Raw genomic sequence first — 123577 nt, 5'->3', positions numbered from 1 at the left:
GCATTGTGTTGCTCTTGGAAAATCCTCAGTTAATCACATTCCTCAATTGCCAGTAATTCTTCCTCCACAAACATGGGTCACAACTCTCAGCCAACAAGTAGCCCCATTTGTCATCTTTTACAGACAGCAAGGGGATGTTATGGACCTATTCTACCCCAGGTCCCCATGGGCACTGCTCCCGTGGACATTAATGTAACAAGCCCAACTCACATTGTCGCAGAGCAAAGCATGCAATTAATTTATTGCAGTGCTATTACCATTATTCTTTTATTTTTGGCTCGGTTTTATCAAGGGGTTTCTAGACTTAATACATAGCCTTGCTTCCAAAAGCAATTCTGCTTACTGCAGGCTTTACACTCATTTCTCCCTTAACTCTCTCCCTCTCTTTATCCTCCTCAGTTTGCCAGTGCCACCACCATTATCACTAGCATCAGCCACAGCAGCTGATGAAGGTCCTAAAACGGAAGAAAATGTATGTCTGAAGGGCCTAGTTCTGTTTTTTGCACAATTTCTGTGCGCCGCCCTTGTGTTTTCCTTTCCATTCCTGTCTGACAATTTTGACAGATACACAATGACACTCACAGAGCTCAAATGGGGAGTTGTTTAAAGATTTGATTTGATTTGCAAATTAAGAAAAGAACCAATGGGCTGCTGATAAAATGTCTCATGGGCTGACCTGTCTGAGGGAAAAAAAAACCCTACATCAATATTTTTGACAAACACATTACACCGCCGCAAAGACCCCAGCGCTATCAAGTAATTAAGCAGAAAAAAAAGAATAGGCTGATAAGAGTTTCATGAGCTGATCAGACAAATACAATATGAGATGTATTAGCCCAGAAAGTACATCAGCACAGCTGGAAAATGCCCTGTCTGCCAGATGCCCTGTCTATCCCTGCCTGAAGGCAAGTTCTCAATACAGGCAGAGTAGGGTACAGTCCAGGGGAATACATTACTTAAAGTCTATTGAAAAGATGCAACAAAGAAATACTTTCAAACACAAAAGCAAACAGCATAGAAAATAGCAGGAAATAAATAACAGCTGTTACAGTGTTACTGACAAAGTCACAGTGTGAAAACTGGAGAAACTAAAGGAACAGGACAGGAGACTCGAAAGAAAAAAAACTAGAATGACAAAACATGACAAAACAGTGCACGACAAAACAGCAAGTCCAATCTGAGATATTTTAACACAGATATTTGATTTTTTTATACACAATGAATGTTCAGGGTTTTACCCATTATTATAAAAAACATCCTATGCACTGCAGATGTATGAGAATTGTCAGGATTCAATATTCAAACCATTAAACAAACAGCAATATTTAAACAGGTAAATAGAGATAAAGCCTCAACAGGTTGCCTAACATCGTGAGGGGGGTTTTGGGGCAGAAATGATCAGAAACTTTAGTTATGGTTAAGTTAAGTTACGATCCATGTTTGACTGACTTTACAATGGAGTATACATCAAGCCTTTGTGGAGTCAATACAGTGAGATGTATATGGTGGATTTAAATAGTATGCCATGCCACAGATTTTCAATTTGAATTAAGTATGTTTTTTTTAACTCTAAAACACATACCTAATTTTTTCCAAATCCCTTGTAGTTTTTGCTCACAGCTTTGGTTCATCTGTTGTAAAAAAAAAAAAATAATAATTTTATCCACGAGAAATGCAGATGTCTGGCTGACTGAAATAGTTTCTCCTTAACAATTTGCTTATATTTAGCTCTATTCAGGCTGTCTGTAATGGCAACAAGCTTTCCAGATCCTCCTGGAAAAAATCAACCCTAGAGCATGATGCTGCCACCAATGTGCTTGATCATAGGATTTTATGTCATCAGTGTTTTAATTATGGTGTTAAATGGGTGTTATGGCACATTTGCTTTGCACTAAACATGCTTTGGATATGGCTCAATGGCTCAAATTTTGTTTCATAAGGTTGCAAATGTTTTTAACAAAACCGTTTATCATTAAAAAAAGAAATGGCTTTTCTCAGAAGTTCCTTCTGTCCTCTTTCCCATAGGCCATATCTTTGGCCTTGTCAAGTGCTGATGATATTGTTCAGGTCTGTACAGGTTCTCCTATTTCAGGCAATGAGTTATGAAACATTTCTCTGCCCTTTTAATCCTAGTATTTAGTCTTGGTGTCTGGGTTCCAGCAATATATTTTTTGTTAAAATGGATTTCAAAGTGCATCTAAGAAGGCACCATAAAACCCACAAGATCAACAGTTTAAAATAGGCAACCCACCCTATCTGTTGCCAACATCTGTTGCCAACATTTAAAATGAAATAATTATGTTTGATGTGAGCAATATCTGAAGCTCTTGACCTTTTGTCCCACTCCTCCACACAGATCTTCTCTAGATCAGTCAGGTTTCTGGCCTGTCGCTGAGAAACATGGAGTTTGAGCTCCCTTCAAAGATTCTCTATTAGGTTTAGGTCTGGAGACTGGCTAGACCATGCTAGAACCTTGATATGCTTCTTATAGAGCCACTCCTTGGTTATCCTGGCTGTGTGCTTCGGGTCATTGTCATGTTGGAAGACCCAGCCTCGACCCATCTTCAATGCTCTGACTGAGGGTTGCCCAAAATCTTGCAATACATGACCCCGGTCATCCTCTCCTTAATACAGTGCAGTCGCCCTGTCCCATGTGCAGACAAACACCCCCAAAGCATGATGCTACCACCCCCATGCTTCACAGTAGGGATGGTGTTCTTGGGATGGTACTCATCATTCTTCTTCCTCCAAACACGTTTAGTGGAATTATGACCCAAAAGTTCTATTTTGGTCTCATCTGACCAGATGACTTTCTCCCATGGCTCCTCTGGATCATCCAAATGATCATTGGCAAACTTAAGACGTGCCTGGACATGTGTTGGTTTAAGCAGGGGAACCTTCTGTGCCATGCATGATTTCAAACCATGATGTCTTAGTGTATTACCAACAGTAACCTTGGAAATGGTGGTCCCAGCTCTTTTCAGGTCATTGACCAGCTCCTCCAATGTAGTTCTGGGCTGATTTCTCACCTTCCTTAGGATCATTGAGAACCCACGAGGTGAGATCTTGCATGGAGCCCCAGTCCGAGGAAGATTGACAGTCATGTTTAGCTTCTTCCATTTTCTAATGATTGCTCCAACAGTGGACCTTTTTTCACCAAGCTGCTTGGCAATTTCCCCGTAGCCCTTTCCAGCCTTGTGGAGGTGTACAATTTTGTCTCTAGTGTCTTTGGACAGCTCTTTGGTCTTGGCCATGTTAGTAGTTGGATTCTTACTGATTGTATGGGGTGGACAGGTGTCTTTATGCAGCTAACGACCTCAAACAGGTGCATCTAATTTAGGATAATAAATGTAGTGGAGGTGGACATTTTAAAGGCAGACTAATAGGTCTTTGAGGGTCAGAATTCTAGCTGATAGACAGGTGTTCAAATACTTATTTGCAGCTGTATCATACAAATAAATAGTTTAAAAATAATATATTGTGATTTCTGTTTTTTTTTTTTTAGATTATGTCTCTCACAGTGGACATACACCTACGATGACAATTTCAGACACCTCCATGATTTCTAATTGGGAGAACTTGCAAAATAGCAGTGTGTTTAAATACTTATTTTTCTCACTGTGTGTGTGTGTATATATATATATATATATATATATATATATATATATATATATATATATATATATATATATATATTAATAAGTAGGTGTACAGGTGTGCCTTATAAAGCGTTATCTTACTTTCCTAATAAAGTATATATGCATTTTATTTGTGTATTGACACAGACAATTTTTATAAGGTGATCATATTGAGAATTCCACAACACTAAATTTAAATAGTGTGCATAAAAATATTAGTATTCAGCAAAAGGTGTGTGCTTTAATGCTATGTAGGCAAGGCTTAAAACACACGTTTTACAGCACTGCTAGCAATATATGCTACAATGGTTTAAAGCACAGCAATGGCTCATCCAAATACCTAAAAAAAACACATAATATTATATGGCTGAAATAGACCAAAGCCAGCAGTTTAAACACAGCATAGCATCTACAATGAAAATGATTACAGTAATTAAATGGTCACACTTGAACTGTACACTAGGAGGCACTGTGGCACACTGTTGCAACGTGATTACCTAACATAAGAGGTGACATGTTTACTTGCACTGTATTCTAAAGCGGTTAAAACATGTTGCATAAACAGAGTGGGTGTGGGGGACCTAACTTATCAATAGAGAGATTAAAATATATTTGATGTTTACTGAATTAAATTGGTATTCATTAAGTTTTATATATTATCTACATGGCTAAGAACTATGTTACTGTATGTTTGACCACTGGAAGGAGATTTTCAAATCAGAGCAATCTAAACACACAAGCTATCCTGCCATATTGCCTGTGACCAAGAAGCAGAATTTATAATCGGCTGATGACATCTGAATGGCTAAAACAGTGGGGGCTTTGTTGAAGTCCTGTCCCCCTCATTAAAACTTAATCATACCAATTAACAAACAGCTGGTCTCTGTCTCCAGCTGGTCTCAAACAGCAGCTAACTGAAGCAGTAGGCTGTACCCAGGCATTTATGCCAGAATGTTAATTTTTTTTCCCCAGCAGTTTTTTCTTAGCTACTATAAAAAATATCGACAGAGAATAAAATGACAATTTTACCTGACATCTTGAAGAAAACCTTGAGTATATTCTGTAGGCAATCACTGTCAACTAAACAAAATTACATGCTTTTTACATATGTTATTATTTCTCCTTTTGACTATTTTTTGCATCCTTTTTAATGGAAAGAGAGGCATGTTTGACCTTCCCTGCCAAGTGTGACTTGAAATGCTAAAGGCACTGAGGCTTAGATTTTATATGTATTAAAATTATTTTTTTTAAATCATTTTTTCCCTACATATACATAAGAAATACTGACTATTCACCCTATGCTTGGAATTCATCAAGAAATTTATTAAATGAAATAAATTTCTTGATGAAGAAAACCTTGAGTATATTCTGTAGGCAATCACTGTCAACTAAACAAAATTACATGCTTTTTACATATGTTATTATTTCTCCTTTTGACTATTTTTTGCATCCTTTTTAATGGAAAGAGAGGCATGTTTGACCTTCCCTGCCAAGTGTGATTTGAAATGCTAAAGGCACTTAAGCTTAGATTTTATATGTATTAAAATAATTTTTTAAAAATCATTTTTTTCCCTACATATACATAAGAAATACTGACTATTCACCCTATGCTTGGAATTCCTGTTGGTGTAAGTGGATAGTATTGGTTAGCATTTGTTTTTGTGTGTGTGTGAAACTCTACATTCTCAATAGCAGAAAATAGCATTTTCTTTACAAGTTTCTCTACAGACCAACTATGTTAGATATATACTAACACATAAGATAAAATATAAAAGAATATTAAACACATTCTCAGTTGGCTGTCTGCCTTTTTTCCCAGAAATGCTGCTCCTTTTATATATGAGCAAAGACTCTTAAAATTGTCTTTACACTTTAACCTAGTTTATTATTATTTTTATCACAAATACTCAGCTAATATGGATATCAAACAATTGCAAACACAACACAGTTGCTACAGTTAATTGCATTATTTTAGTCAAAACTGTGTGCTCTCTTTCATTGAAAATGTAACAGCTTTGAATTGTCTCCTAAAATGTCTGATGATGTTTGAGAATATATGACAAGAAATCTGAGACCATTCTCCCATGTGGAATCAATCCATGTTTTCAGTGGAGTTTAAGTAAGGCGACTGGGAAGGCAATGGCAAGACCTTGATTTTGTGGTCAAGAAAACATTTCTGTGATGGCTGTAATGTATGTTTTTGATAATAGTCCTACTGAAGAATCCAACCATTTTAAGTTTATTTGGACAGAGGCAGTCATGGTTTCCAATTCAATTCAATTTATTTTTATTTATATAGCGCTTTTAACAATAAACATTGTCTCAAAGCAGCTTTACACAGGAAATGTGGTGATAAAAATTATAATTATAAATTATAAAAATCCTTTATAAGTGTAAGTTTGTCCCTGATGAGCAAGCTGGTGGTGACTGTGGCAAGGAAAAACTCCCCGAGATGGCATAAGAAAGAAACCATGAGAGGAACCAGACTCAAGAGGGAACCCATCCTCATCTAGGTTGCACTAAATGTCCATTTATTACAGAAAATGATGTTGAGAAGTACAAACTGTAGTCCTGAATCAGTGTAGAAAACTGTTGACATTAACTACAAATCAAATCAAGCATCCACTGTCTAATGTCCTTAACACATTCCTCAACATTTTTAAGTTGATCTCTCAACTTAAAAAGCGAATTGTCAGGAATCCGCCTGCCACGCCTCCTTCAGAGGCTGCCTTTGCAAATCGCACACAGCTGAAGCACGTTATCCTCTCATTTCCTGCCACCATATAAACCACTCACTCACCCACATTCCGGGTCCGTTATTGTACGTTCATGCGTGGTCGTGCAGGTTCAGGCTGTGTATTCGCTTATGTGCTTCTCCCGCTGCGTGCCTTCTTCGCCCGGACTCCTCGCTCACTCCACGGCTGCGTTTGGCTTCCCCAGCGCACCCCGGACTACCGACGCTTCCCCGTCGCTTCCCTCCGTGCCGCGCCTCCTCCATAACGCACCGTGGGTAATACAAGTGAACTGCCGTTGCCGGATTATCCCGAACTGCACGGGTGTTTTGTGTTGGCTCTGCCTTTGTTCTAATAAAGTTTCTGTTTGCCGTTACTCCGGCTTCCGCCTCCGTGCCACGCCTAACACGAATACCGTGTTTATGTATAATTTCCCCCAGAGGCAGCATATATAAAGAGAAAAGCAGTGGGCCTAATACAGATCCTTGTGGAACACCACACTTTACCTCAGATAGTGTGGAGAACTCACCATTTACATCAACAAACTGATAGCAAACAGTCAAATAAGACCTAAGCTAGTAGATAGCTGTTCCCTTTATTCCAACAACATTCTGTAGTCTAGAAAGGAGGATAGTATGATCAATGGTGTCAAAAGCTGCATTAAGGTCGAGCAAAACGAGTAAAGAGACAAAACCCTGATCAGAGGCCAATAACAGGTAATTTACCACCTTAACGAGTACTGCCTCTGTGCTATGATGAGGCGTAAATCCGTAAAACCTTTTCTAAAATCTTGGAGATAAAGGGGAGGTTTAAAATTTGCCTAGTTGGACAGCTAACATGGGTCAAGGTCAGGTTTCTTAATTATGGGGTTGATAACTGTCAGTTTGAAGGATTTAGGTACATAACCAGTGCTAATGGAAGAGTTTGTATAATTACATCTTGATCGTTACATCTTGATTGGACTATTGTAATACCTTACTGTCTGGATGTTCTAGTAAGTGCATTAGCAAGCTTTAGTAGTCCAGAATGCAGCAGCAAGAGTCCTTACCAGAACCAGAAAATGTGATCACATCACCCTTGTTGTTATATATTTTACTTATATTGTGATGAATACACATTAAGGTGAGAGTGAACTTACAAACAGCATTCCTCTTTATTTCTCAAGCATTAAAAACTACTATACAACTGTGCTTCCGTGCTGGATCACGTGACATAGGAGAATGCATAGAAACACAAGGGGACAATTTGCATTTCTTAAATACATGACATATTTCCTCCCTTTTCAATTTGAAGCATTAAAGAAAAGCATTTATAAACAACATACAGTATAACAACTTTCTAGCTAGGGAAAAAGGGTAGACTACATCTATTCCATGACAAAACCCTGGTGATTATTCTAGAAACAATGCTGTAGGTTTGTCACTAACTAAGGTGTCAGTCTATTAGGAGGTTGATCTCTCTCTCATATCCCTGAGGATATGGTTGATTTGTCAGTACACTCATGGTCACAGTGTTTTTTGAAGGAGAATGTATTGACAAGAGCACTGACTGACGTATACTTGGAAAAGTCTCTTTCACCTGAAAATTCTCAGTCAGTGTATTTTGCAGAGATGATACAGAAGAATGCACACACAGTTTGTGGTAATCTGGAGCAATTTCCAGTTAAGGATCTGCCGTTACCTGTTCTTCTGCATTGTCACAAGAATTTGTAGAATTCGTAGATCTGAAACAACAATGTTTTGCTTTTTGAAGTTGTTCATTCTGAATGTTTTGTTGAGCTTGAACACTCTGTTTTGTTTTCTGGGGTTTTAACACACCCAGACAAGTACAAAGTCATCTTTTGAACATTGCAGGAGACACCTTGGTAGTGGCATGGGGAGTGTTACTATAAGTGAGTAGAAAAAGTTTGAGGCACTGATTAATTGAACCTTTACCCTGTGTCGACTTAAGAGTTAAGACTTCATTGTCTGAACCACTCAGCCAAACCATTTGTTGACAGGTGATAAGATGCTGATTGAATGTGTTGAATCCCGTTGATCTTCATGAAAACCTCAAACTCTTCTGTAACTAGCTGAGGCCTGTTGTCACTGACAAGTTGCTGTGGGAGGCCAAAGCAACCAAAAATTTTATGAATGGCTTCCACAGTTTTCATTAATGTGCTTTTTATTAGCTCAACCTTTGGCTATTTACATCAAGAAGAACTAAAAACATATGATCTTCCAATGACCCAGCAATGTCAATGCCAGAATGTGGGCCAGAGATGGAGGTAAGAGGTCTGTGATCTGTGGGAGCCTTCCAAACAAGAATTGATTAAACATCTTCACTCCAGACACAATAGCAAGTGACTCACATTCAATTCGGGCATAGTTGCATTCTGCCTTGATGCAAAAGCGATGGGTTTTTTACTCACCGGGCGATCATAGGGCGACGTGTCACATGCCAGTTGCATTGTTTAGCCAGCCCATTCCCACTTTTTGGTTTTATTCAGTAGTTTCAGCGGTTTTAGCTTGTTAGCTGGGCTTGGCACAAATTTTAAATAATAAGTCAACAGCCCCAAAAAAGACCGAAGCTGACTTACATTTTGTGGAGCTAGCGCTTCCACTATTGCCTTTACTTTCAAAGGTGCCTTAAGAAGCAGGACCGGAAAAGAGATCCACAATAAGTGGCAGGGGATACTGTTCTGGAACAGGATTTACGGTCACCTTAAAATGTCTGGAAAATCTCTGCATAAACGAAGGGACCCATCCTTCTTTATAATGGGCACTATTGGTGTAGCCCATTTACTTGTGGGTACAGGTCATAAAATTCCAGCCTTTACCAATCCCTTCAGTTCAGCTTCAACCTTGGGTTTAAGTGCGTATGCTACCAAGTCAAGTCAAGTCAAGTCAAGTTAAGAGGCTTTTATTGTCATTTCTACTATACACAGTACATGGTTTTGAACCATCTAGAGATGTACCAGTGCCGGTTGGATCCCACTGCATGTGTGGAGTTTGACATTGGACCTCCTGAAGTGTTTAAAGGCTCTGGCATGGAGAAGCTGATGCTGGATCTGTGATGATCACAAATGTTGAGCTCAGTAGCTCCTACTTTTATACCAAAGACTGTTGAAAGAACATTTACTTATAATCGTATACTCCAGTGCTCATGTTAGTTCTCACTCTCCAGTGTTCTGTATTGTTGAAAGATTTATGATCAAACTCTTGATGTCACCCAAATGAGGATGGGTTCCCCTTTTGAGTCTGGTTCCTCTCAAGGTTTCTTCCTCATTACATCTAAGGGAGTTTTTCCTTGCCACAGTCGCCATGGCTTGCTCATCAGGGATAAATGCACACCATTCACCTTGACTGTTGATTTCTGTAAAGCTGCTTTGAGACAATGTCTGTTGTGAAAAGCGCTATACAAATAAACTTGACTGGACTTGACAGTAAAAAAGAGACAACGTTCATCCGGAACCCTGGTGCTACACTAGACAACATAAAGCTACAACACAACACAAGCTACATAAAGTGCATCGAGTGCAACTTAGTGCAAACAGTGCAGACAAAAAACAGTACAGACAGAAAACACAAGACAACAAAAGACAAAAAAACAATATAGCGCCGACTAGTATAATATATAATATATAATATAATATAATACAGTACTGTGCGAGGTGAAATGTAAAATGTAAAAACTATAACTGGGAGTAAATATAAACAGAACAAACAGAACAATGTAGTGCAAAAGAACAGCAGCAGTCAAGAGGTGAAAAGACAGCATGTAAACATTATACTATAATACAGTCAAAGGTGCAAAAAACGGCATGTAAACAGTATAATAGTGATACATGTGCAAAAAAACAGCAGTTAAGAAGTGTAGTACAGTCGAGTATAATAAATAATAAATAAATGAATGGTTGTGGAATGGATTGAGATGAGTGTGTGTTAAGTGTTTAGTCCAGGTTGTACAGTTCGGTACACACATTGAGTGAGTGTGTGTGTGTTCCGTTTCATTTCTGTGTATTCAGAAGCCTGATGGCTTGGGGAAAGAAACTGTTGCACAGTCTTGTTGTGGCGGCCCGAATGCTTCGGAACCATTTTCCTGATGGCAGGAGTGTAAAGAGTGTGTGTGGTCGTCTACAATGCTGTGTGCTTTGCGGATGCAGCGTGTAGTGTAAATGTCCATGATAGAGGGGAGAGAGACTCTGATGATCTTCTCAGCTGTCCTCACTATCCTCTGTAGGGTCTTGCGATCCGAGACGGTGCAATTCCCAAACCAGGCAGTGATGCAGCTGCTCAGGATGCCCTTAATGGTCCCTCTGTAGAACATGGACAGGATGGGGGGAGAGAGATGAGCTTTCCTCAGCCTTCTCAGAAAGTAAAGACGCTGCAAACTTGACGATGTGGTTGAAGCTGTGCATTGCTACACAGTCGTGAGTCAGCAGAGTGAACAGCAGTGGGCTGAGCACACAGTCCTGGGGGGCCCCAGTGCTCAGTGTGGTGGTGCTGGAGATGCTGTTCCCGATCCGGACTGACTGGGGTCTCCCAGTCAGGAAGTCCAGGATCCAGTTGCAGAGAGAGGTGTTCAGGCCCAGTAGGCTCAGCTTCTCAATCAGGTGCTGAGGAATGATTGTGCTGAATGCTGAGCTGAAGTCAATAAACAGCATTCGAACATATGAGTCCTTGTTATCCAGGTGGGTGAGAGCCAGATGGAGGGTTGTGGAGATGGCATCGTCCGTGGAACGGTATGGACGATATGCAAACTGCATGGGGTCCAGGGAGGGTGGAAGCTGTGTCTTAATGTGCCTCATGATGAGCCTCTAGAAGCACTTCATCACAATGGGTGTGAGCGCGATGGGACGATAGTCATTGAAGCAGGAGACAGTCGATTTCTTTGGCACAGGAACAATGGTCGTTGTCTCGAGGCACGTGGGAACAACATTACTGCTCAGGGAGATGTTGAAGATGTCAGTGAAGACATCTGCTAGATGTTCTGCACATTCCCTGAGCACTCTGCCAGAAATGTTGTCAGGTCCAGCAGACTTCCGTGGGTTAACTCTGGATAGAGTTTTCCTCACTTCAGCTGTGGTAAGACAGAGCACCTGGTCAGTGGGAGGAGGGATGGTCTTCCTTGCCTCACGTTGTTCTGTACCTCAAACCGGGCGTAGAAGTCGTTCAGCACATCTGGGAGGGAGGCGTCATGGTCACAAGCAGGTGATGTTGTCTTGTAATTCGTGATCGCCTGGATGCCCTGCCACATGCGCCGGAAGTGGTCGTGGATTTTCTTCGCGTGTGCGCACTTTGCCTCTCTGATGGCATGAGACAGTTTGGCCCTTGCTGTTTTTAAGGCCGCCTTGTCCCCTGATCTTAAGGCAGAGTCTCTTTGTTTTAACAGCACACGCACATTTGCAGTCATCCACGGCTTCTGGTTGGAGCGTGTACTGATGGTCTTGGAGATGGTCACATCATCAACGCACTTGCTGATGTAGCTGGTCACTGTTGATGTGTACTCCTTCAAGTTGATGGAATCGCCGTTGGTTGCAGCCTCTCTAAACATGTCCCAGTCAGTGCACTCAAAACAGTCCTGAAGAGCAGAAGTAGCTTCTTCTGGCCAGGTTTTCACCTGTTTCAGAACCTGTTTACGAGTCTGGCTTTTAAACATTTTAACTGACTGCCTGGTTTCATTGTTAATTTTACTACAATGTCCTTCAAATCTTGTGTAATTACAAAATACTACTACTACTACTACTACTACTACTACTACTACATAGAGTATAAAGCACTGAAAGGTCTTCAGTATCTGAGAGAACTTTTGTTACATTGTGATCCACCACACCTACTTAGACCAAAAGGTGCAAGCTATTTGTTGGTACCTTTAAAAGACTACAGCAGGGGGAAGAGCTTTTTCTTACAAAAACCCCACAATTATGGAACAACCCTTTGAGTTAGTGTTTGAAACTCAGACACTGAGTGGTCAAGTCTAGCCTGAAAACATTTATTTAGTCAAACCTTTTGCCAGTAGGTTTTTCTTAGGTAAAGAAGCAGATCTCAATGCTAAAACTATAAATAATGTATATTCAGTGCCACCCAGATAAGGATGGTTTTTTTTCCTTAAACCATCTCAGGTGTTTTTTTCTTACCACTGTTACCACTAGCTTACTCATTAGGGATAAACTCATAGACATCAAACGTATATATTTAAACATTGTAACCCTTATATCTCAGTAAAGCTGCTTTATGATAAATAAATCAAAAGTGCTATACAAATAAAGCTTAATTAAATTGGGTTTTTAACTGATTTAATATCTGTTGATATGTATCCTAAAAAATATCCAGGTCCTCTGGCAAAAACTCCACCATGGGAACGTTGGAGGGCTTGTCTGTCTAGGGAAACAAAGGTGGCTGGAAGCCCAGCACGCACTGGAACAGGATCAGGCCAGCGGCGTCCTGGCGCAGGGAGGTCTGCACGTACTCGGCCCAGGGGAGAAAATGGTTCCAGCTTGTTTGGTCCTGGTTGCAGTACGACCAGAGTTAGCGTCCAAGCTCCTGTATATTGCATTCTATCTGTCCGTTGGTCTGACGGTAATATCCCGAGGGCAGATTGACTGTGACTCCCAGGAGCTGGAAGAACACCTTCCACACATGTGATGTGAACTGTGGTTTCCAGTCGGACACGATTTTCGCAGGGAGGCCGAAGTTCCGAAAGATGTGAAGGAACACCGCCTCGGCAGTCTCTAGAGCTGTGGGCATGCCACGAAGGGGGACCAGCTTGCAGGCTTTAGAGAAGTGGTCCACGGCCACGAGGACACAGATGTTACCGTCTGAACGGGGCAGATCGGTAATGAAGTTAATCCCCAGGTGTGACCACGGTCGTTGCATGATAGGCAGGAGAGTTTGTCTTCTCCCTGGGTGGCCGGAACCTGGGGCTTCATGAATCGACTTCAGCAGGGACTAACAGCATGGCCCGGGGACAAATGTCCTTCCTTCCAGGCACCCCGCAGGGGTGGGTTTTACTTGCGCCGTTGCACAAATCTCCTCGTCTAACTCACAGACGATGGGGCAGAGGATCAGCTTGGGAGGGATGATGGGTTCGAGATCTGTTGGTTCATCGGGGCCATAAATCCAGGACAGGGCATCCGCCTTGCCTTTCTGGGAGACTGGACGGTGAAGAACAGCGCCCATCTGGCTTGCTGGGGGGGTTAAAGAACTCCCACTCACAGAGGTGATGGTCCCTTAGTCCCTCCAGGACTTGGGTGACATGGCCGCAGTGTTTTTGATCGGGTCTCGGGAGAAGATGAGGATGTTATCTATGTAGAGGATGGAGCGATAAAGCCCTGCCGGAGGGCCTGCTGAACGTAATCCTCCATAGCTGTGCACTCCAGAACCGACAGCGGGTACACCCGTCCTTTAGGTAGTTTAGTACCAGGTCTATGGCGCCGTCCCAAGGGTGGTGGGGGGGCAGGCGGGTTGCTCCCGGCTCACTGAATACGTCTGCAAATGATCGGTACTCAGGGAGAGTTCGTAGGGCTCTCCACGAGTGTGGCCACTAGGGGAATTGGGTTAGGGCCACAATACAGGCATGCCCTGGCCGCGAGTCGATACGCTCTCTGTCTTACTTCGACAGCCGATCTGACCTGGTTTAACCCTTGGCGGTATGCCCCGAGAAAAGCGGGTTTTGTCCCAAGCACTGGTGGCTGCTAGGGTGCGGAAGCGGAGGCTGTAATCCGTCAGATGAGAAGACCCTTGGCTCAGATTGAACAGCTGATCTGCCGTGGTGAGGACCCCAGTGGCGGTGCAGGAAACCTCTGTGAAATGGTTAGCGAAATTGCGCGTAAGACGTGGTTATGGTGCTAATGGCGCTCCATATCGCCCTCGCCCAGGCCAGCGCCTTCCCGGTGAGTAAGGAGAAAAAAAACCCCACCTTGGATCGATGGGAGGAAACTTGTGCGGCTGCATTTCAATGTAGAGATAGAAGGAAGTCCATTGCACTCGGCTGCGTCTCCGGAATATAAAGCCGGTAGGGAAAAGGCACGAAAGCCTCCCAGAGACCGGCGGTGAGTTCCTTGATGGGATCCGAAACGGAACCTGGTTGCGGATCCATCGAGGTGAGTGTTCGGTATTGGTCCGATCTTTTGTCACGCTTTAATCAAGAGTTGAAAACTAGAATACGAATAGGACGTTTATTAGCCTTGGGAAACAAACAGAAGCTAGGAAGCAGCAAGTAACGGAAAACTGGTATATTCCAAAACACAAGTAGTCCAGGGATAATCGCCAGAATGAACCGTAGATCAGACGGTGAGTGAGTGCGAACAGGGGCCTTATAAATGGAGGGTGTAGATTGGAGACAGGTGGACGGTGATTAGTATGAAGGCAAGGCGCTGCGAGTGTGCTGAGTGTCGAGGGGGGCGTGGCCGGTGGTTTCCTTACACACTGACTGGACAGTGTCATCTGGTTCTGCATTTTAATGAACATCTATTATTTTGAAGTCTTAAATAGAAAAGCTGGAATGCTTTTGACTCTTGCAACAGCTATATGATGGAATCAGATATAGAGTCGAATCACAGCTGGCAAAAGGGCATCTTACAGTTTCATTATTTTTTTTATCTAACTTAATATGGTCAAAATAAATAGATGTTTTACAAATTAACCCAAACCACTCATTAAGTGAATGCCATGGGGTAATGCATATTTGGTGATACCTCATCTGGTAATGTAAGATTTTAATGCACCAATGGTTTTTAATGTGCAAATGCAATCTGTGTTAGAGGCAGGGTAATTGGCTGCTCCTCCCTTGGTAGTGTCACAATCTAAAGGACCTCTTCTGTATCTGCTTCAAAATGATTTACTGAGTAGGTAAGCTAGGAATTAACAAATTAGTTAAGCATATACTCAACTTTATAAGTGTGTGATTTTATTATTTACTATACTATAAATTTGCAGCACCAAAAGGCATTGATGTTTTTTAAACTCAAAGAAAAATCCACAATTGATGAATACCAGATTTTTAAGAGTATGTACTAACACTTTCGGCTGTAGTACTCCATAGTACTATTGATTTTAGTTACACAGTTATGCCAGTGTGTTTAGATAAACAGTTACACATTCTGTAATTCCATGACACTGTTGCTGTCAGGGAGAACATATTTTATTGCAAACATTCCAAAGATATGTTTCTACTCAAGTCAAAAATTTGATAACTTATAACTTGCTATTCCAACAGATTTGCATGTTTGGTCTTTTAATCGGTTAGTTTAACTGTATCTGACTGTCCTTCAAGCAGGGTTTGCAAATACAAAATGTTTAAAATGGTCAACTATTTTTTTGTTGGACTGCCACAGCATCAGCAAAGTTTTTTTGGAATAAAAGACCCTCTATCACAAGCAGCTGGTGGATGTGAGCAATACAAAATGGATTGGCAGTTATCACCATTCCACTTTATCATATTTTTGGCATTATCAATAGATTATCAATTGATAATGCTTGAAAAAAATGATACACATGCTCAGCATACTGTGAGCTCAACCTCAAAGCCACACAAAGCTCTCTACTTTTGAGTTCAAGCTGATCACACTATATTGTCTAAATATCATTTTTTTTAAATGAGCAAGAGTTTTTACATTAGAAAGTTCGGTCACCCTAAAAAGAATTTTCAAAAAAGTGTGTTTAGAGTTTATAAGTGCGTAGGCTGAAAAGAGCTAAATAGTGGTTGGTAAAAATCTCAGGGATCAGTACATTACTGAAAAAGCAAAACAACTGAAAAATCCATGTCATGCTTATTTTTAAATTTCATAGTTGAATGGCCTGCCCTGATAATGTATAGATTAAAAATTATACATAATAAATATTTTTTCTTCTTGTTAATTTTTTTTATATGTTTAATAGACTCAACTCTTGGTTGGGCAATATTTACATTTTACATTATTATTATTTTTTTACGTTTTACATCCAAGTTAGTTTAGTTTATTATACTAAGAATGTAAGATTAAAAACTGTAATGAATGCATGCTATTGTGTCATTATATACATGTTATTTCATCATAATACATAATTACATTAATGCTAAGACAAACCATTCGCGAGCGAGTATCGGGTTTCGACCCGCACAACTCCAACCAATAAAACGAGTCTATCTTTGTCATGTGACCCCTCCCCCGCGATGTGATTGTCAGTGGAATAAAGAGAAATTCAACCGGGCGCGGGCAAGAGAGAGAGAGAGAGAGAGAGAGAGAGAGATCTGTAAGGATTTGGGTGTAGGCGGTCAGGTGCTGTGAATGTTGCTGGGAGTAGAATGGTGATCTGCGTTTAAAAAACCCTTCTGTAAGAATGGACTGCATTCCTATCAGTAGTCACAAACTTGAAGAGAAGCGGGACGGTAAGTACATTAGTTTTTTGTATTTGCTGCTTGTTTTCTCCTTTGTAAGAACAAAATTTGCAACTTTGCAGTTTTGCAAAGTCTTATTTTTTTTATCGTTACCAGTGTTTTCCCCCCAATGTGACAATTATTACAGGCAGGTTCGGGAGGGAAGTTTATCTTGTAACGCTTCTAAACTTTAAAAAGCGCAGTGTGCACAGGAACCAGAGCCAGAAGTCGCCCGTGTGAGAGGAAGTGAATGTGGCTTTCACATGGTTATTGTCCAGATTAGAAAACGACTAGAGAATAGAGAGATACTGTCCGATCATATATATACAAATATATAAAACCCTACAGGTTACATTTCACTGTACCGTATTCATTTTCTGCTTCTTGTTGTTGTTCTTATTATTACTGTACTATTGTTACTGTACTGTGTAGGTTTATTGTATTGTGCACACAACAAGCAATTTCCAGCAGACACTGTACGAATACTTATATGCACGTATCTATTAATGAATAAATTAAAATGCAGAAATAAAAAAACTTGAATAAAGTTAACTGTTAACTTTCCCTGAATAAAGATCACTACAGTAACATGTTTGTAAAATCCTGTGTGTAAATACTATGACAATGGCAGTCCATGCCGCTGAAAAGTACTTGATCATGTAGTCTATATTATACGCGGAAATGCTCAGGGGATGTGCTTATGTTTTTCATTTATGTCCTGTCTGGTGTTGACACGCTCCAGATGTGTGTGACTTTTTTTTCCACAACTTGTTTGTTGTGGTGCCTCTAATGCAGCTGATTCTGGAGATTCCAGTGGCCTGTCCTGGTACAGCCTATTATTTCCACACCCAAAAGTCCTGTGTCTCGGATTTTTCTTTGGTGTATGTGATTTCCAAAGGCTAGACATGATGATAAATAGATAAAAAATTATGTCTAATAAATCATATTTTTTGGTTTATTTTTTGCTATTTATAATAGAGTGAACACCAGGTTGGCTACAATTCATGTCTTTTTTCACACATTTATGACAACTTGTATGAAGTTTTAGCCATACATAGATGACCCCATCTTTGATTTGTTCATTACGAACACATTTTGAAATAAATGAAATTTCATCTATAACTTGTTCTTAAATCTTATCTATTGTGTCTAATCTGTTTTACCAAAACTCTATAGAAAGTCTGAGTAAATAACCAGGCTATTTACCACAATTATATTGGTGCTGTAAAGGTTTGCTATTTGCTATATTATTTCAGTCATCTATAATATATCTGCATGAGGTCCTTTGTGAGCTTGTATTTATAAATGACCATTTATAAACCACACATGTCAAATATAGGGTCTATAGATTACATGTAGAACTTTAATATGCCATTAATAGTTATAGTGCACAATCACAAACTTCATGAATTTTCACAAATCAAAATTTTTTAAATGACCATATTTTTTTAGCTGGGTTTTGGTCTATGGGTGTGTAATGTGTTTCTTAGAAATCCTATTTTTTTTGCACTAGCTAAAGTGTGTAAGCATTCCCACCAGGGTTTCTCCCAAATCACCTGTATAATCATCTTCTTTTGTGTCTTCCCGGCTTTGAGTTAAAATGACTTCCATTGCCACGTATTGCCCCACTGCCTGAGATTACAATGAGATGTAAGAGATAATTGCATGTTATTTTTACTAGAGCCTGCATTTAGCTGTACTGTTTCTTTCCTCACTAAACAGACTTGACCAGGTGGAGTCTGTGGTCTTTTTTTTACCATTGCAGCCATAACAAACATTAGCATGTTAAGAGAAAAGAAATGACAAGACAAATGAATCTGTGGTGTGGATAGAGATTTCACTTTTTTGTGAAATTAAATAGTTGATGCAATGCCTCATGTGCCATGCTGAGTGCATCATTACAGTGGAGAGAGCAGCATGCCAGAGTTAATGAACCCATCTGCATAAACTCTTTAACTCCATCTGGAGCCTGTGGCAGCATGTGGTTAAGCTGTATTGCCTCTGCCTGCCCTTAACTTCATGGCTAAACCACTTATGCAAATAATACTGTTCCTTTCTCTGCCACATTCTGCAAACCCTGTAATATACATTTATGAGTTTGATATTTCCCGCTTGAAATTTATCATTTAAAAAAATCACTGGAAATTATTTAGTCTTTAAAATTGATATAGTAAAAAACAGACCGCAATAAAGTCGATACTGAAGAAGTCAGAAGGGTGTGATATAGTGCCAGCTTTACAGTCAGCAACTATCATGATAACTCAGCTAGATGGATAATTTGTAGAATGTAATTTTGCAGTAAATAGAAGAAAACAACTATACAAATGTAATTTTTACCAATCTAGTTTAATTTTCCAATTTTTTTCTGTTACTCTGCAGCGGCTCTAGGCATTACAAATTTGTCTGAGCACTGATTTTGTGCAGTAGAACATAAAACCCCAGTATATGTAATAATCATGAAAAACCTTTAAATCATTATTTTAAGGGTTAGGTTTGACACAATGTAAACTATTTTTGTTTGTAGTCTTTGTTTTTTGTTCTTTTATTGACCATTATCTCCTTAATTTCTTTAGTGGATCTTGGTGGCTGTATAGTTAAGATGTTAACTACATACATATTTGTGTAATGTTCACTTAATGGTAAAAACATGCTTAATTGCAGTTGAGAGGATGTGAGTTAAGGGGAATGCTGGGGCATCCAGGCACAGTCACTTAATATCAAAGAGTTTAAAACATCTGCCCAAATTATTCCAGACTCATATGAATTAGCTCATCCTCATTTTATAAGCGGAAAATGACTGTTGTTGTACTTTTAAGAATACTCCAATATTAGATAGTGATAATATTATAAAAAGTTTTGTGCAAAATAGACTAGAAATATAGGGAGCAGGTTGAGAAGAGCCTGGAGAGGTGGAGGTATGCGCTGGAGAGAAGAGGAATGAAAGTCAGTAGGAGTAAGACAGAGTACATGTGTGTGAATGAGAAGAAGGGCAGTTAAGTGGTGCAGTTGCAGGCAGAAGAGGTGGAGAACTGTTGATCCCAGGTACCTGAATGGAGAGTGTGTTAAAGAAGTGAAGAAAAGAGTGCAGGCAGGGTGGAGTGGGTGGAAAAGAGTGGCAGAAGTGATTTGTGATAGAAGAGTATCTGCGAGAATAAAAGGGAGAGTTTATAGGACTGTGGTGAGACCTGTGATATATGGTTTAGAGACAGTGGCATAGAATAAAAGACAGGAGGTGGAGCTGGAGGTAGCAGAGCTGAAGATGTTGAGGTTTGCGTTGGGAGTGACGACGATGGACAGGATTAGAAATAAGTTTATTAGAGGAACAGCGTGGGATGTTTTGGAGACAAGGTGAGGGAAGGGAGATTGAGATGGTTTGGACATGTGTAGAGGGGGGACATAGGGAATATCGGTAGAAGAATGCTGAGGATGGAGCCACCAGGAAGGAGGAAAAGAGGAAGGCCAAGGAGGCGGTTTATGGATGTGGTGAGGGAAGACATGCAGGTAGTTGGGTTGAAAGAGGCAGATGTAGAAGACAGTGGGTTAAGGAGACGGATGATCCGCTGTGTCGACACCTAATGGGAGAAGCTGAAATAAGAAGGACTAGAAATATATAGAGTAAAACACTGTTGTACGAGCAACTAATAGTACGAGCAAACGGAGATACGAGCGACCTTGCTTGAAAAACTTTACCCTATTTCACAAGCAAATTTTGAAGGCACGAGCAAACCCACGCTGCCGGTTCCCCTTTTTTGGCGGAGGGTAGCATCAGTCGCTTAGTTGATGACGTATCGCTCGGTCGATCTCGTTGTTCAGTGCAGCAAAAACTTACAAATACTTTTTAAGTGCAGAAATAAGCGATCGAATGAGGTCTCGGAACGGATTAAATCGCTTTTACATTCATTCTTATGGGGAAAATTTGTTCAAACGTATGAGCAAATGGACCTACGAGCAATTTTCAAGAATGAATTATGCTCCTCCAACGGGGTTTTACTGTATAATTGATTTAAACCTTACTGATTATAATGGCAGTGTTGTGCCTCATAGAGGGGATTAAAATGTTATAAAGCACAAACCTAGTTGTTTAAATAAATAAAGGAAAGGTGTAGATCAGTGGTTACGATGTTGGACATTAGCTCAGAAGGTCGTGAGTTTAAATCCCACCACCACTAAACTGCCACTGCTGGGCCGTTGAGCAACTGCTTAGTTGTATGAATGAGATAATTGTAAGTCGCTCTGAATAGGGGGCATCTGCCAAATGTTGCAAATGTAAATAAATAAGCCCCCGTTTATCAGCGAGATTATTAAAAAATTAATTGGTTTTACAATTTCTTAAAGAATCATAGATCATTAATCAACAAACAAACTAAAAATTCTATTCTGGCTATGAAATGATTATTTCATTTATTAACTGTGTGCATTTGTCTCGGTTTCCTACAGTTATTTGCTCACTGAAAATACTCTTTAGCTTCATCAACATCAGGCTTGTATACAGTTGTATTAAACCACATATTCCACCAACCTTATAATTCATCAATTTTATCTTTGAAAGATATTTGTAAATACCATGTCTGGTCAAAAAATGAAAATTTATTGCACTATAGTTCGTACTGTTAAAACCGTCTTAATTTTCAGCAGCCTCAAGCAGAAACACACATAATTGGGCTTCACTCTAATAGGGCTCTAACGTTTTTTCAAGGAACTCTAGTAATTCGATTACAAAAATTCATAAAGGCAAATTATTTAGTTCAGTCCATTTAACTACACAAGGAGCACAGAGTTTCCCGTGGACCATTATTATTGACGCACCACCCGCTAAACTCTGGAGTGCTCTGAACAGGAAACACAGAAGACGCTGCAGAATGAAAAAATGGAGGAATGGGGAGAAAACAGTGAGGGGCGAGGAGAAGATTCATATGGATGCCCATTTAATTCTGCCACATTAAATAAAAAGTTTGTTTAGTTCCAAGTTTTGTATTTCTTACAATTACGACTTTATTTCTCGCAATTACAAGTTTTTTTTAGCCAATCGGGCAGCGTCACCCGATCTGTAGTGCCAGAAAGCTTTACACATTGAAAATTAAATCAATAGAATCGCATCAGAATCAGAATCAGAAATAGCTTTATTACCAAGTATGTTAACACACACAAGAAATTTGTATTGAATTGTAAACCAGACAGTTAAATAATGCATATTTATACAGAGTAAAAATGTTGTTAAATAAATGTACAGATGTTATTTACAAGAGTTCAGTTTACAAATGGACCCTTTGGGTTCTATGTACAAATGTGACAGTTATGATGGACAGTGTGGATTTATGAATATTTAAATTGTTCATGCTGATTATAGCCTGCGGGAGATTTTTTTTTTGTGCCTGGCTGTTCTGGTGGACGGAGCTCTGTATTTAGGCACACTTTGTTTTTTTGTGTTGCTGAAACAGGCTTCCATAGGATTCAGGCCAAAGAAAGAGACAGAAAGTTTCCAGAGTTTGGGATCATTTCAAACTAAAACATAAAGAAAACACAGTGCATTTCAGTGCATTTAGAGAATGTTTAAATGAAATGAGATGAATATACGGATGAACTAAGGTGTGTCAAATGCATATGACTTAAATATAGGACTAATGGACTAAAGGTCTCTTAATCTGATTTTTGAGTTGCACGCGAAGCAGTGTTTGTTTTCTGTCCTTATTTCAGTAAGTTCTTTGCCTTTGACTCATTTTCCATTTTGTAGTGATTGCAACTTGTATGTTTAGAGAAACCTTCGTGGAGCAGTCATGTATAATCACTGTGTTTTTCAGATGCATAGACTGTAGAGGATAGCCAAATTCCAGGAAAAGCCAAAAGTTTTTTTTTTTTTTTTTATGAAAACTTTTTAGTGGGAGTCTACCCTGTGTCATCAGGCATAATAATCATACACGTAAATAGGAGATGTGCGTGCATGTGGAAGGCAAAATTTCAGTCCACCTGAACATTTTCCAGTTCCACAAACAGATTTACACTATACAGCTGCAGATTTGTAAATCAATGAAGTGGAAGCAAGAAAAGAAACATTCTGCTGCTACTGTCTCTGATGTAAGTGCTGAAAAACAATATTGAAGAAAGGAGTTTATTACAACAGGACTAAAGACGCGACACCTGTGGCACATGAGGAGGTCAACACAATGATTCACATCACAGATAAAAAATGACACTACAGTATAAAAGTTTTATTTTCATTATCCACAAAAAACTCCCAGCAGTTGCAGTGTTGGAACCTGCTGGTGAAGGATGTGAAGTCAATGAGCCATTACTTTCTTTCTCTCTTCTATTTTTTTGTCCCTTACCCCTCCCTGTGAGAGTAATGGATCTGCAATGTTAGTAAATTTAGGCTATTTTAAGACCAAAAGAAAGAAAAGAAAAACTGATATTTTCTTTTGGTCATTAAGTCTGATGTAAGCATGTGTGCTAAAACATTACTACTTGTCATTAGGCCAGGATTGTAAAAAATCAGTTTTCTTGGTTGTTTTTAGATTCTTGTTTGATTCATTGTTTCTAATAAGTATACAGTATGACTGACCAGTAAAGAGTCTTGATAAATCAGAATCAGAATACGGTACTTTATTGTTCGCACAGGGAAATTGTTAGTTTGCAGTTGCTCACAGTGCAATTAAAATAAAAAAACAAAAAAACAAAAAGTAAAACACATGGCAGAAAAATCAGACTACAATGAAACATTAGACAAGTTATTGAACATGTAACAATTATTGCACTGATATAATTGCACATAAACTGCGCAAGATTTGTGTGACATAAAAAAATCTATAACTATATTATATCTATATTGTCCATATATATATATATATATATATATATATATATATATATATATATATATATATATCCTCTGTGGTGGAGGTATATATACATATATAATGAAAATGTGACTCACTATAATGCAGAATCAAAGCAAATTAAATTGATCAATGCATAGAAAAAACTGCAACTTAAAGAAGTGTAGGAAATGGTACAGGCTTTTTAAAATTAAATTATTGGAGAATACAGTTAAAATGCTTATGTTTTTATTCTTTCTGCGGCCTGGCAACAACTGATAAATGGACTGGTATCAGGCTTGGCCTGGTGGTCGAGGACCCCTGCTTTTAGTAATTAAACATTAATAAGAATGTAGCGAATGTAAGGATGTAGCGAATAACTTTTAGTTATAGAGATCAAACTTTTTCCAGGATTTACACTGCTCAGAAAAAAAAAATCTTTCTTTCATTATCCTGCTATTATTCTAATTCAAAAGACATTCAAAACTTTGTGTTTGATTATGTATTCAAGCACACTCAAGGAGTAGGCATGGCAACAATCCCCAACATTTACAAAACATTAACTTGACAGATATAAGCTAATGTTTACTAAGCTGCTTGCATTCTAGACATTGCACAATCACGGTGCAATGTGCTTACACATGCGTGTTTAGCTCCATAGAGGTATTATTGCACCTTGTGGTAAGAAATGTCAAGTGTTGTTAGAGGCCCATATGGCAGAAATCTTGCTGTGCCATGCTCCTGGGAGGATCTGAGGACAGAACAGTTAATGACATGGTTACCAGTCTTGCTGTTTTATGCTCCATTGGGCAGGTTTAAAAATATTATATAGCCACCTTTTAGTCTTTTTGTATTGATTAGAGTTGAACAAAAGTATGTTTTTAAAGCTGAGATTTCATTAGCCAGCTTAATGTGAGTAACATTTATGAGAAGAGTTCCAACAGATTCTGTAAAAATATAAACTTAAAGGACATATAAATTAAATAGTACATAAATGTTATTTTATTTATTAATTTGTGTCTTTTTGAATTTATATTATCAGTCTGTTTTCTATTTTATGTGTTTTGATCAAACCCCTGTGCAGTGTTGGGCAATAACGTGTTACTTATAACGCGTTACTGTAACGCAGTTAATTTTGACAGTAACTAATACTGTAACGCATTACTTTTTAAATAAAGTAAATCCGTTACCGTATGGTGCGTTGTCCGTTACTTTTTTAAATGAATTAATTTTGGCTGAAGTGTAGACTACAGTCTAACCTGTTTACAGCAGCAACGCATTGTAGGATTGGTTGATGAGAACCACTGTAAACACGAAAAAGACGCACTGTGGGCGTGTTTTCGTTTATTCAGGTCTGTGCAGCAGTAATGGTGAGTCGAGGCGAGAGCAAGACGAGTTTCTCAAAGTGGAAATATGCTCATTATTTCACTTTAGTTGAGCATGAAGACAAAAACATTTTAGTCAAATGTAAGCTTTGTTTTTCTGGTTCGAAGGTCGTATCTACTGCGATAAACAGCAACTCCAGAAACTCCACACCTCGATGAAGCTAGAAGCTAACCCGGTGTTATGTTGTACATTGTTGATAGTTTTCATACTTAAGCTGTGACAGGTACATTTTAAAGAGCTCAACACAACAGCTTTTATGATGCAGAAGCCACTTTAGTTTTTGATTGTGAATATATTATTCAGCTTGTTTTGGTATTTATTTCAGAAATCCTTGTGATATATTCAGTTTGTGCTGGTCTGACTTAAATAAAATAGTGTTTAAAAATTACTTTGTGTTTAAGTCAGTTTTGTGTTTGTAGACCATAACGCATAAAAGGGCATTAATGGGAACATTAAAGAACGTTATTTAAAAAAGTAACTAAAAAGTTACTTTTAATAGTAACGCATTACTTTTTGGTGGAAGTAATCAACAAAGTAACTGAGTTACTTTTTGAATGAAGTAACTAGTAACTGTAACTAGTTACTATTTTTTTGTAACTAGCACAACACTGCCCCTGTGCATGTGTGTTCATCTGCTGTCAACACAAATGCACATGGAATTTTTTTTTTGTTATTTTCTGAAAAGTGAACAACATTGGGACAGGTGGCCCACATGGCATAATTTATCAAATGTACTTGAGAACATTCTTTTTAGTGCTCATAATCAGATGATTGCAAGGACTCCGTGGTACACATGTTGTGTAAACAAATGATATCAGCTAAAGCACTTTAACTGCAAGGCTACATTAACAATTTGTTATTAAACTGTTTTCCCTTTCATCTTAAACTGCTAGTTTAGGAAACCCCTAAGACCTCCCAGCAAATAGTCTCTGTCCACTGCTGCACTGCTGAATAATGACAACCATTAAAAATCCTCTTTATACTTATAAAGACACTTCTTCTGATTTTTCTTCTTCTTCATTTGGCTGCTCCCTTTAGGGGCCACCACAGCGGATTCCCCGTCTCTATACCACCCTGTCCTCTACATCTGCCACTTTCAAACCATCTACCTGCATGTCTTCCCTCAACACATCCATAAACATTTTACTTGGCCTTCTTCTTTTTCTCCTTACTGGTGGCTCCATCCTCAACATTCTCCTACCGATGTACCCCATGTCCCTCCTCTGCACATGTCCAAACTATCTAAATCGGGCCTCTCTCACTTTGTCTTAGAAATGCCCTACATGCTCTGTCCCTCTAATAAACTAATTTCTAATCCTGTCCATCCTCGTTACTCCCAACAAAAATCTCAACATCTTCAGCTCTGCTACCTTCAGCTCCGCCTCCTGTCTTTTAGTCTTTCCCACTGTCTCTAAACCACAAAATAGCAGGTCCACCACATAGCAGGTTTCACCACAGTCCTATAAACATTCCCTTTCACTCTTGCATATACCCTTCTATTACAAATCACTCCTGCCACTCCACCCTGCCAGCACTCTTTTCTTCACTTCTCTAACACACTCTCCATTACTTTGCACTGTTGACCCCAAACTCATCCACCTTCACCACCTCTCCTCGCTGCAACCACACCACTCCACTGCCCTCCCTCTCATTTACACCCATGTACTCTGACTTACTCTTACTGACTTTCATTCCCCCTCTCTCCAGCACATACTTCCACCTCTCCAGGCTCTTCTCAAACTGCTCCCACCACAAATCACAATATAATTTGCAAACATCATAGTCCATGGAGACTCCTGTCTGACCTCATCTGTCAACCAGTTCATCACCACTGCAAACAGGAAAGGGCTCAGAGCCGATCCATGATGCAGCCCAACCTCTACCTTGAACCAGTCTGTTGTTCCTACTGCACACTTTCCTGCTTTCACACTATCCTCATACATGTCCTACATACAATAAAGACACACAAACAATTAAAATGCTGACAGCAGCCATGCTAATCTCTACATTTTATTTTAAGCTATATTTTCTAGACTTTTCTTTGCAAAGTAATATTTAGTTGCATATTTAAATACCTTTCAACCTAGTTAAAACAAAAAAGTTTTTTATCTTCATTTGAAAAGTTAATATCATTAACAGGATTATAGTGCAGTTTTTGACTAGGAATTGGAAGATAATGTCGAGACTAGTGAACATCTCCATTTGGTTCCAAGAAATATAATAACTCATACAACATCATGCAATCAATCTAAATAGTGGGTTTCTAGTGGGCAGGCCAGCAAAGCCAGCAGAGCCTTCCCTGCTCGCCTAAAGTCTATCAAAATCACAGAATTTTTTTATTTTTATTTTTACATTTTAATATATTTTTGTCTATGAATATGTATTAAATTATTCTCAGTGGTCTATTCTCTTTATTTCATAGTGTTACTCTTGGGTGTGCTGCTGTGTGTCTGTTTTGATTTGGAGTTTCTCTCCAATCAGTTTTCAGCCCTGACATCACGTGCTGCTGGCAGGCCTTCGGAAATCAGCGCTGTGGGTGGCCGGTAGGGTAAAATACATGAGAATGAAGCTGTTGCGTTAAACAATCAGATTTCAACTATGGCACTGACATAGACTGATATGAACATGTATATAGTCACATTTAACCAAAAGAAAAATGTTGTGACCAGTTTTTACATAGTGTATTTATTACCAGCTGTTTATTATTTTTGTTTATCTATTTAGAAAATCTTGTATAATACAAGTTGTATAACAGAACTGCTCTCTACTCTATTTACCCCTCATTGCAGATCTTTTTAGAAGTGGGACAGATATCAGATTTTAGGAAAAGCCCCAAGAAAATGTGGTTGAGCATTTAGCCTTGCAGTTTGTTGGGGGAAATCTGTGCATGATCATTGGAACTTTCCAAAGTTCATATGGAGCGCCACACAGGAAATATCACACATTCTTTCTGTGTAATTCAAAAATAAACTCTGGTTCTTCCTGCGGGAGCATGGCCCTACAAGAGAGATGGTGAGGGGAGGTGTGAGAACTGAGGGGGATTAATTCCTGGGGTTTTCAGTTCTTGCATCATGCGGTGTGTTGTTTTTTTTTTTTTTATTATTTTTTTTTTTTTCTTCTCTCTCTCTCTTTTGTTCAGAGTATTATAGATCCACATACACCCCTGCAGACAAACACTTCCTGCCAGTGGGCTTTATGATTGGATGGGGTTAAGTAAGGTCATATCTCATATGTACTTTGAGTACAAAAGTGCTGCCCTGTGTCGATTTTCTGGGTTCCTCTATTGTTGTTCAAAGAACAACAAAAATAACTCAAAGAGCAGTGAATTAGAATAATTTCCCATATTGCTGGTTATTGGATGGCCGTAAGAGAAGTTAATAATTGTACCAAGCTTTAGTCTTGTTAATAAACCACTGGAAAGGCTGTGAAAATTCTTTTGTTTGGCAGATGGGAACCACATAGCATTTGTGAAGTGCTTCTGCTGTTCGTTGGCTAAGTTGGGGTCAAGTTAGCAGCTCACATCTGCAGACATTTTTGCCCTCAAAAATGTCACTGTTTGTGTTATGAATGTACATTAGATGTGTACTGCACTTTGCTCACTGTTTTCATTAATTGTTTAAACAAGTAATATACACTAACTTGTAGTTTTCGCATTCACAGGTTCTACAGTTTTCAGCATCTTGAGAAATTTTAGAGCTGGGGGCAAATTGGAAGTCGCTTAGGATCTCCATATGGTCAGAAAAATACTAATAACTTGTCTTAAGCATGCTGGTTTGTTCCTTCTGTGCTTCAGTTCATGTGAGTTCTGTATTTTTAGTTCATTGGAGGAGAGGATGATGAGAAGGAAAATCTGTTGCCACTGTATGTAGGGAAATTGTCATTGCTCACTTGCTCTCTATCTGTGGTTAGAAGCCAACATCTTTTTTTCTGCTTCCATGCAAAGAGATTCTGCTGGCTTGAGTGGGCTTGTCAAAGAAACACAAAGGAGATTATAAATGGTAAAGCATTTAGTGTTATGCATAATTCTTCTAATTAATTGATTGCTGCTTTATTTGTGTGATTGGGTGCTTCATGAAGTGTTTTGACAGCATCCTTATTTGGTGTGTTCTTGGCTTATGATAGTGGCTTTTATGTGACAGTTTTTAGGTTTTTCATGTGCTTTGGTCTCTTTATGTGCTTTTAAACTTTTTACGTTTAATTTTTAGGATGAAGCTGCTTTCTGTAATATGTATATGTGTGTGCAAATGTGTGGGGGGCTCGGAGCAGGGCACCCAGTGTTTGCAGAGATATAGTGTGATGAGCAGGACATGAGGTGGGGGCGGATTATACATGCGCACCGTAAGGATGGACCCATGGAAAAGTGCGACATGTATACACACACACACACACACACACACACACACTATCGCAGTACGCCTGTTGTCATGGAAAACCTGCACCCCACCCTCTGTGTTTCAAATTTAATGCTGGGTTTGAGAAGGTTTTTTTTGTGTTCGTGTGCATGTGCATGAGAGAGAGAGAGAGAGAGAGAGAGAGAGAGAGAGCAGTAATACAGTTAGTCAGATGAGTTTATTTGTAAAATATATTATTTGGCTTTTGTAGTGCTTTCTATCCCAGAAATGGTTCAAATAAAAGTCTTTTAAATATTAAGTCAGTCTTTAAAAATTAAGAAATATTATACATTTAGTGATATCGCCTAACATTTAAAATAATGGTATTTAAAAAAAAAAGACTAATGTTATGCATTATCAATTACATATTTGAAGTACAATTTCATTTATTTTGACTTTTTTAAAAGTAACTTAACAAAACACGCCACCAAGAAAAACCTTTAAAAGAGCAAATTTTCAGGTTTTGGGGCTTCAAAATCGTTTCGAAATTTCTCTTTGTTAATTATTAAAATATTCAATACCTGTTTCAGCTGCATCAAGAATGTATATTTTTATCTACTGTATTACAGTGATTTATGTTTATCTTGGAGAACATTGCGACAACTACAGAAATTGCAGGATATTTTGCAATGCGCGCAACAAGAAAGAACTCAACAGAGATTATATACAGTTGTAAAGAATAAGGTAAGTATACATCACTGTAAAAAAAATTTTTATATTACTTTTTTTGAGGTCCCTTTGTAATTTGTAATTTGTTTAAAAAATAAATGAAAGGTCAAATTCTTACAGTTGCTTTCACAGATGGAAGTATATATTTTTACACTGAAGTGCTTCTATTTACATAAGTTAACTATGTTTCCCACCCAAGGTCAATTTTGCTTATTTTCTCAGACTCACAGACATGGATGACTGTGGCATCTTTGGGATACAAACTCACAATGAGAGAAGTATATTATTATTATTATTATTATTATTATTATTATTATTATTATTATCAGACAGATATCATGGTAATGGTGTTTGTCCTCTTCCTCTCCTTGTTCTCTCTGGCTGGTTTTGTGGAACATTCAACGCTGTCGGTGAGTTTGATGTAAATGTAATAAAAAACCATTGACCGTTGATTGTGCCATGCAGCCTGCCCAAACATCCCCAGATCACAGCCAGCCATGTGAGATAATTCACCCTTCATTCTCTCCTTATGCTTCAAGGTTTACAATCAACATTCATTGCTGTCGGTGGATTTTAGTTTGTGAAAGTCACTGAACAATGAGTGTAACTGTGCCTGAATTTCCTGCCTCAGCATGGGATAAAGAGACACACTACGCATTTGCCCTCTGGGCCCTGCTTCCCCATAGCCCTCCCATTTTTATTGATGTAAAGCTTGTAAGGCTTGCATTTTTCTTCTCTCTGTTTTTTGCTTTTCCTCACAGATCTCAAGTTTTTAAAGAAGACACAAATAGAAGCAACTGTGCTGCCTGCCTGGGATTAATTGGAGGTTGTGTGTGCAGACACGTTTGTGTCTAGCAGATGGAAGGAAGCGGAAGATGAATGTGTAATCATGATCTTCTCATTTAGCTGTTTTGTTTCTTAAATTATATGCTGCACTCGCTGCAGGCCGGAATAGGCTTAAATACTGCTTTTTGGCTGTGTGTGGGGGGATGGGATCTGGATGAATGGCTTGCCAGTTCATGAATGTCTCTTCTTGCATGTTCCTCACAGCACAAATCCTGGCCCTTACATCAGTTTTTATGAACTATCTGGACACTAATAGAACATCTTCCTCTCGTCCTTTTAAACATAGAATCGCATTGGAGTAAGGCAATTCTGCAGCTCATTTAACAAAAAAATAATAAAAATCAATTTACTGTAAAACATAGAGATACTGGCTTCTTTTCTCTCTGATATACAGTAAGTGAAATACATCTGATTGACACACTTTGGGCAAAGCCGGACAGTATGTGTGAATAACTGTGAATGTGATTGATTCTGTAATGTTTGTATCTATGTAATTATTTATAAGAACATTTTGTACTACCTTGAACAACTTCAGTCTTTAGTTACTCATCTAAGTTTTGCTGTACACTTTGTCTTCATGTCTACCTATTAAGTTGAATTGTCTGTCCTTTTCAGGCCACAAGGGGGCCCTCTGCATCAACCAAAAGGATATCATTTAGAAATTTACAAAAAAAGAGAACAGTATGAAAATATGGATTGATACCTTTTTAAGAATAATCTTAATAAAGACAAATAAATCTGGCATTCTTGAATCAACTGACCTTTGTCCATTTTCATATTTTCTGGGGTATAATTAGTTTTTTTTTTGCAGGCTTTTTTGTCTAATATCACAAGAAACGTGTTTTTTTGCTTAGACAGGTCATGTATAATAAATAATACCTAGCAGTTAAAGCAACTATCTCTTTATAGAAAGATTCCTACAGTAAGATTAAAGAGCTCAACTTTAGTATTACAGTATATGGAACATTAATTGTTTGAGGTGGTCAAAGTTTCAGTCACATCACTGAAGGTTTTGGTCACTATTATCAGCATTATGTCTAAAATTACTAATAAGTAAAATGTTTCTTTGCAGATACTGTAAATATGTACAAAAAGGGTCTCATTTCTGAGATTATATCATGGAAAACCTATTAATTCTGTTCCAGTCTAAAGAGTCTTTATTACTCCATATTTTAATTTTTTGGTTCATTAATTAATATTTTACTCATTTCTAATTAGTTGTGAAGAGGTGTAGTCATGCCTTAAAAACTCTTGTTAGAATCATATCATATTTAGAAGCATTTGTCAGTGTTTCTGAATTATGCACAAGGCCGAATGTGTGTTCATTCATGTGCAGTGAGCACACAATCTCATAATTAAATGTCTCCGCTCTCATAGTTATCAGTTTCCGGGCGTGAATTTGTGACTGAAGTATTATAGAGGGTATCATCATTTCAGTCGGTTCATTCATCTTTTTCTTTGTAGAAAAAACGCACCTCACAAACAGTGAATGCTTAGATTGGCATAGAATTTTTCAAATCGTTGCATGATACACTTTTCAGACGGTCTATACAACAAAATGTGATTAATGATTAAAGTTTTTTGGATTCACTGATAATTATTTTAACCTACATAAAACTGTTTATTCCTATAGTGATGTGTAGTGTAGTTATGCCAGGGTATTCATAGCTGCTATTTTTGTTTATTGTAGCAAAGTCTCATATTTAATCAGTCCATCAACTTAAAACATTATGTTGTATAATATTCTAACTGAATAATGTGTTCAGTGGTCAGCTGTACACCTGCTACTTAATGCAGATATTAGTCAATCAGGCACCATTAGCATAATGAATCTATAATCAGGTAGATAGAGAGCTTTAGTCAGTAGCTTTAGTTAAGATCAAACATCACAATGAAAAAAATGTAATCTCACTGACTTTGATTGTGGTGTGAGTGTTGAAACCAGATGGACTGGTATGAGTATTATTTTAGAATCTGCTGATCTGGGAAATTGCAGAACAGTACCTAGACATGAGAGGGAGCACTGCTATACACGCTTTGTATACTGTCATTGCTGTTTGTGTTTTAACCTTATATTAGAGACTTATTTTATTGAGACTGTGTTAATAAACCAATCTGTTTAATTCAAATAATTATTTGTTAACTCTAGAGACTGAAGTGTGGAAATGTAAAATGTTGCTGTCAAAGTCACTGTAATCACACTTTAAATTACCTGAATCTCTGAAACAGCATTATAGTCAACACAGTCTCAGGGCATTTGGATGTCACAAAATTGTATCTATTGGTTCTTATTCAACAATACAGCACCTGTGGTACCAAGTGGAAGAAAGGAAAATGTGTCGGAGGCACCAAAAATACTTCAGATTGAAGTCAGTGGTCAGTGACATGAAAAAAGAGGGAAATTCATGTACATAAATCAGTACATTCAATTTCGTGACTATCACAAAATGCCAGTCTGCAGCTTAGAACAAAGCCAAGAATTCACAAAAGAAATGCTATTCTCAGGATTACAAAAGCTTAATAAGTACAAAATAAACTTTGTGTACATCGCTGTGACTGTCATACATTTACCTGCACACCTTTGACACTCGCTAGTGTTAGGTCAATGAGGTAGCTAAATACAGTGCAGAGTACGAAACACTCCTGTTTCATCACTTAATTTCCTAAACAGCAGGTCTTGTGGGGTGTTCCTGTAGTTAGTACGTACCAAAAATGGTCCAAGGAAGAATGGCCAGTAAACCAATGCTCCCCGATGTGCCTGAGGAAGGAGGGCTATCTCCTCTGTTCTGATCCCCAGATACCATGCTAAACCATGTTAACTGCTGAAAGCACCTAAAGGGTTATATGATGATTAGAACTCTGACTATGCAATGGAAGAAGGAGGCCTGGTCTGAAGAATCACATTTTTCAAGTGATACATTCAGATCGCTTATCTGGGGAGAAAATGGCAGTATGGGAAAAAAGACAAGTAATTAGAGGCAGTGTGATTCCCTGTGCTGTGCCCTGTGGAATGTTCTACTGGGAAACAGTGAGTTCTGGCATTCATATGTGTTAGATTTTTATCATGCCCAAACAAAAATTAATTATTGGAGTGGTTTTTTTTACGCGTTTTCCGATGCCCATGGTGCCTGTTCTGATCAGGGAAGAATCACACAGCACACAGAATGGCAATACTGTTCTTCTTCAGTTTAATGCAGATAACAGACAAGTATATAGACACACTGGAAAAAACCTGACCTAAAACTGTTCCTGATTGGGTAAGAAGACATAGAAACCAGAGATGTGTGAGCCCAGACAAAAGACATTCCGTGTACTTTACATACTCACATCGTAAAGATCCTATAGACACTAAACAGATAACATAGAAATGTGTTTAGAGAACAGTATGAGGCTCATCTTAACTCTAACAATGGCCACTTTAAATCATTTATGATTAAGCACCTCACACCATAACATAGGATGTTCTTCATGGGAACAGGATCGGTGATATAAACTGCAAATAAAAAGATAAAGACAAAACAAAAAACAACAAATTTCCTTTCATTTCATTTCTAAATCCATATAATCCTTCATTATTACCACTCCAATCGAAAACTTTATGGCCTGTCTTACCATCATCATCAAACATGGCAACATACAAAGTAAAATTCTATTAATTCAACATACAATATAACAATCAATCCTAAAACAAAGTAGAGTTAAACACTCGTAAATAAATTCTTAATCTTCTAAAAAAAATTTGCTCAGCAGTTATTTCACGTACTCCAAGACGTCAAAAGGCGTTTCTGAGATGTTTCTCAGTGTTTGTTCAATATGTCCGTAAGCATCATTATAAGGTATACATAACAGTTTCCCTTCTTTGAATAATGTGTTTAATTTTGGAAAATTTGGAGTGTAATTACAACTATGCACGTATAGTTATAGAATTTAGACCTAGAGGTATCAGGGTAAGCTAAACAAAACAGTCAAGTGGATCTTCACACCAGAGGTGGCCCCCTTTCTCTATAAAGAAAGGATCTTTCCATGGACTTAAAACTAATTCAGCCCTGAATACTCACTTAGTAGGCTTCTTAGGCCAACAGACCATTTAATGCACAGATTATTCTACTTTGATCCTGCTTGAGTGAATCCACTGTTGCTGATAATCAGTCAGATCTCCTGTTCTGGTTACAGCTAGAACAGTCACTGGACCCAGATACTTCAGCTCACAGACCTTGGTAGGCTTCAGGCTTTGTATCAGGACCTGCTGTTTACGCATAAAAGGGTGTGTTGGCTTATCTGTGGGCAGAGGAAGAGTTAGTGAGACTTCAGGACTAATAAAATTCAATTTTCAACCAGGGCAGAAATATAGTCGTCCACCATCACTTCCTGGTTACCTAAGGAAGAAACGCCAGTGGGGTCGGGAAAGGCTTGAACATTAAACTTTCAAAAGATTAGTTTTTGTTGAAGATAGGGTCATTCTCATATCTGTGAGTACAGCCGGGAGAACAACAGTCCAATTTCAACCTGTGTCAATGCAGGTAACACGTTCCTTAATGGTTCTGTTTGTTCTCTCTACCACTCCAGCTGATTGTGGGTGATAGTGAACAAACAGTTGCTAAGCTTTTAGCCAATAGTTGTGTTACTTTAGAAAAAAAAGGTGTTTGCCGTTGTCACTTTCAATCACACTAGGAATACCAAACATAGAGATGATCTCTTTCGTTAATATTTTTGACAACTGTTTTAGCATTCACTGTCACACATGCAAATGCTTCTGGCCACTTACTGAATCTGTCAACTATAACCAACAGGTATCTCAAATTTCCTACAGGTGACATATGTGTGAAAGGTGTTGGAAAGGGGCTCATTAAAAGTAAGCGCAGTATGTTGTATAGGTCGATGTATGTTAGTTTTGGCACAAGTCAAACATGACTCCAACACTAGCTTGGTTGTTTTAGCTGCATCAGCAATACAGTATAATGAGTTTATAGCCTGTATGACTTTACCTATGCTAATATGTGACAGCCCATGGTAATGCTTCACCAACACTAATAAAGCTAATTTAGACAGAGCGATTTTTCCATCTACATCTCTAATGATACCAGCAGAATCTGATTTACATTGTTTAGAAGCCAATACTTTATGTCCTCCTCAGTAGGCTGACTCTGAAGTATTTTAGGTCAATATCTGGTATATTGGAGATATGTGTCATCATCTAAATCTCAGGGTTTGTATGTATTGTGTCCGAATCTACTGGTTGTGTTGCTGCTTCCCTATTTATTTTATACGCTAACGTGTTTCCCTGAATTTCCTCAGAATCACTTGCGAAATGTCTTTTAACCTTAACTATGGCCACTTTGACAAGGAGTTGAACAGCATTAAAACGTCGCCTATGAGAATTAAAATGTGCTATGGGCTTTCCATTAGCTGTTTTAAAATGTCTTTGTTCCCATGTTTTGGCAAAATCGTGCACAACACCGTAAGCATACTTAGAATCAGTGTATATAGTCACTACTTTACCTTCAGACAACTGACATGCTCTTGTGCAGCTTGTGCAGATGTGTATTATAATGATTTAGCTTCAACTATTTCATCAGGTAATCTTACAACCGCATATCCACATAAATACACAACAGAAGGTTTTGAACACGAACCCATCTACATATAGGCAATCCCCCTCTTCCAGGGCCGTATCTAAAAGATCGGTCCTACAAGAGGTCTCCTGTTCAATGTGTTTCATGTGCGTTGTCAAAACCATCTAAATCAATGAAGTCTAGCAGATCTACAGCTGAATGCGGCTGAGAAGTTGGCTTAACGGTTAATTTTTTTGTCTTCAAGAGTGTGGTTTCATAACCAGATCTATGTTGTGTTGTCATATGTTGTGTGTTGAGGTTGTGTAAAATAGCTGTTACCTGATGTGAGGTGTACAGTATCAAAGGATGTGACAGCACCGTTTTCTCAGCATCCCGGACCATAATTTGGAAGAATAAAAGCTGGAGCAGACTGTATAGCCTTCTTGAGGGCAGTAAAACTGTCAATCATTTAATGAGTCCACAGAATGAGATGTGATGGAGGAGCTTTGTTGTCAGTAGCACTACGCAAAACGTTATCATGCCGTGCGCAGTCAGGGATCTATGTTAGGCAGTAGTTCATCAGTTTCAAGAAGCTCTGCATCTGTTTCACAGTCTGAAGTCTTGAAAACCTAGCCACAAGCTGTACTTGGCCCTATGATATCTTGCATTGGCTTTCTGAGATCACATGGCCCAGATATGAGACCTTTCGCTTCACCAACTGTAGTTTCTAGTGTGAAGCTTTAAATCCAGCCTGAGCCAGGACATTGCAGACAACCACTGACGCTTTGAGGCAGTCCTGCTCCGTCAGTCCTGTAACAAGAATGTCATCTGTGTATTGAAGGATGCAGGTTGTTTCAGCCAGGTGGATATTGGCCAAAGTTCTGTGCACTACAGTGGAGAATACAGCTGACGAGTCAACAAAGCCCTGAGGAAGACGGGTCCAGGTGAATTAACGTAGCCTATAGGTGAATGCGAAAAAGCGCCTGCAACTCAGAGGCAAAAGGGACACTGAAAAAGGCATAACAACAATCAAACACAGTAAGAAATCTGTGAGTTGCTGGTATTGAGTTAACAATGGTAACTACATTGGCCACCAAAGGAGCTAATGGAATAACTATTTTATTAATCTCTCGTAAATCTTGTGTTAACTTCCAGAATTTTTTTACTTGCCTTCAAGAGTGGATTAATTATAAGGTTATAAGGTGAATGTGTCTTGATCAAAACACCTATAAATGAGAATGAGAAATGAGATAAATGAGAAAATAAATTGTCAATAACTGGAGCAATGCCAACATTCTTCTCTTTTGACAATGGATATTGTTTAACAAAAAACGGATAGTGTGTTTTCATGAGTGCATAATATGGTTTTACCTGGATTAAACCTGCCTCGTCTTTGTGAGAGGTTAACTTCACCTAAATTTGGCTCATCAGGCAAGACTTCTGTACTATCATGGAAGAAATATTCTGTATGTGGCTGTGACTCAGTTGAGTGCATGAGGACAGAAGGAAAAGACAGTGAAACATTGGTTTAAAAAAAATAGAATCTCCATTCCCATTTTATGCATCATATCTCTATCTAAAATGTTCAAAGGCAAGTTTGGAATTATTGTAAAGCTATGACAAAAATGTGTACCAGTCGATGTCACAACAGGCAAAGGGTGAGTTACAGGACCTGAAATTGGAACTCTATCTATTCCTACTATATGAACTTCCCCTTTTTCCTAGGACCGCCTCTTTGAGTTTTGTGCTGAGGCTGGAATGCACCACATCCTGTTGCAGTGAAGAGCATAACGGGTTAACCATACTTGGAACAGAGTAGAAACCTAAATAGTCTAGTAGCATCTAAATCTCTAGGAAAAATGTGACACAATTTCACTCCATCATGACAAATGATCTAAAGAAAAATTAGTCCAATAACCAGCACTATTCCTATACATCCAATCTTTGGGATTTTCTTCCGGCAATAAGCGAGAGATATCATTACCCATCTTCTTTAAACAGAACAAAGAACAAACACAAAACTTAACACTCAGACAATACAGCTGCGCTGGGCACCAGGGGGATCGTAGTCTTCAAACAGGTGATTCATCTCCAGGTCAAGATCTCCAAATAACACTTCATGACTCTCTGCTCTCCCCTTCAGCCACTGCTCGTAACCTTGGGGTAACTATGGACAATGAACTGTCTTTTTTCCCACATGTCGCTAATGTTGCTCGTTCTTGTCGATTTCTTCTCTATAACATCCGAAGGATTCGACCATTTCTGTCCATACAGGCTGCCCAGATGCTTGTTCAGTCTCTTGTCATTTCAAGACTTGACTACTGCAACTCTCTGCTGGCCGGTCTTCCCCTGAACGCTATTCGTCCACTGCAAATGATCCAAAACGCAGCTGCACGACTTGTGTTCAATCTGCCCAAATTCTCCCACACCACCCCACTGCTGCGCTCCCTTCACTGGCTTCCAGTAGCTGCACGTATCAGATTCAAAACACTGATGCTTGCCTAAAAGGCCAAAAATGGACCAGCACCATCTTACCTCAGTGATCTCATCACATCTCACACTGCACCACGCTGTCTGAGATCCTCCATCACCGCTCGACTGGTACCACCTTCTCTCAGAATGAGAGGTAAGTACACTTCAAGGCTCTTCTCTGTTCTAGCACCGAGGTGGTGGAATGAACTTCCCCTAGATGTCCATACAGCAGAGTCCCTGATTATCTTCAAGCGACGACTGAAGACCTACCTCTTCCTGAAATACCTAAATTAGCACTTTCCAAGTTTATAGAATTCGAGTTATATTTATATTAAGTTTGTAATCTTGCATACCAGTGTAGATTTATTCATTACTAGAGATTTAAAGCACTTTTGTACGTCGCTCTGGATAAGGGCGTCTGCTAAATGCCGCAAATGTAAATGAAATGTAAATGTAAACAAAAAAAGTAATCCTGTCTCTAAAATTGGATCACAAATATTGTAAGTTAGGAGAAAATAATAGACTATAGAGCCAAAACAAAATTGTAGTCTTTCCAATATTTCCCTTTTTTTTTAAATTAATGAGTTAATTAATTAATTAATCTATTTTTTTGGTCATATAAAAATGATTCTGGATTAAAAAACGCCTTCTAATCTTGCATCTTGACATTAATTGAACAATTAATGCATAACCAAGACACAAATACACATGCAGTCGCTTTTGGTTGGCAAATGGGACAATCCCCACAAGCAAGGAAGTATCCTAAAACTTACCTTGATGCGTGATTTCCCTTCAGATATTGCTGAAAAGTATCTCGCTTCTGACACCAAAAGGTTTTATCATGCCTTAATTCTTGGAGAGGTTTTCCATGCAATCTACGATGCCCATGGTGCCTTTTCTGATCAGGAAAGAATCACACAGCAAACAGAATAGCGCAAATGTTCTTTTTCAGTTTATTGCAGATAACAGGCAAGTATATATACACACTGGAAAAACCTGACCTGAAACTGTTCCTGATTGCGTAAGAGACATAGAAACCAGAGATGTGTGAGCCTAGACAAAGACATTCCGTGTACATTACATACTCACATCATAGAGATCCTAAAGACACTGAACAGATAATATAGCAATGTGTTTAGAGAAGCAGTGTGAGGCCAATCTTAACTCTAACAACATGGTTGCAGACTAACTACGGCACTTCATAACAATGGTATTTTCTGCTTGCAGTGGCTACTTTCAGCAGCTTAATGCACTCTGCCAGACTGCAAAATTTGCCCAGAAATGGCTTGAGAAACATGAAATAGTTTATTGTGTTGACTTGGCTTAATAATTTCCCAGATCACAATCTGATTAAGCATCTGTGAGACATGCTGTACAAAACATCTGATTCATAGAATCCCCACTACACATTTACATACTTTAAAGGATCTGCTGTTAACGGTGTGGAGCCAGACACCACAACACACCTTCAGAGGTCTTGTATAGCCCATGTGCCATGCTGTGTGGTGGCACAAGAGGAACCTACAATTTATTAGCCATTAACTTACTGTTGTAAATACTCTCTTGTAATGACTAACGTCCACAATGCAGCCTGAGTTTAAAATGTAAAAAATGCAGAGAAAAATACAAACCCAATTAAAAAAAAAATTGGGACACTGAACAAATTGTGAATAAAAACAGAATGCAATAATGTGAAAGTTTCCATTTTTAATATTTTATTCAGAATACAACATAGATCGCATATCAAATGTTTAAACTGAGAAAATGTATAATTTCAAGGGGAAAAATAAGTTGATTTTAAATTTCATGGCATCAACACATCTCAAAAAAGTTGGTTTAAGGCCATGTTTACCACTGTGTGGCATCCCCTCTTCTTTTAATAACAGTCTGCAAGCATCTGGGGATTGAGGAGACAAGTTGCTCAAGTTTAGGAATAGGAATGTTGTCTCATTTCAGTACCCGGATCCTTCTTCTACGCAGCCATGATGTTGTAATTGATGCAGTATTTGGTCTGGCATTCCCTGAAAGTGACGACATCTGGATGGGGGCGTATGTTGTTCTAGAACTTGGATATACCTTTCAGCATTGATGTTGCCTTTCCAGATGTGTAAACTGCCCATGCCACACGCACTCATGCAACCCTATACCATCAGAGATGCAGGCTTCTGAACTAAGTGCTGATAACAACTTGGGTTGTCTTTGTCCTCTTTAGTCCGGATGACATGGCGTCCCAGTTTTTCAAAAAGAACTTTAAATTTTGATTCGTTTGACCACAGAACAGTTTGCCACAGTCCATTTTAAATGAGCCTTGGCCCAGAGAAAATGCCTGCACTTCTGGATCATGTTTAGATATGGCTTCTTTTTTGACCTATAAAGTTTTAGCCGGCAACGGCGAATGGTACGGTGGATTGTGTTCACCGACAATGTTTTCTGGAAGTATTTCTGATCCCATGTTGTGATTTCCATTACAGTAGCATTCCTGTATGTGATGCAGTGCCGTCTAAGGGCCTGAAGATCACGCGCATCCAGTATGGTTTTCCGGCCTTGACCCTTACGCACAGAGATTGTTCCAGATTCTCTGAACCTTTGGATTATATTATACACTGTAGATGATGATAACCTTAAACTCTTTGCAATTTTTCTCTGGGAAACTCCTTTCTGATATTGCTCCAATATTTTTCGCTGCATCATTGGGGGAATTGGTGATCCTCTGCCCATCTTGACTTCTGAGAGACACTGCCACACTGAGAGGCTCTTTTTATACCCAATCATTTTGCCAATTGAGCTAATATGTTGCAAATTGGTCCTCCAGCTGTTCCTTATATGTATATTTAACTTTTCTGGCCTCTTATTGCTACTTGTTCCAACTTTTTTGGAATGTGTAGCTCTCATGAAATAAAAAATTAGCCAATATTTGGCATGACATTTCAAAATGTCTCACTTTCAACATTTAATTTGTTATCTATATTCAATTGTGAATTAAATATAAGTTTATGAGATTTGTAAATTATTGTATTCCTTTTTTGTTCACAATTTGTACAGTGTCCCAATTTTTTGGAATCGGGTTTGTAAATGCCTAGGCTGTTCTGCAAGAATTAAGGATTAAAAGTCCTGAATCTCTTTTACTCTTATAGAAAAATATTGGGCCCCTTCACTTTTTTACTTCTGCTTATTTTTTTTTGTCTCTCACACTTTCCTTCTCCACTGATCAGATAAATAATCTAATTTCATCACTTTCATTTATGGCTGGTCTACTTTCCTGTCTGACTCTTGAGTGTATTGTATCCTCTATTTTTTTGCTATGGTTCAGACAAGCTGATTACAGACAAGGCAGGTTGTGTATTTGTGTGTTTGGACGAAAGTGCAAGCTGCTATCAGATTAATGGCTTATCTTTTGCTGTACTCATTAAACAGGTTTGTAGGTTCTTAGCATTCCAACCCTTTCTCTGGTGTAACTATGGGCAGATTTTCTTGCTGTACAAGGAAATTCTCATAAATTAAACATTTGTTTATCAGCATGTGGATCACAGGAAATACACCTGCTTTGTAAGTTGTAAATTATGTAATATATTTTTTTAGTTGAGAAGCATGTTTATACAACACAGATTAATATATAGATGCATTTGTTTTTACCTCACTATGTATATACATTATTGTGGTCTATAAACAATAAAAACATTTTTAGTGATGTGTTGAAATATGTGCTAAGTCGGGGAAAGGTCAGTCAAATCAACTTTGATGGTGCATCCACAACAATATCCATAATTGTGATGTGTAGGTGCATATGAATGTAATTTACGAGTTTATTTTGTTTTTAACAATGGGACAATCGCATTTTGACACAAATAGCACATCCTCATTGACTAAGCTTTTAGAAGACATACATAAATTTACAAGACAGAACATTTTACAAAAAAAATACTTTTATTTAATGTATTGAATAATACATACACATAATACTTATGCATAATGCATAAATCATAACAGCTTCTTCATTAAGAATTATATAGGAATCAATAAAAATCCCTCTCAATATATTATATCATACATCTATAGATAGATAGACATTCTTAATATAATATTAGCTTCTCTTTTTTCAATGCTCTTTTTCTTGCTTCTTCAAAGACTGCACTCTTGTCCTGAAAAAAAAAGTACTTTTTTTTTAAACTATTTTTGTACAGAAATGTAAAACTATTACTTTTATTCTAATAAATCTTTGTAAGACTGTACATTGTACACATTTGCTTATACTTACATTAGTTTCTGGATGCTGTTTTTTACCCAGGACTGATATGGATTAACACACACTTTTCTACCTCCATAGGTGTGGAAACTAAAAGATTTTAAAGTATTTATTTGTTGATGTGCAGGTCAGAAGAAGAAAGAAAGTGAAAACATGTGTATGTATACAGTATTCGAAACTCACATGATTGCATTGATGTTGCAGTTTGTGTGGATGGTTTGGATTGTATAACCCCGGATTAATGAAATAGGCAGCTGTCCTTTGGAATATCGTCTGCAGCATGCTTTATAATAATAATAATAATAATAATAATAATAATAATAATAAAAATCAAGTCTATGATATAGATGGATTTTCAAACAAAACATTTCAAGCGCCATCCTCAGTACTTTTAAGGCATTCTTTCAAGTAACAACATAAAGAAACAAAAGCTATGACATGTCATGAGCAGTTTACAAGTGCAGAGTTTTGTCTTTAGTTGCATAGTGAAAATGAAGGAACAGAAAGAGAAAATCTTACCCCAAGCAACAGTGTCTTGACAGAACAGACTGACTGTCAGAAGTAGCAGAAATGTAACAGCTGCACCATTAATCTGGGCCATTGCTTCTGACTTAATCTCTGTGCGGTATGTGTGCAAGATTAGCAAACACCAGACTTTATACCTCCCATGATGGAAAAACCTCACCGAACAAGACCTGTGGGTTTTCCATTTCCACACATGATGTCAAAATTGTTTTTCTTTTGCCTTTTGCAATGAGGAAGAGGTTTGCAGTAAAAGGAATTTGGGAAATTACCAAGGTCATGTCTGGAATTTATTGTTGCGTGCACCACAATAATGAAATAATATTTAGATATTTGCTGCAAAAGTGATTTAACAGCAGTTGATGATTACTTTTAATTATTTAATCACTAGTTATCTACATGTACATGCCCTTGTACTGAGGTAAAAAGAGAACCGTGTCATTATTTTAAAAAATGGGAAGTTTAACTTTACATAACAGTTAACCTCAAGCTGAAACTCTATATATGTAATGATGGCCCTTTTAAATTCAAATCTCAATTATGATGATTTTCTTTTTTCTATTCTAAGCATACATTTTTTTATGTACTGTCTGTTGACTAAGGATAAATCATGAAAAAATGTCACACATACTAATTCAAATCTTTTTATGATTTTATGCTGTTACCAATAACTCTAAGGTACTATGCACAACAAAGAATTTCCCTTTTAGAGAATGTTCCAAATCGAACCTCATTTTAAACATAAAGAACTATTTTCAAAAGTTTTCCCAGAACTATACATAAGTGCAACATGAGCAGATAAACAAACAAACAAAAAAATACATGAATTATGGATTTTGAATTGACAAAAAAGTTTTTATTATTGTCACACTATATTAAGTACAAGTGACAAAAAACGCTGATATTCCATTTAGTGGATATTTTAATGAGATTGATGTGTAGCTACAGATTACAGTGTAGCCATAAGTAATTTATTTTAAAATAATTTTAGACAGTATTGAATTCAACATAATCATGATCACAATTTTTACTAAATGGGAAGGATTTGCATGATAACTGCTCTGGCACTTTTTTGTGGGCTACCAAACAAACTCGGTTTGCTTATTTTGTAGGTCATGAGAGACATTATGCAACCATAGCCTTTAAAATCAAAAGGGTACATTTGAAATGCTCCCAATTAAGTAGGTCATGGCAGAGACTGACGTCTTTAAAACGTTGCCCTTAATACACGATAGCTTACCCTTTAAACCTACTGCATTACCCATGACAATAATGTATAAAAACTATAAATTTGACAACATATTCATTTAGAACAGCACACCAAACAAATTATATATCAAGCAAACAAAAAATAGAATGAAACACCCCAGCAACAAAAAAATCAATACTAAATAGATTTTTCCTTGTTGCTGGGGTGTTTCATTGTGTTTCGTTCATTTTTTATACTCTATCTAAAAATTATATAGTGTATTTTACAATAATCTTTTGTACATAATTGTACATTATGAATGTCAAACACTAATGTTAAGGACCACAGACCACAATGTCAGGGAAAAGAGCAGCTTAGTACTCTTATTTCCATGGGGTGCACACATGAGTCAAACAATAGTGGACTGTAAAAAAGAAACCTGATCAAAACCTCTTCCCCACTCAATCTTAAATGAGACTCAGTGTGTGTGCACTGGCAGGCTTCTTTACTTGTACAGGTGTACTGTAAATCACACACACACACGCACGCATGCACCCACGCACGCACACAGACAGACAGACAGACAGACAGACAGACAGACAGACAGACAGACAGACAGACAGACATGGACAATTATTAACATGCACATTCTTGCATAATCAATGCTTGAAGTTTGTCAGAACTTCTGGGTTTTTGTTTGTCATCCAACCTTTTTGGGATTGACCACAAGTTCTCAATGGGATTCATTTTTGGGGAGTTTCCAGGCCATGGACCCAAAAGTTTTTTCCCCGAGCCACATAGTTATCACTGCTCTATCATGCTGAAATAGGCATAAGGTAGCGCTCACATTTTCTTCTTTTTTCTAAAAGAAGCTTTTTTTCTAGATGCCCCAAACAATTGAAAAGGGGGTTCAGCAAAGAAAATGACTTTAGCCCTGTCCTCAGCAGTACTTTTTTGCAAAATATCAGTCTGTCCCTGATGTTTTCCTAGAGAGATGTTGCTTCTTTCCTGCCTTTCTTGACACAATTTTTTGTTGAGTTTACAGTACAGTACATGTACAATTTTCCTTGAAAAAGGAACCATCAAAAGGAGAGAATCAAAACCCCATGATACATTTACATTTACATTTACATTTGCGGCATTTAGCAGACGCCCTTATCCAGAGCAACGTACAAAAGTGCTTTGAGTCTCTAGTAATGAATAAATCTATACTGGTACGCAAAATTACAAACTTAATATGAATATAACTCTTGAATTCTACAAACTTGGAAAGTGTTAATTTAAGTGTTTTAGGAAGAGGTAGGTGTTCAGTTGTTGCTTGAAGATAGTCAGGGACTCCGCTGTACGGACATCTAGGGGAAGTTCATTTCACCACCTTGGTGCCAGAACAGAGAAGCGCCTTGTTGTGTACTTACCTCTCATTTTGAGAGAAGGAGGTACCAGTCGAGCAGTGCTGGAGGATATCAGACAGCGTGGTGCAGTGCGAGATGTGATGAGGTCACTGAGGTAAGATGGCGCTGGTCCATTTTTGGCCTTGTAGGCAAGCATCAGTGTTTTGAATCTGATACATGCAGCTACTGGAAGCTTTGTATATAGTTCTTCCTGACTCATGTATATCTTAACTGCAAAATAAAGCATGATTGAGATACTTCCGCTTCTGCGTCGTCAGCCTGACAGAAGAACCGACCATAACCGAAAACAAAACCGAAACGGAAGGAATCGCTCTGCAGCGAATAGTCAGCAGCTCGATTCCACTTCGTTTTCTTCCCGGAATCTCCATGCCGCTCCTCACGGTTTAGGCTCTCCAAAGTCAGATCATGTAAGCGTGGCTACGCCATGCCCCTCGGTGAGCACGAGGGGATACCCGGCGCGTTTCTCCGGCGAGAGTGCTGAGTTGGGAGGAGTTGGGAGGATTTTCTCTCTACTACGTAGAGGTAAATTTTTCCTGATTTCCCTCGGAACAAGCCAAGATCGCTTTCTGCATTTCCCTCCTGGCTGGTGATGCTCTCTTGAGAGCCAGCGCACTGTGGAGCACCAATGGAAATGATCTTGGCTCGTACACCGGCTTCATCAGGCTTCTCCTGGGGATGTTTGGACATGGCGGACCTCTGCTATAACTCCCTCGAGTATGAGAGCGCTCCGTTCCTGATTTCTTCAGTGCATGCGTCTCCATCCCAGAGCGTCCACGAGCGCGCGGCTCCGTTCCAAGGTTCTTCAGAGCGCGCGGCTCCGTTCCAAGATTCTTCAGAGCGTGCAGCTCCGTTCCAAGGTCCGTCAGAGCGCGCTGCTCCGTTCCAAGGCGCGTCAGAACGCACGGCTCCGTTCCTGAGTTTTGACAAGTGCGGCTTCATCCCAGGGATTTGACGAGCGTGCGGCAGAGTTCCCACGAGCGCACGACTCCGTGCCAGAGTTCCCATGAGCGTGCGGCTCAGTTACAGTGCTCCTCTCAGCTCCAGAGTGTCTCCGAGAGCTCCTCTCAGCTCCAGAGTGTCTCCAAGAGCTCCTTTCTGATCCAGGACCTCCAGGAGAGCTCCGTTCCGCTCCAGGACCTCGGAGAGCTCGGCTCCGCACCAGGACCTCCAGGAGCTCCTCTCTGTCCCAGAGCGTCTCCGTGAGCTCCTCTCTGTCCCAGAGCATCCCCGTGAGCTCCTCTCCGCTCCAGAGAGTCCCTGTGAGCTCCTCTCCGCTCCAGAGCTCCCCCGAGAGCACCGTTCCGCTCCAGAGCTCCCCAGAGCACTCCGCTCAGACCCAAGGCTGCGAAAGGGATGTCGTACCACCTCCTGGCCGCGAAAGGGACGTCGTACCGCCGCCTGGCCGCGAAGGGGACATCGTACTGCCGCCCCCGGGCTCCTCTGAAAGCAACGGCTCACCTCACGGTCTCCCCGAAAGCGACGGCTCGCCTCACGGTCTCCCCGAAGGCGACGTCTCGCCTCCAAGTTCCCCGCAGGGCGACATCTCGTCTCCAGGCCTTTCCGACGGCGAAGACGTGGACCGTTGCTCGTCCTCTGGTCTCCACCGGGGACATCACACGGCCTCAGGATTTCGCCATGGGCGTCTCTCAGTCTCCTATCTCTGCTGAGGACATCGTTCGGCATCTGATCTCCTGCCAGTGACATCCCCTAACCTCCTGTCTTCGTCATTGACGCCCTCCAGTTCCGGTTCCCTGCCGTGGGCGTTGCTCGGCCTCTGAACTCCACTGTGGACGATGCTCCGCCTCTGATCTTTGCCAGGGACTTTGCTCAGCCTCCGGTCTTCTCTATGGGTGTCGCTCCTTTCCGGACCTCTACAGGGGACGCCGCTTCACCTTGGTCTCCTATTGGTTTTCCCTTTCCCTTTCAATTTGTTTATATGCCACAAACTAAAAGGCAAAAACAAACAAGGATTAGACATGAAATTCAGGAGTCAGAACGGGCGCTTTGAGGATGGATTTGGACTGTAGTTAATGTCAACAGACTGCGACATTCTGTGTACAGGACTTCTTTTCGATTCTGATCACCATCACTGTACCCCGCAACATCATATAAACTCTCTTTCAGCTTCTCCCGTTAGGGGTCGCCACAGCGGATCATCTGCATGTTTGATTTGGCACGTTTTTACGCTGGATGCCCTTCCCCCATTTATCCGGGCTTGGGACCGGCACTAAGGCTTGTGCAACCCTAATGGCTGGGGTTGGTTCCCTGACTGGGGATCGAACCCGGGCCGCAGTGGTGTATGCGCCGCATCATAACCAATAGACCACCAGGGAACCATGTACCCCGCAACATCGTATATCTGCTATAAATGGACATTCGGTGCAACCCAGATGAGGATGGATTCCCTCTTGAGTCTGGTTTCTCTCAAGGTTTCTTCCTTATGCCATCTCGGGGAGTTTTTCCTTGCCACAGTCGCCACCGGCTTGCTCATCAGGGACAAACTTACTTATAAAGAACATATTCACTTTTAATCACCACATTATCTGTGTAAAGCTGCTTTGAGACAATGTTCATTGTTAAAAACGCTATACAAATAAAAATGAATTTAATTTATTTAAATGAATGACAGGAAGAAAGTCAGACATCCATCCTCACACCCAAAGTTAAACATGGAGGTGAAAGCTTAATGATTTGGGGTTGTTTTGGAGCAGAGAACATTGGAGACTTATTCTGGTTAAAAGGAATACTGAACCAACATGAAAGGAATACTGAAACAACAAAGTTCAACACAATAGAATAGTGTCTATCCTGCAGTTAATTGGAACCAACTTCACCATACAACTAGACAAGGACCTGAAGCATAAGTCCAAGCTCTGTAAAGTTTTTTAGTGAGCAAACAGTCAGCTGACGCAGATACTATTAAACTGCTATGGGATTGAGTGGATCGCATGGTCCAAATAATTTCTGCTGTATTTTTAGCTATTTTTTATATTTCAGTATTTTCAGCTATTTTACGTTGACACAGTTGTGGTTGTTAATGTAGCTTCCTATGCAGTAAAAAAATTCCCCACATTCTTCTGCTAACATTACCCCTGATTTTCTGCAGGTAAATGTTTATAAAAGCAGCTTTTCCAAATGTCATATATAAGGCCAAGTGTCACTGTGATCAAGAGCAGTAAGTGCTATAATATCATTCCATTGGTGTAGACCTCATTAAGTAACGCATTGCATGCCACAATGAGCAATTCTCTGTCTTACTCATGGTTTGGTGCTCTTGTGTCTGTCTGTGGGGAAGACCATTAAGTGGGACATAACTTCAGTTTGGGGACTTTCAGTACACCCACTGCTGTACCCAACTATATACAGTATGTCACTGTAGGTTTCAGTAAATATATGTGTATCTCACTGTGGTACATAATTGACAAAACTGTAATATTAGGCTCAACTAGCTGCACTATATTGGCTCTTTGTTTTTTGAATATTCCCTGATACAGTACATAAATAAATTTGATGTACAGAAGCTCTTAGGCTTTTCTTTATATCTCAGATTTTTTAATTGTCTGACGTTGGATTAGTTTGCTGGGTACTCCTGGAAACATCTGTAAATTTAGTCATATTCAGTTAACGATAATTTTCCTCATTTGAAATGTTGATAAACATTTATTGAACACACTAAAACAATGTTTTGAACATAAATATGAATAAAAACAGACAGGAATACTGGAAACCAGTAGAGTTGCAGTAGTCCAGTCTCGAAATGACAAGAGACTGAACAAGCACTTGGGCAGCCTGTGTGGTTAAAAATGGTCTAGTCCTTTAGATGTTGTAGAGAAAACATCAACAAGAACGAGCCACATTAGCAAAATGTAAGGAGAAGGACAATTGATTGTATATAGTTACCCCAAGGTTGCAAGCAGTGGCTAAAAGGAAGAGCAGAGAGTTATGAAGAGTTATTCAGAGATCTTGACATGGAGATGAATCCCCTGGGATGACCAGAAGTTCTGTTTTGCTGGGGTTGAGTTTTAGTTGATGAGCACTCATCCATGAAGATATGTCCACCAAGCATGCCGAGATCCGAGCGGAAGCTGTGGTATCTGAGGGAAGAAAAAAAAAGTTGAGTTGAGTGTCATCAGCATAGCAGTGGTAAGAAAACCCATGTGAGGATATTACTTCACCAATAGAGTGGGTATAGAGGGAGAAAGGGAGGGGACAAGTACTGAGCCTTGTGGGACACCAGTGGAGAGACTGCGTGGGGCAGATGTGGACCCCCTTCATGTTACCTGGTATGAGCGACCTTCCAGGTAGGAAGCAAATCATTCCCATGCTGCTTCATGGATACTGAGGCTCCTGAGGGTAGACAATAGAGTCTTGTGGTTCTGTGTCGAATGCTGCTGAAAGGTCAAGGAGGAGTAATTGTTGATGGGTTGTTGATTTATTCCAAAAATAATGCAGCCCATGGGCATGATGCAAAATAGACCACGACTTAATATTTTACTCAAATCAGAAATATAATCAGAACCAGGTGTGGCCAAGCGTATCTGTCAATTGATTAAAATATAAAATCACAATTAATAAATTTTTATCTGTTCTAAATGTATCTAGAATATATACTTTTCAAGTTTTTAATACTCTAATCAACATGGTCATGGAAAAATATGGATGCTTTATGCAAATGTATTTTTATTATTAGTGAAACCATACACAAAAATAGAGCATGAAGACAAAATATTCTTGAAAATGTTTTATGTAATTTTAAGTAATTATGGTGTTTTAAATTACATAAATCAACAGGACACCAAACAGAACTTTTGCTATGTTTCCACTCGGACAGGTTTTAATTGCCGGATGTCTGCATCATGCGGATTTTGGTACTTCATTTGAGACTTGACACATAAATAAAACAAATGTTTAGTAATTAAAAAATATAAAATTTTGGTGGCATTTATTAGAAACATAAAGGATGTTGTGAATAAATGTGTGTTGCATTAAAGGTTTTAATTTTGCCTCTTTTATATATTTTTTATTAATTAAATTTTTCTAAAAATGTTCAAAGAGAAATGCGTGGTACATTAATCGGACATTATTAAAATTAGCGTTGTTAAAATGACGGCTGTTAATACGTTACTATGTTATTTAAACATTCATTTTAACATTCCTAATAAATATACAAATTTAAGGTTTGAAGGAAATGAAATGTGTTAGAGCAGTTACTCGGCGCAGTGATATGAAACTGTAAAGCGGTCCTGCCTGGAACTAATTTAACTATATATTTGATGAAAAATATTTGCACGCCGTAGGAAGTGTGTCAGCCAATCAGAATCTAGTATAAACAGTCGTGGTATGCCTCTGGGATTCCCAGCCAGTTCTGTTTGATGTAATGCAATTTTCACTCTATAGAGGGCACAAAATAGCATTTTGACGTCAAAACGGTTGCCAGTATTGTACAATTCAAAAACTTCAGTGTACAGACTTACTGTTGAGAAAAGTCAGGCTATTTAGACAGTTGATGATTGTATTTATCAGTGATGGACGAAGTATACAAACCATTTACTTGAGTTAAAGCAGATATACATTAGATAAAATATTACTTCAGTAAACGTAAAAGTGCTCCGTTTAAAAATGTCCGTGCGTAAAAGTACATAAGTGTTTGCCTTCAAAGTATCCAAAGAACTATGATTTATTATGGCTTTAAAGATCTATTATCATTTCTGTCACAAAACCTCTTGCTTAATCAACTCAGTTTATGTGTAAGGAAGAGAAATGTTACTCTTAGCACACCAATCTATTTATAGACTTTTTTGTTAATAAACCATTAATAAATATCAATGAGTCAAACACTGATTGATATTAATTAAAATATTTATGACCCCAAAACCTGTTTTTTATCTACTAAAAAGATATATTCCAGAGTTTCTTTAATCATTTATTCCTCTCAAATGTTCTGCTTACTGTTGAATTGACGCTGAACTGTATATTAGGTCCAAGTTCAAAACATAGCACGCTTGGTGGTTTGCTGTGCGCTTGACAAGTTAATTTTTTTATCCAATCATAAATAAAAAGGAATTACTTATTTCGCTAAATGTAGTTGAGTAAAAAGTAAGAAATCTAGTCTAGAAAGACTTTGAAATCTAGTAAAGTTAAAGTAAAAGTCTCCCCAAATGGAAATACTTTAGTAAAATGCAAATACACACCATGGACACTGTGGATTTGGCAAGTGGTAAAAGCTGATTTGATCTCATTCATACAACATGAACATGAGCTTTTCTCCACAACTGTCACCTCTAAACCCCTATAATGTAGTGTTAAAAGACTAACCTAACCTTCACTTCTCCAGAGAAGATCTTCTTCTTCTTTCGGTTTATCCCATTAGGGGTCGCCACAGTGGGTCATCCATCTCCATACCATCCTGTCCTCTAAATGTCCTCTTTCAACCCAACTACCTGCATGTCTTCCCTCACCACATCCATGAACCTCCTCCTTGGTCTTCCTCTTTTCCTCCTTCCTGGTGGCTCCATCCTCAGCATTCTCCTACTGATATACCCAATGTCCCTCCTCTGCACATGTCCAAACCATCTCAATCTCACCTCCCTCACCTTGTCTACAAAACGTCCTACATGCACTGTCACTCTAATAAACTAATTTCTAATCCTGTTCAGCCTCGTTACTTCCAACGAAAACCTCAACATCTTCATCTCTGCTACCTCCAGCTCCACCTCTTGTCTTTTACTTAATGCCACTGTCTCCAAACCATACAACATCACAGGTCTCACCACAGTCCTATAAACTTTCCCTTTCACTCTTGCAAATACTCTTCTATCACAAATCACTCCTGTCACTCTTCTCCACCCACTCCACCCTGCCTGCACTCTTTTCTTTATTTCTCTAACACACATTACTTTGCACTGTTGACCCCAGGTACCTGAACTCCTCCACCTTCTCCACCTCTTCTCCCTGCAACTGCACCACTCCACTGCCCTCCCTCTCATTCACACACATGTACTCTGTCTTACTCCTACTGACTTTCATTCCCCTTCTCTCCAGCACGTACCTCCACCTCTCCAGGCTCTTTTCAACCTGCTCACTACTCTCACCACAAATTACAATATCATCCGCAAACATTATAGTCCACAGGGACTCCTGTCTGACCTCGTCTGTCAACCTTCACCTTGAACCTCCAACCTCCACCAGTCTGTCGTTTCTACTGCACATTTTTCAGCTGTCACACTGTCCTCATACATGTCTTGCACCACCCTCACATACTTCTCTGACACATCTGACTTCCTCATACAAAACCACAACTCCTCTCTTAAATTTCTCTTTCGTGATCCGCATATTTGATTTGGCACATGTTTTTACGCTGGATGCCCTTCTCCAGAGAAGATACACTGTACATAATTATTATTATTATTTTGATTCTTACTTATGTGTTGTTGTTTTTCTTTGTTGCATTTGCGTTGCAGCTTGTCTGAGAGTCAAATCAAATTTTATTGTACCCAAGTACTTTGACTATGAAGATACATGAACATACCTGGCAACCCCGGTCGAGTTGCTGTATGAATGGCAGAGAGCTGCACCGTATCGTCTTTCCGGAAGTGTGCATCTTGCTTTAGACTGGTATTTCTGCATTTCTCGATTTATTGTCATTATTAACATCAGTATAAATTACAGGGTCAGACTTTAGCACGTACCAGACACTTATCTCTGTCTTATTGCACTGCTGCAATGCAGAAAGCGTCAGTATTTGAAATAAAGGTAGAAAATTAGCTGTCTAGCTAGCTTCACCCAATTCTATATCCAAACACTGCCGTGTTCTTGATATTTGCGGATTTTACTTTAGTTTATTAGTCCATATACTATACACAATGACACCAAGGTTTCAGTCGCGCATCACTTTCTGCACTTCTGTAGTAAATAGTTTTAATTTAAGGGGTATTCTTTTTAAATCATTTTAAACATAAATGATAAATCGGGTTATATGTCCATTTTAGTATTCTGTTACCATAAAACATAGTCAGTATTACTGAGAAGCTAGATTAAAAAAATAAATTCATGTGTACTGGAAATAATTATGAAATGGACATCACATGCTTTGTTCATCCGTGACTGGCAGATTTGGTTACCATGGAGATGACCACTGAGAAGGATGGGCTCTTTGAGGATCCAAACTTCACAGCTGATGACTCCGCCCTCTTTTCGGACTACACCACGCCTCTTTCCAGGCTTACAGGAAAAGTTACCTGGCTCCGACCTGAGGTAATCATATAGACGCATGGCAGCTGGTACCAGTGCAAGGTGTCCTAAATCACAGTGTACTCGTTATTACTTATAAAAGGAAATTTGTGTTATGGACATTCTGTACCTATCAGTGATGGGCCATGTATTTTACACCTATGCCTTCAGTGGGGTCCTACATGAATCAATACACCTCTTAATAGTTTATCATTATGATGCCACGTCCATAGAAATGATCAATGTTTTACAGAAATGCAGTATAACAGACCGCTGCAACAAGACAGGTATCTCATGCATTGAGAATGAATGCCATTACTATGAACACAATTTAAAAAGACTCTTTTCACTGAAGCCAAAGCTGGGCCACCTACATTACATCATCTGTAGCAGAAACATCAATATTACACTAACAAAATGACCCTGGGCTTTTCGTCGATTTTTATTTTATTTTTTCATGCATTACAGATTTCCTGGGGATTTGAAATCAAGGAAAATTGTGTGTTTTTTGTGTAAATTCTACAGGAAAGAAAATGCAAAAGTGTAAATGGTTCATGAACATTTTAACATCTGTTTTAGCTTATATTTTTCCAATGATGTTTAGTACTTTTTTAAGTATATCTGTGACCAAATACATTTTCTCCTCTCTGTCAGCCACTGTGGAATAAAAAACAACAACTATTATATAGAGTTCAGTCTAACAGAGAAGGCATTGCTGTCTCTGATGTCCCATCACTGCTATATTCTTATTTAAAATAAATAAATTGGAGATCTATTATTGAGAGACAGATAGAGACCAGGATGAGGAAAGGAGCTTTAATTATATTGGTGATGGTCAAATTTAATCACTCCCGGACTGCCTAATGTAAAAATGAATGTTCCTGAAAATGTTTTGCATTACATTTGATATGCTCCATTTTGCTCTTGAAAAAGTGACACTTCTGACAGTCCCTCAACAATTTTACACAATGCCAAACTTCCCATTTAATTTAAAAACTAATTAATACAAATCAAAATATTTACTGCTGGAGAAAGAGTGTATGAAATGGCTTTCAGCCAGAGAGCATATTCACGGCAGCATCTTTTTTCCTGTCAAGCATAAATTCCTGTTTAAGTGAAAGTTATCTGATTAATCTGATCAATATTTGTTCACTGAAGCTGCTTAGATTGATATACATTATTGCGATCAACTCTGCCAGACCAGATTAGTCTTTCTTATTAGCCTTAATTTCATGGACTCTAGCCAAAATCCAATTTATAGTGCAGTCGTATCATGATTCCATTCAATAATCCAAAGAGTGCATTTACAAATGTAGGCTTTAGTTATGGACAGTTGAGTTTTGAGTCTGGGGGCCAGGCTGAAAGGATAAAATGCAAATTTATAATGCTTTATATAATGCTGTCAGTTTACCGTCCAGTGGTGGCAAATCATAGTAAGAGAAGAAAATATAAAGTGCAATTCCTGCCATAACTAACTCAATCAATCAGATAGTGACACCCACATGGCCTACATTGCATAAAAAATATAGCATATTTGAGTTTATCTGTTATTGATTATATATACAGTGAGAAAAATAAGTATTTGAACACCCTGCTATTTTGCAAGTTCTCCCAATTAGAAATCATGAAGGGGTCTGAAATTGTCATCGTAGGTGCATGTCCACTGTAAGAGACATAATCAAAAAAAAAAAAAATCCAGAAATCACAATGTATGATTTTTTAACAATTTATTTGTATGATACAGCTGCAAATAAGTATTTGAACACCTGAGAAAGTCAATGTTAATATTTGGTACAGTAGCATTTGTTTGCAATTACAGAGGTCAAACGTTTCCTGTAGTTTTTCACCAGGTTTGCACACACTGCAGGAGGGATTTTGGCCCACTCCTCCACACAGATCTTCTCTAGATCAGTCAGGTTTCTGGCCTGTCGCTGAGAAACACGGAGTTTGAGCTCCCTCCAAAGATTCTCTATTGGGTTTAGGTCTTGAGACTGGCTAGGCCACACCAGAACCTTGATATGCTTCTTACAGAGCCACTCCTTGGTTATCCTGGCTGTGTGCTTCGGGTCATTGTCATGTTGGAAGACCCAACCTCGGCCTATCTTCAATGCTCTAACTGAGGGAAGGAGGTTGTTCCCCAAAATCTCGCAATACATGGCCCCGGTCATCCTCTCCTTAATACAGTGCAGTCGCCCTGTCCCATGTGCAGAAAAACACCCCCAAAGCATGATGCTACCACCCCCATGCTTCACAGTAGGCATGGTGTTCTTGGGATGGTACTCAACATTCTTCTTCCTCCAAACACGTTTAGTGAAATTATGACCCTCTTCTTCTTCTTCTTTCGGCTGCTCCCATTAGGGGTCGCCACAGCGGATCATCCGTCTCCATACCACCCTGTCCTCTACATCTGCCTCTTTTACACCAACTACCTGCATGTCTTCCCTCACCACATCCGTGAACCTCCTCCTTGGCCTTCCTCTTTTCCTCCTACCTGGTGGCTCCATCCTTAGCATTCTCCTACCAATATAATTCATGTCCCTCCTCTGCACATGTCCAAACCATCTCAATCTCGCCTCCCTCACCTTGTCACCAAAACATCCTACATGCGCTGTCCCTCTAATAAACTAATTTCTTATCTTATCCATCCTTGTTACTCCCAACAAAATCCTCAACATCTTCAGCTCTGCTACCTCCAGCTCCACCTCCTGTCTTTTACTCAATGCCACTGTCTCTAATCCATACAACATCGCAGGTCTCACCACAGTCCTATAAACTTTCCCTTTCATTCTTGCAGATACCCTACTATCACAAATCACTCCTGTCACTCTTCTCCACCCACTCCACCCTGCCTGCACTCTTTTCTTCACTTCTCTAACACACTCTCCATTACTTTGCACTGTTGACCCTAGGTACCTGAATTCCTCCACCTTCTCCAGCTCTTCTCCTGCAACCGCACCACTCCACTGCCCTCCCTCTCATTCACACACATGTACTCTGTCTTACTCCTACTGAGTTTCATTCCCCTTCTCTCCAGCGCATATCTCCACCTCTCCAGGCTCTTCTCAACCTGCTCCCTACTCTCACAACAAATCACAATATCATCCATAAACATCATAGTCCAGGAGACTCCTGTCTGACCTCGTCCGTCAACCTGTCCATCACCACTGCAAACAGGAAAGGGCTCAGGGCCAATCCTTGATGCAGTCCAACCTTCACCCTGAACCAGTCTGTCGTACCTACTGCACACTTCACTGCCGTCACACTGTCCTCATACATGTCCTGCACCACCCTCACATACTTCTCTGACACACCTGACTTCCTCATACAATACCACAACTCCTCTCTTGGCACCCGGTCGTACACCTTCTCTAAATCCACAAATACACAATGCAATTCCTTCTGTCCTTCTCTATACTTCTCCATCAACATTCTCAAAGCAAATAAGGCATCTGTGGTGCTCTTCCTCGGCATGAAACCATACTGTTGCTCACAGATGGTCACCTCTTCTCTCAGCCTGGCTTCCACTACTCTTTCCCATAACTTCATGGTGTGACTGATCAACTTAATTCCCCTGTAGTTACTGCAGGTCTGCACATCTCCTTTATGCTTAAAGATCGGTACCAGCACACTTCTTCTACATTCCTCAGGCATCTTCTCACCTTCCAAAATCCTGTTAAACAATCTGGTCAAAAACTCCACTGCCATCTCTCCTAAACATCTCCATGCTTCTACCGGTATGTCATCTGGTCCAACCGACTTTCCACTCTTCATCCTCTTAATCGCTGCTCTCACTTCCTCCTTACTAATCCTATCTACATCCTGCTTCACCAACTCCACATCATCCAACCTTCTCTCTCTCTGATTTTCCTCATTCATCAGCTGCTCAAAATACTCCCTCCACCTTCTCAACACACTCTCCTCACTAGTCAACACATTTCCTCTCCATCCTTTACTGCTCTAACTTGCAGTACATCCTTCCCAGCTCGGTCCCTCTGCCTGGCCAATCGGTATAAATCCTTTTCTCCTTCCTTAGTGTCCAACCTCTCATACAGCTCCTCATATGCCTTTTCCTTGGCTTTCGCCACATCCTCTTAACCTGCTGCATCTCCTTGTACTCCTGCCTACTTTTCTCATCACTCTGTCTATCCCACTTCTGTTTTGCCAACCTCTTTCTCCTTATGCTCTCCTGCACTTCCTCATTCCACCACCACGTCTCCTTGTCTTGCTTTCTATTTCCAGATGTCACACCAAGTACTTTTCTAGCTGCCTCCCTCATCACTCCTGCAGTAGTTGCCCAATCATCCAACACCTCCTTAACACCACTGAGCCTCTGTCTGACCTCTTCCCTGAACCTCACACTACACTCTTCCTCCTTCAGTTTCCACCATCTTATTCTTCTTTCAGTCCTCACTCTCCTCCTCTTCTTCTTCCTCCAAAACCATCCTACAGACCACCATCCGATACTGTCTAGCTACACTGTACCCTGCCAACACCTTACAGTCTCCAATCTCCTTCAGGTTGCATCTCCTGCATAGCACATAGTCCACCTGTGTGCACCTTCCTCCACTCTTATCGTCACCCTATGATCCTCCTTCTTCTTAAAATAAGTGTTCACCACTGCCATTTTCATCCTTTTAGCAAAATCTACCACCATCTGCCCTTCCACATTCCTCTCCTTAAAACCATACCTACCCATCACCTCCTCATCACCTCTGTTCCCTTCACCTACATGCCCATTAAAGTCTGCCCCAATCACCAATCGTTCTTTCCTAGGTACACCATCTACCACTGCATCTAATTCACTCCAGAATCTTTCCTTCTCCTCCATCTCACAGCCCACTTGTGGAGCATAGGCACTGATGACATTTATCATCATCCTTCAACTTCCACCTTCACGATCATCACCCTATCAGAAACTCTCTTCACCTCCACTACACTCTTACTGTACTCTTCCTTCAGAATCACCCCTACACCATTTCTCTTTCCATCCACACCATGATAAAACAGTTTAAATCCACCTCCAATGCTCCTGGCCTTACTCCCTTTCCTCTTGGTCTCCTGAACACACAGCATATCTACCTTTCTCCTCTCCATCATATCAGCTATCTCTCTCCCTTTATCCGTCATAGTACCAACATTTAAAGTACCAACCCGAACCTCCACTCTCCTGCACTGCTCCTTTCCCTGCCGTCTCTGTAGACGTCTTCCTCCTCTCCTTCTCCTCCTTCGGCCAACAGTAGCCCAATTTCCACCGGTACCCTGTCGGCTAACGATACCTGTGACGGTCTTTGTTAACCCGGGCCTCGACCGATCCGGTATGAAATTCTCATTTGTGATCTGCATATTTGATTTGGCACATGTTTTCGCTGGATGCCCTTCCTAACGCAACCCTCCCCATTTACCCGGGCTTGGGACCGGCACTAAGAGTGCACTGGCTTGTGCATCCATAATGGCTGGGTTAGTGAAATTATGACCCAAAAGTTCTATTTTGGTCTCATCTGACCACATGACTTTCTCCCATGACTCCTCTGGATCATCCAAATGGTCATTGGCAAACTTAAGACTTGCCTGGACATGTGCTGGTTTAAGCAGGGGAACCTTCCGTGCCATGCATGATTTCAAACCATGACGTCTTAGTGTATTACCAACAGTAACCTTGGAAACGGTGGTCCCAGCTCTTTTCAGGTCATTGACCAGCTCCTCCCGTGTAGTTCTGGGCTGATTTCTCACCTTCCTTAGGATCATTGAGACCCCACGAGGTGAGATCTTGCATGGAGCCCCAGTCCGAGGGAGATTGACAGTCATGTTTAGCTTCTTCCATTTTCTAATGATTGCTCCAACAGTGGACCTTTTTTTTACCAAGCTGCTTGGCAATTTCCCCGTAGCCCTTTCCAGCCTTGTGGAGGTGTACAATTTTGTCTCTAGTGTCTTTGGACCTCAAACAGGTGCATCTAATTTAGGATAATAAATGTAGTGGAGGTGGACACATCAAATACTTATTTCCCTCACTGTATATATACAGTGAGGAAAATAAGTACTTGAACACCCTGCTATTTTGCTTAAACCAGCACATGTCCAGCCACGTCTTAAGTTTGCCAATGACCATTTGGATGATCCAGAAAAGTCATGGGAGAAAGTCATGTGGTCAGATGAGACCAAAATAGAACTTTTGGGTCATAATTCCACTAAACGTGTTTGGAGGAAGAAGAATGATGAGTACCATCCCAAGAACACCATCCCTACTGTGAAGCATGGGGGTGGTAGCATCATGCTTTGGGGCTGTTTTTCTGCACATGGGACAGGGCGACTGCACTGTATTAAGGAGAGGATGATCGGGGCCATGTATTGCGAGATTTTGGGGAACAACCTCTTTCCCTCAGTTAGAGCATTGAAGATGAGTCGAGGCTGGGTCTTCCAACATGACAATGACCCGAAGCACACAGCCAGGATAACCAAGGAGTGGCTCTGTAAGAAGCATATCAAGGTTCTGGCATGGCCTAGCCAGTCTCCATACCTATACCTAATAGATAATCTTTGGAGGGAGCTCAAACTCCGTGTTTCTCAGCGACAAGCCAGAAACCTGACTGATCTAGAGAAGATCTGTGTGGAGGAGTGGGCCAAAATCCCTCCTGCAGTGTGTGCAAACCTGGTGAAAAACTACAGGAAACGTTTGACCTCTGTAATTGCAAACAAATGCTACTGTACCAAATATTACCATTGACTTTCTCAGGTGTTCAAATACTTATTTGCAGCTGTATCATACAAATAAATAGTTAAAAAATCATACATTGTGATTTCTGGATTTTTTTTTTTTTAGATTATGTCTCTCACAGTGGACATGCACCTACGATGACAATTTCCGACCCCTCCATAATTTCTAAGTGGGAGAACTTGCGAAATAGCAGGGTGTTCAAATACTTATTTTCCTCACTGCGTGTAATATATATATATATATATATATATATATATATATAGATAGATAGATAGATAGATAGAGAGAGAGAGAGAGAGAGAGAGAGAGAGAGAGAGAGAGAGAGAGAGAGCGCAAACAGGAGGAGGAATGCAATGTGTGGTTAATGTAAAAATGAGTAAATAATGGTTTGTTTAATTAAAAATTTTATGTGTTTCCCGTGTAGATGTGGGTGGACATTAAAAACAGATATACACCAAATTTTTTTATCCAAGTCTTTGCAGTACCTTTTCTGCAGCACAGGTGATTGTGTGTACAGGTCTGTGCATGTTCAACCTTTGTCTATGTGGGATTCTCAGGGTTCTAGAACCCTAGGTATAACTGAGTATGCAAGTATTTACGTGGAGGGTGTTGATGGCTGCGATAGACTGGTGTCGAGGGTGTATTGACTCATGACTACCATTCCTACGATAGGATTTAAACACTGACAATTTTTGTTGTACACGTTCTAGCAGGTTTTGAGAGTCTGTAGCATGATGCGGACAAAAACAACAGTCTTTATTTTTGCACAGCAAATCTGTAAGAGTCCATGTCTCCTCCCTGATGACTTGACTGAGGCTTACCCAAAGCAAGGCATTCTGGGGGACTGCTGGCTGTTGTGTGCTTGTAACATGCTGTTGAAGAGCCGCTATTTACTGGACAAGGTAAGATTCAGATTAAATATGTTGTAAAATTCTAAACTTTAATGTTTTTGTGGTGTATTTTGTGCAGTTGTTTATTTGAAAGTGAGTTAGTGACAGATATCAAATTACTTTTCACATGCTGAATAGATTGTGGTTGGTAAAGTGATACAATGGGTTAGACTTCGACTGAGTATGTGAATGAATGTTCCAGGTGATGCCCCCTGGACAGTGCGTGTGGGGGCAGAGAGGTTACACTGGTCAGTTTCGGTTCCAATTTTGGAGGAATGGTAATTGGACAGAAGTTCGGATAGACGATCGACTACCATGTATCTACAGCAAACCCTGTTTCTCTCGCTGTCATTGCCCCAAAGCTTTCTGGGTTTCATTGTTGGAGAAAGCATATGCAAAGTGAGTTCTATGTGGATGTGCATTTAATTAATTGGAATAGACTTAAAACTGTTCTCCCATGCATACCCTATAGCCTTCATCCATGTCGATGATCAACAAACCTATACAGATCCCTTCCGTCTGAGCAAATGCTTGTGCAGTTGACAAATATTTCTCCATATAAACCTCAGAGTCATTCAGTGTCATGTTATAGTCAGAAATCTTGGACAGTTAAAATATACAGTTTCCTATTTATTGTCTTCTTATGCTTAATATCAAACATTTTGTGGACAACTGACCCTCACACTCTTTTTTTTTTTTTTTTTTTGTGCTCTTAAACCTTGTGAAACTATGCCTTTGTGGACCACACTGTCTGCAAAGGGCAATTGTCATGCTGAAAAGAGTTTGAGCCCCCTAGTTCTAGTGAGGAGAAATTGTGGGGCTACTGCATATAAAGAAATCCTATACCTTTATATGCTTTCAAATGTGTTGTTCTGTTTGTTTAAGTTCTGTTGAATTTGTGGAATACTTGATGCATTTTTGTATTTTCTTTATATATATATATATATATATATATATATATATATATATATATATATATAATGCATATTTTGTCTGTATTTTTGTCCAAAGGCTACATGGTTCATATGAGCGTTTATGGGCAGGACAGGTGTGTGAAGCAGTGGTGGACCTGAGTGGTGGTGTGGCTGAGCGCTGGAGTTTAAAAAAATCTGTGAACACACCTGAAGGAAGGAGTTTGTTCCCTGAGCTCTCAGAGGAAATAAGAAAGCAGAGCTACATTTGTTGCTGTGTACATGACGCCCCTACAGGTGAGTGGAACAACTGTAATATACAGTTGTAATTAATTTGACAGAATTGTTATGGAGCACTTGGCAACTCAAAAACAGATAACAGATATTTAAATCAATTATATTTATGTCGGTTTATATAAAATTCCCCTAAAGCTGTTTTTTTAGGAATGATGGAATTATTAAATGTATTTATCATCACATTTAATAAATGTACCTTCTTTCAATTGTATGGTTTCTGTAACACCTCTGCTGTTTACCAAAAGTGTAGATATTATTTAGTTTTTGAGGTGGTTTGGGTGTGGAACAATCAGCATGACTGAAGGAGCAAACCTGTACAGTGCATTCAGAAAGTATTCAGACCACATTCACTTTTTCAGTTTGGTTATGTTGCCCCCTGATACTACAATCCTTCAAATTATTTATATATATATTGTAGTATATAGTATAGTGTATATATATATATATATATATATATATATATATATATATATATATATATATATATATATATATATATATAGTATATGTATATATATATATATATATATATATATATATATATATATATATATATATATATATATATATATATATATATATATATATATATATATAATATTAATCTGCACTCAGTACCCCATAATGACAAATTAATAGAAATGTCACAAGTATTCAGACATTTTCCAACAACATTTGAAAATTTGCTCAGGCGCTTCACAATTCTATGGGTCATTGTTGGAATGTTCCTGTGCCTTGTTTGGAGTCTACCTGCAGAAAAGTTTATTGATTAGAAATTATTTGGAAAGGCACAAACCTCTTTATACAAGGCCTCACAGCTGACACATCAGCACAAAAATAAAGCCATGAGGTAAAAGGAAGTGCTTGCAGAGCTCAGAGACAGGGTTGTTGCAAGACACAGATCTGGAAAAGGCTACAAAAAGTTTCTGCTGCACTGAAGATTCCCAAGAGTATACTGGCCTTAAATAAAAGAGCATGAAAAAGAGAGACCGAGAACTGAATGGTAACTCTGACTGAGCTCTGGAGATCCTGTGTGAAGATGGGACAAAGTTCCTGATCTGAGCTCACCACTGATCTTTCCTCAATGCAAAAAATATGAAACACTGATGTGGAACAAGATTCTCTGGTCTGATGAGACCAAGATTAAACTGTTTGGCATCAATTTCAAACATTATGTCTGGAGGAAACCAGGCACTGCTCATCACTTGCCCAAAACAATGAAGCATGATGGTGGCAGCATCAATACTGTGGGGCTGTTTTTCTGCAACAGGGACTGGTACAGAGATATTATTGATAAAAGCCTATTCCACAGCACTCAGGACCTCAGACTGGGCTGAAGGTTTACCTTCCAACAAACCCAAAACCGTAAGCACACAGCCAAGACAAAACAGGAGTGGCTTAAGGACACTTTGTGAATGTCTTAGTGTGGTCAAGCCAAAGCCCTGACTTGAACCCTATTGAGCATCTCTGGAGAGACATGAAAGTGGCAGTTCACCAACGGTTCCCATCAAACCTGTTTCAGCTTGAGAGGATTTTTCATGAAGATCAAAAAAATCCCACAAATCAGTATGTACATGTGATATTTGTTTTGTTTAATAAGAACATTGAACCGACATTTCTTAAATTCTGCTTTCACTTTGTCAATATGGGGTACTGAGTGTAGATAAATGAAAGAAAAAAAACCAATTTGAACAATTGTAGTATTAGGCTGCAACATAACATTGAAAAATGTAAAGGGGGATCACTTGTCACAGTTTATCTTATTAAGGACACAGTTGTTATGAATACATGGTTGTATGTATTTACTTTTTTTTTTTTTTTTTTCATTTTTATTTATTATCTCAAACTGGAGACAGATGAACCGCTGTGGCGACCCCTAAAGGGAGCAGCCGAAAGAAGAAGGAGAAGATCTCAAACATTCATTAGTATTGTCTGTAATAAGCATTCAGGTGGAATGTATTAATTTGCCAATTGTCAATGAGTGTTGCATATAATAAGGAATAATATATGTTAAAAATATGTTAAGAATTTTTAACATCTAAATTGCTGCACACCAGCTAGGTACAGTAAATGTGGCTGGGAAAAAAATCAATACAATTAACTTCAGTCTAGTTACAATTAGAAAGGCGTATATTGCTGCAACAATTAAGATGTTGGGTATGTAGGGGGTTGCAAAATGTTTAAGCATTATAGTACTGCTTCACACAAATTTTTTTTACACAACTGCTTTCTGTATACAGGAGCAATTTAGTGTTTGTTCTGTTCCAATCATGCAGCACTGTCTGCCAAGTCGTTTTTAAAATTATATATAAATATAAATAGCGTAAACAGAACAACAATAAAACTCTGCCAAATACCATCATACAGTTATTTCAAGAAAGGGTGCATTAAACATAATGGTGTGAGCCTGCTGGTAATAATAAATGGGAGTCAATAAGACACAAAGATCCGGTGCTCAATGAACCAGTGAAATATTAACATTTTAGATAGCGAGCAATTAGTTGAACATTGTAATGATTTAAATAAATGTCCTTCTAGGCTGTATTATTGCACGTAACTAATGCCCCATACTGTATTCCATTACGTTACATAATAGTTTTTAATCAATTAGGTTTCCAGGCAGCAAAAGTAGTGGGATTGAGCAGCACACTGAAGCTTTAGCTTGCCTGATGGACTTGTTAAATTAATTTGTTCACCCATTTTAATATCCTCAATTCTTTCCAGATGATTACCCTTTGTTAATTAAAAAATACTTTTGAACACATTATAACCAAATTCACTTAATAGCCAATGAATGGTAATGTTAGTTACTCAAAGCCTTATAGTCAAGATGTGACCTGTCTATTAAATTGTAAACATAATTAGCATTCACAAGATAAGAGGCAGCAGACAAGTAAAAAAATACTTCTAGCTAGTGCTGTTGCCCTCTGATGCATACTCTAGTTTAATTAAGAGCATTGTGCACCATAGAAAATTTGAAATAAATAACGGCACACCGAACAGCTTTTATTTGTGCCCCAAACAAGTCATTTCTCACATCAGACTCACTTTTCCTTTTCTAAGCAGTTGTTTAACTGGCTCAGCTGATCTGCATAGTTTAGGCAAATGGGAAATTTTTCTTTTGCAGTTTTAAAAACTTTATTGCTACTGTACATAATTTAGCATTGTGATAAAGCAGAGTAACACATGTAAGACTGTAAGACATGTAAGAAAAAAATAAAAAAATAAAAAATAAATTATATATATATAGACCAAAGTTTGGACACACCTGCTCATTCAAAGAGTTTTCTTTATTTTCATGACTATGAAAATTGTAGAGTCACACTGAAGGCATCAAAACTATGAATTAACACATGTGGAATTATATACATAACAAAAAAGTGAACTGAAAATGTCATATTGTAGGTTCTTCAAAGTACGCATCAAGAGAATGCCAAGAGTGTGCAAAGCTGTAATCTAAGCAAAAGGTGGCTACTTTGAAGAACCTACAATATGACATTTTCAGTTGTTTCACACTTTTTTGTTATGTATATAATTCCACATGTGTTAATTCATAGTTTTGATGCCTTCAGTGTGACTCTACAATTTTCATAGTCATGAAAATAAAGAAAACTCTTTGAATGAGAAGGTGTGTCCAACTTTTGGTCTCTACTGTATATATATATATATATATATATATATATATATATATATATATATATATATAAACAAATGATTCTACTAATTCTGCATGTATATCATTTCTGAATTTAAATTAGATATTCATTCCCTGATCTAGAACTGAACTATTTCTCCTTTTTAAGCATACTTCATCTCAACCCATCCATATACTTGGTACATGTACCAGTTTAGCTCTACATAAGATTTGCCAACCTGGCATTTGTAGGGTTTTTTCCACACTTATTTTTGCAGAAATGTTAAAATTGGTTGCTATTATTAGCTTTTTGGTGATAGACATTTGAATCATTTTTTATTTGTAATTGGATTCAGGTCAGCATCTCAAGTACATCCACCTTGTTCTGAGCAAAATCTCCACGATAAGCCATGATAAGACCTATTTTATGATGTTTTTCAGTTTTGCTTTTGTTGGTCATAACATTAGGGTCTGTATGTCTTTCAATGTTGTCACTGGGTTCCTGCAGTCTGTCTGACCTAGTGTCTTCTATCCCAGTCATTTAAGTTTAATAAGCACTCAGATTTTGGCAAACTGTTACTGTGCAATAAACATTCAATTTCTCAGAGAAAGAAGTAGCTTCAGGGTCCATCTTCATAGCCATAAAAATCTTTCTATAATCCTTTTTACTTTTTAATTAATTAAATAATTAAGTAACTGTGTCACCTTGACCTTGAAGGGATGTTATGGTAAAAGAGGGTGTAATTATCCAAATATGCCATAGTAGTTATTCAAGGGACAGATTTGTTCTATTAAAATTTCAGTTAATTGGTCAACTTTGTTAACACTGGCTGTATTCATTTGTATATACACTGTATTGTTATGGTCACTGAACTTAAAACTGAACTTATCTGCATTTAACCTTTTTAACTTTAGAGTACTGCAGTGCTGTAGGCTTTAGTTTGTATTTTAGTATTTAGTTGTAATCATGTGTGTGGGTATTTCAGCTTTAGCTTTAGCTGCAATGTGGGTTTTTTTCTATCTTTCTGTAGGTACTTCTGAGCAGGGCCAGTTTCATGCTTTGAGTGTAATGGAATGGAAAGATGTGAAAACAAGTGCTGGAGCAATAGTTCAGCTGTTGCAGATACGAAACCCATGGGGCAGGAGGTGCTGGGAAGGAGCCTGGACTGAGAGGTAGGTGCTGTATTTTTACCATTTTAGGACCAAATTGTTTTGGTCCTAAAAAAAATGCTGTGTCTGCTGTGTCTTATATTTATATGTTGCCATTTTTGCATTAGCCTATTTAAAAAAAAGTAGGTAATGGCGAGAGTTTGCTGCCAATAAATAAGTAAAATCACATGTTACTGTCATACAGAACAGTAACACATTCATTCAACTTAACTCTGTACCTGTCAAAGTCAGTAACACAATTTTTGAAGTACCATTAAGAAACATGGTCTAAACCATGATGCTCCACTAAAGCCACAAAGTGTATGACTTATTAACCCCAGTGATTTAAGGACAGCAGTACTGTAATATTAGAGAGATATATAGAGATATACTGTAAAACCAAAAGAAGAACAATGGCTATTGTAAAGTAGATGTACATGAAATTCCACAACCTGTTTCATTCTTTTTCCATTTCCTCTTTGTCACCTCTACATACAAATACACAATTTAGAGGAACAGGGTGGACTTTACTGGACCCTTCATGCTCTGCAGATCTGTTGGGCCACACAAAGGAGGGGGAATTCTGGATAGATCAGTGTGAATTCCAGCAGAAATTTGATGAGGTCACTGTAGGATATCCAATCAGTGAGGATCATCATCTTCAGAGTATTTACACCGGTATCCACAACACGTTTGATGCTTGGATTCCATTTAATCTTGGCGACAGACATCCCATTAAATTACACCTTTTTTAAATACAGCAAGACATTTTTTATTACACTCTGGCTCTAATAGTGACATAAACAATAGTTGTGAAAATAGAGCTACGTACATATATACTGTATACATATACTTAAATTTAGCATTGACTACAAAGCACAATTTCTGATGTTTGGAGCTTTAAACAGTTTCTTCTTTAAACTGCTTATCTTTTTATAGTGTCTTGAAGCTGTATAACCAATTCTAAACAGTTTGTGAATTCAAGATTTCTGTTAACTAATAGGAAGACTTGCAGCTTAAATGGTGAATGATTTTTCCTTATGTCTATTTCTAAGCTCTTGATTAGTTATTTTACAAGAGTGAGATTTATGTTTTTTTATTTAACTTTTCTTAATTAAGTTTGAATATTATTTAAGAAAACTAGAAAATGATGATTTAAAAGACTGTCCCACATAAAAAAAAGAGCTTAAAGCATGTATGTACCCAACTTGTTTCAAGAACTGTTTTTAGAAAAAAATAGCCTATGCCAATTGATAACCAAGGGCAGACTAAAATGCATACTTAGATTGAGAAAATGAAATAGAAGTAACAAAAATAAAACATTTAACATGATGTTACCATATTGGGCGTCTTGCCTCTTGCAATAGAGCTTAGCTTTGTAATTGTATTTTTTACATGCTTATCCATGCTACAGAATGTTTTTGTAGAGAATCTCAGACTGAATCAAGGAAGTTCAATTTACTGATATTAAATGGATTCTAAAACTTTGTTTCCTGATCTAATAATAATGCATGTGACTTCAGCTGCTATCTTTGTCACCTCTCTTGTTACAGGTTCTATCTTGACTCACACCCAGCAGGTAGGCGGCTCTTGGGTCAAAGGCTACTCAGCTGGAGGTTGCCGTAATAACAGCAGCTATAGCAGCAATCCTAAATTCTGGTTAAAGGTTCGGGAAGGAGGAGAGGTGCTCATTTCACTTCTGCAGCATGGACCATGGAGCTCACAGCAGATTTCCAAGAAAGGGCAATCAGTTGGCAGCACTCATCAGCACCCATACTATCAGGCCATTGCACTGCACATATGGAAGGTTTGTGCGAAAAACTGTCTAGTGGTTGTACAGTATATGGCAAAAGTCACATTGGCAATAGTAGTAATATGAAAATTCAGAGTGTGACTGGTTTATTTTGGTTTCACAGGTGGACAAAAAGCGTTTTAATTTGACCAGGACAGTTAACTCTATACCCTCTGCATCCTCACATACACACACATATGAGCGTGAGGTAGTGGTACACACACATTTAAGTGCTGGGCTTTACCTGGTTGTGCCCAGCACCTTCCTACAGGGAGCACAGGGGCACTTTCTTCTTCGAGTGCATTCTACCTGCCCCACATATCTCAGGTGTGGACACATTTTGTTTCTATCTATCTATCTATCTATCTATCTATCTATCTATCTATCTATCTATCTATCTCTCTCTCTCTCTCTCTCTCTCTCTCTCTCTCTCTCTCTCTCTCTCATATATATATATATATATATATATATATATATATATATATATATATATATATATATATATATATATATATATATATACACACACACAAACATATACGATATATATATATATATATATATAGATAAAGATATAGATATAGATATATATGCATACATGATATTTGATTATTATATTAACATCTTTTCTTTATATTTTTGTAGTGCAGTAAAGGTGAGTGTGCAGCAGGAGGAGCGTGTAGGAGGTGGAGAATGGGACATGGCAAGTGTAAGCGGCTGCTGGACAGTTGGCTGTACAGCTGGAGGAGGTCGGAACTTTCCATCACATGGGCAGAACCCTCATGTTCCCCTCATAGTGACTTATGACCCTGGTGGGACAAACGTTAAAGTCATGCTACGCCAGCATAGCCCAGAGAACGCTCTTCATGCCATTGGCTTTCATATTTATAAGGTCAGTAGCAGGTGAAAGAGCAGAGTGTACATATGTCACTATCATAGGTATAATACATATATTTTGTTACTGTGTGTGTGTGTGTGTGTGTGTGTGTAGGTTCCTGGTGAAGTTGACTGCATGGAGATATCAGGTACAGTGTGCCCTGTGGTGAGTTGCGTTCCTCACTCTCACTCTCAAGAAGTCAGTATCCAGTGCAGGCTGCCCCCTGCTGGTTATGTCATTCTGCCCTCCACATACCAGCCAGGCTGCAGTGCAGAATACACCCTCACCATCACACAGAAAATACCAAGGTAAACACACTTGCACTGTAACTAGTAGCAATTAACAAATTGTCATTTGTTAAAGGGTGGGCAAATCAAATTCATTACATAGTCCACTTATTGAGTAAAAGCTCCAGTGTGTTGCAGGGCTCCAGACAAAAAGAAATCAATAAAGAAGCCATTATCTCCTATGATAAAATCAACAGGTGCCGAATATTTTTTAAGTGGCACACAAAAATGAACTTTTAAAAATTATGAACACTTACTTCCAGTCATCCCGACGTGTGTACATCTGCCACCTTTTTACAACATTGCCTGATGTAACAAACAAAGGTATCAATAGCAGCTACAGCCTGAGGAAGAATAAGTGAGCTCTTCCTCTGGAAGTGAGGTCATGGAGAAAGTGACAAAATCCCACAATAGACAAATTTTCCATTTGCTGTAAGATGTGTTTTGCTCTTACTCTTATGACACTGTTTTTGGATGAGGCATCATGCTGCTCCATTTGGAGGTGTACAGCTGTATATTGACCCTGACCTGAAGAGTAAAGAAAAACAGAAAGGGCCCAGTAAATGTGAAGCAACCAGCTTTGGGTCTTTACTGCAGAAGGTGTTCGTATGGCACAGCCTCCATTCCATAAACTTGTTTTTCGTGCTAAAATGGTACGTTTTCCATATTATCATCAATCATGATCGGTTTCTTTAGCATCACCAAACAAACATTTTATTTTTTTGAATACTACATGTGCATGGCAGTGTTCAAGCTAAACTAATAAAACGGTTCACAGCTACACCTGTGCCTGCAGTATGCAATAACGTATTTCCCAGAAACTTCTGTGCCACAGTCAGTGATGATGGAGATGTAATTAGGTCTCAGAGTGTCTGCCAGTGCTTCTTCTTTTTTGTCATCTGCAATGCAACGTAAAGATAAACTCAGCACTTGCTGTTTCATTGTCATGTTTTGATACATTTAGTAAAAGGCAGCTTTTCGCATGCGATCATATAGGCGGTGTTGAATTAAATTTTTAGCTCTTTCCTCACGCAGAGACACTGCGAGCACTAACAATGTTTTCTGTGGCATGCGCTTGCGATTATGTGATCACGAGCATTTTTATGCTTTTGACTGTCGCTGTTTTTTTTTACTCTCACTATTTATATGATTCGTTCCTGTATTCAAATCAGTTTTCCCTGTAATTTCTCTGCCTGCTTTAATACAGAAATAGCAAAACATTTTTGTGTCTCGTGATCATACATCAGCCATGAAAACGCTTGAATCCTAAAAGTTTTAAAATGTCTCTCGGCACTTTAATTTATGTTTTCACTGACTGACATAGAAAGATGGTGTCTGTCGTTCTTCCTCTCTCCAACACTGGCACAACTAGAGCCTGCTTTTTTACTACAGGTGTGTCATCAGCGGTATAGTTGGACAGAGATGGAGACTGTTTGGAAAAAGTCTGATATTTTTCTTTGGACATGTTTTTTCAGATGCGGAAAGAGTTTTGCTTTAACCATCCGTTTATTTTTGCGCTGTAACTCAAGCGTAATTTGTTAAAGCGTTTCAATAAGGCCATTCCTTACAGAACACGCACATAAAAGTCATAACATGCAGATTTTTCGGTCATAACATGTAAATTTATACGCTCGCAGGTGACGATCTCGGCATAAATATTACTCACAAATTTCTCGACCATTGTAGTCATTTTGGAGCCGTGTTTCCCTCTCCCAAAAACCTGATTGACACTGCTCAAAAAAACTAAATTATGGCCATTTTTATGTCTATTTGTGAGGTGCTTTAAATATGAATTTATTTTATGTGTTAGACACCATATTAGTGTAATTCCTGATTTTCAAAAAACTCACCTGTGCTATATAATTAGTTCACTAAGAAAAAATAGATTTACTATCAAACAGATTGGCAGAGCTTGGAAGAGCTTTGTGCTATAGTTAGGTGCATCCGACACATGAATTTCATAATACATACTAAATGAAAATGGTGATGGGTTGTTGAACTGACTTACAGTATAACTGACTTGGATCTGACTCAGTGCAACTATGGATTACAAACAGAGCACTTTAGTAAAGCACCTTAGAGTTATCCTAGAGACAGTTCTAAATAGGTAGGTTTTTCGATATAGTAGGTTTTTCGATATGTTCACTGACATTTTTTAAAATGTTGTTTGTCGGTATGTTGTCTGTGCAGGAAAGCAATAAGCTGTCAGGAGCATTTGGGCCAGGCAGTTCAGGAGGTGAGTGCAGCTTTAAAGCACTGGATATCACAATTATTAATATTCATTTTTAAAATGCATTGACACACAACAACAACCCTCCCATTATTGTGTGTGATGACGGGGCAGAACCAGCAGATGACACTGTGCATTCAATGCCATGTTCTCCACCCAGACCCTGTACTAATTATTCTGCCCTCCTCTGATACATGGGCCTCAATACTGCAGATACTGACACATGCAGTATCACACAAAAGTGAGTACACCCTCTCAAGGGACAATACAATAGAAATGAAACATGGATATATTTTAGAGTAGTTAATGTGCAGCTCGTATAGCAGTACAGATTTACTGTCTTCTAAAAAATAACTCCATACAGCCATTATTGTCTAAATAACCAGCAACAAATGTGAGTACACCCTGAGTGACGTCAAAACTGGGTCCAAAGTGTCAATATTTAGTATGAGCACCACAGTTGTCTAGCACTGCTTAAATCCTCCTGTGCATGGAATTCACCAGAGCTACACAGGTTGTTGCTGTGATCCTCTTCCACTCCTCCATTAGGACATCACTGAGCTGCTGGATGTTATACACATGAAGATTTTCACCTTTCTGATTGAGGATGCCCCACAGGGGCCCAATAGGTTCAGGTCTGAAGACATACTTGGCCATTACATCACCTTCAGCTTCCTCAACAAGGCAGTTGTCATCTTGGCGTTGGGTTTGGGGTCGTTAATTATGTTGGACAACTGCTGTTTGACCCAATTTCTGATGCTCTTGGACAGGTTGCCTTCTTGTAAGCCTGCTTTCAAACTGACTTGTTGCAGTGTTAGGCGTATGGTCTGAGTACTGACAAGCGGACCTTCTAATTCTGCAACCTTTAAAGCAATGCTGGCAGCACTCCTGTCTGTTTTTTTAAGCCAGCTTCTGCACCTGGTGCACAGTACAACGTCTCAAATTCTTTGATTAACTCTTGCAAGGCCTATTCCGATTGGTACACATCTTGAAAAACCTCTGTATGACCCCGGCCACTGTAACTCAGTTTCAGGATGTTGATCTTCTAATAGCGTAGGCCATCTTTGAGGAGAGCAACAATTCTAAGTCTTAAATCCTTGCCATGTTCATCATCCAGTGGTCAGTATGAAAGAATTGTACTCAAAGCACCAAATGTTAACTGCTCTTATACAAAATACACAAATGTGTATGGTCCTGTTAAGCAGACAAAACATAAACATGATAATTAGGACATGTGGCTTGACATGTCCTAATTACATGTCCTTACTTGTTGTTGCTACAGCTGGGTGTACTTACTTTTCTTCGAAGCTATTTTTACAATAATGACTGTATGTTAGGTTATTTTAAGAGGACAGTAAATGTATAGAGCTATACAAGCTGCACATTGACTACTCTAAATTATATCAAATTTTTTATTTCTGTAGTATTGTCCCCTGAGAAGATATAATAAAATGGTTGGTGAAATGTGAGGGGTGTACTCACTTTTGTGAGATATATACTAATAGTGTATTCGCTGGTCCATTACCCATGAGATGATTGATTCATCTACCTGCATCAACTGAATTTTCTGCTCAAATAGTTTGGGCTGTATGTCTGTTGGCAAACACAAGGAGCATAACCCTCACAGTGCCGCTTGACGTGTTCAGGTCGGACTTTAACATACTCAGTAGATGGATAACCATGTCATTCAAACCAATGCCTTTCTGGTCGGCAAACTGTAGTGGGTGTTATAACAAATGAGGTCATTTAGAGAGACCGCATTTAGAGAGAAGTTGTCACTCTGAATGTCTCTTCTTTGGCACCAGCAAGTTTTTAATTTGACAGGAACTTGTTCCAAACTGAAAACTGATGATTGAATAAGTACATCTTTGTTATTTGCATTATGCAGATTGAATGTCATTCCTCTCGTTTACATTCCATCCACTGTCTGAAGATTAGATGTAAAATCTCCAAAAATTGCTGTAAGTGTGCTGCAATGACGTGCCTGGTGTTTTGTGATGGAAATGTGGATGTGTCGTGTCTGTATTTTCATATGGCAGATTATAAACTATAATCCCAACGGCATTTTAAATAACACTGAATCCTTTCCTACTATAAATAGTTCAATGTCAGTATTTATTTTACTTTGATACGATTGGCAAACAAAATTTTTGAGCAAAATATTTACCAAGCCTTATTGTAAAGCACTAATGCTGTTTTTTTCCTGTTACTTTTCAGACTTCCCATGTCTCTGTGATGGGGCTGTAGTGTTTTGAAGGGTTGCTCTTTCTGTCTCCAGTTTTCTGCTGATGTGGTTTGTTTATACTGGCCTTAGATGAAAGCCACAGAGTTTACGTCACATTTAGTACATCTTGTCTACTGAGCCAACTCTAATGAATGCCGATGGCACACTGCCCTGCCATCTAATAGGAGCTATTGAAGCTGCCGCCCATGCCATGGTCTCTCTCTTCGTTTTTTATAAGCACTGTGCTGCCATACAATGATCAGTTGAAAGCAAAGTGTCCCACCATCAAGAACAAAGAGATCACTCAGGGAGAGTTACCGGCTGACCCACACAGAGCTGGTGTGCCTGCCAACAGCTAAACCAGGTTTGAGAGAGTGTTGAACAAGTCAGCTTTCATGCCTTTTGAAGTTTGAAGTGGCTCTGTTAGAACAGCACATTTTATAGCCCATGTTGTAAATATTTGATCAAAATATTACTTTGGTACAATCCCAACACAGTAAAACATTTTGTTGGGTAAATTAAATGTGTATTTTCATTTTCCTTTTGCTCGGCATGTTTATATTATGTGTTTGTGTTTACAATTAACAAATAAACTAGTGTAAGGAAAAGCAATTGTGTTTAAATTACTCTGTGACTAACTTTTTTTTATTATGTACCCGTTTCTTGCGGAAAATTAGGATGAAGGACCAAATTGCAACCTTAATCTAGACTAGATGGCCTGATCAGCAGTCCAGCGAGGCCTGAGATATGCACAGTTTGATGATTTCCCTGCTAAAGATGCCCATTTCCATAATCACCTGAATAATAAAATGTAGATACATTTTGCCACGGCCTTACACAATATTTGAATGCCTTTTTAAAATACATTTTTACAGTTAAATTTATCTATCTAGTTCAAAATAAAGAGTTTTCTGCATCTGATTTAATATTCCCCTGCAGTGTGAAATATTTAACCAGTATTAATTTTCATATTTATTGGCCTATTTTTTTCACTCATTGTCTTGGAAGGTCTGTTTTCTTTTTCTTTGCTCGAATAAGAGTCAGCAAACCTGCAGCCATAATGGCAGAGATCACACAAGACTAAAACTGACTGGATCAGTGTTACAACTAATACCAAAGTAAGCATGTCACAGCTTATATATGAAATGGTTCAACCATTAAGTACAAAATATTTCGGCCCATTCACACGTGTAAACAAAATGAAAATTCTACTTCAGTACGCAGATCTAATGGTAATATACCAGACCGCTTGTTCGAATATATACTTTTTGGTTTACTAAAACAAATGAAAAAACACGCTGTTCTATATATAGGCTTTTTCCAAACGAGTTGCGTGCACGCATGCGCGGTCCGCTCACCACCGAGCCAGGATGCTCGTGCTCGCTAAGCGCTCGTGTGCGCGCCGCTGATGTTGCGGATTTGACGGGTCGGCCGCCGGGACAGCGAGCGGAGGAAGACCGGAACTTAGGAAATAATGAACAACAAATTTGACGCGTGAGTAGACGGAAGCCACCGAAACTCGCCGCCGTCCCTAATTTAGCTGTTCCCGTAGTCAGTGGAAATCCTTTGGCTCAAGCCTTCCTTCCCGTGTAGCCGTAGCGAAGAGGAATGAGAGGTGTGTCTGTCACACGCGTACATGTCTACAGCTCTCAGTGGGATGCATTGCAGCGACACAAACTTACATTGTTTGGAGTGTCTGCATAAAACGAATGTTAACCAGGTGCACGACATACACGTGCATTAATAGAGTGGACAGTGAGGCGGCCTCGTAGGCCGCAAATTAATCCCCGGGTTCATCGTGAGCTTCTATCCGTGAGAAAGTCCACTGGAAGCCGCTGTACACTGGCTGACTCTCCCTTCTGCATTAAACATTAAAATTGCTCACATTTGCATCTTGCAGGATTATTTATGATTAGTGCACTTCTAGTAAAATCTCCCTTGTAGGTTTTACATGACAAATCACTAGGCCTGAAAGTAAAGTTTTTTTGCACGAGACTTATTTAGTGCTGTCTTTATAAATGTGCAGCAGAGCAGTGCGCCTCAAACGGGTCAGTGAAGCATATCCAGCCTGAGTTTTCAGTGGCGCTTGAAAAGCATCACTATTACAATTGTTCGAAATATTATTTTTGTTCAAGTTGTGGAAATAAATATTATCCAAGCTGTTCTTATAGTTATTTGCTTCTTTTTGACTCTCTTTAGTCCAACTATAATTCCCAAACGGGGCGGTTTATTAATATTGATAGCTGATAATGCCAGTGAAAAGTTTACTTTCTGTTTTTTATTCTGAGTACTCAAATTGTTTCAAAAGACCTTGATCCCATATGCACATACAGTACATACATATGCACACAGTACATACATTATATATATTTATATATATATATATATATATATATATATATATATATATATATATATACATATAATACACACACACACACACACACACACACACACACACACACACACAACACAATATACACAATATCACGGTGCTGCTGTATGTTAGACACATGGCTTCTCCCCCTTCTGATTGAGGATGCCCCAGAGGTGCTCAATGGCGTTCAGGTCTGGAGACATACTTGGCCATTACATCACCTTCAGCTTCCTCAGCAAGGCAGGTGTACTCACTTTTGTTGCCAGTTATTTAGACAATAATGGCTATATGCTGAGTTGTGTCAGATCACAGTAAATCTGTTCAGCTATACAAGCTGCACATTGACTATTATAAAAATATATCCAAGTTAAAGTATTGTCCCTTGATATACTATATTGGTTGCTGAATCGAAGTGGGTACTCACTTTTGTGAGATACTGTGTGTATGTTTGTTTGTGTGTGTGTGTGTATGTGTATATATATATATATATATATATATATATATATATATATATATAATTTTTTATAACAGTCTGCAAACATCTGGGGATTGAGGAGACAAGTTGCTCAAGTTTAGGAATAGGAATGTTGTCCCATTCTTGTGTAATACAGGCTTCTATTTGTGCAACTGTCTTAAGTCTTCTTTGTCACATCTTCCTCTTTATGATGCGCCAAATGTTTTCTGTGGGTGAAAGATCTGGACTGCAGGCTGGCCATTTCAGTACCCGGATCCTTCTTCTACACAGCCATGATGTTATAATTGATGCAGTATGTGGTCTGGCATTGTCATGTTGGATAAAACTAGGTCTTCCCTGAAAGAGACGACGTCTGAATGGGAGCATATGTTGTTCTAGAACTTGGATATACCTTTCAACATTGATGGTGCCTTTTCAGATGTGTAAGCTGCCCATGCCACATGCACTCATGCAACCCCATTCCATCAGAGATGCAGGCTACTGAACTGAGCGCTGATAACAAGTTGGGGTGTCCTTGTCCTCTTTAGTCCGGATGACATGGTGTCCCAGTTTTCCAAGAAGAACTTTAAATTTTGATTCGTTTGACCACAGAACAGTTTTCCACTTCGCCACAGTCCATTTTAAATGAGCCTTGGCCCAGAGAAAACACCTGCGCTTCTGGATCATGTTTAGATACGGCTTCTTTTTTTTTTTACCTATAAAGTTTTAGCCGGCAACGGCGAATGGCACGGTGGACTGTGCCATTCGAAAGCTCCTATTTAAATTATTGCATTCCTTTTTTTATTCACAATTTGTACAGTGTCCCAATAATATACATACAGTGGAACCCGGTTATGTCGATGTCCTAGGGGGTCGCCAAAAAGCATCGAGATAACCGATGATCGAGATAAACGAAAATCAAAATGGCGGCAATATATTAACGTGCTTGAAATTTATTTATGTACATGATGTGCATTAATAAATGAGAATGTGCATGCACGTGTTTTTTGAGGGTTTTTTTACACAACAGCGTTTGTTTGATGAAGGCTATAAATATACATACAGTACATGTTTATCTGTCAGGAATCCACCTGCCACGCCCCCTTCGGCCCCCTTCAGCATGTCAGGTGTTTTCTCGGCCGCTTTCTCTGAAGCTCCTGGCTTCAATCGCGCACATATGGTGCTCGTTTAGCATCATCACCAGCTCCTATTTAAACTTCCACACTCTCACTGTCCGTTATTGTTGGTATATGTTGGTTCACGGCGGTCGTTGTTATCGCGCATGCGTATCCCGCCGGCACTCTCTCAACGTCTGCGCTTTTCTTCCCAAAGCGCATCGCGGATTCCCCCCGATCCTGCCGGTGTTCATTCTATGCTTTTGCTGCTCATCCCACGTTCCGCGCCGCAAAGCGCGGCTTTCGCCTCCCGTTCATCGCATAACATTGAACAACAAAAGGCATATATATATATATATATATATATATATATATGCCCATTAGGAAAATTTCTAGTATCATGACTTCAGGAAATTTTAGTTTTGTTTAATTGTTTAATACTTTCAGAAAGTAGTTGCTGCTGCTTTCGTTTTTTAAAATTATTTCTGTTTTTTTTCCTCTGTGGTTATTGCAGTCTAAAAGATGACGATAGTGGAGATCATGACCAGGACAACGGCTCACCGAAAGATGGTGAGAAGGAAAGGAGTGAGGATGAGGAAAAAGACCAAAACACTACTAAGAGGAAGGTGTGTGTCAGTGTATTTGTTGTAATAACAAACAATAATGGCTTGTGACTAACTATCTATGATTCGACTGTACCAAGGCAAAACATTTTTCCTTTTGGAATGTGTTGTAGGCTGTGGTTCCTGGGGCAGGGGAACACCCTCTTCAATATAACTACACATTCTGGTATTCCCGGCGAACCCCAGGAAGACCAGCCAGTACACAGAGCTACGAACAGAACATCAAACAGATTGGCAGCTTTGCTTCGGTTAGTCATGTGCATATTTGTATACCTTAAGAGCCAGGCTTGTGTGTGTGTATGTATGTATGTATGTATGTATGTATGTGTATATGTATGTATATATATATATATATAATATATATATATATATATATATATAATGTGTGTGTGTATATATATGTGTGTGTATATATATATATATATATATATATACACACACACACACACACACACACACACACACACACACACACACACTGGTGATCAAAATTAGAAAACAATTTATAAACAATTGAACAATTCTGAAATAATGTAATCTTCACAGCTCAACAGTTGGAGTTTTTGTCCTGTCTATACCATGCTACCAGAACACCTTTTTGCAATATTTTTAAGCCTGTTAAAATCCTAATGAGTCCAGTTAAACTGATAATCAATCCCCAAACACAAACAAACTTCATAACTAAACAAATGCAAGCACATGCTAACTAATGCACTGTCACTCTTCGAGTCGGGTTTTTGTATATTTCATCAAATCTGATATACAGTCTGTGCCACAGGTGGAGCAGTTCTGGCGGTTTTACAGTCACATGATCAGACCAGGGGATCTGACCGGCCACAGCGACTTCCATCTGTTTAAGGAGGGAATCAAGCCCATGTGGGAGGTGCATATGATAAAGGATTACTCCAGCAATTTATTAATTTAGATCAAGGGAAGCAAAATTTTTTTATTTTTTTAATAAGCCTGGGTGGAATTTTTGTACATTTTTTTTTTTTTTTTTTTTTTTTACTTGTGTCTTTTTACTTGTGTTCTTTGTCCCTAGGATGATGCTAATAAGAGTGGGGGGAAGTGGATAATAAGGCTGCGGAAGGGTCTGGCTTCACGATGCTGGGAGAATCTGATCCTGGCCATGTTGGGTGAGCAGTTCATGGTTGGCGAGGAGATCTGTGGGGCTGTTGTCTCTGTCCGTTTCCAGGTACTAAAACACTAAATCACATCATGTACTTTTGCTTTATTGTACTAATCTAATGGTCTGCAGCTTCACTTCACCAGTCTATAAATTCTGGAAAAGTAACTACAGGTAGTCGTCGACTTACGACCACGATTGGGACCGACAGATCGGTCGTAACACGATTTGGTCATAAGTAGAGTAGGCTATATGTACTGTGAAATGATGCCGGAAGCTGGTAAAAATGGAAATGAGTGTGTATTATCACGTTGCCTGCATGTTAATGTCCATCTGCAGAGAAGGCAAGACATTGTAAAATATTATTGTGTGCAGGACATCTTTACAAACCATTAAGTGAATTTTTCAAACAATTGGTTTGATTAGTTGTGTGACTCTAGACACTTGGCATAAGATGTTCTTGTTGCACTTGCCCTCGTGACACATTAATTGTGAAGCAAAATTAGTTAAAATAAATAGAAAAATTGGGCCCGGCTGCATTGCCGAGTATGATGCCATTTAGAGAAGATGGTATAAATTGAGGTAGGTGTCTGTATATGTCTGTGACTGTGTGTAGGAGGATATCATATCTATCTGGAACAAAACGGCGAGTGATCAGGCCACTACTGCTCGCATCAGAGACACGCTTCGTAGAGTCCTTAACCTGCCACCAAACACAATCATGGAGTACAAAACCCACACTGACAGCATCAAGTGAGTGGCTGCACAGAACTACACACATGCTTGCATTAATAGTTTTATCCCAGTCACCAGGGTATAGAACATACACATGACGCATGAACCATGAAGCAGAAATGATTATTCCATTTTAACAAGTATATTTAATATTCGATTTGTGAACATTTTTCTGTGTTCAGGGCTTGGGAGGATTTCCATGGACTGGTGAATGCAAGTGGTGGCCGATAGGTCTTGTTCGTTGGTGTGCCATGCCAGTGGTAGGGTCATTAAAATAAATAAATACATTTAGATATAGCCACTATAATGTAATATTTAGCATTTGATATTTACAATCTCTATTGATCATATTTTCAGTCTCTAATTTCATATGTTCTTTCATTTGTAGGTATAGTTACTTTCAGTGTGGATGAAGAGGACTTTTCTAGGACATCCGACTCACTTATTTATAAAAGTGTTTTTTTTTTGTTTGTTTTTTTAAATACAATACAAAAAGGGATATTGACTACTGGAAAGCCCATTTTCCTGGTCAAAATATCTGATCACCTAAAATGACCCTGAGAGTGAAGGTGAAGTCGGATGACCAGTAACAAATGTTTTTGAATAGTTGTTAAGAAAATCTTAAGTCGGTGCAGAAACAAGCCTCAAAAACCGTTGTGACCTTGGTTCTGAAGAAGGCTGGTTAACAAAACCAAAAGAAATTTGGTGCATTGTTGTACAGAAAGTCACATTGACCTCATCTGGCAAGTTATTCAGCTTCACATAACCATCATTCTTAGATAGCAAGTCCTTTTCTTTTATATTGTCATAAACAGGGGTACATTTTACTATAGTGCAGTATTTTAATTTCAGTGTTTAAAAATGTTTTGCTTTTGAAATTGTAAAAAACAAAAAATATATTTTCAAAGTTTTTTGAAGAGATATATGATGGAATTTGCTCTTGATCATTTTTGTTTTTAAGCCGAGTGTGTTGAAGCTTAAAAGCCTAAAAGATATCGCACTGTGCCTGCTTCCCAGAAGCACTCAGCATTCTGTGATTTTGCCTTGGAAAGAAATTTTCTAAATTGTGCTGTCAGCCTAAAAAAGAAATCCTGATTCTCCTTTACCACCAAACAGAATTGAAAAATAAGAACTGTTGTGGATTTGGAGATTGGGGTTGAACATGGTTTGTCTACATCTCTTACATACTGCCTGGATTTATAAACGCATATGTTCAAAGTAATGTTTGGATTACAGATGACTGAAAGCAATAAACGTCAAATATGCAGCTGCTGCTAATACTGGCTTGTGGTGTGATGTACTTTTGGCAGGGTTAAAGATGGAGGAAACACAGTGGCCTGTAAGCGATCTCATCTGTACTTAAGCTTCACTCAATTTAACATTTAAATGAAAGTGGTAACGAGGTTGTCTATGCCATTTTACATTCCAGTGTACTTTATATGGCTGTAAAATTTGGAAATTAGAGGAAGCACTGACTAATGAATGACGAATTATTTGTCCCAATAATATCATGAGTAAAAAATAAAATAAAATCAGGACCAAAAAAGCTAATGAGCATAGTATGGGGGATGGTAAGGGAGGCAAAGTTTAAAAAATAAAAGTTTTTTAGTTAAAAAATATTTAAAATAAATTAGACCACACATGCCAAAAGTGGGTCAAATTAATGCTTATTGGCTGCAATTTGTTATTTATATATTAGGTAGCAAGTGAACATTTTGTCAACAAAATTAATGTGTTAGAAGCAGGAAAATTAGCAGACTAGATGACTGGGTCGTAGCGTCTCTGCAGCTTATGTGGTTTGTTCCCAGTCTGCAGTGGTCAGTATCTATTAAAGTGGTTGAAAAAAAGAACAGTGGTGAACTGGCAACAGGGTCATGTGTGACCAAGGCTCATTGATGTACATGGGGAGCAAAGGCTGGCCTCTGTGGGCCAATCCAACAGATGAGCTTTTGTAGCTCAAATTAGTGGTTGCCTTTACCTTCAGCTTCCTCAGCTAAGCGGTTGTTATCTTGGCAGTGTGTTTCTGACAGGGAGGGCATCATGTTTTGCATCAGAAAGTAACAGTACATGTTGGAATCCATGTATCCCTCAATAAACTGCAACTCCCCAGTACTAGGAGAACCCATGCTGTCCCAGACCTTAATGATACCACCACTATGCTTGACTGTAGGTAAGACACAATTTTCTTGGTACACCTTACCGTGGTGTCGCCACTATATGAGCAAAACTGTTTTATCTTAGTCTCATCAGACCACAGGACATGGTTCCAGTAATTCATGCTTTTTGCAGACTTTCTTGTCAGCCAGCTTCAGAGCTTCATGCCTCCTTCTGGGACAATGGCCATGCAAACCAACATGTTGCAGTGTGCAGCGTATGGTTTGAGCACTGACAAGTGGACCTTACTTTTGCAACCTCTAAAGCAATTCTGGCAGCACTCATGAGTCTGTTTTTTAAAGCCAGTTTCTGCACCTGACGCACAGCATGAGGACTAAACTTTTTTGATTGATCCTTGCGAGGCCTGTTCCGAGTGAAACCTGTCTTGGAAAACCTCTGTATAACCCTGGCCACTGTACTGTACCTTAGTTTCAGAGTGTTACCAAACTTTTTATAGCCTAGGGCATCTTTGAGTAGAGCAACAATTCTAATTCTCACATCCTCGAAATTTTCAGCCATGATATGCCATCTTGAACATCCAATGGTCAGTATGAGAGAATTGTACTCAAAGCACAAAATTTTAACTGCTCTAATACAAGACACAAATTGTATGGTCCTGTCAAGCAGACAAAAACATGAACATAAAGAACAGGACATGTGGCTTTGCATGGTTAAGCAATGTACAGCTGTTTTTACTTAGAGTGTACTATATCGGTGAAGGCCCGGGTTACCAACGACCGACACAGGTTTTGTTAGCCAACAGGGTATCAGTGAAAATTGGGATACTGTTGGCCAAAGGAGAGGAGGAACACATCTACAGAGACAGCAGGGGAATGAGATGTAGAGGAGAGTGGAGATTAGAGTTTGTAATTTTAATGTTGGTTCTATGACTGGTAAAGGGAGAGAGGTGGCTGATATAATGAAGAGGAGAAAGGTAGATATGTTGTGTGTTCAGGAGACCAAGTGGAAGGGGAGTAAGACCAGGAACATTGGGGGGGGAGGGGGTTTAAACTGTTCTATCATGGTGTGGATGGAAGAGTCCAAGGGGCTGTAGGGGTAATTTCGAAGGAAGAGTACAGTAAGAGTGTAGTAGAGGCTTTCTCTCCCCATCCCGAGGCTTCCTGAGGTTTGGCCAGCTCCAGTCACGTCCCTCCTCATGAAGATTATGGACTTTAAAGAAGTAGATGCCAAACTCGCAAACATCCTGAACCATCTAGAGACGTACCAGTGCCAATTGGATCCCACTGCATGTGTGGAGTTTGACATTGGACTTCCTGAAGTGTTTAAAGGCTCTGGCATGGAGAAGCTGATGCTGGATCTGTGATGATCACAAATGTTGAGCTCAGTAGCTTCTACTTTTATACCAAAGACTGTTAAAAGAACATTTACTTATAATCTTATACTCCAGTGCTCATGTTAGTTCTCACTCTCCAGTGTTCTGTATTGTTGAAAGATTTATGATCAAACTCTTGATGTCACCCAAATGAGGATGGGTTCCGCTTTTGAGTCTGGTTCCTCTCAAGGTTTCTTCCTCATTACATCTAAGGGAGTTTTTCCTTGCCACAGTCACCATGGCTTGCTCATCAGGGATAAATGAACACCATTCACCTTGACTGTTGATTTCTGTAAAGCTGCTTTGAGACAATGTCTGTTGTGAAAAGCGCTATACAAATAAACTTGACTTGACTAGAGGTGAAGAGATTTTCTGATAGGGTGATTAATGTGAAGCTGGAAGTTGAAGGGGTGTCATTAATGTAAGTGGGTTGTGAGATGGAGGAGAAAAAAAATTCTGGAGTGAGTTAGATGAAGTGGTGAAAAGTGTATCTAGGAAAGAAAGATTGGTGATTGGGGCAGACTTCAATGGCCATGTTGGTGAAGAAAACAGAGGTGATGAGGAGGTGATGGGTAGGTATGGCCTTAAGGAGAGGAATGTGGAAGGGCAGATGGTGGTAAATTTTGCTAATTGAATGGAAATGGCAGTGGTAAACACTTATTTTAAGAAGATGAAGAGGGGCATGTGATCTGTGACACAGCTAGGTAGGGTGACAACTGAAAAGAGAAAGGAAGAAAGAGATGTGGTGGTGCAATAAGCAAGTGCAGGAAAGCATAAGGATTCGGGGTTCAGGAGAGAGATGAGAAAAGTAGGCAGGAGTATAAGAAGATGTGGCAGCATGTGATGAGGGATGTGGCAAAAACAAAGGTAAATGCATATGAAGAGCTTATAAGAAGTTGGACACTAAGGAAGGAGAAAAGGATTTGTACCGATTGGCCAGGCAGAGAGACCGAGCAGGGAAGGATGTACTACAAGTTAGAGCAATAAAAAAAAGCAGATGTAAATGTGTTGACTAGTGAGGAGAGTGTGTTGAGGAGGTGGAGGGAGTATTTTGAGCAGCTGATGAATGAGGAAAATGAGAGAGAGAAGGTTGGATGATGTGGAGATGGTGAAGCAGGAAGTGGATAGGATTAGTAAGGAGGAAGTGAGAGCAGCTATTAAGAGGATGAGAAGTGGAAAGTCTGTTGGACCAGATGACATTCCAAAAGAAACATGAAGGTGTTTAGTAAAGATGGCAGTGGAGTTTTAACAAGATTGTTTAACAGGATTTGGGAAGGTGAGAGGATGCCTGAGAAGTGGAGGAGGAGTGTGCTGGTACCGATTTTTAAGAATAAGGGAGATGTGCAGACCTCCAGTAACTTCAGGGGAATAAAGTTGATCATTCACACCATGAAGTTATGTGACAGCCATGCTGAGAGAAGAGGTGACCATCTGTGAGCAACAGTATGGTTTCATGCCGAAAAACAGCACCACAGATGCATTATTTTTTTTGAGGATGTTGATGAAGTATAGAGAAGGTCAGAAGGAGTTGCTTTGTGTGTTTGTGATTTAGCAAAAGTTGTGATATTGTCAGGAGTGTCAATAAAGTATGTGAGGGTGGTGCAGGAAAAGTATGAGGACAGTGTGACAGCAATGAAGTGTGCAGTGGGAATGGCAGACTGGTTCAAGGTGGAGGATGGGCTCTGAGCCCTTTACCGTTTGCAGTGGTGATGGACAGGTTGAAGTGGAATTGACTAAAAGACAGGAGGTGGAGCTAGAAGTGGCAGCGCTGAAGATGCTAAGATTTTCATTGAGAGTGATGAGGATGGACAGGATTAGAAATAAGTTTATTAGAGGGACAGCACATGGAGGGGGCTTTGGGGACAAGGTGAGTGAGGTGCAATTGAGATGGTTTGGACATGTGCAGAGGAGGGACATGGGATATATAAGGAGAAGAATGCTGAGGATGGAGCCACCAGGAAAGAGGAAAAGCAGAAGGCCAAGGAGAAGGTTTGACACAGCTGACATAGACACTGCTCCCAAGTCACTCAGCTGTTGGAAAAGCTTGCAAAAAAGAGGTATTTCCTGAGAAGAGCATGCATCACTAGAACCATATCTTTGGTCATGAATTCCTGTAATTTTTTGGAAATTTTTTAAAATGGTCAACATATATAGATAGATTTGTCAAAATGATAATGACCCAATCATACAAAATAAATGCTTGAATGCTTTTACAAAAGCAAAATCACTGGTGTGCTGTAGTCATCTCAGACTCTGTATTTTAAACATCTGAAAAATGCTGGAAATAAAGTGAAAAACTTGTAAGGTGCAAGCAATTTGAACTAAATAGACATTCATAATATCAGTCTAGATACAGCCCTAATATTTAGTTTAATTTCAAATCCAATCTGCTGCCATACACTTTGAATCACAAGCAACAAAAATACCAAATTTTAAATTGCATACATGAGTGTAGAATCTTTACCTGGAGGTGATAGTGATGTAAATAATGATTTGTCTTGAAATTGCATTTTACTCCAGCTACATTATAACTTAAGCCATGTATTTAATTTAAATCAAGATACTCATATTAAACTCCAGTAGTTCAAAGTTTTATTATATAATTCTGTCATTACAGTGTCTAAAAATTCAATAAATTCATTATTGGAGATGCATGTTTCTGACTTTCATAGTCCAATGGTGCTGGTTTTGGTTCAGCTCATTTCAAAAAACATATGATTCTGGGGAAAATAAAAAATAATATTTAGTGTTCTCACATTATGCTGAAATTCACTTAGGTATATATAATTGAGATTTTAAATTAAGAGACTTACCAAGAGAAATGTACCAGCTAGAAGTAACACTTTGGTATTCACATCCATGTTGTCAGAGACTAAGGGAAGAGCACAATTAATAGGTAACATTAGTCAGAGGTCCATCAACCCAATCTGTTTATGATTTAAACAAAAAATCTCATTTAAATAAATAAAAACTGTGTTTCTCACCATTAAACCCAAAATGTTCATGGTCAATATTGCAGCTTTCATTGTATCCTGGCCACTTTTTCCATATTGTTCCAATGCGCTCACCAATCATGGAGACAACCTAAGGTTTTCATCAAGTGTTATAAGCAAAATCTTTAGTATTTTATAGCTTTGGTTGTATCTTTACCGAGACGGAAATATGGCTGTCTTTTGGAAAAAAGAATTAAAAGTTAATCTGTCTGGAAACCTTTGTACATTGAAGAACACAGTTATTGGGTTAAACTAAAAGCAAAAGCCATGTGTGTTTAGTTTCATTAGAAGATTTGTAAATTTACAGAATTTTTTCCAAGGTTTTTTTTAATCCTTAGATATAACTCCTGGTTCAATAGGCTGATGGTGTTAGTAATCTGCAAACCTATCATGGGGGTGAGTCTTACTAAAGTGAGGCAAGTCTAACTGTGTGCTTTAGAGCAGTGGTCCCCAACCCTTGGGCCGGCACCGGTCCGTAGGTCAATTGGTACCAGGCCGCACAGAAAGAATACATGACTTACATTATTTTCTTTTTATTTATTATCTGATACTGAACGATGTTTTATTTTGCAAAATTACCAGATTCTCTCCACCACATCTGTCTATGACTCACTCTTGATGCATGTCATGATGCCTCGGTCACATGTCTTACCTACATCCGCTACCTCCTTAAAGGGGCTGTTCCGCCCGGTAACACATAATACATTACCGCTAAATTGACCCCCAAGCTAGCAAAATGAACAAAAAACAACACCGTGTGATCAGAACATACTCCTGAGAACACATTTTCTGCCAACTAAAATTATTCTGTGTGATAAGATAATTATTTAGACCTGCAACCTGGTGGGAAAAGCACAGGTTTTAGAAACTAGAAACCAGCACAGCTGAATGTGGTGTCCTTGATGTACTTTTAAATTACCATAACTAGGTTTACCGTTTCCATATAAGTTCCTCCAGCCCTAAACAGATGGCCAGAAGGTCAGTATTCCCAAATTAACCCAAGGCTATAAATGAATTCCTGACACAAGTGTGATGTTTCAAATCAGTTTTTCTGCAGTTTGGCACGTTTTTAATGGTTTTGAGACATGTTAGTCATTTCTGGCAACAGGGTGATGGTCAAATACATCTGTCATCAGGTTGAAAGAAGGTTGTATGGCCCGAACAATGCATAATCCTGTGAGTTATGGCACAGGCGTTGTCTCCGACCTGGGGAAAGTCACAGAACACAGGCAGGTGATCCTTTTTTCTGGTGCAACTTTGACTCATTGTTGGTCTATCCTTCAGTACCCAGTCACATCAGTGAGCTTTAGGCACTTGTGACTGTGTTGCTGGTTCACTTTTTGTTCTTCCTTGAACCACTTTTGGTAGGTGCTTACCACTGCAGACATGAATACTCCACGGTGTCTGTCATTTTGGCGAAGGTCTGTCCACTTTTTTCATAATTTAAGCATTGTCAATGTCAGTCAGATCCTAATTCTTGCCCATTTTTCCTGATTTTGATTTGCTTGTTTACTTGTTTTATACAACTGTTGTATGATTTATACTTGGATTTTAAAACATAAATTATTTTAGCATTAGGAAAATTTTAACAGACATCCCACAGCGAAAGATGTGATTTAAGCTGGTATGAGGCATCTGACCTGAAACTCTTGGTCAGAGAGGCAGCGGATTGGACAGCAGGAGCCCTCTATCCTTAAGAAGGGAGAGTTTGAAGAGTCACACACCTCAAAGTAGGGTGTGAACATACTCCACCTGAAACATGGGTGACCCATGTTATAGACAGCTACATTGATTTCTTTAGGTGACAGCAAAATATTGATGCAGATTGATCAGCGTCCTATACTTATCAAAAATAAAACTGATAATTTATTTTTTATAAATTTTGTAAATTCCTGAATTCATGTCAAACTAAGTATTACATGGTTTGATACACTTCTGTGAAACCTACCTTTATTTAATTTATAGCAACATCAAGTGTGAACTGTAAATGTACTTGTGGCCTAAAATGGACAACTAGTTCTCTTTACTGAACCTTTTATAAGTATAGTGTTTATGGTTTTTAAGTAAGATATTTAACAGGTATCTACATTCTTAGGCCATATAGTGTATGTACTTTATGTATTATTGGATATTCAGAATTATTTGTACCTCTGGTGGACAGTACCAATGAGATCCCTCTGGGAAGTGTAGACCCTCATTTTCATCAAGCAGCAGCCCAGACAGCACATATCTGCTCTAAGTGGCCTTTCAAATAGAAAGATTTTTTGCTGATCCTGGTCAAAACCCTGCAAAGAACAGGCACGAGCAGGACCACAGCACTGCATACACAAACATGAGCTCTCTGAAAAGCACAAAATACATATTATTATTATATATAGTTATGTGAAAATTTCAATACGCCACCCTCTTTGAATTTTAATGGCTTACATATAGAGGACAAAATTCAAATCACCTGATCCTTAGGAGGTAAAAAAAATTTGATTAAGATTTTGATTTTTTAAATTAGATTTATCTTAAGTTAGATAAATACAAAATACAGCCTCAGATGAACAACACCACATGACCTATTGCAACATGACTATTTATTATACAAAAAAATAAAGCCAAAATGGAGAAAACATTTGTGAAAAAAATAAATACAACCTTAATATTTCCATAAAATGTAATCAAATGTTCTTCATTAACTGATCATCAGCTTAAGTGTGAGCACCTCTATAAAAGTCCAGGTTTTAGCATTTTGCTGGTCTAGAGCATTCAGGTGTGTGTTAACACAATGCCAATGAGGATAGACACCAGCACTGAGCTGAGAGAAGAAATTGAGGCTTGAAACAGAAAGGCAGATTATTCACAAGTGGAAAACATTCAAGACAGCTACCAATCTTCCTAGTAGTTGACATCCCAGCAAATGCACCCCAAGGTCATTGGAATGCTCAGATAAATTGGGAAAAAATATTCACATCTCAGATTCTGCAAGCGTTAGTCTCTCTTTTTTCTTTAAAAAAAGAGAATATGACAGCACACCTTAAGTTAATGTGAACGAACCACAACAAATCTGGTACAATGCCCTTTGGGCAGATAAGACGAAAGTAGAAATATTTGGCAAAACCCAAACAAGACATATCACCACATCTCATACCAGCAGTAAAGCATGGTAGTGAGGGGTGATGATTTGGGTTTGTTTTGTACCCAGGGAAACCTGCAGTCACTAAATTGGCCCTGAACAACTCTGAACAAAAGAGTCAAATGTGAGGTCATCTGTCTGACAGATAAAACAGCCAAAATCAGGTCATGCAACAGGACAATTATCGCAAACATCAGCAAATCTATATAAGAAGAATGGCCCAGTCAAAATCCAGACGTCAACCAGATTAAAATGCTGTGGCAGGACCTTAAGAGAATTTCTAATTAATGGCTGTAACCTCAAAGAACCAAAGAAACAATAATGTGAGGACTAATAAAGTCATATATAACACAAATACTTAACATTACTGCTGCTAAAGGTGGTTCTACAAGCTAGTGAATTATGAAGGGTGCTTAGTATAGTACTTAGTCAAACATGTCCTTCTGGTACATCAAAGCCACAATAATTTCAAGAGATCACAACTTTTCTTAATTTTTGTGTTTGATCTGAACTTTAATTGAAGCTCTTGAACTATATCTGCATGATCTGGGCTGCCTGTGCCTTTGAGCTGTATTTTTCTGTGGGGCAAAAATTATTAAATTAAATTGTAAAGACTTAAATTAGTTTATTTAATGTATATGTGAATAAAATTATAGACCACTGCTTTAGGTACATAATGATACTGTATCACATTACATCTGTTTATATATATATTTTTTACAAAAAGCAAGTGGAAACCAAATATGTAAATATTTTGAAACGCATATTTACGTATAGTGAACATATACTGCTTTACTATTTAATTATATCCAACATCTTTTGATAAAATACTAATACTAATATTTTTCTTTTTCTTTTTTTAAGTGTTTTTTTCATTTGTACATTACACATTTAAACCTTAGCCAAGCAGAGAAATTAATTTTTCTTGTTATTTCTGCGTCCCAAGACAAAGCACACCAAGAAGGATTTTATTACAAGTATTTAGTACAACTACCAAATACTACAATGCGTATGCTAATATATTTCCTTAATATAGAAAGAAAGGGGAAAAAAGTAACCTTCCACGGCCAGAAACAGCTGCCTGGTTTCTGTGGCAACACTGTACATCTTGTGGGAAATGCACCGGGGACCTAAGACACAAAGCAAGAAAAAATGTATGTGACCAGAAATATAAAAGCATGCTTTAGATGAATTAAACTCAATTTTCTTTCCCAGTTTTACTTTTTATTTTTTGTTTCATACAGTTCTGAAATACAAAGGCACTACCAATGTTTTATTACATTTGTGCTTGAAGAATATTTAGGATTGGGGTGAGGACATAATGAAACATAGAGTACTTGATTCTGAGATTGTCAACAGTACTACTTAGATTGTATTAATGCAATTAAACTTTAAAGGTAATGTCTATAGCACATTGTCTTTGTGTAATTTTTGACTTTTTACACATTTAACTGTGAAAGAGAAAATAAAGAGATTGGTGAGAATTGTTTTCATCTGGTAGACAGTCAAACAAAGTACTTCATTGGCTTGTCAATATGCGATTTAGCAAAATCAATCTGAGATTGATTTACCCCTTTGTGACCATGTCCAGGGAAACTGCCTAAAGCCGCATGCACTTTAAATATCTTATTAATTTTTGCAACTGCTGCTCCAGGACCGTCAGTCTGCTAAGAGATGATCTTATAGCCAGTGCGTACACAGTGACAACAAACAGCACAGTAACTACTTTTCTCAATTTAAACTGGCCTTAAAGACTGATTACAAGATTGATGAAGAAAAAAAACAATAAAAAAGGTCATTATAGTCCAAATATTTCTTTTTAGGGTACCTTCATTTATGTCATGCCTTTTTCATTTGTGACATATTTCAGAGAATTGTTGTGGTTTATTGGAGACTTATCTCAGAGAAAAATGCAGTGATATAAATAACAATGCTACTGACCACATTTTGTAGTTGAGGCCAATTATAAAATTAGTTAATGTGTCTTAGGTTTAGAAACTACCAGTTATAATTCTTTAAACACTAGCACTATATGAATAAGCATAAAGATCATTGTGACACTATTTAGTTTTTTACACTTATCAAAATATTATAAAAAAAATATTTAGGTATGGCTCACATATCTTACCCTGAAGCTCAGGTATAGCAGTTATGTGTAGTTGGCTGACTGTTTCCAGAGCAGCCAGACCTGCTGGCAATGTCTCTGTGACACACTGCTCTCCTTTATGTCTGTTTGAATCCAAGACTGCAGCATGGAATGTGGGTGAGAGATGTCCATAGAGGGGACCTTGTGCTGGAGCTGTAGTGGTGGTGAGGTCCTGAGGGTTTGGGGAAGACCTCCACCTATGTTGGAAAGCTCTAAAAAACATCTCAACATGTTTTTCTCTTTCCAGACCATAGGGTAAAGGCTGAGCCATTATAGTGGACATGTCCTGAAAGACTGTATGTGTGCGTGTGTTTGCGCATGTGTGTGTGTGTGAGAGAGAGAGAGAGAGAGAGAGAGAGAGAGAGAGAGAGAGAGAGAGAGAGATTGTAATAGTTTTTATTATTAGGCTTTGATTGTCATGTTTCATTATAAGTAATTAACATAAATGATTCAATGATTCAACATGCATTTTAACAGCTAATGCAAATCAGTCTGCGTATTCAAGTAAAACTACCAAGTGCATGAATTTTCATGTTAACTGAAGTTGTCATTTAAAGAAATTAGCCATTTTTGTATGTGGGAGATGCAATGGCTCCTTTTTATTTGTTTGATTAGTAAAATTTTGACAACTCCCTTATTGGATAAGAAACTAAATGACATCAAGAAACTAATAACTAATTTTATAAATGTTTTGTCACATCAGGACCAGAATTTGCTGATCAAAATCAAGTGCAGAAGCCCACAGTTCCAACCTGGTGACGGTGTTTGACTTTTAGCCAGTTGCATGTAACACTTTTGCCACAACACTATGCCTAAACCTGCCTACCTTGTGTTTTTTTGTGTCTTGCTATTCCAATTTTAAAATTTGACTAATTTATGAATTTTTCATTTGCTCATGTTGTACTATTTGCAGATTGTCTGACATTCTGGTAGCTCTTTTAAGTTTTTGCTTCATGTTTTAGAATTATATATCAATGTCAATAAAATGCCAACCTGCACTTCATCTGTCCCTGAAAAATATTGTATATAAAAATCTATACTATTGATTTAATATTGTAAAATAAAGGTTACTTCAATAATTTGATTACAGTTCCAACAATTAAAAGGCATTTCCACCCATTAATAAAAGGTGTACAAAAACAATTGAAATAAATCTGATTGGCCATTATTTTTGAAATGGCATCTTATAAAAAAAAAGTGAAATGGGGGTAAAAAAAAAAAATCTTAAGTCTTAAAAGTTATAAAAATTAATGTATTAAGTCTAAGTGTATGTAAACCTTTAGACTCTTCTGTTAGCAATACACAAATCCTTTCTGAATGACAGAGGATGCCACATTAGAGTTGTTACTTTTTTCTTTACTTTCTTTTTTCCTTTTTCCTTTCTTTGTCCTTAAACTGTAAAGCTTCAATATCTGAAACATAAATATTCCACTTCTAAAGTTTCGGCCAAATTTACACGCTAGTACAGTTTCTGAATATATACTTCATCGGAAGTTTCTCATAGCGCTCTTAATTTTGCATCCGCATAATAACAAATGAGGACATATAATTCACTAAACCACTAATGTCACCTAAATCACGTAAGGTTTGAAATCACAATTTAATTATATAAAAAACCATAAAAACCTCTGAATTCAAAAAGTGAATCTTTTCTACAGAATGACAAAAGCAGTCATAAGTGCTTCTGCAAATGCTGATTCTTTCCCGTGGTTTTTGTTGATGAATGCAAATGTAAATTTCAGGAAATATTTTATTACCTTTTTTCTGTTGATCTTAGAGTCTCTTGGAAATCCTTATATATTGCAGGTTTTGTGTGTGGGAATGGAAGACTACACTTTAGTGACTCTACTACTTCTACTTCTACCTCTTATACCACCCTCCTGACCCCCTCCCAAATTCCAGGATGTGGTCTTTGTAATACACCACTGAGCCATGTAATTCAGATCCTCCTCAAGACACACACAAGAATTCCTAATTTGACCAATATCACTAAGGAATAACCTTTTGAATTTTCTTTTTAGCATTCCATTAGTACAAGAAAAATTCCAAAACTACACATAATTTTATTCGTTTATTTCTAAATGTGCACATAACACATATCAAATTGTCTATTACTAACATAATGACAGCTATACAGTAGATGAAGCAGATTATTAGTAGGTTAAACTAATAATTAACACTAATCCTAAAAAGTAACTCTTAACCCCAAATTCTAGCAATACTAAAGAAAAGCTTTGTAGCCTAAACAGGGGTTTTGTGGTCTGGTCATGACAGCAAGACAGTAAAAAAAAGCAACAAATCATGAACAAGGATTAATCAAAAAATATTTCAGTACCTATTATTGACTTTAAGAAGCTGAAGTGAGTACTGCTGATGGAGTTTAGCTTCTAATGAACATGTAACTGTAACTGTAAGTGTGTCAATGCTGGCTTGTGATGTTTGTGATAAGTATCTCAGGAAGATATTTTTTGGGGTCTCCAGCAAATGGAAGTGTTGGAGCTTGGTTAAAATGTCCCATGATAAAGATTCCTATGGTGCCCAGTGTAAACAACAAGGCAATGGTGATGAAGCAGAGTCTGTCAATCACTCTGGCAACCAGGAACCACTCCTCATTCTCCTGCAGAGAAAACAAATAAGAGAAATTAAACAATCTATGGTGCAAATGCAAATGTCCCTATCGACAGGACAAACATTTACACTGTCTGTACCAGTGCTCTCTAGAGAATACTTCACTCTATTTAAATCACTGCATTTTCCCCCATCAATTAGTTTTCATTATTTCAACTAAGATTATTGTTCATTAAGCAGTAAGAATGCTATGAATATGATGTAGTTGAATCTATGGAGTTCATAGTGCAATAATTATTGTGTTTTCATTAACTGCATTAAATGCATCAAACACAAGACACAAGATTAGTATAATAAATAAAAGTTTTATGGGTTTTTTTATGAATTGTGTATATACTTAAATGCTATAGTAATGTTTTTTTTTTTTTAAACTATTAAACAGAAATAAAAAAAATATAAAATAATTATTTGTTATATTATAATTTAATTAAAATAATATCAATGTTCTGACTTTTTGAAAGTCTTTGTGCTGTTTGGTTCTCTCAGTGATGTGTTTGCAGGATGCTACACACTGCTGCAAATCTGGTGATGCCATGGCCAGACTCCAAGTCAAATCCTGGATTGTGTCTCCTTCCAGAGTGTTCCCTAGGGGATCATCAGTTAGAAAAATAATTAAATTAAAGCATATAAATAACACATGTAATGTTTAAATGAAAGCATCTATCTATCTATCTATCTATCTATCTATCTATCTATCTATCTATCTATCTATCTATCTATCTATCTATCTATCTATCTATCTATCTATCTATCTATCTATCATCTATGTGTAATAGAGGTGTAACTGTACACCAAATTGCTTGTAATTTTTTAATAATGTGATTTATTATTATAAACATTTGTGATAATCAACATTTGAACAGTTTATATTTTTAAACCAATAAACTTATAAAACACATTAGCTAGCAGCTAAAGTCTCATACGCATGTGGAAAGGCATCCAGACCATCACAGACTACTAACTAACACTGATCTCCACCAACCAGCAGTGCCTTCATACTGGGTACTCAATCATTTTTTTGCTCATTTTGATCAAGGCATAGGACATTTTTCCATAATCGCTGACTCTTCTACTGCTCACAGTCCACTGTCACTCTCAACAACGGAGGTCTATTTAGCATTTAGCAGAGCGGATGCAGCTGGTCTGGGCGGCATACCGGGACGTGTTCTCAGAGCATGAGCTGGACAACTGGCTTAGGTCTTCAATGACATTTTTAACCTGTCACTGGCCTAAGCCACCTGAAGACTACAACCATCATACCAGTGCCTAGGCATTCAGCTGCAGAATGCCTGAATGATTTTTGTCCAGTTGCAGTCACCCCTTTTGTTATGAAGAGCTTTGAGAAACTGGTTCTGAATCACCTCACTGTGGGCCTACCATCTTTACTAGACCCACAACAGTTTGCCTGAACAGGTCGACAGAAGATGTGGTTTCCACAGCTCTTCATTTAGCCCTCACCCACCTGGATAAAAACAACACCTATCAGAATGCTGTACACTTTGAGTTCTTAGGAGTTCACATCTCTAGGATCTGTTCTGGCACCAGAACACTTCAGCTCTGATTAGGAAGGCACAACATTGCCTGCATTCTTGATGATTCTTAAGAAACCTCATATGTCTTCAGGGATTCTAACAAGTTTTTACCACTGCATCATAAGAGCATCCTGACCAACTCAATTACTGTATGATACAGAGGCTCCATTGTGTGTAAACATAAAGTCCTGCAAAAAGGTGGGCAAAACACATCACTGGCACCCAACTACCTACATTTGAACACCTTCACCACAGCAAATGTCTGTGCAGAGGTCACAACGTCATCAAGGACTCCTCACATCCCAGTCATAAACTGTTAAACTTCACCCGGAACATACTCAGCAGGACCAGCAGATTTAGGGCCAGCATTTTTTCATCCAGCATCACACTACTAAACTCTACACTACACCGTTAGAACATTGTATAACTCTGTATAAACACTGTGTATAATTCTGTACAGTTGCACATACAATGCACATATTGCATATTGTAAATGTATTTACCACTCTTTCTTTAGACATATTTTATCTTACACACATCAGCCCTAATATGTTAGTTATATGTATGTGTATCTATATATAGCTTACATACTGTATATCCTGTATTCTGCATCTATATAAAAATTATATACCAGTGACGGGTGGTCAGGGCTGGCAAAGCCTTCTCTGCTGGCCTAAACACTATCAGAAGCACTGACCTACCTTTACAACCTAAATTCTAATGTTTGTTCCATGAAATTGTATTAACTTATTCCCAACATTATTTTATTTATTCACTACATTTTGTACTGCATCTAGTACATGTATGTGGATGTTAGATTTTGTGTCCAATCAGATTTCAGCCTCTGTGTGCTGCCATGTAAATCGAATCTGCCCAGGGCCTTCAAAGTCAATACTGCCGGCCCTTTTACTATAGTCTCCTTAAGAAATAGCTTTGTTTCTTTAACCAATCAGATTTCATATTCGCCTCACAGGGCCAGCTAGCTGGCCCAGAATAGCATCAGCATTTTACTGTCCACTAATTGGTTGGTCAGAGGGAACCTGTTACAGCCAAGTTCGACTGGTAAAACACATCTGTAGACTTTTTTATGCCTATGGAGGAAGAGAAATTGATTTGGTCTCAGACATACTTAAAAAAATATTTTCAAGAATAGCTTGACATCGTGAGGAGATGTCGGCCAACCCCAAAGCTAGCTAGCTTGTCTCAGCCTGGGAAAGGGTTTGTTCAGCACTTCCAGACCAGTGAATATGAGCGGTACCACCGGCTTAAAGCCTCTGAGGATCGGTGCAAATTATGAGTATGCATCTCTGGTGAGTAGGTTGTATTTTATGTACATTTTTAATGTTTTTGTTATTAGACAAATATTGATTCTGAACTGCTCCAGATGATGTTGGTGGCACAGATGCGGTCGTAGTGTAGAGGTTTGGCGTTGTCTTAAATGGGATCCTTGCTTTAGGTAAATGGTATTCACCCTCCATATGCAAAATGCCTCTCTCTCTCTCTCTCTCTCTCTCTCTCTCTCTCTCTCTGTAATGCCACATGTTGTTATATTGCGTTTTTGTATAGTATTGATGGTTTCTATAATTGCGATGTGATAGTGGTGGTATTAAGAGGTGGATTAAGTCAGGTAAGTCCCCACTGAAGGCCCAGGTACCAAATGCATGGCCTGCCACTGTTACATACTGTACATCCTGCCTTCTATTTTACAACTAGCCACCTGGACTACAGAAAAGGGACTTATGCAAAGATGCTGTTTGTGCACTACAGTTCAGCGTTCAACACTATAATTCCCTCCACGCTCACCTCTAAATTGGAGGTCCTGTGTCAATGGATCTCTAACTTTCTGACAGACAGGCCACAAGCCGTACGGGTGGGCAAACACACCTCATCCACCCTCACCCTCAGCACTGGAGCTCACCAAGGTTGTGTTCTTAGCCCCCTGCTGTACTCACTGTACACATATGACTGTGTGGCCACTTCCAACTCCACCACCATCATCACCGACACTGTTGTGGTGGGCCTAATCTCCAACAATGACAAGACGGCCTACCTACAGGAGGTTAAAAAACTGAAGAGATGGTGCCAGGAGAACAATCTTTTTCTAAACGTCAGCAAGACTAAGGAGTTGATAGTGGACTTTAGCACGAAGCAGGAGCGGTTATACCAACTGCTAAACATCAACGGAACCCCAGTGGAGAGAGTGGACAGTTTCCAGTACTTAGGTGTTCACATCACACAGGACCTGTCTTAGTCCTGTCACATCAACACCCTAGTGAAGAAGGCCCGGCAGCGTCTGTACCATCTGAGAAGCTTAAGAGACTTTAAACTTTCCTCTCAGGTGCTAAAGACTTTCTACACCTGCACCACTGAAAGCTTTCTGACGTGTAGCATCACTTCCTAGTTTGGGAACAGCACTATGCAGGACAGGCGAGCCCTCCAGAGGGTGTTGCATTTAGCTGAACGTACCATCCACACCGAGCTCCCTGACCTGCAGGACATCTACAGCAAGCAGTGCCAGACCAGAGCCATCCTTGTATATACACTTTTTTCCACACATATCTTTATATATTTTATATAGTTTATACTTTTTATTTATCTACCTTCTTTTTTTCTTGGATTATTTTTCTACTCATGCCGGACTGTCGTAAAAAGCATTTCACTGCATGTCGTACTGTGTATGTATGTGTATGTGACAAATAAAATTTTATTTAGATTTTTTAAATATGTGTACACATATTTAGTGTACTTGATTTTTCAGCTTTTTGCTATTTTTCCATGCCATAGCCTTATAACCTTCTACTTGTTGTACGTTACAACAGTGTCTACACAATTTTCACTGCAGTAGCCTTTATATTTTTGTACTGTACATATCCATCTATCCACCCATCCATCCATCCATCCATCCATCCATCCATCCATCCATCCATCCATCCATCCATCCATCCATCCATCCATCCATCCATCCATCCATCTATCTATCTATCTATCTATCTATCTATCTATCTATCTATCTATCTACAAGACAACAACCCTAATCATACAGTCCAGACAGCACAGGAGTGGCTTAGGGACAATATTTGTAAATGCCCACAGTGGCCCAGCCACAGCACTGAATTGAACTTTATACATCTCTGGAGAGACCTGACAGTGGCTGTTCCCCAACAGTCCCCATTCAAGCTAACAAATCTTGAGAGGATTTGCAAGATGTGCAAATATTTTTGTGTCATACTCAAAAAAGACTGAGGCTGTAATTGCTGCCAAAGATGCTTTAACTAATTATTGAGTAAAGGGTCTGTATACTTATGTACATGTACATACTTTCTTTCGGCTTCTCCCATCAGGGGTCGCCACAGCGGATCCTCCGCATGTTTGATTTGGCACATGTATTTACGCTGGATGCCCTTCCCAACGCATCCGGATCCCATCCGGGGTTGGGACCGGCACTAAGAGTGGCTGGGGTTGGTTCCCTGACCGGGGATCGAACCCGGGCCGCAGCGGTGAGAGCACCACATGCCAACCACTAGACCACCAGGGGATACTTATGTACATGTAATATTTCTTTTTCTTTATTTACAGATATTTCAAAAATTTGTAATTATGGGGTACTGAGTATAGATTAATAAGAAAATATCAATGTGAACGATTGTAGTATCTGGCTGCAGCATAAAAGTTTAAAAAGTGAATTGTGAATTAAAATCCTAATCCTGTTCTGTGTAAATTAACTTCAATCAGTCTGGTACACACTACTATCCCTACTACTATACATCCAACCCACTAACCTTTTATTTAAGTACATTACTTTGGTGGTAAAAAAATCACACATTTAGAAAAAAAAAAAAACTGGCACCCCTAACAATTCCTCTCAAAAATTTAATTTTTTTTTTTTTTTATATATTTTTCTGTAGTTGCTAAGGTTTGTCAGGGTATCTAGGGACCTTTAATTAGTAATTCATGATTTCCTGTTTCCCTGGGGTATAAATATGATGTGACACAGAGGCCTAATTCTCTTACCCATTTGTCAACATGGCAAAGACAAGAGAACACACCATTCAAGTAAGGCAGATGTGTGTCGACCTTCATAAGTCAGGCAATGGCTACAAGAAAATAGCCACTCGCCTTAACTTGCCGGTATCTACAGTCAGAGGAATCATTAAGAAGTTTAAAACAACTGGAACAGTGACAAACAAGGCTGGAAGAGGTCCCAAGTTTATCTTGCCACAACGCACAGTGAGGAGGATGGTAAGAGAAGTAAAAATTTCCCAAGCTCACCGTCACAGAATTGCATCAAAGAGTGGCATCTTGGGGTCACAGAGTCTCCAAAACAACCATCAGACGCTCTCTACATGCCAACAAGTTGTTTGGGAGGCATGCAAGGAAAAAGCCTTTTCTCACTAACACTCACAAACGTTAACGCCTGGAGTTTGCTAAGCGGTACTGGGACTTCAACTGGGATCGTGTGCTTTGGTCAGATGAGACTAAGATTGAGCTTTTTGGCAACAAACACTCTAAGTGGGTCTGGCGTAAAACAAAAGATGAGTATGCCGAAAAGCACCTCATGCCCACCGTGAAGTATGGTGGAGGATCTGTGATGCTGTGGGCCTGTTTCTCTTCCAAAGGCCCTGGGAACCTTGTTAGGGTGCATGGCATTATGAACGCTTTGAAGTACCAGGATATTTTAAATAAAAACCTGATGGCCTCTGCCAGAAAGCTGAAGATGGGTCGTCATTGGGTCTTTCAGCAGGATAATGATCCAAAACATGTGGCAAAATCTACACAAAATTGGTTCAGCAGTCACAAACTCAAGGTGGCCATCTCAGTCCCCAGACCTCAACCCAATCGAAAACCTGTGGGGCGAGCTAAAGAGAAGAGTGCATAAGAGAGGACCCAGGACACTGGATGATCTAGAAAGATTGTGCAAAGAAGAATGGTCAAAATCCTCTCTGTGTTCTCCAATCTTGTGAAATGTTATAGGAGGAGATTAAGTGCTGTCTTGTTGGCAAAAGGAGGTTGTACAAAGTATTAACATCAGGGGTGCCAATAATTGTGGCACACATGATTTCAAGTTTTTTTTTTTTTTCTAAATGTGTGATTTTTTTACCACCAAAGTAATGTACTTAAATAAAAGGTTGGATTTTTCTCTTTTTTTGCATTTGGGTTCTATGTTGTTTTAAAAAAAAGGAGAATTTTTAGAAGTCCACGACCACATCTTAAACAGGGGTGCCAATAATTGTGGAGGGCACTGTATATGACTCACAGATCTTCTTCAGGGCACTCCTCATGAACCCATCTCTTTCTTTCAGCTTGCTGAACATCAGCTCAGAGCGTGCTGTCTTCAGCATGTACTCATCTGCTTTCACAATTAGTCCTAATGAGCTGGCTCTTCTCAAAGGGACAGAAGATTGGTTCATTATGCCATCTGCACTCAGTCCACTTTGCGGTGTCCAGCGTTGCATCCTCATCCTCAACACCCGAGGAAAAATGTTTAACAGTACCTGTGGATTGTCATAAACAGTATACATTTTACAAAGCTTTATGCTCACAAACATATTAAGTATTCATGTTTGCAAACTGTTTTTTACCTGCCTGACTTTATTGGATAGTGGGTGTGTGTTCGGAGTTCTCAGAGATACATTCAAAACCACTACACAGTTCATCACTGTGACTGCATTCACAGACATCACAAACATCAAATACCTGATAAAACAAGGAGGAATTTAGCAACAAAAAAACCCAAACATTTAATTTCCTTAACAACAGATATATATTCCATGGAACTGGTTTGATTTAATGAACTGAAATTTTCAGTGCTGTATCTTATAAAAAACACTTACTTGCCAATCAGTGGAACAGCCTGGGATGTTTCTGGAATTTTCTTTGCAATAAGGAAGAGGAAGACGGTTTGCGCAAGTAGGATAATGATTGACATGGTACATTTCTGTCCTCCAGCTAATTAACACTCACACACACACACACACACACAAACACACACACACACACACACACACACACACACACACACACTACAGTCATGATCAAATATTAAAAATATCTATTATTGTAATAGATAAACAATTTATTTTTGAATAGAAAAGAAAGCTCACACTAGTCAGACTGACTTTTGCTTTATAGCTGTCAGTTTAGCTTTATTATTTAGTTTAGCTTAGAACAAATAAATGAAATAAATCAGATATAAATTCTTGAATTATTTTACTTTTATAAAACAATGATAGAAAAAAAAACCTTTGGCTGGCAGGAAGTAGACCAAAAGTCCAAGAGAAGAGAAAAGCACACAGGGCAAAATGATGTTGATGACGTAGAAAAGTGGCTTCCTCTGGATGATAAGGAAAAAAATGATCTCCTGGTAGTTCAGCTCATCTCGGCTGTACTTCTCGTTTACCACCTTTTTAGCTGGCCGATGCTTAATTACCCATTCTCCATTCTCTAGCCAATCAGTGTGCATAGAATATTACTGAATCAAGTCAAAGATGCAGCATTATAAACAGTATATATATATATATATATTGTGATATTTACTCTGATACTGGATACAAATCTTTTATCTACATTGGGCAGGTAACTTTTAACTAATTTGCAATATGTTTGATTATATTCTGTCTCAATTTTAGGTCACATTGGTGATCTAAAAGTGCTTTAAAATCTGAAGCAAAGTGGCAGTAAAAATACTATTGATTGTGTGACCTAATGTATTATAGAAGAACACCTGTGAATGTAGTATACCTGTGAAGGCTTCAGGGTCGATCTCAATCCATTCCACTATAGTGTTTCCTTCATTTGTCAGTTTCAGCTCAATCTCATTAGCACTATACGTCTGAGACCTACAACCCATTCAATGCAAAGAGTCAAGGTAGCACTATTAATCACACATTCACTCAGTACATTCTGTGTTGCAATGTCTTTACTCTTAAAGTTACTGCTTTTATTTCATATTAAAAAGTTCACAGTAGAGCCAGGCTTCATTAATCTCTAACAATCCAGATTGAGAGTGACAGACAAAAAATACTAAATGGACTATTGTCTATATATCTAACACTCTTTTTTAAAAGAAAATGTTACATTTGAATATAAATTAACATTTATAATAAGTAGAGCTACTAGTTTATTCAACATTTCCCCTAATCAATATTTGCTGGTTGTTTCAATAGATAATCTATTATTGTTATTTATTCTGAATAACAACACCCTCTAAAAGGTCTGGGCTTGATTATTGTCAGCTGTCAATATATAGGCCAATATCAAACCTTCCATTTAATGGTTGTAGCTCAGCGGCAGCATACTTACATATGAAACACATAAAATAAATAAGTAATGATTTAGTACAGGTTAAAGTAGTAAAGGAACTACTACTACTTTACAAGTGGTTTGTGTCACCTTGCTTGTGTTGCTTGATCTCAGTGAAACTTTTGATGTCAGCTTTTAATTTTTTTATATTTTTTTGTCATAACTGATTTTAGACAGATTAATTTTAAGAAGAAGATAAAGTTACAGGAATGGTATGTATGTAAATGTCAATGATGACTTCTCTATGCCTACAGTTTGGTGTTCTAAAGAGCTATTCTAGGCCCACTGATTGTTTTCATACAGTATATAAGCGACAGACAACATGTGTAATAAACATTACAACATGTTCAATGAGGAACGTGTAAAAGACATTAGACATACAGTACAGTATGATGAGTCAGATAGACAGGGCTTTGAGTTACATCATGTATAGCAGTAAAAGTCCCTTGAGTGGTGATCGGTGATCTAACACATTGTGTACATTAAATCATTGGGATAGCCTTTTTAAATCTTCCTAATATTGTTGAGCTGAGAAATTTGATGTTACATTATATAGTAAAAAAATAATGCATTTTTTACCCTAATTATATACAGTGGAACCCGGTTATGTCGATGTCCTAGGGGGTTGCCAAAAAGCATCGAGATAACCGATGATCGAGATAAACGAAAATCAATATGGCGGCAATATATTACTATTATTATTATAGTACAAAATTTCTTTATGTACCTGATGTGCGTTAATAAATTAGAATGTGCATGCACACTTTTGATGAAGGCATGCTATAAAAATGTACATACAGTACATGTTTGTTAACTGTCAGGAATCCACCTGCCACGCCCCCTTCGGCGCACCCTTCGGCGTGTCAGGTGCTTTCTCGGCCACTTTCTCTGAAGCTCCCGGCTTCAATCACGCACATATGGTGCTCATTTAGCATCATCACCAGCTCCTATTTAAACTTCCACACTCTCACCGTCCGTTATTGTTGGTATATGTTGGTTCACGGCGGTCGTTGTTATCGCTCATGTGTATCCCGGTACCTGCCTTCCCACCGGCACTCTCTCACGGCTGCGCTTCTCTTCCCAAAGCGCATCGCGGATTCCCCCCGATCCTGCCGGTGTTCATTCTATGCTTTTGCTGCTCATCCCACGTTCCACGCCGCCAAGCGTGGCTTTCGCCTCCCGTTCATCGCATAACATTTAACAACAAAAGGCATATGTGCACTAACTAACAGCAGAGATTCACCAGTATACAATACAACACCTGTAGCATCTGTAAGACTTGATTTTTCCGCCACTTTCGCGAGTTCTTCTGCGGCTGCAAAGTGCCGATCGACATAACCGACGTTAAATGGCAAATTTCGACATAACCGATAAAAAATGCTAAGACAAAGCGAGAATTTGGCAGTTCCATTTCAAAAACGTCGACTTAATAGGGTTGTCGAGTTAACCGAGGTCGAGTTAAGTGGGTTCCACTGTATATATATATATATATATATATATATATATATATATATATATATATATATATATATATATATATATATACATATACAGTGAGGAAAATAAGTATTTGAACACCCTGCTATTTTGCAAGTTCTCCCACTTAGAAATCATGGAGGGTCTGAAATTGTCATCGTAGGTGCATGTCCACTGTGAGAGACATAATCGGAAAAAAAAAATCCAGAAATCACAATATATGATTTTTAAACTATTTATTTGTATGATACAGCTGCAAATAAGTATTTGAACACCTGTCTATCAGCTAGAATTCTGACCCTCAAAGACCTGTTAGTCTGCCTTTAAAATGTCCACCTCCACTACATTTATTATCCTAAATTAGATGCACCTGTTTGAGGTCGTTAGCTGCATAAAGACACCTGTCCACCCCATACAATCAGTAAGAATCCAACTACTAACATGGCCAAGACCAAAGAGCTGTCCAAAGACACTAGAGACAAAATTGTACACCTCCACAAGGCTGGAAAGGGCTACGGGAAATTGCCAAGCAGCTTGGTGAAAAAGGTCCACTGTTGGAGCAATCATTAGAAAATGAAAGAAGCTAAACATGACTGTCAATCTCCTCGGACTGGGGCTCCATGCAAGATCTCACCTCGTGGGGTCTCAATGATCCTAAGGAAGGTGAGAAATCAGCCCAGAACTACACGGGAGGAGCTGGTCAATGACCTGAAAAGAGCTGGGACCACCGCTTCCAAGGTTACTGTTGGTAATACACTAAGACGTCATGGTTTGAAATCATGCATGGCACGGAAGGTTCCCCTGCTTAAACCAGCACATGTCCAGGCACGTCTTAAGTTTGCCAATGACCATTTGGATGATCCAGAGAAGTCATGGGAGAAAGTCATGTGGTCAGCTGAGACCAAAATACAACTTTTGGGTCATAATTCCACTAAACGTGTTTGGAGGAAGAAGAATGATGAGTACCATCCCAAGAACACAATCCCTACTGTGAAGCATGGGGTGGTAGCATCATGCTTTGGGGTGTTTTTCTGCACATGGGACAGGGCGACTGCACTGTATTAAGGAGAGGATGACCGGGGCCATGTATTGCAAGATTTTGGGGAAGAACCTCCTTCCCTCAGGTAGATTATTGAAGATGGGTCAAGGCTGGGTCTTCCAACATGACAATGACCCGAAGCACACAGCCAGGATAACCAAGGAGTGGCTCTGTAAGAAGCATATCAAGGTTCTGGTGTGGCCTAGCCAGTCTCCAGACCTAAACCCAATAGAGAATCTTTGGAGGAAGCTCAAACTCCGTGTTTCTCAGCGACAGGCCAGAAACCTGACTGATCTAGAGAAGATCTGTGTGGAGGAGTGGGCCAAAATCCCTCCTGCAGTGTGTGCAAACCTGGTGAAAAACTACAGGAAATGTTTGACCTCTGTAATTGCAAACAAATGCTACTGTACCAAATATTAACATTGACTTTCTCAGGTGTTCAAATACTTTTTTGCAGCTGTATCATACAAATAAATAGTTAAAAAATAATACATTGTGATTTCTGGATTTTTTTTTTTTAGATTATGTCTCTCACAGTGGACATGCACCTACGATGACAATTTCAGACCACCCCATGATTTCTAAGTGAGAGAACTTGCAAAATAGCAGGGTGTTCAAATACTTATTTTCCTCACTGTATATGTATATACATATACAGTGGAACCTGGTTATGTCGATGTCCTAGGGGGTCGCCAAAAAGCATTGAGGTAACCGATGATCGAGATAAACGAAAATCAAAATGGCGGCAATAAATTAACGTGCTTGAAATTTCTTTATGTACATAAACTTTCTTTCGGCTTCTCCCGTTAGGGGTCGCCACAGCGGATCCTCCGCACGTTTTTGATTTGGCACATGTTTTTACACTGGATGCCCTTCCTAACGCAACCCTCCCCAATTTATCCGGGCTTGGGACCGGCACTGAGAGTGGCTGGGGATGGTTCCCTGACCGGGAATCGAACCCGGGTCGCAGCGGTGAGAGCGCTGCATCTTAACCACTAGACCACCAGGGGACCTAAAACTTTCTTTCGGCTTCTCCCGTTAGGGGTTGCCACAGCAGATCCTCCGCACGTTTGATTTGGCACATGTTTTACGCTGGATGCCCTTCCTAACGCAACCCTCCCCAATTTATCCGGGCTTGGGACCAGCACTGAAGGTGGCTGGGGATGGTTCCCTGACTGGGGATTGAACCCGGGTCCTCACAGTGAGAGCGCTGCATCTTAACCACTAGACCACCAGGGGACCCAAATTTCTTTATGTACATGATGTGCGTTAATAAATGAGAATGTGCATGCACGTGTTTTTAAAGGGGTTTTTTACACAACAGCGTTGCCGCGATTTGTTTGATGAAGGCATGCTATAAAAATACATACAGTACATGTTTATCTGTCAGGAATCCACCTGCCACGCCCCCTTCGGCTCCCTTCAGCGTGTCAGGTGCTTTCTCGGCCGCTTTCTCTGAAGCTCCCGGCTTCAATCGCGCACATATGGTGCTCGTTTATCATCATCACCAGCTCCTATTTAAACTTACACACTCTCACTGTCCGTTATTGTTGGTATATGTTGGTTCACGGCGGTCGTTGTTATCGTTCATGTGTATCCCGATACGTGCCTTCCCACCGGCACTCTCTCAACGGCTGCGCTTTTCTTCCCAAAGCGCATCGCGGATTATTAGGGTTCGGCGAGATAAAAAAAAGTCGACATAACCGATAAAAAATGCTTAGAAAAAGCGAGAATTTGGCGGTTCCACTTCAAAAACGTCGACTTAATAGGGTTGTCGAGTTAACCGAGGTCGAGATAACCGGGTTCCACTGTATATAAAACCTTACTAATCATCTATAAAGCACTGAATATAATGGCTAAATTAGCAGGCAGAACTATATTTATCTAGCAAATATGCATATGCTAGTTTTGTGTGGTTGTTATGTTTGGGAAATTTGTACAGGGGTTTCCTTTATTCTTACATGTTCACTTAGATCCCAATTGTAAAATTCTAAAGCAAATTTCGAAAGTTGGCTTTAAAGAAAGATTGTTCGCTAATTAATGTCTATGTGAAAAATTTAGGCTGTTGTATATTAATTCACTCCACCTGAAAACCATGGTGCAGTTTTGCCAGTCAAAGGGGAAGTAGTTGACTTTGATTGCACAGGAGCTGCGGTAGATTGCAGGGGGAAGCCAATACACCATACCATATGGGTCTATCAAAGCATTCGTGTAGAGTGTGATCTCAAAGTTCCCATCAACACTAAAATACACACAAAATACAAAAAGGGGTTATGCTTCATTATTACTATTAATATTACTATTATTATTATTATTATTATTATTATTGTTGTTGTCATTGTTGTTGTGTGACTCACTTGTTTTCCAATATAATATCTGGTAGCCAGATGGTTTTGGAGGGAATCCGTGTGCCTGTAATATTTTCATATGCTTCAAACCCTGGCCTGTCAGCCCACCTGAGTCTATAGTCATACCACTGCTACAGGGAGGAACAGATTGAGAGACAAAGAAAAGGGGGCTTAAAATAAAGACACAGAACAAGGGAAGAAATAAGAGGCACCTTATTAGAAAAAAAAGTTTAAACAGTACTGTGCAAAAGTTTAAGGCAGGTGTGGAAAAAATGCTGTAAAGTAAGAATGCATTCAAAAGTATAATTGTTATATGATTTCTCCTATATATAGATTAGTGCTCTGTTCTGGCCAAACTATCACTTCCAGGACTTCTTGTTCTCTATGGTCAAAGATGATATTGATATTGGCTGTTGCTCAGGCCTCCCCGATGGTATTGCATGATGGATTGGTATCTGCCTGGATTTCGTAGCATTGAGAACACTACATCTTGACTAAATCTCAAATTCCAGTTGCAGAAATGCAGCCCCAAACTTGGACCTCCACCATGCTTCACTGTTGCCTGCAGACACTTGTTTCTAATCCCTCACCCAGTTTTAAGGCATCTATACAGCTGTTTCTTTTTTTCTAACCTGTAGTTATTTTGGTTTATATTTTGGTTTTGTGCTTGAAATTGATGTAGAGACCTGCACGATTTTTCAGTCACGCTTCCACTGCCCCCGCAAAGTTCTGTCCTGCTCCCGCAAAAATATATATTTTCCTATGTTTCTTTGCCGGAAAGTGTCGCAAATGAGTTATAAATTATATAAACTGCCAGAAAAAAAGTCAGAATTGTGAGATTTCTCGCAAGGAATGGTATTTATTATTTGCCATGATAATCCTTTACAATTTGCGTGAGTTTATGTCTCATAATTCTGACTTTTTTTCTTGCAATTGCAAGCGTGTATCTTGCAATTCTGACTTTATATCTCACAATTCACTGTGCTCTAGTAGTCTAATGTGCATGAACCATGTGCAATTGTTTTATTTTATTTTAGTTGTTATTGTTGCTTTTGTGCAATAGATACATAACAGTTTATTTGTTTTTAGTAATTTATCATTTTTTTATATACCGTATTTTTCGGACTATAAGCCGCTACTTTTTTCCCACGTTTTGAACCCCGCGGCTTAAACAATGAAGCGGCTAATTTATGAATTTTTCCTGGGTTTTTACCGGTTTCACAAACTTCAAGCCAATAAACTGAACCCCATAACATTAGACCAATGAAATTTCCAAACGGAAATGAAAAAACGCACCTCACCTGTGTGATAAACTCCCCAGAGAAATACAGTGGTACCTTGACCTACGAGTTTAATTCGTTCCGTGGACGAGCTCGTATCTCAATTTGCTCGCACATCAAATCAGTTTTCCATATTGAAAATACTTAAAATGGCATTAATCCGTTCCAACCCTCGAAATGACCCCCCGTTTTTATGTTTCATGTTATTAAATTGGAAAATACATTTCTAAATAACAAATCTTGTATAAAAACATAATAGAAAGTGTATGTAAGGATATAATAAATCGCCATCTAGCAGCAGCGTCTTGAGCTCGTACCTCAATTTTTTGCTCGCATAACAAAGCAAAAAAATCAACCGAGTGACCGCTCGTACCTCGGAAAACTCGTACATTAATTCACTCGTAGGTCAAGGTACCAATGTAGTTGTGAAAGGAAGGAGGAAGAAAGTGAATAATGACTTTCTTAGTTGGCTACTGTTGAGAAGGGAGAACTTGGTAACTCCAGTTCATCATGTAAGCACAGACAGGTTTCCAAAACTCGTGCTTTTTTTTTCTTTGCAACAGCGTTATGGGTTAGTCAAAGAAACTTAGAAATGAGCTTCAGAAAATAAAAAGGAGATAATGCTCGGTCTCCACACTGAAAGTATGTAGTGCCGGTCTTTTCCCAAAATACCGCTATGCTCCTAATAGAAGCGCAACATATTTCACCCGTTACACCGTGTGTAACGTGTCTTTCGTTAAAGCCTGTGTAGAGTACATTAGTGTAGACACCTGCGGCCTGTAGACAGGTGAGGCTTATTTATGTTAAAAATAAAAATATTTGTCAAATTCAGTGGGTGTGGCTTATATAAGGGTGCGCTTTATAGTCCGGAAATTACGGTATTTGAAAGCTTTCCAGGAGTCCTGTGAATGATTTTATTCTCCCTCAAACCGCACACACATAAGTATTTTACTGCCCGAATCCGCATTCACTATTATATCTTGCCCCATGCCGCACTCATTGGCAATCTGTCCCGCGGGAGTGCAGGTCATACCTCACTGTCTGTCTCTTGCAAAAATACAAATATATATATTTTTATAGATATTCTGCTCATTGCTAGCATCTCATTTTCATTAGAATGACATTGGACATAGTATGTCGTAATCTGATGTAAAACTTCTGGACTTTACAAACTGCTACCTCCCCCTACTCACTTTGAACAGGCAAACTCTCCCAAACCAGTAGCCTATTTTAGGCAGAAATAAGTGTAACTTTAACCACTTAATGTGTTTCAGTGTATCTGTAACAATGCTATACAGTGCATCCGGAAAGTATTTACAGCGCTTCACTTTTTCCACATTTCCACGTTACAGCCTTATTCCAAAATGGATTCAATTTATCATTTTTCTTAACATTCTGCAAACAACACCCTATAATAGCAATGTGAAAGAAGTTTTTAAAATCTTTGCAAATTTATTAAAAGACAAAATCACATGCAAGTAAGTATTCACAGCCTTTGTTCAATACTTTGTTAAAGCACCTTTGGCACCGATTACAGCTTAAAGTCTTTTTGAGTATGATGCTACAAATTTGGCCGACCTATTTTTGGGCAGTTTCTTCTTTGCAGTACCTCTCAAGGATGAATCATAGTCCAAGTCTGAGGTACAGAGCGCTCTGGAGCAGGTTTTTATCTAGGATATCTCTGTACATTGCTGCATTCATCTTTCCCTTGATTCTCACTAGTCTCCCAGTTTCTGCTGCTGAAAAACATCCCCATAGTATGATGCAGCCACCACCATGCTTCACTGTAGGGATGGTATTGGCCAGGTAATGAGCGGTGTCTGGTTTCCTCCAGACATGATGCTTGGTATTCAGGCCAAACAGTTGAATCTTTGTTTCATTAAGTTCAGAGAATTTAGTTTCTCATGGTTTAAGAGTCCTTCATGTGCCTTTTGGCAAACTCCACATAGGCTGTCAAGTGCCTTTTACTGAGGAGTAGATTCTGTCTGACCAGTCTACCATACAGGGCTGATTGGTGGAGGGCTGCAGAGATGTTTTTTCTTCTGGAAGGTTCTCCTCTCTTTACAGAGCTCTTTCAGAGTTACCACCGGTTTCTTGGTCACTTCACTGACTAGGGCCCTTCTCCCTCAGTTTGGCTGGGTGGCCCACTCTAGGAAGAGTACTGATGGTTCCAAATTTTTTCAATTTACAGATGATGGAGACAACTGTGTTTATTGGTACCTTCAATGCTTAATACAATTATTCTGTGTACTTCCCCAGATCTGTGCCTTGATACATTCCTGTGTCTGAGGTCTACAGACAATTCCTTAGACTTCATGGCTTGCTTTGTGCTCTTATGTGTACTGTGAACTGTGGGACCTTATATAGACAAGTGTGTGCCTTTCCAAATCATGTCTAATCAACTGAATTTACCACAGGTGGACTACAATCAAGTTGTAGAAACATCTGAAGGATGATCAGTGGAAACAGGATTCCCCTGATTTATTTTATTTTATGTTTTTTTGGTAATAAACGTGTAAAGATTTCAAACAAACCTTTTATACGTTGTCATTATGGAGTATTGTTTGTAGAGTTTCAAGGAAAATAATTAATTTTTTTTCATTTTGAAATAAGACTGTAACATAGCAAAATGTGGAAAATAGGCTGTGAATAGTTTCTAGATGCACTGTATGTAATTTCAGTTTGTTTTTAGCACTTACCATCTCTACCCAAACGCATGTGGTCAGTGTCTCTTCTTTTTCATTCTATGGGAACAAATAAGAAAATATAAATGATAATAGGCTCATAAAACAAGACACACATATGCACAGCCTTCAAAATAATTTTTGAAGGCACCCTTAATGAAAATTAGTACAATTAAATATATAAAATGAATTGCATTATCTGGAGACAATAAAAGCAGAAGATTTATTTAAATATCTAAAATATCTTGCATAACATGTTTTACACTATTTGTACATTTCTTTGAATTTATTTGAAATATATGGGTATTAATAATTTTGAAAAGAAGAAAATGTGATGATTTTAAAAGTGTTCACATTTTTAACCAGTTTATTAAATTAATGAATTTGTTAAATTTATGAAAATGTAAGCTATCCAATTAAAATGTTAATTTTATACAATCATTTCTGCTTATTTGTATGAAGGGTGTCATTAATTCTGGAGATCTCTCTCTCTCTCTCTCTCTCTCTCTCTCTCTCTCTCTCTCTTTCTCTCTCTCTCTCTCTCACACACACACACACACACACACACACACACACACACACACTCTATTGGTCTTCACCAGAGAGATTAGGTTGGTCAGGGTCATCTTGAGTTTGACCTCTGTTATGTCTCTATTGTTCTCCATTGGTCTGATGTTCTTGTTGTAACTTCTCATTAGATCTCCGTGCAGATCTCCCTCAAGGTTACACACTATACCTACATAAAACCAACACCCACACCCACACCCACACACACACACATACACACACACACACAATAATTGTTATTTCGTACACTACAATAGTGATGAGTATTATTATTACTAGGAGTAAGCTTTACAAAACCATGTCTAACAAATTAAAAAATAAAATCACTACATTTGCACACAAAATAGATGTATTGCATTTTGTTTATAATTCATGCTTTGAAATATACAGCATTTGTGTATATTTTACACAGTAGGAGGAAAGTCGCAGATATTTATTTTTGTCAAAGAGAACAGCTCTAATGAATTTAATAAACCATATATAAAAAAGAAAAAACATGTGTATATGTGAATGGCTTACCTGATGTGAATAGGCTCAAAAGTGTCCATGTCCATACACACAGAGCTGGGACAGAAAGCTTAGTCATGACTGTGCAGTGACAATGAGCATTTGCGTCTGTCTCTCTATACAGAATTTTTTTTTTTTGCAGGGTAATAGGTGTGGTTTTTGTCTTGGTGTTATTTTCAGAACAACTACTATTATTAATCCTCACCACTAATGATCCCTGCATAGTCAGCTGTCACACACACACACACACACACACACACACATACACACACACACACACACACACACACACACACATTGCCACATTGGGGCTAAGCAATGACAAGTAGAAATGTACTGTATTTCGATAACACGTTCTTTCCTGTCCCTGCCTCTCTTTACTGTAAAACACTGAGGTTGAATTACACTGAGCCCCACAGCTATGGTTACAGATAACTTGATGAAAGTGGAGGTGTAGAAAGATGAATGTGAACAGCTGCCCTTTATTTGTAAACTTTTCCCTAGTGTGTGTGTGTGTGTGTGTGTGTGTGTGTGTGTGTGCCTGTCTGTCTGTTTTATGTCATTTATGAAATCACAATGCATAATAACATTCCTGTAATACAAATTCCAGTGCTTTTTAAACCTGTAATGTACAACATTGTTTGCTAATATTTAATATGAAGCATTTGACAAGAATCATTAGGAAAGGTGAATAATACCTTACTAAAATGTTAACCCATTATATCTTGTCAGAGATGGCAAGTAATGAAGCATTACTGAACTTCAATAGATTTTTCTGGACAACTTTTTACTTTCAGTCATTAGATGTTTTACACAAATATCTGTATTTGTGTATAAATTATTTAAACAGGCTCTTTACTTTAATTGTAATCTATTTTGTGACATGATCAATATTTTTTTCCTCTTCGTTTTTTCAGCCCATTAACCTATGTCTTGTCACTGCTTTTTCATTCTATCACTGGTATATCATTTCCTGGCACCACAGACTTTGGCTAGCCTATGAAGCTAATAACCAGCAAGGCAGAAGGCACCAAGAAGTATGGCTAACGTGCATGAGACAGAGGGAGTCAGTGATGTAAAAATGACTGAGTACATTCAGAGACATTCTTGATCACCTGATCATCATTATCTTTGCTCTGCTTGTGTTCAGATAATTATGTAACAAAATATAAAATAATTTTGTATTAATATATAAATATCATGTGAGGTCCAGTTACCAGTGTAACACTAAAACAGGTAGTAAGTAATGGCTACTTTTTTCTTAAGTCAGAGCCCATACTTCTTTAGTTTAACTTGAGTGAAAATGTGTAGTGAGTACTTCAACTTTTACCAAAATCTTTTAAAACATGAATATTTGTTCTTCTATTTGAGTCAAGGATGCGTGTACTTTTGCCATCTCTGTATCTGGTTAGATAATATTTAATAATATTCATAGGCTGCAGAATGTGATTAAACAATTTGCTCTAATTCATTTGAGGATTAAAATAAAGAAAAACCCCTCAGAACTAGAACTAATTCACTTTCTCAGAATACAGTACCTCCCCTTGTGCCTATATAAATGTTACATTCAGTAAATGTTTGTCTGTCCAGCTGTCTCTTAGTCTCCTGACTATGGCATCAGCAGCAAATGGCCATTCTAAAGTGTATCCAAAAATAACAACCCTTGTGCGAGCCACCCAGACTAGCATTAAATACTGGTATAGCAAAATTTGGCTTTCCAGCTACATTCTAATATTTGTGTTACCATTACAAAAATATTTTAATAAAAAAGTAAAACTGTCTGGCAGTGTGAGTTTTCATGAAAGTACTTTTATTGTGAGCTAATATTTTTGTGACTTAAAAGAAATATAATTCAAATAACAAATAACATTCACAAATAAACTACCATGAAGCTTCTTGACATTCCAAGCTATAAAATAAGCATAACTTTTATGAAAACTGTATTTGTCATTTGTTCTTAGTACCTTTGATTGGTGGTTTTCTGTGCTTGCCTTCTCTACTCTTTATTACACATAATCTTAATGTAATTCATGAGACATTTGATATAATAAACAGCATTGCCATTTTCAACAAACAATTTAAAATTTTGTTCAACACTACTTTGTACCTAGCTAATAAATATTGACATTTATTTTTAAATCATAAAACCATACTTCACAGATCTTTCAGACTCTTCGGAACATTCAGTTACATTCATATGTAGTTTAAAATCAACATTACATGACCATCAGAAATGTAACTAAAATTAATAGTTTTCTACAAACACTGGTTTCAAAATTATAGAATCAGAAACAGAGTCTGTAATGTTTACTATAAACAGACACCTAAAATGCATTTTAAGCTCCTTTACAGTATATATTCAGTATAGACTAATGCATGCAGACTTTCCTCTTTAATTCATACTATAATTTTAAAGGTGAAGCTGGTGACATATGGAAGTATATATGCAGCAAAATCAATTTAAAAGTTGCAAAATTAACATGGAAATGTATTACCCAAATTGATCTGATATGTGTAATATGTCTAAGCAGAAATTATAGCAAAAGGATCAGTTGAATGTTATTTGTCCTTTATGCATTTTAATTCAAGGTTTGGACACTTAGGATTGCATTTTGCATAACCCTGTGGGATATTTGTAGTAAAATTCATTGTGTATTGTGAATGTATTTAAAAATGCATTGTATAATATATGTATAGCAAAAAGGTACTAAAAGAAACTAAATTTATTTTTAATGCATTGACACTTCATACATTTGAAAAATGCATTTTCATTTAACACCCTATGACAAATGTAGTTAAGTCGATGTAAATTTGAAAATGCCATCGGCGCTAACCACACCTACCCTCCGTCATGGAGAAGTCCTATCCATAGCTTCTATTCCACAAAAGCTGGCCAAGTACTGCCCATGTGACATGTACCAGGGTCCACTTATTGTCACAGGGCTTTAGAGGAAGAGGTGGACCCTTCTCCTATTCCCTCCATGTCTTGTCATTTGTAGTCTTCATAAATTTTTTTCAATTTGCCCCATCCCCTAGTTGTTTTTTAAAGCCCTCATGTTTCTTTGCATGACAGATTACTTTGCCCACCTCATATAGATGCAGCGGGCTTACAGGATTGGTGAAATGACAGGATCACAATGCTAGCAATTGTCTCTATGCAATTTTTCCAAATGTTCATGAGCCTAGCTCCCTCTGAGGGTACTGAGTTTCCTTCTGAAAGATTTTTGCTACAGTGCCATTTTTATATTGAAGGCCTGGTAGATAGTGAATGAGTGAGGTTCATGTTGCCCCAGCTGTGGGCCAAGCATGCCAATGGGCTAAAGGCCTGGTCACACAGAAAAACTGAGTTTGTTAGCTTCATGAGAAGGGTGCCCCGGCTGTCCAAACTTATTCTTAATGAGAAAGCCAGTGGCAACGGTGACAAGGAAAAACTCCTTAGGAGGAACCAAACATAATAGGGAACCCATCTTTATCTGGGTGTTACCAAATGTCGATTCACAATAGTTCCATCATTCTTGAGGTGAAATGTTAACCTATGGACACATGGAGTGCAAAACTGTTTGCCACAGTTGTAGTCCTAAGCCACTGTAAAAAAAAAACTGACCAAATCCATTTTTTTGGTTCTTGGGTACAGTGACAAAAGCCACTAGGATGGCAGTGCTGACAGTGCTGCCTACCAGCCAAAATCATTCTATTGGGTAACAGGGTGGTTTCTTAGCCAAGGTCAGGCCAGAGTCCCACAGAGCACCCTCCCTCAATGATACTAAATTGCATCCTGCAGGATTCAAACTACAGTGCCACATTTATTTTAAAAGTATGATTAACCTCTCAAACTTAACTAATGATAGAGGGTGATGGGTAGGCTAACCATGCACACCCCACTCACCATTCTGGGCAATGCTTGCATCAAAATCCAGGGTTACATGATCATCCTGTTGAGTTTTAAAAGACACTTTGAGATCTGCACGTTTGGTAAGGATATTGTCGTATATTCTCTCACCTGCGATGTACACGTCACACTGTGTATCTTAGTGTGCATCATTATTGCCAAGGTTGCTTATTTATGCCAGCAGGGATTTTGATCTGGTTTATGTCTTGTCTCCATGCTTGTCTTTCCAATGGTGGTCTCCCTAGTGTTTTGTTGTGACTTGTAACTGTTTTCATTTTGCCTTTGGTTTAGTCTTTGCATTTAAGCCCTGGTGTTTATTTGCTTGGGCAGAATAATCCTCAGTGTGAATTAAAACTACATACCAAACCTTGCATTCTTGTACCATGTCTCTGTTTTTTAATCTTGCATTGTTTTTTTTCCTATGTTGTTTGCTTATCATAAGATTTTAAGTTCTAGTTGATGGATATAACTTCACATTTCAGAATAGTTCACTTTTTTATTTCTTAATAATAAAGTTTATCTGCTTTTGCATGCATGTTTAACTCAATCTATTTACATTTAACCATCTGAAAGTAGTCAATAGTCAAATAATCCAGCCAGAAATCACACTTACCTAGAAACAACCCACCTGTTTCTTCCAATGTACCAGTGGAAAAAATTCTTAATAGTAATTTTATTTTATAGAACTTAGGTCATTAAAGTGGAGTGAATGAATATATTCTTTGTTTAAATTTTGTTGGATTAATATCCTAAAGTAGTGTAACCCAGCCATTATGGATGCACAAGCCAGTGCACTCTTAGTGCCGGTCCCAAGCCCGGGTAAATGGGGAGGGTTGCGTTAGGAAGGGCATCCAGCGTAAAACATGTGCCAAATCAAATATGCAGATCACAAATGAGAATTTCATACCGGATTGGTCGAGGCCCGGGTTAACAACGACCGCCACAGGTATGGTTAGCCGACAGGGTACCGGTGGAAATTGGGCTACTGTTGGCCGAAAGAGGAGAAGGAGAGGAGGAAGACATCTACAGACATGGCAGGGTAAGGAGCATTGTAGGAGAGTGGAGGTTCGGGTAGGTACTTTAAATGTTGGTACTATGACTGGTAAAGGGAGAGAGATAGCTGATATGATGGAGAGGAGAATGGTAGATATGTTGTGTGTTCAGGATGCCAAGTGGAAAGGGAGTAAGGCCAGGAACATTGGAGGTGGGTTTAAACTGTTTTATCATGGTGTGGATGGAAAGAGAAATGGTGTAGGGGTGATTCTGAAGGAAGAGTACAGTAAGAGTGTAGTGGAGGTGAAGAGAGTTTCTGATAGTGTGATGATCGTGAAGGTGGAAGTTGAAGGGATGATGATAAATGTCATCAGTGCCTATGCTCCACAAGTTGGCTGTGAGATGGAGGAGAAGGAAAGATTCTGGAGTGAATTAGATGAAGTGGTAGATGGTGTACCTAGGAAAGAACGATTGGTGATTGGGGCAGACTTTAATAGGCATGTAGGTGAAGGGAACAGAGGTGATGAGGAGGTGATGGGTAGGTATGGTTTTAAGGAGAGGAATGTGGAAGGGCAGATGGTGGTAGATTTTGCTAAAAGGATGGAAATGGCAGTGGTGAACACTTATTTTAAGAAGAAGGAGGATCATAGGGTGGCGTATAAGAGTGGAGGAAGGTGCACACAGGTGGACTATGTGCTATGCAGGAGATGCAACCTGAAGGAGTTGGGAGACTGTAAGGTGTTGGCAGGGGACAGTGTAGCTAGACAGCATCGGATGGTGGTCTGTAGGATGGTTTTGGAGGCAAAGAAAAGAGGAGGAGAGTGAGGACTGAAAGAAGAATAAGATGGTGGAAACTGAAGGAGGAAGAGTGTAGTGTGAGATTCAGGGAAGAGGTCAGACAGGGGCTTGGTGGTGGTGAAGAGGTGCTGGATGATTGGGCAACTACTGCAGGAGTGATGAGGAGGCAGCTAGAAAAGTACTTGGTGTGACATCTGGAAATAGAAAGCAAGACAAGGAGACGTGGTGGTGGAATGAGGAAGTGCAGGAGAGCATAAGGAGAAAGAGGTTGGCAAAACAGAAGTGGGATAGACAGAGTGATGAGAAAAGTAGGCAGGAGTACAAGGAGATGCGGAAGCAGGTAAAGAGGGATGTGGCGAAAGCCAAGGAAAAGGCATATGAGGAGCTGTATGAGAGGTTGGACACTAAGGAAGGAGAAAAGGATTTGTACCGATTGGCCAGGCAGAGGACCGAGCTGGGAAGGATGTACTGCAAGTTAGAGCAATAAAGGATGGAGAGGAAATGTGTTGACTAGTGAGGAGAGTGTGTTGAGAAGGTGGAGGAGTATTTTGAGCAGCTGATGAATGAGGAAAATCAGAGAGAGAAGGTTGGATGATGTGGAGTTGGTGAAGCAGGATGTAGATAGGATTAGTAAGGAGGAAGTGAGCAGCGATTAAGAGGATGAAGAATGGAAAGTCGGTTGGACCAGATGACATACCGGTAGAAGCGTGGAGATGTTTAGGAGAGATGGCAGTGGGTTTTTTAACCAGATTGTTTAACAGGATTTTGGAAGGTGAGAAGATGCCTGAGGAATGGAGAAGGTGTGCTGGTACCGATCTTTAAGCATAAAGGAGATGTGCAGACCTGCAGTAACTACAGAATTAAGTTGATCAGTCACACCATGAAGTTATGGGAAAGAGTAGTGGAAGCCAGGCTGAGAGAAGAGGTGACCGTCTGTGAGCAACAGTTTGGTTTCATGCCGAGGAAGAGCACCACAGATGCCTTATTTGCTTTGAGGTTGTTGATGGAGAAGTATAGAGAAGGACAGAAGGAATTGCATTGTGTATTTGTGGATTTAGAAAGCGTCGACATGGTGCCAAGAGAGGAGTTGTGGTATTGTATGAGGAAGTTAGGTGTGTCAGAGAAGTATGTGAGGGTGGTGCAGGACATGCATGAGGACAGTGTGACGGCAGTGAAGTGTGCAGTAGGTACGACAGACTGGTTCAGGGTGAAGGTTGGACTGCATCAAGGATCGGCCCTGAGCCCTTTCCTGTTTGCAGTGGTGATGGACAGGTTGACGGACGAGGTCAGACAGGAGTCTCCCTGGACTATGATGTTTGCGGATGATATTGTGATTTGTGGCGAGAGTAGGGAGCAGGTTGAGATGAGCCTGGAAAGGTGGAGATACGCGCTGGAGAGAAGGGGAATGAGAGTCAGTAGGAGTAAGACAGAGTACGTGTGTGAATGAGAGGGAGGGCAGTGGAGTGATGCGGTTGCAGGGAGAAGAGGTGGAGAAGGTGGAGGAGTTCAGGTAACTGGGGTCAACAGTGCAAAGTAATGGAGAGTGTGTTAGATAAGTAAAGAAAAGAGTGCAGGCAGGGTGGATTGGGTGGAGAAGAGTGACAGGAGTGATTTGTGATAGTAGGGTATCTGCAAGAATGAAAGGGTAAGTTTATAGGACTGTGGTGAGACCTGCGATGTTGTATGGATTAGAGACAGTGGCATTAAGTAAAAGACAGGAGGTGGGGCTGGAGGTAGCAGAGCTGAAGAAGGTTTTTCGTTGGGAGTGACGAGGATGGACAAGATTAGAAATTAGTTTATTAGAGGGACAGCGCATGTAGGATGTTTTGGTGACAAGGTGAGGGAGGCGAGATTGAGATGGTTTGGACATGTGCAACGGAGGGACATGAATTATATTGGTAGAAGAATGCTGAGGATGGAGTCACCAGGAAGGAGGAAAAGAGGAAGGCCAAGGGGGAGGTTCATGGATGTGGTGAGGGAAGACATGCAGGTAGTTGGTGTGAACGAGGCAGATGTAGAGGACAGGGTGGTATGGAGACAGATGATCTGCTGTGGCGACCCCTAATGGGAGCAGCCGAAAGAAGAAGAAGAAGAATATCCTAAAGTAGTGTAAGGAGGTATGCTTATGTTTAATCTCCCCACTCAGGATTGAAAGTGATTCTAAATGATCAAGGCACTACATTTATATTTTACATTTACATTTACATTTGCAGCATTTATTTGACGCCCTTATCCAGAGCGACGTACAAAATGCTTTGAGTCTCTAGCAATGAATAAATCTACACTGGTATGCCAGATTACAAACTCAATATAAATAAAACTCTTGAGTACTACAAAAAAATGTGAAATACACTCTATGTAAGCTATACAAACAGTTAAGAATTAATACCTTTGCAGACATTAGGGTTAGAAGATATTCATAAGTTCTTGTTCCTAAATACTGTACAGCCTGCAAGGTGTAATTTAAGTAACTGGGTAGAATTGATCTTCATATAGTAAAAATTTAATGCATTCAGGACATGAGAGCAAAACTCAACACATTATTGCAGCTAACAGTAAAGACTGTAAAGTCAATCTTAGCTGGGGCTTAAATTTTCAAATTGTGTGCTTTTGTGCCATTTTGACCCAGGGATGAAGAGGACAGGCCAGCAAATCTATCCAGTGGAGGAGGGTATGGGTATCAAATGGGTGTTCCTCGTGTTCAGATGCATTTTGGGTTTGCTGCCTAATACTCTGGTTTAGCCAGACACTGAACTAATGGCTCCACGTTATAAAACACAGTATTATAACACAACAATAGAGCACCAGGTTTTACTGTACCCACAGTTCACACAGGATTTCACATAATTTCACCAATTCTCCTACTCCTCTTAACTGATCCATGTAAAAAACAAACGTCACACTGTTGTGTGTGTCTAAACAGCTAAAC

The 123577-nt window shown here is 38.9% G+C and overlaps 6 protein-coding genes and 1 long non-coding RNA gene across 13 annotated transcripts; 2 read left to right on the top strand and 5 right to left on the bottom strand.

Moving 5' to 3' along the window:
- The first annotated feature begins 16589 nt into the window (after positions 1-16589).
- On the top strand, positions 16590-76326 carry capn10 (calpain 10). 5 transcript variants are annotated; one of them, XM_046875903.1, is made up of 16 exons: positions 16590-16720; positions 54310-54452; positions 61911-62042; positions 62233-62429; positions 63042-63238; positions 65095-65187; positions 67904-68045; positions 68533-68699; positions 69575-69600; positions 69688-69828; positions 69938-70140; positions 70459-70705; positions 70805-70998; positions 73168-73213; positions 75096-75168; positions 75425-76326. In XM_046875903.1, exons 1-16 carry the CDS (start codon positions 16672-16674, stop codon positions 75460-75462), a joined length of 2088 nt encoding a protein of 695 aa, XP_046731859.1. In that variant the 5' UTR covers positions 16590-16671; the 3' UTR covers positions 75463-76326. The 5 variants fall into 5 exon arrangements, with proteins under 5 accessions (XP_046731859.1, XP_046731856.1, XP_046731858.1 ...); XM_046875900.1 differs by having other exon boundaries at positions 16591-16720; positions 69575-69828; positions 75425-76309; XM_046875901.1 differs by lacking the exon at positions 16590-16720 and adding an exon at positions 53677-53813 and having other exon boundaries at positions 69575-69828; positions 75425-76306.
- Positions 33981-37365, bottom strand: LOC124402730. Its single transcript, XR_006928779.1, has 2 exons — positions 36701-37365; positions 33981-35087 (listed from the first exon to the last, which is right to left on the bottom strand). It is a non-coding gene; the product is annotated as an uncharacterized LOC124402730 (long non-coding RNA).
- On the bottom strand, positions 42820-44292 carry ccl20a.3 (chemokine (C-C motif) ligand 20a, duplicate 3). The gene is made up of 4 exons (XM_046875909.1): positions 43596-44292; positions 43260-43359; positions 43089-43166; positions 42820-42972 (listed from the first exon to the last, which is right to left on the bottom strand). The coding sequence occupies exons 1-4, from the start codon at positions 43675-43677 to the stop codon at positions 42930-42932; spliced, it is 303 nt and encodes a 100-aa protein (XP_046731865.1). The 5' UTR covers positions 43678-44292; the 3' UTR covers positions 42820-42929.
- Positions 46277-53770, bottom strand: LOC124402727. Of its 3 annotated transcripts, none has more exons than XM_046875906.1 (4): positions 52515-52574; positions 50480-50587; positions 50100-50293; positions 46277-48145 (listed from the first exon to the last, which is right to left on the bottom strand). In XM_046875906.1, exon 4 carries the CDS (start codon positions 47901-47903, stop codon positions 47220-47222), a length of 684 nt encoding a protein of 227 aa, XP_046731862.1. In that variant the 5' UTR covers positions 47904-48145; positions 50100-50293; positions 50480-50587; positions 52515-52574; the 3' UTR covers positions 46277-47219. The 3 variants fall into 3 exon arrangements, with proteins under 3 accessions (XP_046731862.1, XP_046731864.1, XP_046731863.1); XM_046875908.1 differs by having other exon boundaries at positions 52520-52556; XM_046875907.1 differs by lacking the exon at positions 52515-52574 and adding an exon at positions 53728-53770 and having other exon boundaries at positions 46293-48145.
- A 441-nt stretch (positions 76327-76767) lies between the features above and the next one.
- eif4e2 (eukaryotic translation initiation factor 4E family member 2) lies at positions 76768-83139 on the top strand. Its single transcript, XM_046875905.1, has 8 exons — positions 76768-76925; positions 79892-80003; positions 80114-80248; positions 80779-80883; positions 81043-81195; positions 81743-81879; positions 82044-82121; positions 82250-83139. The coding sequence occupies exons 1-7, from the start codon at positions 76906-76908 to the stop codon at positions 82090-82092; spliced, it is 711 nt and encodes a 236-aa protein (XP_046731861.1). The 5' UTR covers positions 76768-76905; the 3' UTR covers positions 82093-82121; positions 82250-83139.
- A 4103-nt stretch (positions 83140-87242) lies between these two features.
- LOC124403258 (phospholipid scramblase family member 5) lies at positions 87243-95440 on the bottom strand. The gene is made up of 8 exons (XM_046876918.1): positions 95366-95440; positions 93591-93902; positions 92521-92592; positions 90490-90682; positions 89982-90093; positions 88333-88432; positions 88162-88220; positions 87243-88068 (listed from the first exon to the last, which is right to left on the bottom strand). The coding sequence occupies exons 2-8, from the start codon at positions 93889-93891 to the stop codon at positions 88042-88044; spliced, it is 864 nt and encodes a 287-aa protein (XP_046732874.1). The 5' UTR covers positions 93892-93902; positions 95366-95440; the 3' UTR covers positions 87243-88041.
- A 260-nt stretch (positions 95441-95700) lies between these two features.
- Positions 95701-115047, bottom strand: chrng (cholinergic receptor, nicotinic, gamma). Its single transcript, XM_046877114.1, has 12 exons — positions 114981-115047; positions 114494-114630; positions 113910-113954; positions 109940-110061; positions 109669-109824; positions 104507-104604; positions 104009-104209; positions 103600-103714; positions 103348-103462; positions 103023-103260; positions 96688-96821; positions 95701-96225 (listed from the first exon to the last, which is right to left on the bottom strand). Exons 1-12 carry the CDS (start codon positions 115045-115047, stop codon positions 96028-96030), a joined length of 1626 nt encoding a protein of 541 aa, XP_046733070.1. The 3' UTR covers positions 95701-96027.
- Positions 115048-123577: the final 8530 nt, after the last annotated feature.

The sequence above is a fragment of the Silurus meridionalis genome, chromosome 20 (assembly GCF_014805685.1).
Source record: "Silurus meridionalis isolate SWU-2019-XX chromosome 20, ASM1480568v1, whole genome shotgun sequence".
Lineage (NCBI taxonomy): Eukaryota > Metazoa > Chordata > Actinopteri > Siluriformes > Siluridae > Silurus > Silurus meridionalis.
This window is presented reverse-complemented; position numbering and strand designations above follow the sequence as displayed.

What these genes read in the sequence shown, in the direction of transcription:
- capn10 (XM_046875900.1), top strand. Translation starts at nt 16,672, where the DNA reads ATGGACTGCATTCCTATCAGTAGTCACAAACTTGAAGAGAAGCGGGAC. An exon ending in TTGGAGAAAGCATATGCAAA is followed by an intron (nt 62,430 to 63,041) that starts GTGAGTTCTATG and finishes TTTTGTCCAAAG; the next exon opens with GCTACATGGTTCATATGAGC. An exon ending in TTGGCTTTCATATTTATAAG is followed by an intron (nt 70,706 to 70,804) that starts GTCAGTAGCAGG and finishes GTGTGTGTGTAG; the next exon opens with GTTCCTGGTGAAGTTGACTG.
- ccl20a.3 (XM_046875909.1), bottom strand. Translation starts at nt 43,677, where the DNA reads ATGGCCCAGATTAATGGTGCAGCTGTTACATTTCTGCTACTTCTGACA. An exon ending in TCAAGACACTGTTGCTTGGG is followed by an intron (nt 43,360 to 43,595) that starts GTAAGATTTTCT and finishes ATTATTATAAAG; the next exon opens with CATGCTGCAGACGATATTCC. An exon ending in AACAGCATCCAGAAACTAAT is followed by an intron (nt 42,973 to 43,088) that starts GTAAGTATAAGC and finishes TTTTTTTTTCAG; the next exon opens with GACAAGAGTGCAGTCTTTGA.
- LOC124402727 (XM_046875907.1), bottom strand. Translation starts at nt 47,903, where the DNA reads ATGTCACTGGCAGGAGATCAGATGCCGAACGATGTCCTCAGCAGAGAT.
- eif4e2 (XM_046875905.1), top strand. Translation starts at nt 76,906, where the DNA reads ATGAACAACAAATTTGACGC. An exon ending in ATGAACAACAAATTTGACGC is followed by an intron (nt 76,926 to 79,891) that starts GTGAGTAGACGG and finishes TGGTTATTGCAG; the next exon opens with TCTAAAAGATGACGATAGTG. An exon ending in TTGTCTCTGTCCGTTTCCAG is followed by an intron (nt 81,196 to 81,742) that starts GTACTAAAACAC and finishes GACTGTGTGTAG; the next exon opens with GAGGATATCATATCTATCTG.
- LOC124403258 (XM_046876918.1), bottom strand. Translation starts at nt 93,891, where the DNA reads ATGTCCACTATAATGGCTCAGCCTTTACCCTATGGTCTGGAAAGAGAA. An exon ending in ATTGGTACTGTCCACCAGAG is followed by an intron (nt 90,094 to 90,489) that starts GTACAAATAATT and finishes CCCATGTTTCAG; the next exon opens with GTGGAGTATGTTCACACCCT. An exon ending in TAGCTGGTACATTTCTCTTG is followed by an intron (nt 88,069 to 88,161) that starts GTAAGTCTCTTA and finishes TATTTTCCCCAG; the next exon opens with AATCATATGTTTTTTGAAAT.
- chrng (XM_046877114.1), bottom strand. Translation starts at nt 115,047, where the DNA reads ATGACTAAGCTTTCTGTCCCAGCTCTGTGTGTATGGACATGGACACTT. An exon ending in CATGCGTTTGGGTAGAGATG is followed by an intron (nt 110,062 to 113,909) that starts GTAAGTGCTAAA and finishes TCCTCCCTGTAG; the next exon opens with CAGTGGTATGACTATAGACT. An exon ending in AACTGCACCATGGTTTTCAG is followed by an intron (nt 104,605 to 109,668) that starts GTGGAGTGAATT and finishes AATGGGTTGTAG; the next exon opens with GTCTCAGACGTATAGTGCTA.